Here is a 104,174-nt window from a genome sequence, read left to right as displayed (position 1 = left end):
CATCAGTCCATCTCTCTTGTTCTTTGTGCACTACCTCCTGCATCAAGCATATCCAAATAGTGCAATGGAGCCTTTTCTTGTTCCATTAACTGTTGAAGAATCTTCATTGATTGATTTATGAGGGCTTTTGCTTCAACCTCAAACACAATGCATGCATGCTGGTTTGTGGTGTTGTTATGCTGGTATATAAAGCAGCCCCAAAGGAGTCCACTCACTGGGTTCAAAAGAGTTGGCTTATACGGTGTGTCGCTTTTTGTTAGTAATCTCTTCCAAAAGGTTCTGTTCAACCATGAATATTAAAACAAACACACTTAATAGAGAATATTTATAGTGTAAATGGAAAGGAGGAAGGAAATGGATAATTATTGACTTTGTTGGCAAAGACAGCGATGAGTAGAGAGAAGCCACATGTAAGCCACCTTTGCTATGCACTGTATGAGTTCTTTCTTGAACTCAATAGGGTTTCTCATCTTTTTTATTAACCCTAGTGCAAGCCTAAGATAGACAGGCTCCGAAAATAAAAGTCATAAGTCTGCAAGGAATTATTTTTATTTTTCTACTTTCAACACTTGAAATTGTCAAAATAAAAATAATTATTGTTTTTGTGATTAGAAAAGCTTTCTAAAAATAAGTTGCAGAGAGGAATATTTGAGGTTGGGTGACTAAAGTCTTAAATACAAAACTCAGATTCTCTGAACCTTTTAATGATATTACGGACCGTAAATTGCAATAGCTTGTTGAGAAATGTTGTTCTTGAACTTTTCGACAAATTGCTAACGCATTTGTTCACAAAGTGGTGACCCTCGCCCCATCCTTGTTTGTGAATGACTGAGCATTTCATGGAAGCTGCTTTTAAACCCAATCATGGCACCCACCTGTTCCCAATTAGCCTGTTCACCTGTGGGATGTTCCAAATAAGTGTTTGATGAGCATTTCTCAATTTTCTCAGTCTTTTTTGCCACTTGTGCCAGCTTTTTTGAAACATGTTGCAGGCATCACATTCCACATGAGCTAATATTTGCAAAAAATAACAAAGTTTACCAGTTCGAACGTTAAGTATCTTGTCTTTGCAGTGCATTCAATTGAATATAGGTTGAAAATGATTTGCAAATCATTGTATTCTGTTTTTATTTACGATTTACACAACGTGCCAACTTCACTGGTTTTGGGTTTTGTAGGTCAATAATTCTGACAGCATTGATTTTGAAACAGTAGACAAGTAGACACAATGATATTTTTACAGTGCCTACTGAGTTAGAATGAGTGTAAAAGCAGGCAGGACTTGATTGAGTTTATGGACTTCACATAAGTCTTTTATATACAGGTGAAACTAAAAAAATTGAATATCAGCCAAAAGTCATACATTTCAGGGATTCAACTTAAAATGTGAAACTATTATGTGATATAAACTCATTCCATGCAAAGTGAGATATTTCAAGCCTTTATTGTTATAATTTAATTATCATGACTTACAGTTTTTGAAGGCAGCACGGTGGCACCGGGGTTAGTACATGTGCCTCACAATACGAAGGTCCTGGGTTTGATCCTGGACTCTGGATCTTTCTGTGTGGAGTTTGCATCTTCTCCCTGTGACTGCGTGGGTTCCCTCCGGGTACTCCGGCTTCCTCCCACCTCCAAAGACATGCACCTGGGGATAGGTTGATTGGCAACACTAATATGGTCCCTAGTGTGTGAATGTGAGTGTGAGTGTGAATGTTGTCTGTCTATCTGTGTTGGCCCTGTGATGAGGTGGCGACTTGTCCGGGGTGTACCCCGCCTTCCGCCCGAATGCAGCTGAGATAGGCTCCAGCACCCCCTGTGGCCCCGAGAGGGACAAGCGGTAGAAGAAGGATGGATTCAGTTTTTGAAAACCCCACAGTTTCGGAGATTTTCAATTCAAGGGTTTCATAAGCTGTAAAACATCCATCCATCCATTTTCTGCCGATTGTCCTTCTCGGGGTCACAGAAGGTGCTGGAACCTATCCCAGCTGCACTCGGGCGCAAGCCATAATGATCAGAAATATATCAAAAGAAGGCTTAAAATATCTTGAGTTGCATGTCATGAGTCTATGTCTTATATTAGTTTCACCATGCCAATGAGATTGCTGGACAAACTTTGTACAAGATTAAAAAAAATTTAATTACACCTGCCATGTCATATAACGGCCCAAGAGATCAATTTGGTTTTCTACCGCCATCTGATGCTTCCATTCATCCATCCATTTTTTACCGCTTGTCCCTAATGGGCGCAATTACGCCAGAACAAAATGTTCTTGTTTTTCAGATTAATTTGGGTTTTTTTCATGAGAAAAGCATAGTAATATACCAGCATTACAGTCTGTTAAAAATAGCCGTCAACAGGGCTGAAATATGTCTTAAAGTACCAGTAGAGTGGAAAAACAAGTTGCCTCTTTATTAAAGCTAGTATCATATATATCTGATTTATGACACCAAAAGTCATCCAAAGTTTGAGAATAAATAGATATAATCAAAATAATATCAACTTCATGGAGATTGCCAATCCATTTTGAGACTTAATGAGCAAGCCAGTCATGTGATCGCGTGACGTAGCAGGAGTAACCACAGATCTCTTCCCCATCAACAACAATGCTAATCAAGCAGACTTTGTGAGAGCCAACAACTATTACTTTGGGAAAAATTATGATCCAGAACCTTATATTTTTGAGCCCGAACACAAAGAGGATGAGCAATAAGTTTTAGAAGCCGACTGCTACCCGAATGCAGCTTTAGTGTGACACTTTAGCATCTGCAGCATTGCTAGGTGCTAAACATACAAATTAACCATTTTAAACCATAATAAAACAAACACTTACTGTAATATTTCCACTCTCGCTGGGATGCCGACCGACGAGACGCTCACATAATCCCGTTTAGATGAAGGTCCAATCACAATCCTCACGAAGGTTAAAAAAAGTTGCTGCAGCAAGTGTCTTTCTGTGCCTTTTTTGCCACTAGAAGCTCTGCTTTTCCCTACTCCTTTTCGAATATGTTGAGAAGAAAAACTGGAAATTGTGATGTATCATGTTGTAATTGTATGCATGTATGAAATAAACTCAAACTATGACCATAACCTCTGGGACATGAAAGTCGACCAGCCAGTCAGACCATGGCAACATTTGTCTACTGCCAGGTGAGAGATGCATGAATTATAATCTAGAATTGACTTTTAGCAAGTTTGAGACAAAGCAGAAACAGCCGCCGGCTAAGTGTGTCAACAATAGCAGCGTAAGCTAGCATTAGCTCACTACTAATAATGCGCCGTTTAAAATAGTCCGTCTGCATTAGCTAGGCTGACCATATTCTGAAATCCCAAAAAGAGGACACATATATGCGGGCCAAGGCGGGCAGCACGCCAAGGCCGGGACTTGGTGAAAATTTGCCAAAGATACTTGAACTTGCTTTATAAATAATATATTTATTTAAATAAATAATTTTTTCTCCTCTGTTGACAGCAGTATTGGCGCTAGGAATTTTCAAAATGTCATAAAAATGGGGTCCCACAATACATTTTTGGGGTCCCACTTTTTTGTAAGCGTTTTGAAAACAAATGACGAATGTATGCATTGTCCTGTTATATCTCACATTTTATATTGAGTTTTGGAAAAAGGTTGTCATAAACGTTACTTAATTCATTAAAAAAAATATATAAAAAAAGAAAACAAATGTGTATACATATGTAAATGTATTCAGTTATAAACATTCATTCACTTTCTTCTTTTCTTCATGGATCTAAACTTTACCGCTGCTGGTAGTTTTTTCTAGGTTTTTATTTAATAAGTGGTAGGTGTATTTATTTCAGTATAAAAGTGTAAAAAGTGTTTTGCTTGGGTCATGAAATTATGATAATGGTGTGCCAGGGCATACATACATTTTATATTTAACGCTTAAATCTCTGGAGTCTACATCAACTTCAGATCTATTCCTCATTTCAAAATGTTTTAGTTTTTTTTATGTTGTTTTTTTGTTTGTTTGTTTTCCGCCCTTTTTTGTCAAACAAAACTGTTTTTTATGGCAAACACACAAAATAAGCAAAATCTTCCACCAAAAATATTTTTCAAAGTGGAATATTTAATGTGAAGTAATCGGAACCTTTGATAGGTCAATAATTCATAATAACATTGATTTTGATTCAATATTATGTTTTGAGCAATGACCGTTTGAAAGAAAGAAAAAAAAAAACAGCTTTGTTTTATTAGTCAACATTGCAACTGTTTCTAGATTACATTTCACGTTTAAGCTTTTTTTTATTGCACTTTTGTTATGTTTTTGTTTATTTTAATAGTATTTTTAGAATGTGCCGTGGGCCTTTAAAACATAAGCTGTGGGCCGCAAATGGTTAAAAAAAAATTAAAAAAAATCTGCGTCCTTTCTGATTTCAATGCGTTAAAAAGACACAAAAAGTGTGTTAATGCCAACACTGCTTGACAGTATAACAAAATAAGTCACACTTACTGTATATTCTGTAACATTCACAGTTTTGGAAAAAAGTGCAGAGGTAGAAATATTCAAAATAACTTATTGTATATAATCTAAACATAAATAATGCCTCAAAACAAGTTAATTAAATTTAAACAAAAAACAGCAGACAAGCTCTCGCCCTGCACAGCTGTTTTGTGCTTTGTAGTGTCGATATGGGCTTGTAGATCTTTATTTGCCACAGATATATACCTTCCTGCTTTGCACACAGTGCATTCTGCTTTCCATGTGTCACGGCCAGGACGAAAACACAGATACTTTTCCCGCAAATCATCCGTGAAGTTGCATTTAAGTTTTGGCTTCTCTCTTGTGTCCTGTCTGTCTCTCGCTCTCTCGCTCTCTGTCTCTGCCCCTCCCTCACGAATGTTGCTGCGTGCGTACAATTTGTTTTGTTTTCAACCCCTTCTTAGCCCTGGACGTACATTGAAAATACAAGCAACCCTTACTCAAAATACCGGACATTTGAGGCATTTAAGAAACCCCGCCCGGACAGCCCCACAAAAGAGGACATGTCCGGGAAAAAGAGGACATATGGTCAGTCTACATTAGCGCTTATAACAACAATATCACTCATATTTGGTACATTTTTAGGTCACGACATGTAGATGGAGTATTGTTAGCCCTTTCTGGATGTTTTTAGAGAGAGCATAACGAGCGCAACGAAGGACCTTTGATTTGTTGACTCATTTGTTAGCTATTTATTTACATTATAATTTTGCATATGTGTTCTTGTCTTACATAAGGATAAACGTGATGCAAAAAAAACATTTAAAAACTCTGGCGAAATTTCAGACAGCTAACCTTCCAACTGAACAAGCATATCACATATACAGTATAACACATGTGATGGCTGTTTTTGGCCCCAAGGTTGCACAAGGTTTAAAGTGTTCACACTTGCAATTTTCTTTGGCCCCAAGGTGGCTTATTTTGCAGGTGTAATCAATAAAAAAAAGCATACAGACTTGGGGTATAACTAGTTGGCAAAGAACCACAGAGTCAACCAGTGATGACGTCAGAGAGGGGCGAAAAAGTGGGGGAAAATGACTTCCAGGTGGGGAATTGAGAGCAGGCGAACACTGCCATGTTTTGTATTATAGAAATTGTACGAACAGTGCTAGACTCACGCAGTGATATAACCCTTGAGTCACCTTTGACCGAAAAAAATTCATTTCTGCCCCCCCCCCCCCCCCCCCCCCCCAAATCATTTAAATTTAAAGGGTAGAGGGCTGAAAATTGGTGACATAGTTTTGAACAATTTCTTCTTTAAAATGGCTTCATGGCACGTTTTGCAAAGTTATTCCAAATAGAAGATATTCATTTACTATACACACCTTCGCCCATTTTGTTCGCCCATTGGCTCCCATTGTAACACATATTTTTCAATATACTGAAAACATGATATGTTACAATTCTTTTACCATGAATACTGAATGGGTCTAAGCATATCTTTTGGATATAAAAGGAAAAATGGTTTTGGGTGTAATTACACTTCTACACCACTAGTTTATGCGAGAATTAATATCTTATATAAACGACATAAATGCAATCAACAAGGATCTTGGTGGGTTGTTATTGCTACAAAAAGGTGTGTAAATGTGTCGATTGTAAGTGTGCAATGGCACCACTACATCATCAGATAATGACAGCGCTTTAGTGACTTTGTTATTTACGTTTAAACATTCAGTTTTACCAAAAATACTGATACTATTATTTATTGTGCCCTTAGTGTGCAAAAGTGTATATATTTTGTGTGTTTCAGGGTAAAAATTCACTAAAACTTTGAAAGCCCCTTCTATACAATGACAATAAAGGTATTCTGGTATATTTAATGCATCAAGGGGGACAACCCTGCTGGTGAAAAAAAGCATGCTTTCTTACGGCGAATGCTGACTGTCTAGGCCTCCTCTTCATTTATTGGACGTGTGGCCAAGAAAGTTCATTATGCATGTTCGACGAGAATGTTTGAAGTTTGCAGGATGAATTTGCCAAAATTTCAGCCAGCTCATTGTATTCAGCGTCATGTAGAGACGCTGCACAACACAAGACTGCAACAAGACACTGGTGTCTTGTGTCCCAAAGAAGGGCAGGAGTGTCCTAAAACACTAGAATAATAAAAACTTATGGATGAGCCTAAGGCTGCTGACAGATTTGAATCATTGAAAATTTTAATAAAACATCTTATGTATGACTTTTTATCACAATTTTATGGGATTGTCCAAAAATAATGTATCAAAATCTGTTTCGTTATGAATTATTGACCTATTAAAGGCTGAAGTATAAAGTATTCCACTTTGCAACTCATTTTTGGAACATATTGTATATTTAGTGTTTTTTCCATAATAACCAACGTTTTGGTTTGTTTTTTACAAAAAGAGCATAACACATAAAGAAAGATTACAAATATATACAACACTTTATATCTACGGATAGATGTGAAACTGTTGAAGAATGTAAAGGGTTGAAAGTTTATTAAAAAACCTTATGTATGATGTATTTATCCCACTTTTATGAGTTTGACCATCTTCGGTCAGTTCTTGGTCATAGTTCCAAAAATAATTATGCATCAAAATCAGTTTTGTTATGAAGTATTGACCTATGAAGGAATCAATAAAGTACTATCTATCTATCGATTAAAGCCTATAATTACCTCATATAAAGTATTCCACTTTGCAACTCCATCCATCCATCCATTTTTTACCGTTTGTCCCTCTCGGGTAGCGGGGGGTGCTGGAGCCTATCTCAGCTGCATTAGGGCGGAAGGCAGGATACACCTTGGACAAGTCGCCACCTCATCACAGAGCCAACAGACAACATTCACACTCACATTCACACAATAGGGCCCATTTAGTGTTGCCAATCAACCTATCCCCAGGTGCATGTCTCTGGAGGTGGGAGGAAGCCGGAGTACCCGGACGGAACCCACGCAGTCACTGGGAGAACATGCAAACTCCACACAGAAAGACCCCAAGCCCAGGACCTCAGTATTGTGAGGCACACACTAACTCCTGTTCCACCGTGCTACTTTGCAACTCATTTTTGGAAAATATTGCTTATTTAGTGTTTTCCTATAATAACAAATGTTGTTGTTTTTTTACAAAAAGAGCATAACACATAAAGACTTATACCAAATATATACAAACGTTATATCTCTGGATAGGTCTGAAGCTGTTGAAGAATTTAAAGTGTTAAAAGTTTGAAAAAATATATATATGATTTACTCACAACACTTTTTTAAGCGCAACAGTTTTTTGTCGCTTAAGGTATAGTGTGAGTTTTTGGGGAAAAAAACTGTCATAGTTCCAAAAATAATAATGCATCAAAATCAGTTTTGTTATAAATTTTTGACCTACAAAAGGCTGTAACTACTTCATCAAAAGTATTCAACTTTGCAACTCATTTTTGGAAGTTATGTATATTTTGTGTTTTTCCCATCATAATTTTTTTTTTTTTTTTTTTTTTTATAAAAAAAGCATAAAACATAAAAGCATTACAATTATATAAAAACTTTATATCAATTGATATGTCTGAAGCTGTTGAAGAATTTAAAGCGTTAAAAGTTTCAAGAAACAATAATATATGACTTACTTAGAACACAAACACTGAGTCGCCAACGTGTGAGGTGCTTTGTTTGGACACTCAACTCCGCTGCATAACCAGGGGTACAATAACCGAGACGCTAAACCAAAACCAGGGAAAATGTTGGTGAAAGTTCCTCGATTGTGGAGTGTACGAAAACCGAAGTACCAATGTACAGAATAAGCTACACTTCTGCCAGAGCAGGAGTGTCCATGGGTCTTCCATTGAAGGCCACATAAAAAACGTCGAATTCAGGGGGCATTTTTGTATTTTGCTTTTTTGTTTTTTCAACAGGATTTTGTTTGTTACCCAGTTTTGGGTCTTTTATATTATTTCTTATTATCATTAGACTCCTGAAGGGGTTTTACACGTGCTAGTTCTCCCAACGTGATCACCCAGAAGCCCAGTACAGATGCTGCACTCCATGATCAGAAAGCCCACAGTATTTACATATGTATGTCTTAGTTTCATCAATAATGTTTGGCATCCAGCGTTCCAACCATCATTGACCCTTTTTAGGTGGGCTAAAGACTCCATAAGTGGCCTTAAACCCTCCTAAATTAAGAGTTTTTAAAAATGTATGTTTTTTGTGGGGAGTATTATGCACAATTGTGCCAACAAATTTAATGTGATATAACCCAAATGTGAGTTTTAATAATCATAGTTTTCCATGCTGTGTTTGCACCACCATGAGGAATGAACCACCCATTGTGCATGTTTGCAAGGCTGTGTAGGTTGTTACACATTTCTAATTGGATTCAAACCTTATTATTTAACTTTAACTTTTATAAAGTCGCATTTTATTCCTGACAAATTTATATAACAGACCAAAATCGTCAAATCTTAACAAAAGCCAGATGATCATGTGGTTGTGGCCCTAAACAACCGCATAGAATGTTTATGCCACGGGCTGGCCCTGCATGCTTTTCATCCATCCATCCATCCATTTTCTACCGCTTGTCCCGTTCGGGGTCGCGGGGGGTGCTGAAGCCTATCTCAGCTATATTCGGGCAGAAGGCGGGGTACATCCTGGACAAGTCGCCCTTCCGTTTTACTAAATGATATCTTGCAACTTTTATAGATGTTTTTCCCCCTCTTTGAATATGTTCTTAAATATACGCAATGAAGAATAAGATGGGTTCCGTAAATGGGCCCTGTGCCAAACTTGGGACACCCCTGTTCCAGAGGATTAACCAGGATTGAGCTGTCCTGGACTTGGTTTACAAAGACATAAAAAGGTAGATGGACTGTAAAGTAAATGAATGAGCTAATCCTGCAACCCAAATGAAGTCATGAACTGTCTTTTTTTTATTTACTAGAAGTTTGAGGCTTCTTTGTGACTGAAAATACATCAGAGAGTCAGCGTGCTCATAAAACACACTGCCCGAGTGTTTGGAGTCACAGACAGATTTGCAGAGCTTTTCTGTGGGTGCATATTTCAAGATTTGACATGGTCGTAGAGAGAGAGAAAGTGCGTCTGACTGGCTGCAAAAAAAGAATGTGACGCAGGGCTGTGTGCGTGTGTGTGTGTGTGCGTGTGCGTGCGTGTGTGTGTGTGTGTGTGGAGGGGGGCAGGCACGTGCACACTTAGGGCCCTATGGGTGCCTGAGCCCCTGCCCTTTTTTGCCTCGTCTTAAAAAGTGCCCTCTGCCTGTGTGTGTGTGTTTTTTTATTTTCTTTAAACAACATTAATAAATTCCTGTCAGGGATGTAAAAAAAAAAAAATAAAAAAAAAAGCGGTACAAAAACTCCACGTTTTCTTGTAATACCGGGTTGTTTGAGCCTGCCGCTTCCTTTAAACGATTAGCCCCTCCTCGATCTGCGGGCTGCAGCCAGGGTTACTCAGACGTGACAGTGGAGCAACTTGAACCTGTGAGTTATGGTCTAGTCGCCGTCCACTTATTCAGCATCTAATATGGGTAATATTTCAGAAAAACGCTGTATTATTCCATTAGTCAATGTGTCAGCTTCTGTTTTTGCCGGACGTCGGAGCACGGCGCATCAATTGAGCACGGCACATCAAGTCCGCACAGAGCAGAGCGGATCGTGCGGGACAGGAAGTAATGTACAAAATAAAACACCGGGTTAATTTTCAAAATAAAATGCACGTTTACGGCGGATCACATTTCTCTCACAGTAGAGTTTTAGATATAAGGTTATTGTGACTTTGCTATTACTGTGGGGGTTAACAAAATAATAATAATAATAATGATAATAATAACAATAATAATAAGAAGAACAATGATAATGATAATAATAATAATTATTATTATTATTATTATTATTAATAATAATAATAATTTCAGCATTCTGGGGATATAAGATGTAGGTTATCTGTTAGGAATATTGCCATCTGTATTTAAACTTGATTCATGTTGATTATGCCTGCAGCCCAATGCCAAAAAAAGAAAGAATACAGCCCTCTACTGGCCCCTGGTCCATATTTTTGGCCCTGTATTGCGTTTGAGTTGTTTAGTCTGAGCATTAAGTGAGATAGACCATAAGTTACAACTTGATGGTGTTTTCATCAAGTTAAGGGAAGAAGGACAGATTTTCACATTGAAGTTTTTTCCATTTGGGTATTTATTTTTGTATTTTTTTTCAAAGTTCATGTTGCACTGTTCAATGTTCAATATTAAAGTGCTTATCTTTAACAAAAAAATAGCCTAATAATAAACCAGTGTTTTGTTGCTTTTCATGTCTTCCAAGCCTATGATAATGTGAATTAACTCATTATGACAATAATTTGTTGACACAAAAGAAATGGCAATCACTTTTACCTACAAAGGACACACAGCTAAGTAGTTAGCTTCCTATTAGCAAATTTAATTTTACATTAATTTCCATATTGTGTAAAGGACAAAAAAAAAAAATCCTGCCCTTTTCTGACTTTGAGCCCCTGCCCCTCTATAATCATGTGCACGTCCCTGGAGGGGGGGGTGACAGACAGACGGGGGGGGGGGGTGTAACTGAATTTCTGGAGAACAAAGAAACAAAACAAATCATTTTCGACTGTAAAAATGCCACATGTGGCTCCACTGGGAGAGAGAGGAAGTCAAATGCAGAGTTAGTTGCTTTATCGTCACATCAGAGTGAGGCAGGCCTAAGATGTTTGACGGTCCTCTGCTGCTCTCTGCTGGACAGTTTGGGGACCAATTAAGATAACTGCTTACAGTTTTACAAACTGAAGCTGGAAGTGACGAGAAAACATACGATCAGGGACGTGCACATGATTATAGAGGGGCAGGGGCTCAAAGTCAGAAAAGGGCAGGAACATTTTTTTTGGTCCTTTACACAATATGGAAATTAATGTAAAATTAAATTTGTTAATAGGAAGCTAAAAACTTAGCTGTGTGTCTTTTGTCGGTAAAAGTGATTGCCATTTCTTTTGTGTCAACTAATTATTGTTTTAATGAGTTAATTCACATTATCATAGGCTTGGAAGACATGAAAAGCAACAAAACACTGGTTTATTATTAGGCTATTTATTGTTAAAGATAAGCACTTTAATATTGAACATTGAACAGTGCAACATCAACTTTGAAAAAAAATACAAAAATAAATACCCAAATGGAAAAAACTTCAATGTGAATATCTGTCCTTCTTCCCTTAACTTGATGAAAACACCATCAAGTTGTAACTTATGGTCTTTCTCACTTAATGCTCAGACTGAACAACTGAAACGCAATACAGGGCCAAAAATATGGACCAGGGGCCAGTAGAGGGCTGTAGGATGGAGGCCACCCATACCCAAATATGCTCCTCAATGTAAGTTTGAGGCTTCCATGAAATGCTGTGAAATCAGTGCACAATCAGTAGCCAAACCTTCTGGGGGCCTTAAAGCAGAGGTAGTAGGTAGATCTGAACAGCATCGTACCATACGATGCTGTTCAGATCTACCTACTATGTGCTTGTTTTGATTGATATGATATGCTGTGATACAATAGGCTGTGATGCATTAACAAGTATCATAACTCTTAATGCATTTCTCTTAATGACATTTTGCTTTGACAACAACATACTAGTGTACCACAATTACAAAACACCGTCCGTAGTATCTATTTACTAGCAATTGCTTGACTATTTCCACCACGACGCTCAAAATATGATGTTTTTTTTCTTTGGACAAACATTTGTTAGATACTTTCAATGGTATTTACCTGCATGGAAATGTCAAAGTATTTTGTGCTTTATTTATTTATTTATTTGCATGCATAATTAATCATACGGATATTTTAAAATATTTTTATTACAGTATATGCTGTAAAAAAAAACACACACACATACATATAATGTATATATACATGTATACTATTCATGTATATATATACATATACATATATATATATATATATATATATATATATATATATATATATATATATATATATATATATATATATATATATATATATATACCTTATTTGTGTATATATATATACAGTACATATACACATACTGTATATATACATACATACATATATATATATATATATACCTTATATATATACATATACACATACATACATACATATATGTATATATACACACACCTTATTTGGTGATTGTTTTTATCATCCATCAGCCTGCCTTATTACAAATATGATCCGTGAGTCTGTTTTATTTATTTATTTATTTATTTATTTATTTTCACAAGGTCTTTGTTCCAGAGATGTGTGGGATGTGATCGCCCTGCCTCTTTATTTATAATAGCTGGCCAAGTAAGAGAGATGTGGTTCTGCTGCTGACATTTAGCTGACTGGGGTCAAAGTTTAAATCCAACATCAACAGACTGAAAACTTTTATCGTTGAAAAGGGAGTGGTAGAGGCTGGCATTTTAAAGAATATAGAGATAGGATGTTATTAGTATAAGCGTCATGGAAGGGCGGGAATCTGCTTTCCCCTTAATCAACAAACAAAACAAACCTATGTGCTAGTCCTCAAAAACTGTTACAGACAATTACAGTTGATAATTCTCAAATTATGTGATTTTTATTTTTGTTTTGATTTAAATGATTTTTTTTTGTAGTATTTTTTGATAATTAAACATGTTGTCAACCTAATTTATGAAGCAAAACATGCACAAAAGCAAAAGTCCATAAAATGAACCCAGTGTGAAAAACTTTAACAACAGATAAATATAATTTAGTTGTATAATTTAGGCAGGAAATAGTCCTATAAAATATAGTCTCCTTAAATAAATGCCAACGTTAAATAGAGCATCAGTTTACTTGCCAAACTATTTTTTGTTATGTATTTATCAAGTTTGTGTTTGAAATCCATGCATCATTGTCAGCCAAATAAAGGACAATTTGGAAACATTACTGCAGTGGTTCTAATTGAGTCTAAGTCACATATGTCAAGTTAGATGTTGTCTTGCGCTTGAGCAGCTGGAGGCTTAGTTATGCGTATCGCTCAATTCAATCGATTTCGTGTATTAACATGGACAGTAATGTTGAAAGAAAAATGTTATAAAAGTATAAAACAAGTAATGTGTTTAAGTAGTGTACTATTATTGTTTTGTTGTCACGTGCCTGTTGAGAGCAGTCGCTAGATGGCAGTGTAAAGCATACAAGTCGCCATGACAGGCAGGACTGCTGCATTATGGGTATTGTAGTTCGACTGCTCCTTATCGTCATCATACAGTACTGTCACTCCGCATTCAGACATGTGACCGGACAAACCCGCAGTGGCAGGTTGTGTATTGAAATTCTCAAGTTATGCGGAACTTGCAAGTCCCGGTCGCCGTGTGTTCATTGTGGCTTCCTCTCTGCTCCTCATTGAGTCTCTTCAGAAAAGAAGGCGGATGTTGAAGTGTTCCAAGTTGTGTTGCCAGACCGCCACAACAAGTGCAGTCAGCATCAAAGCAGTCGAATATTTTTGGACATTCTTGAATTTTTTAATCGTTTGACTTTTATGGTCAGTCTTTGGACAAGACATGAAGTTTAACGGCCATATTAGCCTGCGAATCGGAGAAGCCGTGGGCCTGAAACCGACCACTATCGCCCGGCGCCACTCCTTGGTTTTCTTGAAGAACCCCTCGGCCTTGGACCCTTACATTGTCCTCAAGGTGGACGACACCAAAGTGGGACAGACTCATACCAAACAGAAAACCGCCACGCCAACCTACAACGAGGACTTTGCCTTCATAGTGCGAGACGGTCGACACATCGAGGTGACCGTCTTCAACGACACCCCCATCGGGTATGATGACTTCGTGGCCAACTGCACCATCCACTTCCGGGACCTCACCAGGAACTCCAACTCGGAGGAGTTCTTCGAGGAATGGGTGAGTACAATTACTGTGCATTTCACACATTATATGTACGAATGTTGACACTGATGTATGTAATTATGTAGACGGCAATGTCCAAAGTGTGGCCCAGGGGCCGTTTGTGTCCAACACTTTGATTTGTGGGCAGCACGGTGGACAGGGGTTAGTGCAGTGGTTCTTAACCTGGGTTCAATCGAACCCTAGGGGTTCGGTGAGTCGGCCTCAGGGGTTCGGCGGAGCCTCCACCGCAGAGGTCAAGACACACCCAACTCATCGTGTAAATAAAAACTTCTCCCTATAGGCGTATTATGGATACCCCCAAACAATGCACTGCAAAAACTGAAATTTAAGTAAGAGGAAATATCTCAAATAAGGGTTATATTTGCTTATTTTCTGCCTGATAAGATAATTCTTCTCACTAAGCAGATTTTATGTTAGTGTTTTACTTGTTTTAAGGGTTTTGGTCCTAAATGATCTCAGTAAGATATTACAGCTTGTTGCTGAGATTGTATGACCTATATTGAGTAAAACATGCTTGAAACTAGAATACCAACTGTTGCAAAGCTGTGTCATTAACACTTACAAGTATAAAACTACTTTTTTAAAGTAATAATTTCTTACTTCAAGCATGAAAAAAAAAATCATGATGCCGAGCGCATATCATTATGTCAAGATAATGGCACTAGCATGTACTTAATTTAAGAATATTTTTCAACATATTGAGCAAAAAGGTCTCTTTTTTTCTACCAAGAAAAGTGCACTTGTTATTAGTGAGAATATACTTATTTTAAGGTATTTTGGGTTCATTGAGGTTAGCTAATTTTACTTGTTTTGGAAAGTCTTGACAAGCCGAATTTTCTTGTTCTATTGGCAGATAATTTTGCTTAGTTCAAATAAAATACCACTCATTTTTGTGTTATTTTTCTTGTTTTTGAACACTGACTTTTTGCAGTGTGTTCCCTCTAATTTTCCATCTGATTTGCAGGTGTGTAATTTGTTGTGAGTTCATGCACTGTGTTGGTTTTGTTCTTTGAACAAGGTGATGTTCATGCACGGTTAATTTTGTTCACCAGTAAAAAAAAACATATAACTTTGTCTTGAATTTGAAAAAAATTATAATTTTATTTTTTACTAAAGAAGGGTTCGGTGAATGCGCATACAGTATGAAACTGGTGGGGTTCGGTACCTCCAACAAGGTTAAGAGCCACTGGGTCAGTGCATGTGCCTCGCAATACGAAGGTCAATCAATCAATCAATCAATCAATCAATGTTTATTTATATAGCCCTAAATCACAAGTGTCTCAAAGGGCTGCACAGCCACAACGACATCCTCGGTACAGAGCCCACAAAAGGGCAAGGAAAAACTCACCCCAGTGGGACGTCGGTGTGAATGACTATGAGAAACCTTGGAGAGGACCGCATACTGTATGTGGGTAACCCCCCCTCTAGGGGAGACCGAAAGCAATGGATGTCGAGTGGGTCTGACATAATATTGTGAAAGTCCAGTCCATAGTGGATCCAACATATCAGCGAAAGTCCAGTCCATAGTGGATCCAACATAATAGTGAGAGTCCAGTCCATAGTGGGGCCACGGGTCAGCAGCGCAGAGATGTCCCCAACCGATGCACAGGCAAGTGGTCCATTCCAGGTCCCGACTCTGGACAGCCAGCACTTCATCCATGGCCACCGGACCTGTGTAACTCCCCCTCCACAAGGGAGAGGGGGGCAGAGGAGGAAAGAAACGGCAGATCAACTGGTCTAAAAAGGGGGTCTATTTAAAGGCTAGAGTATACAAATGAGTTTTAAGATGGGACTTAAATGCTTCTACTGAGGTAGTATCTCTAACTGTTACCGGGAGGGCATTCCATAGTACTGGAGCCCGAATAGAAAATGCTCTATAGCCCGCAGACTTTTTTTGGGCTCTGGGAATCACTAATAAGCCATAGTTCTTTGAACGCAGATTTCTTGCCGGGGCATATGGTACAATACAATCAGCAAGATAGGCTGGAGCTAGACCGTGTAGTATTTTATACGTAAGTAGTACAACCTTAAAGTCACATCTTTTAAGTGCACAGGAAGCCAGTGCAGGTGAGCCAGTATAGGCGTAATATGATCAAACTTTCTTGTTTGGTCCTGAGTTCAATCCCGGGCTCGGGATCTTTCTGTGTGGAGTTTGCATGTTCTCCCTGTGACTGCGTGGGTTCCCTCCGGCTTCCTCTCACCTCCAAAAACATGCACCTGGCAACACTAAATTGTCCCTAGTGTGTGAATGTGAGTGTGAATGTTGTCTGTCTATTTGTGTTGGCCCTGTGATGAGGTGGCGACTTGTCCAGGGTGTATCCCGCCTTCCGCCCGAATGCAGCTGAGATAGGCTCCAGCACCCCCCGTGACCCCGAAAGGGACAAGCAGTAGAAAATGGATGGATGGATGGATGGACTTTGATTTGTTTTGGTTCACAATTCGCAATGAAAAAAACAAAAAGGTAATGTGAAAATAGTATGCATTAGTGTGTAACTTTTATTCCACACAGTGTCCCTAAATTAACAGGGAATCTAGTTGTTGATACACCCTTATGGAATTGTTTAAGTCAACCCACGGAAGCATGGCAGAAATATTTATAAAACACTTTTTATTTCATAAAATGAGCCGATTGGAATTTAAGACAATTGTGAAGTATTTTGCCTGAGGTACGTCACTGGATGTTTCCATACAGCAGGGATGTTCAACTCAAATGTTTTGGGGGCCGGGGAGCCGTACTTTTCCCTTCAATATTAGTCTTATTTTGTAAATTCCAGAGAACCTAATGTCTTCTACAGTAGACATTTGTTTTTGGTTTATATATTTTGTCAGAGATAGAGGGCTGTTCTGCTTTTTTCATAAAAGCTAATCAAAGAAATCTTCATGACAGCGCTCTAGTTTTTTTGCAAACATGTCAGAGGTTTTGTTGTCCTGAACTTGCAGACCACCGTGTGAATAGCCCAAATGATGAAAAAGAGAGTATAGACCTAAAATGGAACCTTGAGAAACATGAAACAGTTGAACAAATGACTACTGACTGCATCTGAAGTAAACAAGCTACAGCAACACAGTAGTTACATCAATCACATTAAGAAAACTGCCAAAGAGGAGAGGTCCTAAAGGGGTGCCTTGTGGAACGCCTTAGTTATCTATATCACAAGTTTACACCCCAGTGTTCTATGTTTGCCAGCAGTTTCTCGATACAACAGGAGCACTGTAGTGTTTTTAGGAATTTACTGCGAAAATGTTTGTCTCCGAAGTTTTGAACTGAACTTGGGGGTTGGGCTATGGCAGGGGTCGGCAACCCGCGGCTCCGGAGCCGCATGCAGCTCTTTGACCACTCTGATGCGGCTCAGCTGCATACTTGCAGACCCTCCCGATTTTCCCAGGAGACTTACGGATCTCAGTGCCTCTCTTAGAAATCTCCCGGAGTAAATATTCTCCAGTTTTCACCCTTACAACTAAATTAAAATCTCCAGAGGCAAATATTCTCCAATTTACAACCTAACAACTTAATCAATGGCGTGCCATGAAAGCACTGCATTTTCTGATCCTCTATAGCCTGTACAAACACAGTGCCAACCCGTCCACATGGTGTATGTAGCTTTTACTTGTACACGTTGGAGACAGCAAGGCATACTTGGTCAACAGCCACACAGCTTACACTAACGGTAGCCATATAAAACAACTTTAACACTGTTACGTTACAAATATGCACCACACTGTGAACCCACACCAAAAAAGAATGACAAACACATTTCTGGAGAACATCCGCACCGTTAAACAACATAAATACAACAGAACGAATACCCAGAATCCCATGCAGCCCTAACTCTTCCAGTCTACATTGTACACCCCCGCTACCACCACCACCCCCCCACACATCAACCCCCCTCCCCATCCCCCTTCGTGCGTCGGTTGAGGTGGGCGGGGTTTGGTGGTAGCGGGGGTGTACAATGTAGACCGGAAGAGTTAGGGCTGCATGGGATTCTGGGTATTTGATGTGTTGTGTTTATGTTGTGTTACGGTGCAGATGTTCTCCAGAAATGTGTTTGTCATTCTTTTTTGGTGTGGATTCACAGTGTGGCGCATATTTGTAACGTAACAGTGTTAATGTTGTGTTAAAGTTGTTTTATACGGCCACCGTCAGTGTAAGCTGTGTGACTGTTGAGTAAGTATGCCCTGCTGTCACTTTCGTGTGAAAGCAGAAGCTGCACTTAGCATGTGGCCGATCAGGTACGCTGTGTGCGCAGATCGCTAAAGACAGTGCCAACACGCCCTACATTTCGGGTGTCTCCCGGAAAGACTGGGAGAGTTGGCAAGTATGACGCTGTCAAGCGACGTTAATGTAAAACTCGCGGGCCGCACTAACATTAAATTGTTTTAATAAGGTGCAGGCCGGGGCGTGTGTCTGAGACCCCTGGTCTAAACATAGCCCAAAAGTAAATAAAAAGCTTTGTATACAGTGTTATTTCATTTTGAATTTCAAAAGAGTTTTGTGGCTCCCATTGTTATCTTTAATTTGTGAAACTCGTCAAAATGGCTCTTTGAGTGGTAAAGGTTGCCGACCCCTGGGCTATGGTGTCATTCCCTATTCCCCTGGGCCGCCAGTTGAATAGCCCTGCCATACTACATGGTAGAGGATTGCGCGAGTCCACCATTTTTATTCAGTTGTCATCAATTCATTCCTTCTTTTTCTCTATCCTCTTGTTGTGGGCGAAGACTCAGGCTGGGCGAAAAACCTGAAAACTGCATCACAATATACTTTGTTCATATTGGTCGATATCAACAATTATTGATATTTTTTTGTCCTATGGAAAATATGGACCAGGAGAAAAATATATTAAATGTTAACATTTTTATTTCAAATGTAACCTTCCTCTGATTCTAATCCTCTCAGCTATCAAGGCAGAAAGGAAAGGAAATGTGAACACAACCAAAAAAAAAACAATCAATTTAAACACAATTCTAAAATAGCAAAAAATACTTAACAATGCCCTCTTTAAATTAAGCTATAGAAATTAATTTATGTTATGCTGTAATTATTATTTCAATATTATTGGACCAATTTATTATTTTAAAGTCGCTAATTTGTTATATTTTGTTAATTATACAGATGTAGCAACCAACTGTAGTTACTGACAGTGGGTTTCTGAAGTGTTCCTGAGCCCATGTGGTGATATCCTTTACACACTGATGTCGCTTGTTGATGCAGTACAGCCTGAGGGATCGAAGGACACGGGCTTAGCTGCTTACATGCAGTTATTTCTCCAGATTCTCTGAACCCTTTGATGATATTACGGACCGTAGATGGTGAAATCCCTAAATTCCTTGCAATAGCTGGTTGAGAAAGGTTTTTCTTAAACTGTTCAACAGTTTGCTCACACATTTGTTGACAAAGTGGTGACCCTCGCCCCCTCCTTGTTTGTGAATGACTAAGCATTTCATGGAATCTACTTTTATACCCAATCATGGCACCCACCTGTTCCCAATTTGCCTGTTCACCTGTGGGATGTTCCAAATAAGTGTTTGATGAGCATTCCTCAACTTTATCAGTATTTTTTGCCACCTTTCCCAACTTCTTTGTCACGTGTTGCTGGCATCAAATTCTAAAGTTAATGATTATTTGCAAAAAAAAAAATGTTTTTATCAGTTTGAACATCAAATATGTTGTCTTTGTAGCATATTCAACTGAATATGGGTTGAAAATGATTTGCAAATCATTGTATTCCGTTTATATTTACATCTAACACAATTTCCCAACTCATATGGAAACGGGGTTTGTATATGTACATTTATTTTTTCCTCAGTTATTTGAGCCCTTTCGTATGCAGTATATTTGGTTATTGTTTTTTTTCTAATCAGCCTAACCTAAACCTAAGGTTTACTTGTTAAATAATAATCTTTTTGATCAACACATGGTTTCACCTTATTCAACACGTTTGTAAACTGTAAGTAGTCTAGAATTAATTATTAAATATGATTCAAATCAAGAGTAAGAGTACTAAGTCAGTGTTATAATTTGAGTGACCCTCAGGTTCCTCTGTTGCGGACAAGTTGGGCTTGAGGTCAAAAAGGTAAAAAGAATTCTGCTGTAAACATAATGTTGCAGTTTTTTTATAGCGAAAAAGCTAAGCTCAAGCAAAAAGACAAACATGTTTTGTACATACACATCAATATCCAACATGAATAGTGACACACTTATTATTTCAGTAGTAAGTCACACTTACATAAAATAGTAACGTTTTTCTGCATGCTTTGAATGGGAAAACGTAGTCCCATCATCAATAGTGCCTCTGCTGTTTACAACCAAGTAGTACACTCCTTTTTACCTCAGTTGCTACAAGTGGTGATTAATCAGCTATTAACTGAATTGTTTATTTTTCACATATGAAATTATTTTAACTGGTACAGCAAATTATGTCATTTTAGGCTAATTTGAGGAACAAAGATGACAATTCTAAAATGGTCTAAAAATAAATATCCTCTGTGAGTATACCTCTCACATTTCTACAAATATTATATGAACACGAGCGATGACATCACTAATTATTATCAATAAATTAATTTGTCGACGCCAACTTTTTTCCCAGAATTTTGTCGACAACTTCACCCAATCGTTGCACTCCCACTACTGTGATTTTAAACGAGTTGTTGACAATCCATCGTTTTTCATTGTAAAAATTAGGTTCGTCCCCGGGAACTTTACTGCGTCCTTTCAGATATTCATGCGTCATGGACGCATATCAAGCTACGTCACTGTGATGCGAAAAAATAATTGTTGCTCTAGTAAAGATGCTCGAAGCCGTAAGTAAAACAATTGTCAACACACTGAAACTGAACTGCAACACAGGTTCCATTCAGAACAGTCTTCGCCATGATCCACAAAAGAAGTTGAGTGCACTTGTTCCATGTCATATAAAAAACTTCTGTTTGGTAAATAGACGTAGCAGTGCTGTCAGCGTTGCTGCAAAGGATGAAGGAATGAAGGGTCAGCCTGTCCATGCTCAGATCATACGCAGCACATCATTGGTCGCATGGCTGTCGTCATAGAAGAAAGCCTCTCTTAAAGATGATGTACAAGAAAGCTTGTAGTTTACTGAAGACAAGCAGACTAAGCAGGAAGTGAAATAAATAGGAGTAGGAATAATTAAGATCTCTTTGTCCTTTTTTGGACATGTTGAAATGTTAAACTGAAATGTGTAATAATAATAATAAAAATAAAATAGAATAGAATAGAAAAGAAAGTACTTTATTGATCCCTGGGGGAAATTCAGCACCACAGTTCGCTCACAATAGACAATAATAATAATGAATAATATAATATATATATAATATATTATATATATAATATATAAATAATATAAATATATTCTACATATACTCTACATTTAAGTGCAGTCAAGGAACATTAGCAATATACAGTCTGATGGCTGTCGGTATGAAGGACCTTCTGTGTCGTTCCGTGTTGCATTTTGGGAGTCTGAGCCTTCCACTGAACGTGCTCATTCTCTCCACAAGGTCCGAGTGTAGTGGGTGGGAGGTGTTGTCCATAATGGCTAGGAGTTTTGCTAGACTTCTCCTCTCTGACACCACCGCCAGAGAGTCTAGTTCCAGTCCCATCACGTTACTGGCCTTCTCTACCAACTTGTCCAGTCTGTTTGCGTCCCTCGCTCTCAGCCCGCTGCCCCAGCAGGCCACGGCGTACAAGAAGGCGCCCGCCACCACCGACTTGTAGAACATCTTCAACATCTTTGTACAGACGTTGAAGGATCCTAGCCTCCTGAGGAAGTAGAGGCGGCTCTGTCCCTTCTTGTAGAGTGCCTCAGCGTGTTTTGACCCATTCAGCTTGTTGTCGATGTGTACTCCCAGGTATTTATAATCCTCAACCATGTCCACTTCGACCCCCCTGATGGAAACAGGGGTCGCCGGAGTACTCCTCATCCTTCCCAGGTCCACAACCAGCTCCTTGGTCTTCATCACATTAAGCTGGAGGTGGTTCTTTCCACACCATGTGACAAAGTCCTCCACCAGTACGCTGTATTCCTCATCATCACCATCCTCAATACACCCCACTATCGCAGAGTCATCAGAAAACTTCTGAAGGTGGCAGGACTCTGAGTGATAGTGGAAATCGGTGGTGTAGATTGTGAAGAGGAAGGGGGAGAGGACTGTGCCCTGCGGAGCCCCGGTGTTGCTGACCAGCCTGTCAGACACACAGTCCTGCAGTCGCACGTACTGTGGTCTGTCAGTCAGGCAATCAACAACCCAGGACACCAAGGGGGCCTCCACCTGCATCGTCTCCAACTTCACACCCAGTAGCCCAGGCCGTATGGTATTGAAAGCACTGGAGAAGTAAAAAAACATGACCCTCACACTGCTCACAGGCTTGTCTAGGTGGGTGTGGGCTCGGTTTAGCAGGGGCTGGTAGGCGAATTGGAGTGGGTCCAGGTGGGGCTTGACTGTAGGGCGGAGTTGTTCCAGGACCAACCTCCCCATGGTCTTCATGATATGGGATTTTAGAGCCACCGGCCTGTAGTCCTTCGACGTGCTGGGTCGCGTGCACTTGGGGATGGGGACCACGCATGAGGTTTTCCACAGTGTGGGGACTTTCTGCAGCCTAAGGCTCATGTTGAAGATGTGCTGGAGCACACCACACAGCTGTGGGGCGCAGGCTTTGAGTACCCTGGGGCTCACACCGTCAGGACCCGCGGCCTTGCCTGTTTGTAGCTTATTTAGCTGTGCATTCACCTGTTCTGCAGACAGACACACTGGGGGGGTCTCAGGTGATTGGGGGAGGGGGGGTTCATCAGGCTGAGGGTGAGGTGTTAAGTGGGGGGAGGTAGTCATTGGAGTTGGGGGCTGTGAGGAGGGGAGGTGGGGATGGATTGGTTCGCAGAGGTTGTCAGGGGGCTGGCTGGCATGTCTCGGGGGGGGGGGGGCAGGAGCTTGTCGGAGCCACTGTGTCAAACCTGTTAAAGAACTGGTTTAGTTCATTGGCCCTCTCTTTGTCTCCGTCTTCATGTTGTTATCCTTCAGCTTACCTTCCAGCTTCCTCCTGTAGTTCTCTTTGGCCTCCCTGAGTCTGGTCTTCAGCAGCCCCTGAACTCTTTTCACCTCTTCCCTGTTACCAGCATTGATAATGGAATATATTTATATAGCGCTATTCTAGACACTCAAATCGCTTTGCAGAGAACTGAGAACCCATCATTCATTAACTCAACATTCACAAATTGATGGTGGTAAGATACATTTGTAGCCAAAGCTGTCCTCGGGTGGACTGATGGATGCGTGGCTGCCAGCTTGCGCTTACAGCTCCTCTGACCGCCACCAAACATTCATTAAAATTCATACACCAGTGTGAGCAGCACTGGGAGTAAGGTGGGTGAAGTGTCTTGCCCAAGGACACCACGACTGTGACTAAGATGGCGGAAGCTGTAAGATGTGGGCAGGTCTCTGTGAGCTGAGAGGTGTGGGAATGGTGGGATATTTCAATATTTTTCTTAATATTTAGCTGTACTCACATGTTTGATTAGATTCAATATGTATATTTACGAAGGTCCTGAGTTCAATCCCGGGCTCGGGACCTTTCTGTGTGGAATTTGCATGTTCTCCCCGTGACTGCGTGGGTTCCCTCTGTGTACTCCGGCTTCCTCCCACCTCCAAAGACATGCACCTGGGGATAGGTTGATTGGTAACACTAAATTGGCCCTAGTGTGTGAATGTGAGTGTGAATTTTGTCTTTCTATCTGTGTTGGCCCTGCGATGAGGTGGCGACGTGTTCAGGGTGTACCCCGCATTCCGCCCGCCTGCAGCTGAGATGGATGGATGGATGGATGTATATTTAACATTTAGATTTAACATTTAGATTTAACATTTAGATTTAAATTTAACATATAACTTTAGAGTTAATATTTAGATTTAACATATAGATTTTTATTTGTATTTATAACTATGGTTATGGTATTTGTTCATCTGCGCCACATGTGTCACATATTTACAGTTTCACATTTCAACATGACCAGAAAAGAGCAGGAAGAAGCATACTTTTTTTTTCCCCCTACACCTTTTCGGTTTCAGAGCATTTGCTAACACATTTGTTCACTTCCTCTACTGAATCTGTAACAAACAAACAAATAAACCCATAAAGTTCACATTGATTAATAGTTATTGATAATATGTGAGCCATATAATTTGCTTAATATGTTATAGATAATGATTACTAATAGTAATTCATCAATAAGGGTTAATATCCTAAACTGGATTATATTAGTACCGGTACATTGTTTGACTTTTTGGCTTAATCCATTCCATAATTTAACCCTATAGAGAAAACTCTCTATTAAGGAGTCTGAGAGAAATTGTCCAAATGTATTATTTCTGAGTATCATTGACAATAATCTGTGGCTGTATTTAGACCAGGGATGTCAAACATGCGGCCCGCAGGCCAGATCTAAATGTCCACTGGATGTCGCAATAGCTATGCTGTTAGGCAAGCAAATATACCAAGCAAGAGGTACACGATAAAGCGGGCTGCGTCTTCTCCTCCTCCTTCTCCAGAAGTAAAATAAATTGGTAACCCCACTTAAAATGCTGCATGAGACACTGCACATTGATATAGTTCTGTAAACATTATTGTCTTCTGTGCGAATTTAAAGAGAGTGAACAGTGTGTGATTTACTGCAATACTGTCAGTCTTTTAAGTTTTTATTTTGGGTGTGTTGAAATTGTTCACACATTGCACAGCTTTTATTTTTCTAACGATACACAGTGATGCCTAGAAGGCAGGGAGGTGCTCAACCCTCTTTAATAGTTTCTACCTCTGTTTGTATGGTTTGTTGAGTTAGCACAGGATTAATATGTGGGAATGACAAATGAGGTAGTACAATCCGAGATGGGCTGTGACTTAAAGTTTAATTGCTTTGTAGATACACTGAGATTAAGTCTAAATTCATTGTGTTTTTCATGGTGTTTTTGAAACTGCACCTATTTCAAAAACCCTGCACCAAAAGGATTATTTGTGATATGTACATTTTCAAAATGTTTGTTCTATTTGGGGTCGAAGTAAGAAAAAGAAAACAATCTGAAGTTGTTGTAGTAGTATTTTTAAGTTATTATGCCTTGATTTTACCCGTTGGGCCCATGTGGGAATAGATTTTCCTCCATGCAACCCCTGAGCTAAAATGAGTTTGACACCCCTGATTTAGACCTTTCTGGTTTCAGAATGCAACATTGCAAAAAAAGCCAAATCACAAAGCACCTTTAAGCTGTCACTTTAATGTATACTTTAATGTATATTTTTTGACACTTCTTTGTCTGATCACAGCCATCTTCATAATCAGTATGTCATCTTATCGAATCATTTCATTATGCTTTTGTGTTCATAGTCTATTGCATCTCTCAGCTCAAAAGCCATGCAGACATCTGTGAATGTCACATTTGAACCGCACCCACCGCTGCTGTGGGACAGTGTTTTGCTTTCACTGAGGAGTTAAAACTTTGCAGCATAATGCAATAAATTACCTATCTCCATGCTTATATGTATTTCATTTAATTGATGCATGCAGAAAAACTATGTAATGTTGGGATTTTATTTAGTCTCAACTCTTTCATTATTTCTAAGAATTTGGAGAGGAAGTATATATTGAAGAAAAAAAAATCCTCCTATAGAGTGGGACTCACCAAAGTCATAATGTAGAACCCCTCCTGGAAGAAGGATACATTTAAGATTTTTGAAGACAATAAGCCACCGTAGGTGTTGTTCCATGTTATCTTAACCCTTATAGCCTGCAGCACACTCATAATTAAAGCTCTTCTTACCCTCACAGTTGTTTTATATCCACCAATCAAAGCATTTTACATTGATTTCTATTAAACATAACATATGGAAGAGAGTATTGAATTTAACTTTTAGAAATAGACATTCAACTAAATTTCCTAATTTGCTCCTGGATTTTGATCTTGATTAACTGAATCGTAAACGGTTAACTGCAAATTATTATGCCAATCTCTAATCACACTATTACTACAAACCCCAAAACCAGTGAAGTTGGCACATTGTGTAAATCGTAAATAAAAACAGAATACAATGATTTGCAAATCCTTTTCAACCTATATTCAATTGAATAAACTGCAAAGACATGATACTTAACGTTCGAAATGGAAAACTTTGTTATTTTTTGCAAATATTAGCTCATTTGGAATTTGATGCCAGCAACATGTTTCAAAAAAGCTGGCACACATGACAAAAAAGACTGAGAAAGTTGAGGAATGCTCATCAAACACTTTTTTGGAACATCCCACAGGTGAACAGGCTAATTGGGAACAGGTGGGTGCCATGATTGGGTATAAAAGCAGCTTCCATGAAATGCTCAGTCATTCACAAACAAGGATGGGGCGAGAGTCACCACTTTGTGAACAAATGCATGAGAAAATTGTCGAACATTTTAAGAACAACATTTCTCAACGAGCTATTGCAAGGAATTTAGTGATTTCACCATCTACCGTCCGTAATATCATCAAAAGGTTCAGAGAATCTGGAGAAATCACTGCACGTAAGTGGCAAGGCCCGTGACCTTCAATCCCTCAGGCGGTACTGCATCAAAAAGCAACATCAGTGTGTAAAGGATATCACCACATGGACTCAGGGACACTTCAGAAAACCACTGTCAGTAACTACAGTTCGTCACTACATCTGTAAGTGCAAGTTAAAACTCTACTATGCAAAGCAAAAGCCATTTATCAACAACACCCAGAAACGCTGCCGGTTTCGCTGGGCCCGAGCTCATCTAAGACGGACTGATGCAAAGTGGAAAAGTGTTCTTTGGTCTGACGAGTCAACATTTCAAATTGTTTTTGGAAACTGTGGACGTCGTGTCCTCTGGAACAATGAAGAAAAAAAAACATCCGGATTGTTGTAGGTGCAAAGTTCAAAAGCCAGCATCTGTGATGGTATGCAGGTGTATCTGCTGAAAGGTACATACAGGTTTTGGAGCAACATATGTTGCCATCCAAGCAACGTTATCATGGACGCCCCTGCTTATTTCAGCAAGACAATGCCATTTTGCAATGTGTTGCTGCCATTAAATTCTAAGTTAATGATTATTTGCAAAAAAAAATTAAGCTTCTCAGTTCGAACATTAAATATCTTGTCTTTGCAGTCTATTCAATTGAAAATAAGTTGAAAAGGATTTGCAAATCATTGTATTCGGTTTTTATTTACGAATTACACAACGTGCCAACTTCACAGGTTTTGGGTTTTGTAGATCCACTCAACATTCATTGCACCGGTAGCCCAAGGGCGGGGCCCCACATCTGCGGTCCCCTCCAAGGTTTCTCATTGTATCCCATTGGGTTGATTTTTTTCTTTCCCTGATGTGGAATCTGATATCGTTGTGGTTTGTGCAGCCCTTTGAGACACTTGTGATTAAGGGCTATATAAATAAACTTTGATTGATTGATTCAGCATTTATTTTAATTGTCATTCGTTTTTCGTCTTAAGGTCCTTAAATCTTCAGTAATAACCAGAAGTGATGTTCTTCTTAAAGGACAATAAATAATATTTGTTTGTAAACACATATGTGGTTTGCCTAACTGTCAAGTCTGAAACACAAATATTTTTGTGTTACCTGCTGCCAATGTTCCGGTTCGGGATGTAACAATATGAAAATTTGATGTTACTGTTATTGTGACCAAAGTTATCACTGTTGTATTAACTATTGTGGTATTGTTGAATGTGCTCAAACAGAACTCATACACCCACACTGAAATCTTTTGACTTTTTGACTTTTTTAAATTTAATTTTAAAATAAAATAAAATATATAGACACATTTTTAAAAACCCACTAATTTGCATGTTTTGTGTTTTCTTGTGCTTCATTGATAGTGTTTTAGTCTTAGTATACTATCTGGTTAGTACTGAAGCACTTTAAGATTTATTTAAATGAAAAATGCATTAAAAAATAAAAACTGTTATTATTATTTATAATTTCTGGTGGGTGTCCAACTCTGTTCAGTGTTCCTGGAACGCACCGCATCTCTTTTCTTCTGAATATAAACCGATCACTTTGAAATACACTAACAGCACAGCCTGTAGGTTTAATGTGTTTAATTGAATAGCTTAGTTGCTCAGACCGCAATATGTTAAAAAAACACTTAGATTGGGGTATGTTGTTGGAAAGATGTAAAAAGCTCTTGTTTTCATGTTAGCATTTAAGATAGCCAGCTAGTGCCAGTCAGTGAGTTTATCAAAGTGCATTTATCGATCTTGATATTTTTTATTCAAAATGGGTGTGTTAACCGTTGGAAGCTTAACCGCAGTTATTATTAAGGTTATCATTACTATCGCTTATTGTCACATTACTATCGTTTAGGGGTGTAACGGTACGTGTATTTGTATTGAACCGTTTCGGTACGGGGGTTTCGAATGAGTACACATGCTAGCAGCGACCGGGCTAGGACAACATGTAAAAGCCAGAGCTGGAAGACCCTCCTGCCTCGTTAAGATCTCCCGTTTGGGAACACTTTGGCTGCGCGATACAACAATGGAGGACGGAGGTTTGCCGACATTGTTCAGCAGCTGCTTCTGACAACACGTCAAACATGTGTTGCACCTTTCCTGCTTCCGGCTCCCAGACGGTAGTCGAGGAGCGCAGGGGAGACACTCCTCCAGGGCCGATGTATTCTCGGGGGCAACACCCTTCACTCTGCCCGGCAGTGGGTCTCCACAGCTCCGGACTCCAGGGTAAATGACGAGTCCGGCGATTAGTTGCAAATCATGGCTTTATTGAAGTCTTGCACACAGCCAATCCAACAAAACACTAGCCACTCCCCGCACTCGCTACCACTCCCTCAACTTGCTCGCCCACACACTCACCTCACATGCTGTCACATATTAAAGGGCCACACACACACATACGCTACTCTCATAACGCATGCTAACCCATTTGAAGCGTCACCACCGTATTCAAGCAGCCTCTCCTCGGCGAGTCAGGAAGGGCTAAAGCAATAACAAATGTTTTTATAGCAGCAGATATAAGTCCATATTGCATTAAAAACTAGATTTTGACCCACTTCTATGGTGGAAGAACAATGAGCCCATGTATCCTCTTACTGCCAAGTTAGCCAGGCTGGGGTGGAAAAGAAAAGTTAATCTGAGGCTGAGTTGACTTGAACTGTTTAATGTTGCACTTTTTATATGTAGAAGAAAAGTTTTGTCATTTGATTTAATCTGAGCAACAACTTGAGGCAGTTTAATGTTGATTAACGTGGACCCCGACTTAAACAAGTTGAAAAACTTATTGGGGTGTTACCATTTAGTGGTCAATTGTACGGAATATGTACTGTGCAATCTACTAATAAAAGTCTCAATCAATCAATCAAAAAAAGCACTTTATATGTAGAAAGGTTTTGTTAAGAAACCATTCTGAGCCTTATCTTTCGTTTTTATTTTATATATGTTGACCACATTAACCCTGGCAATGGACCCTGTGTATATATGTATGTTATGCCATTGTTTACAAATGTGGTAAATAAATAACCAAAAAATTTATATTTTGTTGTTTTCTTACTGTACCGAAAATGAACCGAACCGTGACCTCTAAACCGAGGTACGTACCGAACCGAAATTTTTGTGTACCGTTACACCCCTCCTATCATTTATTGTTAATATTGTCACAGAGGACATCAGAGCAGTGGTGTACATTTTGGGTACAGTTTATTACTGATTGTTATCTGGTCCTGTTGTTACTCTAGACCAGAGGTGCCCAAAGTGAGGCCCATTTGGTATGGCCCACCAAAGGATAGCTTCCCAAATGCATTATGTATTCATGCTCACCTCATTCAAGTTTACAGAGTCTTTGATGGCATAGCAAAGACTAGCTAGTTGCCCTTAATCAAACGGAAACTATCTTCACTACCTATCTATATATGGCAGTAAAAGCTAGACTCTTCACCGTGCGTCTGTACACCTATGGCCAATTGGCACATTTTCACTTTGGCCCTTGTAGGTAAACAATGTGAGCATCCTTGCTTTAGACCTTGGTCAGGACACGGAATAAAAAATAACTGTCTGGGATCTGATCATTTGCATAAGACAGGACAGCCCCCCCCCTAAAACCAAATGTTGTTTAGTTAAAGTTAAAGTACTTATGATTTTCACACACACACTAGGTGTAGCGAAATTATTCTCTGCATTTGACCTATCAACCTTGATCACCCCCTGGGAGGTGAGAGGAGCCGTGAGCAGCACCGGTGGCCACGCCCGGGAATCATTTTTGGTGAATGAATCCCCAATTCCAACCTTTGATGCTTGAGTGTCAAGCAGGGAGGTAATGGGTCCCATTTTTATAGTCTTTGGTAGGACTCAGCCAGGGTTTGAATTCACTACCAACCGATCTCAGGGTGAACACTCTAACCACAAGGCCACTGAGCAGGTTTAGACATTGGGTATTTTGACTTAAGCATGTCACAGATAAGTTTAAAAATATACCCAAGTTCTGTTTTAAAAATTGCAAAACATGGCGACTGCCTATAGGGAGCTAACTTTCAAATGTGCTACAAGCATTATATCCCGCCCTATTTATGCTCTGAGCATGTAAAATATGCCCTATGTAACATACACACACTTGAATTAGTTATTGTGTGTATATTGTCAACTAATTGTAATGATTTGGTAACATTTAGTTACTAAGGTTAGCTATCGTAACCACAGCATGACTGCAAATTGTTGATTGTATGTCTTTGTCTTACACTACTTTATGTGTATAGGTGCACATGCTTTGACATGTACTGTACGTGTACGACACAGCTGTGACAGCCAATAACAGCAGTCATTTGATTCGAACCCAACAACGTTTAAGACCATGTTTATGCAGATTAATTGATAATTGTGAAAAATACTTGCATGTTCTTGTACAATCTATTCTTTTAAACCAATATTAGTAACATAAGCTAACGGGTACTGGTGTTCTTATATTTTTTGGTTGAAAATGTTTTTATTTTTTATTTTAACCGGTTACATACAGCAGCTTTATGTTTAGAGATTGGTAGAATTAAATCTAAATGTACTGCTCCAGTGGATTTAAAAAAAAACACCATTTAAAATTATTTTCTACTGCTTACTTAAATCGTCCTTGAGCTAGGAATGTATTTAAAGGCCTACTGAAATGAATTTTTTTTATTTAAACGGGAATAGCAGATCCATTCTATGTGTCATACTTGATCATTTCGCGATATTGCCATATTTTTGCTGAAAGGATTTAGTAGAGAAAATCGACGATAAAGTTCGCAACTTTTGCTCGCTGATAAAAAAAGCCTTGCCTGTCCCAGAAGTAGCGTGACGTCACAGGAGGTAATATTCCTCACAATTTTCCTTTGTTTACAATGGAGCGAGAGAGATTCGGAGCGACAAAGCGACGATTACCCCATTAATTTGAGCGAGGATGAAAGATTTGTGGATGAGGAACGTTAGAGTGAAGGACATATCTTTTTTCGCTCTGACCGTAACTTAGGTACAAGCTGGCTCATTGGATTCCACACTCTCTCCTTTTTCTATTGTGGATCACGGATTTGTATTTTAAACCACCTCGGATACTATATCCTCTTGAAAATGAGAGTCGAGCACGCGAAATGGACATTCAAAGTGACTTTTATCTCCACGACAATACATCGGTGACACACTTAGCTACTGAGCTAACGTGATAGCATCGTTCTCAAATGAAGATAGAAACAAAAGAAATAAACCCCTGACTGGAAGGATAGACAGAAGATCAACAATACTATTAAACCATGTACATGTAACTACACGGTTACATCAACAGCCGTGCTCACCTGCGTTCCAGCGATCGACGGCGCGACGAAGGACACCCATCATCGACGAAGCTCTGTAGCATGAGCTAACGTGATAGCATCTGTCTCAAATGCAGATAGAAACAAAATAAATAAATCCCTGACTGGAAGGATAGGCAGAAGATCAACAATACTATTAAACCATGTACATGTAACTACACGGTTAAAAATTCTCAGCCTGGTAAAGCTTAACAATGCTGTTGCTAACGACGCTAAGGCTAATTTAGCAACTTAGCAACCGGACCTCACAGAACTATGATAAAAACATTAGCGCTCCACCTACGCCAGCCAGCCCTCATCTTCCCATCAACAGCCGTGCTCACCTGCGTTCCAGCGATCGACGGCGCGACGAAGGACTTCATCCGTGGGTTTGGCGGCTAGCATCGGCTAGGCGTCTGCTAAGTAAGTAGTCCTTGTTGTGTTGCTGTAAGTATTGTACTTAGCCGCTAATACACTGATCGATCCCATCTACAACGTTCTTCTTTGCAGCCTCCATTGTTCATTAAACAAATTGCAAAAGATTCACCAACACAGATGTCCAGAATACTGTGGAATTATGAAATGAAAACAGAGCTTTTTCTACGGGCTCCAAATACTTCCCTTGCCCTCGTGACGTCACACGCATACGTCAGCATAATAAAACGTTTTTAACCGGAAGTGTGGCGGGAAATTTAAAATTGCACTTTATAAGTTAACCTGGCCGTATTGGCATGTGTTGCAATGTTAAGATTTCATCATTGATATATAAACTATCAGACTGCGTGGTCGGTAGTAGTGGGTTTCAGTAGGCCTTTAAGTTTTAATAATTGTTGACCTGCAAAGAGAAACAAAGAATTTGTTCCTTCTCTTCTCTTTTTTCCATCTTCCTTTTGTCATTATGCACACAAAACAGAATGCTTCTATTTAGGGCAGAACTTATGCTCAGGTTCAAGTTGTTATCAGCATGACATTTAGAGCTGTAACAACTTTTTCCTTTGCCGTCCACCCGCCAACGCTTGTGGGGCACCACATTGTGGTAAACGCTGCATGCTCCACTACACCCCGGCCCTTATTTCTTAAAAAAGACAGCCAAACTTCCTCTACTGTGACACAGCATTAGATGTTTTGCTTAAGGCCTGTATCACCCGTTCACCCTCTGTGACTCTTACAAATAATAACACTGCTGAGCAGAAATATATTTTAAGACAGGCTATATGTCAGTTTGAGTACATGTTGATATTCAACATGAAGAAAAGCAAGTTCAACTGCAAACAAATGGGCCACTCTTCTCCCAAGGGGTTGCCGTACTTGATCTTTAATATAGGAAACAGTGAAGGCCTGGCAGAATGTGGTCATGTCCATGGGCTCGGTCATTGACTACAAATGAAATGTATCTAAGTATTAAAAATTAGGATTATATTTAAATTTTACTTTGCAATGCATACGTGTGTGTTAAGAAGCCACCCGCAACAGCTAAGCAGAAGGCTTCACAAACATCTGCAACCAGCACAACCTGCTGGACCTGCTTTGTTGTCTCGAGTTAAGTGTTTAAATTCCTCTCACATCACGTACACAAAGGCACAAGTATGTAGTTACACATTTAAGGGCTTCTACTAAACATACTTATCTCACATATAATGTTATATTTGTGTTACATTTCTTTAAGAAACCCTTTCAAGGGGACATATTATGACTTTTTTTTAACATTTGAAACACTTCCCTGTGGTCTACATAACATGTAATGGTGGTTCTTTGGTCAAGATTTTGCATAGATAATGTTTTACAGACTGTTTACCAGCTACTTTGTGACCGTATTGTCAGGATGCACCATTTTGTGGGGGGTCTTAATTACATGCCTCCACGTCGACTGTGTCTCCTCGCCGTCATCCATATTGTAGTTTTTAGCGCTTCCATAGCAAGTCTACTGACATATATAAATTCAGACTATATGCTAATTTCTATTCGAAATGGCAAGAGCATAAGATGCATGTTCATGTACAAGCCAGTCTGCCCCAGAGAAGGAGCTTATTGACTGCAGTGTCTAACTGCAATGGCAGAATTGCACAAAGCACTTTGGGTAAACCTCTACCATATGGATAATCGGCTGACGTCACACCTGGGAAAAATGTCACACTTGGGGCAAATTCCAAACGGATCGTTTGGAGGAAGCATGAAAGAAAGACAAACATTTTTTTATAAATATATCCGCCATGCCTCCATGGTTTGATTTCAAAGTCTTGGGACCTACTGTATGTAGATCCCAAATAAAAGCAAAAAAACATGTACCAGTAGGGTAAGAAAAGTTGGTTTTGCATAACAGGTGTCCTTTAATCACAATATATACATTACACCAGATTATTTGTCTGATTTATCTTGCATTACATTGAATTATATTATTCATATACATTATACATGAATACAAATATGTGTGGCTACATAATTCAAGTACTGAATTCAAATGTTGTGTTTGCATGTGTCTGCAGATAGACTTGGAGCCTGCAGGCAAGGTTTACGTCAGTATCAAGCTCAATGGATCCTTCGTTGATGGTGAGGTCATTGCATTGCCCTGTGTTGACTCCAACAAGGAAGTTATGGTTTTATGGGTAGTCTTTGTTAGCGTGCAATTTCCTTTTTTCACGCTTGATCTTAGAATCAACATTGACACAATGTGCTATGTGTATGCAGGGAGAGAAGCTTTAATGCCAAACTAAATGTAATCCATACTACACCAGCGGTGGGTCGTCAAGGCCAGCAAAGCTATCTCTGCTGGCCTAAACATACTCAGCACTGATAGCACTGACATATATTTTCAACTTAATTCTTAGTATTGTTCCACCAGATTGTATACATTTATTCCCAGCAGTCTATCTGCCCTGCTTCCAAGATGTGTAGATTTTTTTTGTCCAATCAGATTTCAGCTTCTGTTTTGCCAAATAAATGTAATCTGTCCAGGGCTTTCCGAATAAGGAATGCTGGCCTAATGTCATTTAAACTATAATAGCAATGAGGCTGTTTCTTTAACCAATTAGATTTAAGATTCAGCAATCTCCACCCAATACATATGAATTACAATTCCAAATAATCACCCTCTCTGGTTTGAGGGATGTATTTTAATTACATTGTTTATGTTTTTGTAATGTTATTTGATATATATTGATTCTGAATTGCTTCAGATGATGTTGTGTAGCGATGCTGCGATGAACTGGTTTTACTATTAACTATGGTTAAAAACATCACAGTTAGCAAAGGCTCCACTAAACCGTGTGTTTCAATCCTCCTCACTCGCTGTAAATGGTCATTATACTGGTACGTTATTTTCAGCACAACCTGCACGGAATGAAAACCATGTTACACCAGCGGTGCTTGTGCTTATACGCACTAAGGGAGAGACACGTGAGCATGCTACATTATCCTAAAATGGCCCACCCCCAAGAAAAGCTGAAGTCTGTGTGGGAACATTTTGGGTACTTAAAAAATGACCAGGGTGTCATTGAAGACAATGGCTCAACCATTTGCATAACCTTCCAACAGAAAGTTGCGGCTAAAAGGTCTAAAGAAGAGAGTGCCCATTAAGTTGATCGTCGTAGGGTGTGGCTTGATCGACAGGCATAAAAAAATAGACATCATACTTATCATAAATCTTTGCTATGACGTCACATTTGTCACTGATTGACACACATGGCAACCTACAGTCTTGTAAAAAGGCCACTGGTTCGTGCAAGTTCAGTTTGAAACAAAATGTCAGGCAGAAACTCTTTTGAACGGCTCTTTTAAATGAATGATGAGAACAGTTGTGAGTTGTTTGTTTGGGTGCCGTCTTTTTATACAGTGTCAGCAATTGCCCACCTGGTTGGCGACTGCACTAGAAAATTATTCAAAGGAAACATAGCAGCATTTGGATTTACTTTTTTCATTTAAAATTTTTTTTTAAATTATATTTATTTATATATATTTTATTTATTTAATTTGTATTTACTTTTCTGGTAGAGTTTTCCCAATATGTAAAGTCGTTCAAATGTACACGTACAATTGTGTATTCACATTTTTTTTAATGTCCTAATATTTGGTCTAATTGTGTTTATACTTTTTATATCCATAAGTACATTTATTAGTACTCATTCGTGTATTTTTTCTGTATTGTTAAATTGCTATTTGGGTGAGGGACTATTCAAAATATTGATGTCACTGTCAAAGCATGGGGATATGGCACCACCTTGTGGAATGTTTACAAAAAATCAGAACGACAACAACATTATAGCTAATATATCAGAATATAGTAATAGTAGTTTAATACCTGTATACATTTTAATTATTCTGATCCCCACCTTATTCTATAACTGCTATCATTGAATGTTTCCTTGATAAAAAAAATAAAAAAAGAACGATAATAAAGAGGTAGGGTTTTTTTTCACGGCTTTTTGTAAGAACGACTCCCAAAGATCCGACTCCCTTCAAAGAACCATAAATCCAATCTAAACGAAACCCTTTTTTATTTCAACACAGACTCTCGCCCACATGCCTTCTGTCAACAGTCTAAAGACGAACCAAACAATTTATGTCTTCACAATAAAAGTTCTGCTCCATCCTGTTTGCGCTAACAAAATAAGGGTTTCAGAAAACAAGCTTACACAAGCTCACAAGCTACGGATTTAGCCTTCAATTCTTCTAAAGGGTATAGAAATGAGTATGGGAGCTGGATAATTTAAAAGCTAAAACATGCCACTTTCATGTGGTATGGAAATGGGAGTTGGACATTTTTTTTCCTCTCCACAATGTCAATTCCAAGTCGATTATTCATTTTCATTAATTTTTCATTTATTTATTTATTTCAGGCAATGACATAAAAATTTATGAATAAAAGGGCATTGATGACATTTGATGACAATAACACTTGAGTTTTTACCCACAAAAGTAACATTTTCCACTGGGAGATCATTAAAATTAAATCTAGTCTTAAATTAATAATGCAATCATCAATTATTATTATTATAATGTTATTTGATTTATTTTATTTCCGATATGCGCTAAATAGCATTCAGATTCAGAGTCAGAAGTACTTTATTAATCCCTGAAGGGAAATTAGATTTTCAGCACAATCCCATTCAAGATCAGACAAACATTACAGGGAGACAGAAAAGGGATCGCTGACGGGTCTGCCAACTTCCGGCGCCCCTTACAAAAAAAGATGAGAAACAGGGAAACGTGGTGGGGGGAGGGGAGTAAAAAAATATTCAGTCAAAAGCTGGACTCCAGCGAGGGGGTCCAGACTGAGGCCAAGGAAAAAAAACTCATAGCCATAGTACACATAAACATCCGTCCATCCATTTTCTACCGCTTGTTCCTTTCGGGGTCACGGGGGTTGCTGGAAGGCGGGGTACAGCCTGGACAAGTCGCCACAAGTTACATATAATCAACAAAACTTGCAACAGAGGGAAGAGAGTGGGAGCTACGGAGACCTGTTGTACAAGCGCTAGTCAGCCATCCATCGCCCTTAAGGGACGATGCCCTAAGACATATGCAAACTATAAATTGTGTGTACGATAACTACGATTATAGTATTTTTTAAATTTCAGACCCAGGGAGATCCATATCACAGAAGAACAAACATACCACAAATATTCAATGTCCAGCATACACAGACTGGATGAAAATCTGACAGAACTGCGATTCGGGTTAGTCAGACCATTAATGACATTGTTGTCTGACTCAGCTGCCCTACACATGAAGCTGTACATGAGATGACGTAAAGTGGCAGAGCAGGTGGGGACCCCAACACTGACAAACCTTTGTCTTGCACTGCAGCGCCTTGAAGCTCTTAGAAGCAGTCTCATGCTGTCATTGTAAGCCACTATGAGCTTCTTCACACTGGCTTATTTAAACCGACACCACAGATGGACAGTATACAGTGGTGTGCAATATGCTTTAAAAAGTGTGATCTTCACAGAAACAGAGCACATACTGAACTTTTGACACAGCATGTTTGCTTGAGCATATAACTTCCGTCGCTGTCTGCAAATATCTTTGTCATCAGACAGGTCATTCGTAATAATATGTCCCAGATATTTCATTTCACTGCACACATTAAGTGCAGAACGAGATAGAGAGAAGTCAGGAAAGGCTGACTGTCTTCTCTACTTCTAACTATCATGATCTTGCTCTTCTTAGCATTGTATATGATGTTAAAAATGTTTTAGAAGCTGTTGAAGACCATCACTATACAGGCTAAAAATGACCAAATCATCTGCGTACATAAGGTGACTTATGAGTAAGTCACCAATCCTACAACTAGTACCAGATGCATTTAACATCAGAGACAAATCATTCATACAAACATTAAAAAGGAACGGTGACAATATCCCGCCTTAGCGCACACCATTGCTCACATGGAAAGAATCTGATAACATATTTTGCCATCTTACTGTCATTGTCTGATGAAAATACCAATACACCAATATTCTGATTAATAACCCAGGGACACCACTTTTAGACAATTTAAAAAATAACTTTTCATGATTAACTCTATCGAATGCTTTAAAAGCATCAATAAAGCATATAAACATTGTGGAAATATGTCTGTTATATGTATCTAAAATCTCCTTTAGTGCAATTATACATAAGTCAGTGCTATGCTTCCATTTAAAACCAAATTGTTTGTCAGTGGTTAAAATATAATTCTCCAGTCTACTCAGTAGAACTGACTCTAACACTTTGGACAGGACACTTGCCAGGGCTAGTGGCCTATAATTATCTGAGCTGTTTCATTTTCCCACTTTATCTTTGATCACAGGTACTAGCACAACAGTTAGCATAGCATCGGGTAACACCCCTTGGACGATAAAACCTGTATAGCACATAGCCAACATTAGTGGCCGTGTTGTGGGTGATCTACTAGGACAATTGATAACAAGTGCTAAAGTGGTGGAGACCACTCTATTTAAATTAGGTTTTTGTGTGTATACCCATTGTCACCATGGAGACACTCATTTCCCTCCACATTTATGGCATTATATGGTCCAACCTATGACGTTTTGTCATGTTGCTGACATGCAGCACACAAGTATATTAAATACCACTTTTTCTAGGCTTTATTGAAGCATTATCTAGACTAAGGCACCTATTTTTTAGCACACTAAGGGTTTAATTTGGAAGGTGCTGCAGTATTGTGATTGTGCGTCTGGAATGATCCAGTGTAAGCAAGTGCATATTGCAAGAAGGGTTTTTTTTAATAACGGAGCTATATTGTAATAATATATTTCCTATATAAAAAACATTATTTAAAAAAGACACCAGCAGACACCAAAACAAATCAACTGAATTGGTTTAAATCAGCTGCTTAAGTCATCTAGCAGCTATAAAATATAAAATGTCATTGCTGAAATCCGACTAAAACATCTAGTCTTACTCGCTAGCAGTAGTTATAGTTATAGATCGACATACATTTGTTTTCCACACATGTAAAGGAAGAAAATAAATGTGAAAAGACAGTGTTGAGAAGAAGTGGATGATATTCATTGAATTAAAAAAAATGAATCGACAAAAACATAACCAAGCGTAAAAGAATTTGACTATCACTCAAGTCTGCACCTTACTTAAGCAGAATGAGTTTAATGCAAGCCAATAATGTTATAATAATATCTAAGCAGCAGACATTTCTTCATGAAAATATGGAAAGCTGGTGATGCAGTGTTTAGCGGAAAAAGCAGCTGAAAACAGATACCATATAATAGTCCACTCTCCAAGGTAAATGCTGTACATTACTTCACAAAATCTACTGTAGTTGTTAGTAAGACATTCTATTGTATTATTTTCCGACAATATTTCGTTTCCAAAATTTTGTTTTTCTTTCAAAAGGTTTGTTACATGTAAAAAATGTTGTTGTTTTTTTGGGGGGAAGCACCAAAATTGGTTTAATTTATTTCAATGGGAGACGCTGATTTGAGGTACTGTACAAGTGTCACAGAACCAGTTAAGCTCGTAACTTGTAGTACTGCTGTCTTCTCTCTCTTAATCGTCTGTCTTTGCAGCGTAATCGCCCCCTGTTCTCACAGCCATTTGTGCAGAACTATGCCAGTTTTCCCAAACATTCTCACGTGCTAAGTAAAGACTCAAAACAGCGACCACATAACAGTTTCAGTTTTGATAAATCACATTGTGTGTGCTAAATGATTATATTTGCATCCCCTCACAGTATTGTGGGCGTTCTGAAAATCAGTATATATTCTGTATGTTCATGAAGACAAATACGCTAAATGGATTGCACTCTTATTTTGCACACACGTCTATTTTGCATGCGCAAAATGTACGTTTTTAATACATGCAAACCTTTAGTAGATCAGGCCCTTAGTAATTACCTGCTGCACACCTGCAACACACGTACTGTGTGCAATTGTTCAGTTTTTACGCTTAATTTTTGCTCTACTTATTTAGGATCTTAGAATATCAGGCCCTTCACTCATAAAGTTATAGCAAGTGACAAAAGGTCTGATCTCCATAGTTTGAAAACCTTCGGGCATGGTTATTTGTGTAATGTCCAGAATGCCCCTGACACACAGGCATGTGTATTTGAATATAGATGTTTAGTTTGGTACATTCGAATTCACGTATCATTACAGTGTGAGATGTAAGACATTTTGTGTGCTCGTCATGATTTCAGATGAGGCCACAGAGACAAAAATAAACCACCCGGAGTTCACCAGGAACCGCCATGCTGCCGTGAGACGGAAAGTCCACCAGGTCAACGGGCACAAGTTCATGTCAACCTTCCTTCGCCAGCCCACCTTCTGTTTCCATTGCAACGAGTTCATCTGGTAAGGAAATCTGGTCAGAAAAGTGATTACACTCCTCACATTTCCAAAATATTTTCATCATATCTTCTCAATGTATAATATAATCAAAATTAAACCTTGCTCAAACTTAGAGTAGTCGGTACGCAAAACAATTGAGTACACCTGGCCGTGAATGTCCAAGGAGTGAATATTTAAACTAACTAACACTGTTTTAATCCTTTTGAAAATGGAACTCACCAAAGCGGCTAGACCAGGGGTCGGCAACCCGCGGCTTCGGAGCCGCATGCGGCTCTTTGATCACTCTGATGCGGCTCAGCCGCATACTTGCCAAACCTCCGAATTTCAGTGCCCCTCCCGAAAATTTCTCCAGATCTTCACCCGGACAACAAATTGAGGGCGTGCAGTGATAGCACTGCCTTTAGCGCCCTCTACGACCTGTCGTCGCGTCTGCTTTTCCACCATACTAACTGCATGCCGGCCTAGTCACATGTTGTATGCGGCTTTGGCATACACATGTAACTAACTGCAAGGCATACTTGATCAACAGCCATACAGGTTACACTGAGGGTAGCGATATAAACAACTTTAATACTGTTAGAAATATACGCCACTCTGTGAATCCACACCAAACAAGAATGACAAACACATTTCGGGAGAACATCCGCACCGTAACACAACATAAACACAACAGAACAAATGCCCAGAACCCTTTGCAGCACTAACTCTTCCGGGACGCTACAAGGTGTGTGTGTGTGTGGGGGGGGGGGTGTATTTTGTAGCGTCCCGGAAGAGTTAGTCCTGCAAAGGGTTCTGGGTATTTGTTCTGTTGTGTTTATGTTGTGTTACGGTGCGGATGTTCTCCCGAAATGTGTTTGTCATTCTTGTTTGGTGTGGGTTCACAGTGTGGCGTATATTTCTAACAGTGTTAAAGTTGTTTATACGGGCACTCTCAGTGTGACCTGTATGGCTGTTGACCAAGTATGCATTGCATTCAAGTGTGTGTGCGTACAGAAGCCGTACATATCATGTGACTGGGCCGGCACGTTGTTAGAATGGATGAAAAGCGGACGTGACGACAGCTCGTAGAGGACGTTAAAGGCAGTGCCTTTAAGGCACGCCCCCAAGACTGTGGTCCGGGTGGACTACGAGATATAATGACTGATGAAAACCTTCAATCGATAATGAAGGTTGCCTCAGCTCAAAGCCTGAGCCCCAACATTAATGAACTAGCATCCCAGAAAAGATGCCAGGTATCTGGCTTGGGCACATCAGATTAGATCAGTGTGTTGCAAACTGAGCAGTTTAAAGTCCTGAATGGTTGGTTTATTCATTGTTATTTTATTGTCAAATTTATTAGCCTGTGGAAAAAGTTAATGTTGATATTTACCTCAGAAGGCTGCAAATAGAAAAGAGGCATTCAATTTTTATTTAAATTGTATTGGATATGCCATTGATATTTTTTAATTATTATTATTATTATTATTATTTGAAACTCGATTTTGCATGTCACTATAAAGTTATATAAGCCTTGCTTTTTCAATATTCAATGCAAAACTTGTTTGGGTCCCTATTAAAAGGTTAATTTGTTCAACCTTGGCCCGCGGCTTTGTTCAGTTTTAAATTTTGGCCCACTCTGTATTTGAGTTTGACACCCCTGACTTAATTAGACATTAAGTATTTTACTTAACCTTCAACCCGACGTCTTTTTCTGAGTTAAAAAATATTTTGTTGCATGCAGAAATTTTATTTCATTTTCTCTGCAGTCGTTCATTGATTTCATAAATATAATCCATAATAGTTTGTTTATATATAGGACAAAGAAAACATTTTTTATATGCAGTGTTATTTCATTTTAAATTTCAAAATAGTTTTGTGGCTCCCATTGTTTTCTTTAATTTGTGAAACGGGTCAAAATGGCTCTTTGAGTGGTAAAGGTTGCCAACCCCTGGGCTAGACTAAAAATGCGCCCCTGTAGGCTGCTCAGTAGGGTTCAGGTCTGCCTGGTGGCCACAGCAAGGCATTTGTCTTCTTGGAGGTGTGAGCTTAATATGTTGAAAAGCTGCCATTTAGCCCACCTTAAACCATGTATCATTCTTTCATTTGATTTTTTTTATTTGAAACCAACACTGAAAAACATAATTAGTAATTTGTAAAACACAACATTTATGAAGGTTAGTTTTTCTTATTATACATTTATTAATGAAATCAAATATGAAGAAGATGGATAACACGCGTAAACCTAATTTTTGCAAATCCATTTGATATGCAGTGTTTAGCTGGAAGTAGTTTTACTTGGATTTGGGCATGCAGGTAAACACATGTAAAAGAAGACTGAGGTCTACAATGCTACCATATTCCCTGACATCACCCAGGTTGAAAGTATATTAAACAAAAAATGTCAACTACGCCATTAAGTTTACGTAATGTATTTCAGTACATATACAAGTACATACAGTATATGTAAATATGTGGAGGTTTACACATTCACAGTAGTCTGGGATTTTCTCCCAGCCTTCATTTTTACATTTTGCAACTGCAGTATGACATTTTGAATTTTCATATCTAGAGTAGTATACTAGATTGTTCTTCATTTTTAATTTTTTAATTTTTAATCTTTTATCCTGCACTACCACGAGCTAATGCAACAAAATGTTGTTCTTGTCTGTACTGTAAAGTTCAATTTTGAATGACAATAAAGGAAGTCTAAGTCTAATTTTGACAGCAGTTCTTCCTGGGGCACAAGGAGAGGTTTACGTTCCTGAGGGACATTAACTGCAAACCATAAATCCATGCTCGTAATTGGTCACCTACTGCTAAACCCAAACTCTTTTACATGAATGCGTTAATGAAAAGATGACTTGACTAATGGAGTTGTTATACACCTTTGTAGTAATACACATTCCACATCTTCTAATTCCTTAGGACGGAAAACAAAGAATCCTGAATAACTTAAACTTAAAACAGTCTGTTTACCTGCAAGCCCAAATCCTACGACTGTACTGGTGAGCTTAGCACATAAAATGAATTTGCAGAAATTAAGTTTAGACACTTGTTACTAATCATCTTCATATTTGCTTTAATTAATAGATAAAGAAAAACAAAACATTCTTCATTTATTTTTGTTTTACTTTAATAATGAAATAAGTTGTTTTTTAAATGAAAAAGCAAATGAATGAGTAATGTACGGATTCAGCTTCATGAGGATAATGCTCTGCTTAAAAAGGTGCAATACATTGAAATGCAACATTGAAATTCATATTTCCCCTCAATTAACCGCAGCTCCCCAGTGCCCGCAGAATACATGCTGCTCGGGACCACGATGCACCACGATGCTCGACTACGGGCAAGACACAATTATCTTGCGACTCTTTTGTTGCTAGCTAGTGTGTTGACTAACTCGACTTAGATTCAGTGGATTGTAAATCTATACCGTTATACACTTGACTACTATAAAGTATTTACAGATGGTTATTGTATTAGTTTAATTTCTATAGTGTTGTCTCGTGAGGCGATACTCAGATATTATACTGAAATGTGAGATACAGTAAGTCAGGGACAAGTCACCACTTTATAGATGTTGTGATTATGCCTCTATCTTTGTTGCAGGGGTGTTATCGGAAAGCAGGGTTACCAGTGCCAAGGTGATGTCATTAATTACTTTCTTTTTAAAGGGGAACTGCACTTTTTTCTTTGCCTATCGTTCACAATCATTATGAGAGACAAGAACACACCATTTTTTTTAGGTTTCTAAAGATTATAAAAACGCTTGCAATATGCGACTAATGGGAGTCACCATTTTAGCCTTAAAACCCTCTTAAACAACTTCAACGTTTGTACATACACGCTGCAAGGATATACCTGTATATATATATCATGTATTTATAACAATACTTAATATGTACAATATTTCCCGTATTTTAGTAATTTTAAGCATTGCCAGAACTTATTTCCTGGGCGCATTTATTTCCGTTCCCATAACAACGTACTTCCGGCAACAAACGTGTGTTCTACTTCCGGCAAAAAACGTATGTGTGTTCTAATAACGGAAGACTTGGTAACAGACTAGGAGGATCACTACCGGTATTTTTTGGACAGTGAGGAATCGAAACCTTATCTTTTTAACTGAATATACAGAACTGTTTTAGAAGCGAGCCCGCAGGGAGAGGGTAAACCGTTGCAGCAGACGGTAGCCGAGAGAGTCACCGGCGTGACTTGACGCTGCAAATGTGGAACTTGAAGCTAGGCTATGCCGACATAAATGGCATGCATACCCAAAATTAATTGGAAAACATGTCCCCGGCCAGTTTGACCAAACAGACAAATCCATCGACTGAGTCATGTTGCGTCTGACCAGTTCTTCCTCCAAGGGAATCTAAGTTACTGGTCAATCCCAAGTTCTTTCGATGACATATATGCTGAGTAAGAAGGACGATCAAGACAGAATTGGAATATTTTCTAATTTATTCCAAAGCTTTGGGAGACCAACTTAATCAATACATTCGTATCGGCTGCTCTAGTTGATCTGACACTCAAACGGAAGAGCCCACTTCTTGCACATAAAGAAAGGCCCCACCTGTCCGGAAAGGAACACAGCCTCATTGTTCTACTACAGATAAGACATAAGGGAGTACTCCAACTCCTACATTCCAAGTCTTCAAGGTAACACACACCGTTTACTTGTGGACATAAAATGAAAAAATAGAAAGAGTACAAATGGAAAAACACTAGCTGCTTTAAACATGACTATGAATAAAGAAATAACTCTTAAACATATATATGCATTCTCCACAATCCCCCTTCAGATCTTCTCCAAAAGATCTCTCCTACTAGAGCAACACTTCTAAAGCACACCCTACATTAAAGTAGGTGCTGTTTTGGTTTTCGAGCAAGCTAACAATAAACAATCAAACCATAGTTACATGGGAGAGGGATGGAGGGAGTCAGCATCAATGTCGTCATTGTCAGGGACGGAAACTAACAGTCCTTGAAAGTCACTACTGTGCTTGACCCCCTTTAGTGACATAGCAATCCCAGAAACAGGGTGGGGTTGACTTTCGACAGCTCTAACAATGATGCGCGTGCATAGAGACCTAACACAAGGGGCGATAAAGCATCCGCATGAGGCTATGAGAGCCAAAAAACCTCCAATGGAGACCAGGGCAGACTTAATTAGGTCAGACCACCTGCCAAAGGTGTTGTGGAGCCAATCTTTAAAGGGGTCAGAGACACCGGAAACTTCAGTAAGTTCTTTAGACAGGGCTCGGAGGCCGTCTAAGGCCCTCTGGACCGAGCCATCGGGGGCGGTGTTGTTAGTAATGAAGGTGCAGCATTGGTCGTCAAACATTGCACACACATCTTCTTCCTTGGCTAGGATGCGGTCAAGGGCTGCGGTTCTGGACGGCCATGAGGGAGGTCGGGGCTAGTTGTTCAGCAAGTCCCTCAACAGCGTCACGAGTCAGGTTGGTCAGTCTCAACAGATTATAAAAAACATAGTTAATGCGTTCTACATTCTTAGTAGCAGTTACAGGGAAAATAGCACTAATGATAGGAAGGTTCTCGTCACCTGCACAGGATTCACACAATTTGTGCTCCCGACAATACCAAAATAAGTCAGCCCGTGCCCAAGGGCCTATTTTTAAGCCATGTAACAGACTGGGGCACCAGGAAGGGTCAATGTCACCCAATTTGTTGGGGGACAAAGATGGTCCTGTGAATTGAAAACACGTGTAATTCAGCTTTTGGGCTACAAAGGGAAGAAGTCGGGTAGAATTGTCAACAGGAGGGTACACACTAGCCAACAATTCGCAACCTGGCGGCGTGGGTTCAGAAAACAAGGAAATAAGACAGTTTGAGCTATTTGTATCAGCCAACTTAAAAGGGGCGGGATAAGTGTGGGGAAAGGGACGTCCAGCCGAATAAGCAATACAGTCACCTAGATCTTGGCTCTTGTCCAGGCTAGTCATCCACCTGAGCCACAGGTTGCCTGCGCCCGCTCCTATGGTCAAAGTTACCAGGTCTTCGGTGGTGATGTCGTTAGTATAATAAAGATAGAGGTCACGACCACGGTAATTGCTGTTACGTCCCCCGCAATTAATCACACTGCACTGGTCAAAAAAGTAAGTCTTGCTGTCCCCTTTACCCAGTCTATTTCAAGTCTGCCATACAGTATGTTCTAAGACACTTGTCAGTCACTGTCGTCAGGAAGGTGGGACTACTACTGGGTCTATCAAAATCAGGGTAATATAGGTAACAAAATGGGGCTCAACATCAAATTTTTCACTTATTTCAAAGATGCAAAAAGCTATGCGGAAAACAAGCAAGAGAAACTAAGAAACATTTAGCATATGGACTGGTCTCAAGCAATGATATACAATATAGCAGTTGAGCAAGTCTGGAAGATCTACACGACTGTAGATGGCAGCTCAACGGAGGGAGATCTCTCTCAGCGTCGTCTTCTGGGCCCCTTCTGTGGCAGGTTCCTCAGCTGGAGTGCAGAGGGAGAGGTGGTACTAGGTGTCCCCTTTACCAGCTAGTTGAAGGGCGTGGGACGTCTGTTCCACAACTTTGAAGGGACCAGTCCACCTGGGCTCCGTCCACTTGCGCTTGATGACCTTGACCTTGACCCTTTCAGCGGGCAGAAGGGAATCTGGAGTGGCGGGCTGTCATCTTTGAATCTGTACAGAGGAACTGGCACACAAATTCTGCATTTTGTAAAAGTACCATTTTGGCTTTACGCGGATTTCTCCTTCCAGGGGAGCTGCTGGTCCTGGGAAGGGCTGACCTGTATGCAGTTCATAGGGTGAAAAATTCATAGGGCGGAAAAACAGTTTTATTCACGGACATTCGAATGATCATTAACGCTATTGGCAAAATGTCAATCCAATTAAATTTGGTCTGTGCACAGATTTTAGCCAATTTGTTTTGATGTTCTGGTTCATCTTTTCAACCTCACCTTGGGACTGAGGATGGTACCCCAAGCTGAACCTGTGTTCTAGTCCGAGAGGCTTTTCGACCAAGGCTAAGTGAGTATTTTTAAAATGGGTGCCGTTGTCTGGCCTAATCTTTTGGGGGAAACCATGTTGGGGTATTAGGTCATTCACAAGCCATTTAATTTCTGATTTGGCATCCTCCTTTGAGGTTGGGGTTGCTTCCAGCCAACCACTGTAATTGTCAACACAAGTCAGCAAGTACCTTTTCCCTTGCACCGGATTGATCATATCAATGAAATCAAAAACTTGACGCGCTCAAACTCGACACGCTCCCCTCACCTCCTTCCCCCTTCTGTTTCTGAAAAAGAACTGTGTTAGTAGTACTATCACTTTCAGAAACATCCAAGAAAAAGGGCAGCTGATAGTCAAGGACAGCAAGAGCAGAGGCGGAGGACAGGTCATGTTTGAGGTCAATGAAAGCCTTTTCAGCCTCTGTGGACCACTGGAGGGTGGCATTAGAGTAGGGAACCCCTTAGCGATATCGACCCTACATTTTATGCATATTATTCAATATGGTGAAAGCCACAAAATATTCTTATATATATTGACACAAATATTAGAAAAACACTAACTTTATGGCGGATGCTTTTGCAATAGTAATTTGATATTTTACAACACTTAGTGGCCACAATATTTTATTAGGTCAAGCTCCTGTTGTAGAAAGTTGAATGATGCGGACACGTTTGTTACTGAATACTTTCTATGACTTTGTGTATGTAATAAGCAACTATAATGATTTGATGTGCTTAAATGTGGTGTTTTAGCTCAGCTGTTGTGTAGCTGCTAGCTCCTTGTAGCCTACAGCAGGGGTGTCCAAAGTGCAGCCCATAGCTATGTGTTTAACAGACAACTGAAACAATTGAAAATGTGGTATTTGCGTGTCGGTTCAATCAGCGGCAGCTACGCCCTGTTTCATCATTGGACCTACGTCTTTGGTTTCGTAGGCGGGACAGAGAGCAAGGGAACAATGTGGGACAGCAATTGTGTCCATCTTATACCATGCAAGTTGTTGCAAGGATAGGTCAACATGAGCAGCCACACCTTGAGTTCCAACATATATAGGAGTCAAAGGCCTCCTAGTATGAGTCGTCTAACTGGTGATCATAACATGTGGCGAGTCGGGTGGCGGTACACACGGACGCAGCTCAGTCAGCCAGGGCTTTCACTGCTAGAACAATTGGAGCAGTCCTTGCCCTTCACTCGTTCCTGGGAGGAGGCATACCCAGTAGATGTCAGCCATTTCTGGTGCTTCAGGCTGTGGTATGAGCTCAAGCTCGTGGAGGAGCCTTCGTAGTGGTGTCGCAGCTTGGTGGTTGTGCCGTCAGGTAACACCAGGAAGGTTGCTTCTGTGCGATATTGAATATCAGGGTACAGTTTGTAATGCAGGACATTACCAAGCAGGCAAGGTGTGTGCAGGTCGACCACGAAGGGGTGCTTCAATGAGTGTCCAGCAATCTGAACCGGAAGTGGTTTGGTGACAGGTATCATTCTCGTGATCCCAGCGAAGCCTTCGACTTTCAAAAAGGAAGCACACCGTTTCTTTGGAACCACCGCATTCAGAAATGAGTGTGTGGCACCAGTGTCAATCATGAACTGATAACATTGTCCGTTGAAAACTATGTCCAGCAGGGGGCCTGTCTGTATTTCTTGCTGGGGCTCCTGCTTTGGGCATCCTTTGCCACACCTGTATGATGTTTTGGCTGCCAATCGGAACCTGTCTCGTTCAGAGGAGTTAGGACAGTCACATGACCAGTGACCCGGCTGGCCGCATGCAAAACAGTTTCCACTCTGGATTGACCTTGGAGCACCGCGTCCACCACCCTAGTCTGACTGTCTGGTTTCATGATTGTTGAGGATTCTTTCCTCCATCTGTTGGAGCTCAAAAGCCAGTTCACCCACTGCTGAATATACTTTAGCTGATTTTTTACCTTTCGGTTCTTTTGACATTTTAGCTTCAGCAATCTGTAAATTAAGGAGTTGTTTCCTTGCCACTCTATCACCAGCCTTGTCGTCATCATCCTGCTTTGTCCAATTCTGCATATGACGTTTAAAATCACAGCATTAATTGTCCTAGTAAACGTTAAATCAATACTCCTAATTCAAAGGTTTTACGTACTACTTCATGTAATTTAAGTACAATTTTAAATCAACTAAAAATTATATATATTTGCAATAATTCCTGTTGTGTGTAATAATTGACAAAATAAAAGCATGCATTTATTCTTGTTCGTTTATTACCATGCCGTAAAAGCCAGATCTCCAGAGGTCCCTAAAAATGTTAAGTCCACATGTGTTTACGTCAATAAAACACCCAATTATAACCATGGGGTCAAATCTCCATGAACTCCCTGCACATTCAAACCAACCACAACACACACACACACACACACACACACACACACACACACACACACACACACACACACACACACACACACACATGTAAGCATGCACGCACACACACACACACAGGCACGCACAAGCACCACACACACACACACGTAAGCACAAAAGAAAAAGCTGCACGAAAGCTCTTTCTCTGCGTTTCACTTTACCATATAACTTTCAGTTACTTTTCTCATTTACCAAACGTTTGAGTTCACAACTTCACGAGTGTTGTAAACTCCCTCTTAACCCTTCCTACTCGGACTCCGAGTCATTTGTCAAGAAACGTTCTTTTTTTCTTTTTCTTTTCCTTTTTTTTTTCTTTTTTTCTTTTTTTAAACTCTGCCCGCTAATTCCATTGTCGCCAACAACACATTCAATTGACCATTAAATGGTAACCAGTCATCACATTTACCCCAACCGCCATCACATTTTTTTTTTCTTGGTCAACCTCCCCATCCATTGTGTCTCTCTTGTACAAATGGCCTCCTGCCGCGGAATTTATCATATGGTACAGAAGGGCCTCCACCCTCACGGTTCTTATTTTTAGTGCACAATTAAAATCGTCACAGGGATCTCGCAACCAGGGAGCATTTATTGTACTTTACAAATGACCTCCAACCCATTTCTTTGTTTTAGTGCACATACTGTATAGATGTCACAGGGATCTTACAACCAGGGAGTATTTACTGTACCATATGAAGGGCTTCCAACCCGGTACTTTTTCAGGGAAAACCAAAAACCCAGGGTAAGCCACACCGACTATTTGCTCACTTGTCAGTGAAGCGACCCATCACGGTAGTCCATACACAATGACGTGAGTTGATCACTATATACAACTATTATGTAGAGGCGGGTAAGGTAAAAATGCACTCAACTCTGCCTATGAGGTACAAAACAGTGTTTGACTTACAGACTTCAGGACAGACTCCTAATGCAGATTTTACAAAAAGGCTCTGCTTACCTTGATTTATGTTTTGGCCAAGTGAGTCTGTCCAGAAGAGTGCAAGAGATGTTCAATCCTCAGCGTGTCATTGCGGACGAGCCCCCAAATTGTTGCGTCTGACCAGTTCTTCCTCCAGGGGAATCTAAGTTACTGGTCAATCCCAAGTTCTTTCGATGACATATATGCTGAGTAAGAAGGACCATCAAGACAGAATTGGAATATTTGCCAGTTTATTCCAAAGCTTTGGGAGACCAACTTAATCAATACGTTCGTAACGGCTGCTCTAGTTGATCTGAAACTCAAACGGAAGAGCCCACTTCTTGCACATGAAGAAAGCCCCCATCTGTCCGGAAAGGAACACGGCCTCATTGTTCTACTACAGATAAGACATAAGCGAGTACTCCAACTCCTACATTCCAAGTCTTCAAGGTAACACACACAGTTTACTTGCGGACATAAAATAAAAAAATAGAAAGAGTACAAATGGAAAAACACTAGCTGCTTTAAACATGACTATGAATAAAGAAATAACTCTTAAACATATACCTGTATATGCATTCTCCACAGTCACTAAAATATTTATCATGATACATGCAGCACGTCATGCTTGTTAGTACAACTACAGTCAGTCGAGCTAGCTGTGTACAAACAAAACATGAAATGGGGCTAATACTTTACAGATACTGTAATAACATTTTTAATTTTCCAGTCAGAACAGATTGGTGTTCTATCCCACTGTGTTGTGCATTACAAACTTAAAGGCCATTCAGCTGCTGACGCAGAAGCTATCTCACGGCTGATGCCGTCGCAAGGCGATGTGAACTTAATTGGCTAGAAAAACGGTTCCTCAGTGTTTACCCCTACAATAACAATGCCGCTACAGCTCGGTTATTATACTAGTTATGGAATGTAAATTAAGTATTGTTTGCAGTTTTTGGATGCATTTTTAAAGTGATTTAGAGGCAGAATTAATTACTCCCATTAACTGCATTGCTAGCCACCTAGAACGAGCCGATTATTACAAGTTAGAATGCAAAAAAATACATATTTTGTCTTCTTGTCTCTCATAAGGATTGTGAGCGATAGGCAAAATTCCCAAAAAAGTGTAATTGCCCTTTAAGCATACCAGGAAGCTTTGGCTTTGATTTTGACTGTGTTTTCGCCATAGTGTGTACATGTGTGGTTCACAAACGCTGCCACCGAGAAGTTCTCACTGTGTGTCCACCACGCATGCAGAAGTTAAAGGTAATTACGTCATCATTGTCTGTTTTGTGCACAAGACACTTTTCATACAGGAAGTACACAAAAAGAAAACACTCCTGAAATGATCCACTTTCTTCAATTTCAATCTCAAGACGTCCTAAGGCAGGGGTTCCCAAACATTTTGACATGGGGGCCACATTAGGTTAAAAAAAGTTGGGGCTATCTATCCGTGTGTGTATATGTATGTGTATGTATAAGGGATGTAAATATCTTTGTGATGTTCGATTCGCATCTCGATTAGTGGGTTCTGATGTGATTCAAAAACAATGTATTTATAAAACAGAACGATTCGATGCGATTTGATTTAGTGCAGTGCTTCTCAATTATTTTGTGTTACGCCCCCCCTAGGAAGAATAAAATATTTTGCCCCCCACACTCCACCGTGACTATAAATAGTGTAATTTGTCTATAAATTGTTATAACTATACCTCTGCATAACATTGTAAGCTTATTAACATTAAAGGGAGCAACACACCGGCCTTTCCTCGTCTCCCACTTTGGTTACAGTGAAGCCAAGTGCTACATACGCTTCGTCATATTGTGGTACAGAAAAAAAGCATGTTCCCCGAGGTCACACGGATCGCACTGCCACCACCCCTGTCCGTCCCAGGGGGGCCCGCCCCACTATTTGTATGAACAATGATTTTGAGTTTGGCGCGATAACCAGTTTATGTTTTTACAGTAGATTAAGCTAAAGATTCACAACAGAACCTTATTGATGTGGAGCTGTTAATAAACATTCAGTATGTTAAATATACATAATTGTGTCATGTCATTCAGACATATTTGGTATATTTCAGACATAGCAATGGTGATTAATACAACATAATGGTTATTAATCATGCAAAATTAGTTTAAAAAAGGATTAATTTGAATTAAAGTAGTTATAATTTGAGAGCCCTAATTATTTTCCTGAGGGAACTCTCCGGAAGGAATCAATAAAGTACTATCTATCTATCTATCTATCTATCTATCTATCTATCTATCTATCTATCTATCTATCTATAAACCCTCCATTCTATTTCTGTATCGCTTGTCCTCATTTGGGTAGCAGGCCAGCTGGGGCCTACCAAAGCTGGTTTCGGGGGAGGGCACTTATAAACAACCAACTGCTTATACTCACATTTACACCATTATAGAATCCCCAATTAACCTAACATACATGTTTTGGGGATGTGGTAGGAAGCTGTTGTACCCAGAGAAAACCAATGCACGAACATGGAGAACCGGCCAACTCCACACAGAGCTGCTCAAAGATTCAAACCCTCAGATTCCTGGTTGTGCGGCCACTGTGTAGCTTTATTGTTATAATTCATTATATAAATGTTGAGTTGAGTTGAGTTTGAGTTTATTTCCAACATGCATGCATACAACATGATACATCACAATTTCCAGTTTCTCTATTCAACATGTTCGAAAAGGAGTAGGAAGAAGCAGAGCTTATTTAATCCTACACCTTTTCATTTACATAGCAGTTGATACAACTTTTGTTCACTTCCAGTTCTCAATCTATTCACAATATACACCATAAGTAATAACAATAAAAAATTTAAAAATAAATACATAAATAATACTTGGTGAAGTAAGTTATATTTCATATAGTGAGATGAGTAAGATTATCTTGAAAATGAATGGATGGATGAGATCAATTGAGAATGTTTATCATGGTTGTTCTTCTTTGTACTTTGTAAACACTTTTAAGTTTGAAGAGTTTCTTGAAGTGGATCATATTAGTACATTATTTGATTTCTTTGCTTAATCCATTCCATAATTTAATTCCACATACTGATATACTGAAGGTCTTAAGTGTTGTATGTGCGTACAAATGTTTTAAATGACATTTTTCTCTAAAATTATATTTATCCTCTTTTGTTGAGAAGATTTGTTGTATATTCTTGGGTAGCAGATTATAGTTTGCTCTGTGTATAAATTTAGCTGTTTGCAAATTCACTATGGGCAGCACGGTGGAAGAGGGGTTAGTGCGTCTGCCTCACAATACGAAGGTCCTGAGTAGTCGTGAGTTCAATCCCGGCCTCTGGATCTTTCTGTGTGGAGTTTGCATGTCCTCCCCGTGATTGCGTGGGTTCCCTCCGGGTACTCCGGCTTCCTCCCACCTCCAAAGACATGCACCTGGGGATAGGTTGATTGGCAACACTAAATTGACCCTAGTGTGTGAATGTGAGTGTGAATGTTGTCTGTCTATCTGTGTTGGCCCTGCGATGAGGTGGCGACTTGTCCAGGGTGTACCCCGGCTTCCGCCCGATTGCAGCTGAGATAGGCTCCAGCGCCCCGAAGGAAATAAGCGGTAGAAAATGGATCACTATGTCGTGGAATTTCAGTATTTATGATTCAATAAATAAGGGGTTTGTATGTTCTCTCTCTCCAACATTATGTATTATTCTAACTGATCTTTTTTGTAACACCGTTAATGAATGAAGTGTAGTTTTGTAGTTATTTCCCCATATTTCTACACAATAACTCCGATATGGTAACACTAGCGAGCAGTAGATAATATGAACTGATTTTTGGTCTAGAACATGTTTTGCTCTATTCATTATTGACGTGTTTCTTGTTACTTTATGTTGTATGTTTCTTACATGAGATTTCCAGTTCAATTTATCATCAATCATTATACCTAGAAATTTGATTTCATTTACTCTTTCAATTTCTATTCCGTCTATTTGTATTTGTGTTTGACTTTCTCTTCTACTGTTACCAAATAGCATTATTTTAGTTTTACTGAGATTCGAAGATAGCCTGTTTTTGTCAAACCATCTTTTTAATTTGTTCGTTTCTTCTGTTATGCATTTATTTTTGTCTGCTTTAAAGGTGACATATTTAAATGGGAATCTTCCCAGTGATGTAATTAATGCAAGGAGTGTTTAGTCCAACTCTTAATGTTTTAAATGTTTATGTTGCAGCCTGCAATCTCTGGATTCAGCATCAACGTCCCACACCAGTTCAGCATCCACAACTACAAGTCGCCTGCTTTCTGTAATCACTGTGGATCACTGTTGTATGGATTGTTCAAGCAGGGCTTGCACTGCAAAAGTATTGGCCTGTTTCATCAGCAGTTAAAAAAAGTCTAAAAAGATTCTGGTTAGTTGCAACTGTTCTTCACTAAATACAATTTTCCACTCTGGTTTCTCCTTCCAGTCTGTAAAATCAACGTTCACATCCGATGCGAACAGAATGTTGCACAGAACTGTGGAGTCAACAATGTTGAACTGGCCAAGAAGTTGTCAGAGATGGGCATTGAACCTGGAGAACTCATTTCAAACTTGCCAAGAGTATGAACATTTTCTAAACGGCTCAGTTAAAAGGACATTTTTCTTAATCGTCTAGTGTCCCCTTTGTCTTTCCAGACAAAAAGTGAACATCAGACAAAAACGCCCAAGGAAAGGAAGATCAGTTTTAAGTCTCACCTGGAGGTCCCTAGGTTTTGCATCTCAGATTTTACATTTCTTCAAGTGCTTGGCAAAGGCAGCTTTGGCAAGGTGGGAAACTTGTGTTACGTTGTCTGTGTTAGCACGACCTTCCCGGTGATATTGTAGTAAGTGTTTGTGTGTGTGTGTGTGTGTGTGTGTGTGTGTGTGTGTGTGTGTGTGTGTGTGTGTGTGTGTGTGTGTGTGTGTGTGTGTGTGTGTGTGTGTGTGTGGTCTATCTGCAGGTGATGCTTGCAAAGCTAAACAAGAATGATCAGGTTTTTGCAGTCAAGGTGCTGAAAAAGGACATCATCTTGCAGGATGATGATGTGGAGTGTACCATGACTGAAAAGAGGGTGCTAGCACTAGGCAGTTCTCACCCATACCTCACACAGTTATACTGCTGCTTTCAGACAGAGGTGAGTAAATACACACGCGCACACACCTTTTTGTCTTTGTTATATGATGTATACCAGTGCTTCTCAATGGGAGGCGCATTGAAGTGTCTCGGGAGGCCTCAGAGGCATAGGACTTCCAGTATTATCGTCATTTTTTTCAGAAAACAATACACAAGTATTCAACCAGGACGGTGCTGGTGCCAGCAACTCATGGAGTGGTTTGTACGGATAAATAAATAAATGTGAAGAAAAACTTAGTGGTTTGTACGGATAAATAAATACATGTGAAAAAAAACTTTTTCTCCAAGGGGGGCATGACAAAAGAGAAGCACTGGTTTATACTTTATGTTTAGCTTAGGTGCATGGCTTCCTCTTGCAGTGTTACCTTGGTTTTGTACGCCCCATTTACAACTTAGTCTCATTCCGCAAATTCGAGTGTGCCAATTAAGAATACTATGTGTTTGTCAGTCAGTCTGTGCTTTTTTAAATTGAGTATGGCAGCAAATAACCCACCATGTACCAGAACTCCTCTTAAACCCTCCCTCTTTGCGCCTTGCCATCTTCCCAAACTTCAATAAAGGTAAAAGTAAGGTTAAATGTTCATTTATCCATTTCATCCGTTATTTGTGTTTATATATATTCTGAATGCAAAATGTAATTATTATCTTTAAAATGTGTTTGTGTTAATATTTTTCGGTGTAAGGAACAAATTGCTCGGTCTTCGGAAGACCTATTGTAACGGATTACTAACAAAAACCGAGGTACCACTGTGTTTTTTTTTACTTAAACTACTATTTAATCAGGTGCATCTATTGTCAACCAATCTCTAATGGTAGAGTTTAAGAAGTGAAGTGAAGTATATTTATATAGCGCTTTTCTCTAGAGACTCAAAGCACTTTAGTGAGACCCATCATATAAATCCTTTAAGCTACATTTAAACTAGTGTGGGTGGGTAAAGTGTCTTGCCCAGGGACACAAAAGCAGTGACAAGGATAGCGGAAGCGGGAATCAAACTTGGAACTCTCAAGTAGCTTGCACGGCCGCTCTACCAACCGAGCCACGACGCCCACATTTTAAGAACATTTCACTTGTAACTTATTGGACTTAACTGATGTGGTGGCCTTTGAATGTATTTGTAGTAAATAGTATAATGCTTTATTTAAATTTTATTTTAAATATTACATTACTGTTTTTTGTATGTTATGTATTTTTTATAATATATTATATACACAAGATTTTGTATTTAATTCAATTTTGCAGGACATAAATTGGTTAAAAGGTGGCAGCTGTGTGCAACTTGTCATGAGATATGCTGACTTGCTCTTTTTCCTGTCTGAGCTTTGAGGCAGTACAATCCTAATCTTCTTTAGGTCTTTTAGCCTCTGCTTACCCAATTTGAACTGGTTCAGAATAGAGCAGCATGAAGATGAGACTTAACTCTGAAAAGCAACACCACAAAGTAGCTTTTGTACCATCATGCCATGCTCTGTATTTAACTTAAGACAGGACGGCACACTGTGTGAGCCACATCAAATGCATGTTGACATTAAGCATTTACTCTTAAAAAGACTTTGCAAATAGATTTTTTTTTAAAAACAACAACATTATAATCAAACCGGTTATTTTCAAACTTTGGTACATTACGTGGGCTTCATCTAGTGGCACACAAAGAGTCAATTAATTAAATATTGTTTGTGTAATTAAATTTATTTGAATCATTTAAGTACAGTGTTTTATTTTCAAACATAAGTGTTACTGTTCAAACTTTGTGTAATGTTACAGTGGCCAAAAATATTCAATATACTTGTTAAATAAAACATCTGCCTTGTTTTTAACGAATACTTAGGCCTACTACACTACTGTAATTTAATGTCTGTCATTATGGTGGTACTTGGTGAAGAAAGTTTGAGAACCACTGGTCTAAACAATCTTTTTGTGGGTGGTGTAATATGGTGCCATAGTGAATTGTGATTGGGTGTGATGTTTATCGGATATTTCTGGTTTGGTTAATCAAACATGTTTAGCTTGTTTCCTTGGAAAGGCATCTTGACATTTTAACTGACTTAGTGTCAACTCATGGACAGTCCAGTATTGTTCTATCAATCATGCCTTGATCTTACAGTTCATTACTCTCTAGTCCAGGGGTGTACAAACTTTTTGACTTGAGGGCCGCATTGGGTGGAAAAAATTGGACCGGGGGCCGAAAGCCGACTGTATGTATAGTAACTATGTATGTATGTATGTATGTATGTATGTGTATATATATATATATATATATATATATATATATATATACAGTATATATTTATATATTTTATACAGTTCTGAAGTTAATGTACTTATATAGATATTAATTATGTGTAATGTAATTAGATAAGCATCTAAATTCATTTATTGTCGAAATCACTACACAAATGGCTTTTTTTTAAAAATTATTATTTATTCAAACTCTTTGTGCTGTCTCAGAGTGATATGTGATCACGTTTACACAGCTGTTTTTCCACGTAATCTGCGATCGCAATACCTTCAATCTGCATATCAATTCCATACCAAATTGAAGAGGGAAGTTTGCCAAGCATGTAAAAATACCGTACAACCTGCAGTAAAGCCATATTTTCCAGGGTCAATACGCTGTTATAAGGATGCGCGCCCACACTCACATAGATACGCACGCACAAATACACTCGTTATAATGCTTTTTTCCATCACACAGAAGAGCGTAAGAACAATCATTTGTACCAAAATAACACTTCAATTTGCATTGATTAAAGAAAGCTGTAACAGATTGAACAATACGTAACTTCAACTACTTCAACTTTAACAACACCCCCCACATTAGACCGTGGCGACAATTCAGTATGAAGTATAAACGATAAAACATTAAATATTAAGACTATGTGAAAGTTTGACTCTTACCTTGTTTTCTTCCTTAGCAACCTCTTTAAAGTTTTGTAATCAATCAGAAATATCAAGCAGCTGAAGTGCGGAAAACATTGGGAAGTGTATTTTGCATATCACCCATCATGCACCGTAATGGATTCATATATGTGTAATTTTAAATTATATATAGTGATTGGACATGTTTTATAATGTCCACAGAGTTCAAAGAGCAGCAGTTGTGTTATGTGCGACACTCCTGCTCTAGTCCAAATAACCCCTTGAAAAAACTATATTTCAGGACCAACTCGGGGCTATGTTCGACTTCATGTCAAGTCACTAAACTTCACAATCACACAGTTGTTTGGACAGGCATGAGCCAACTTATCATGTTGTCTCCTTAAAATTGTGGTTAATTGGTCTTTGTATCCAACTCTCAATGAAGGCGAACACTTTCTCTTCCCTCTCACTTACCTCTCTTGCTTTGTTTCTTTGTCTCGTTTTGTTTTAACTTTCTTGTTTCTTGGAGGCTCTTTTTGCACTGCTCTCCAAAATCTAAACAATGGAATTGATTAACTTCTCTCTCAACAAAATTGACAAAATCTTATTGATGAGGAGCTCTGGTTCGAGGGAACCTGACTGTCCTGACGGAACATTTGTTGCTCAATACACCATGGACTCTTGGGAGAAGTGAAGTGTCGTGTGCTTGGTGATTCTTTCAGTCAAGGACGTTGAAGACATCTACCTTTTTGGAACCTTTGATAACAGGACATCTCTTACATCCTTTTTGTACTTATGTTTTCCTTTTCTATGTGTGGGGTATTTTAGTTGCTGTCCTGTGCCCTTATTGTGTCATTTACACTTCCTTGTTCCGTGTACAGGCTTTCACATTTGTACCCGGTTGCCAATCAGTCTCCTATTTCAGTATAGCCCTGCCTTAAAGACGGGGTGGATAATTGCTTTGCCTACTGTTGTGCATTGCTTCATGTAGTGTCTATTTTCTTCCACAAAATACGTTTTGTATATTATTAGCTGCACTCGCTTTCTTTTGTTTTTTCTCCGCACCTTTTGTGAGTGCTCCTTCTGTTTTTATATTAAATAATATTCTATTTACTCACCATCTGTTTCCCGTCTCCTGTATCTTGGGGTCACACAGCAAAGCTGCATTCCAGCCTCCTGACAAAATGATCTGACCTACTTGGGATTTCGCAGCAACTCATTTTTCCCAGACTAGTGTTAATTTAGAGATGCAAACCAACTAATGGTCAGGGCTGCAGAGGGAGCCGCCCTTTTTGACAATTTTTTCAATCTTATGGCCACATGGTCGCAGTACTCGGCTCCTCCCTTAAGCTCCCTCTCCCCCTTCCCTCTTGTTTGTGAGTTTTTCTGGGTACGTCTGGCATCTGTCCCTTGGGGGGCTATAGGAGGCTGTGCTGCGGGGGGGGGGCAGCTACCTCTTGCTTCTGCGACTGCACTCGAGAGACCGCAGACGTCGTCTCCGGTGCTGTTTCCAGTCGGCCTTCCGCCGCTGCCATCTCCAGTGCGGCATCCAGTGAGTCCGATGATTCCAGCAGCTCCTCTAGTGGGTCCGACGCTGCCACCAGCTTCTTCAGTGGGTTCGACAATGCCACCAGCTCCTCCAGTGGGTCCGACACCACCTCTGCTTCCAGTGGCTCTTCTGACGATGCCATCTTCGCCTCTAGCCCAGAAGACTACTAGACCTCCAGCCCAGCAGCCTGCTAGACCTTCAGCCCATCAGCCCGCTCGCCTGCTATAGAGGTGCGCACCCTGTGCACGTCCAAATTGCCGACGTCCTGCAAGCCAGCAGCAGCGCCGCCTGGGACTTCTGCGTGGACTTCTGCAGCTGCCCCCGCAGCCATCATGCACTGGTTTGAATCCCCCTCGCCAGCTGAGGCGATGTCACGCTCAAAGTCGGCACCAGACTCTTCTCTGCTGGCTTCGAGGTCACGTGGCCAGTGTGCCGGCCAAGGATCGAGGCCGCAGTTTAACGACTCGCCACCAAAGTCATTCTGCTGCCCTCCCTTGTTACGGACATGCTCATGTTCTTTTTTTTCTTTCCATATTACGTCTGGTAGCTGTTAAGTTGAGGGGCCATACTGTTACATTTTTGTAACTGTTTTTGTACTTATGTTTGCCTTTTCTCTGTGTGTTATTTTAGTTCCTGTTCTGTGCCTTTATTTTGTCATTTCCACTTCCTCGTTTCGTGCACAGGCTTCCACACCTGCTGCCCGATTGGCAACCAGGACACATCTGTACCTGGCTACCAATCAGTCTCCTATTTAAGTTCGGTCTTTGCTTTTTCTACTGCTTCGCATTGCTTCATGCAGTGTCTATTTACCTTCCACAAAATAAGTTCAGTGTCTCATGCACTAATGAGCTGCACTCGCCTTCTTTTGTTATTTCTTCGCTCCTTTTGTGAGTCCGCTTTCTGTTTATATTGAATCATTTTCTTTTTACTCACCGTCTGCTTCATGTCTGCTGCATCTTGGTGTCACTCCGTAAAGCTGCATTCCAGCCTCTTAACACATCTGCTGATTTGAGTAAGTGTTGCCCTGGTGTATGGACACATTGGAAGATGCTGGAAGCCGTTCGGTACCTTGAAGCTGCCACAAATAATTGAAGGGTGGGCAGAGGTGTCGGCTATGTCCATCAGACTTTCGGAGTTATGGACCAAATCGCAAGCTAAGTAACATCTTGGAGAAGCTTTTCGCTATGCAAAGCAAGATTATGATCAATTTGAGAGCCACAACAAACAACTAGTGCACACAAACTATTGGAATGTGTTTGCTCGCCCCAACCAAAATAATCCTTATCTACAATTCAGCTCCCTCTGCATTGGTCTTGGCAGGGTCATGCAGTAAACACCCCAGTGAGACCAATGCAGCGAAAGACGCTCTGATACCTTCTCCCATTTACAAAGACAACTGGGATGTTGACTCGGTTTTGTGGTGTCGAACGGAGCGACTTCCAGGCCTACGGACAAACACGCACACTTTGACTAATATTACACAGATATGCAAACATACACCCCAACTCTCACGCCTTCGCCCCTTAACCCCCCGTGGTATGATGGACAACGAAACAGTGCCCCAGGTGGTTTTGTGTGTCATAATATGTATATGTGCTTTGCCAGAGTTTTTTTTTCTTGTCTCAAACCAGTGTTTGTTGACTAAAGATTTTCCAATGGCCGATTTTTCTCTCAATATAATAGGACAATAACGAATCAAAACAAATGCATGTTGACTAAAACAATGACAAACTGAATTGATACTTAAGTTGACAAATAAAAACGAGACGAAAATGTTGACTGGAACAAAATCCAAACATATTTAATTTTGTCTTTAGGCAGGTGGGACAAGTTTCGGAATCTATCCAATCACAGTAGCAAGTGGGAGAGGCGCAGGGGGTAAATCACAGCGGCGATCTAATCAGAAATAAGACCCAGTGTTTGGATCTTTCACTGGGAAACAACACTATTGTGGGCATGTAACGATAAACGGTATTAATGATGACTGCAGCAAAACTCCTGACGGTTAATATTCCCCTTTGAAAATTAAAATAACTGAAAAACCTAGATTGATAGCTGCACTTTGATAAACTCACGGACTGACCGACGCCAGCTCGCTAGCTTAACTGCTAACATAAAAACAGCTGGGATAGGCTCCAGCCCCCAGTGACCCAAAAAGAGACAAGGGGTAGAAAATGGATGGATGTGTAAAAAATGTTTTGAGTACATTCAACAATACCGCGATAATGTTAACCGGGTTAACTTTAGTCACAATAACCGTTATATGAAATTCTCATATCATTACATCCCTACTGTATTGTTGCACACATTACAAATATGTCTTCTACACCTGGAAGAAAGAGAAGACATACAGATACACATCATCTCTGCTTGCAGTAGACAACAAGATGCGTTGTAAACCCTGTGGCATGATTTTCTCTGGTAAAAATACAACTAACTTGAAGCGCCGTTTGCAGGCCAATTATTGGGACATCTACGCAACAGTAACTGAAGCTAATATTTCCAAATGACTCATACTGTACTGAATTACTGTTACTATTAAAAACGGTAGAACAGGAGCAAGCCCGCTTACTCTACCACTACTTGTTGTACACCATGGGCGAGCCAATTTATTAAGCGAGATACCCGTACAGTGCACTTTAATCAATGTCCAGTTTCCAAGATGCCAATTGTGCACACTCAGTGTAGTTATACAAAATATAGAATACATCTAGTTTGTTTCTTCATATGACCTTTTTAGTCATATATTATTCAACATTTGAAAAAAATGCTTAATTTCAGCTAAAATAATAACACTCAGCAAGGTTAGTGTGAAATTTACTTTATATGGAGTACAGGTCTTTTTTAAGTTTATGAGATGCTCTTCAACTTCGAAGATGCGTTAGTCGACTAAATAGGATCTTAGTTTGGGATTTTTTTTTTTACCCTCCCCTAATGTTTACCTAATTCCTATATTTTTTACAGGGTGTTGCCATTGTGGCCACCTATCAGTCTCCCTGTTCTGTCTACCCTGTATATGTATGTCTGTTCTTGGACGGGTTTGTACTGAAAATGTAATTTCATTGTACTTTTTAAGTGCAATGACAATGGAGTTCCATTCCATTCTATCCAAAAACTGCATCATTTCATAAATGCAGGTCATGTTAAGACTGGGATAGAATACACAGTAAAGATAGATCTCTTGTAGGTAGTTATGTGTTATAAAATATAATGTAATATAGCTTGGGCTACTCATTTTGTAGGGTTTTCTAACCACATTGGAATTTGAAATTAGTTTAGCTTAGTGGTTTGAAAAATATACTTTCCTTTTTTCTTCTGGAGTGGTAAACCGTAGGCCAAATATGTACACTTTCAAAACCGCTGTTCAAACGAGGCGTTTTTATTTGCTATATTAACAAATGCATCAACAAAACATCACTATATGAAGGGATTAAAAATATGACAAATAATACTGCACTGTAAACAAATGTGATGAGTGATTGCAATCACTCAACAAGCAGCACTGAACAAGCATATTGTCTGCATAACTAGTACATGTTAAAAAGCAGACCCCTCGAAACCCTGCAGCAATAGTCGACTGTCTGTCAGACCACTTGATTAAGCTTTAAACGCAGTCCCATGAGTTACATCCTCTAGCCGACTTCTCTTTCCCCCGAGTCTTATTTCTAGATTACGCACGGCAGACCGCAACGTGTAATGAGAAAAAAAGATTTATGGATTCGATCAATATTTTTTTCACCCTACTAACTTCAAATCACATATAGTTCTAGAGCAATCTATTATAGTGACGTGATGTGTATGAGATACAGCAATGTCCTTGAACTGATCTTGGCCTGGTCACAAGTCATGACTTTCATCATAACACCTAGGCATGTGTGTAAATCCTATGTCCCCTCATATCTTACAGCAATGTCTCTTCTTTGTAATGGAGTTTGTAAGCGGTGGGGATCTGATGTTCCACATTCAAAAGTCCAGGCGATTCGAAGAGCCCCGAGCGTGTTTCTACGCAGCGGAGATCACCTCAGCGCTCATGTTCTTGCATGGCAAAAGCATCATCTACCGGTGTGAATTACACACACACCTACACTTACACGCACACACAAACTCACATGCACACACACACACACACACACACAGAGCTAACAATTCCATATTCTTGAACAAAATATACATGATAAAATATTCAATACTTACAAACAAAAAAAGGCCTATGTTTCCCTAATTTGGTTCACAAATATGTCAGAATTGTGTTTGCTGTATCGACTTGACTGTTGAAGAATCATGTCATGAAGCAATTGAAGGAAAGTGGAGTGCACTGCCTGGCTGGAGCCAGCAGAGGGGTTGTTTGGACTAGAAGTCCAACTAGTTTGCTAATGTCTAAAGAAAAAACACTTCATCTGTACAAAGACTCCAGGCAAGCATTATTCTGCCCAACACAACAAATCAGGGGGTTTAATATTATAATATTTCCAAAGTAATAATGAAAATAATCCTTTGAAGTCTCTGCATCATAATGTCTCTCTCTGCTTTTTAAATTTTCTGACCTCTGTCATTAACACCTGTCTGTTTTTGAATAAATATACTTCAGTCTGACAAGTTGTACTAAATATAAGAGTAATCCCCTTTAAGGGACAACACCATTTTTTAAAGTTGTTCATGCGGAGAGTTTAATTTGAATATTTGAGTTAAACATATTGATCATATTTGGATATTTAATGTTCGAATGTTTCTAGTGTCTCTACCAGTCAGAAGGTTAGCAGTGCTGAGGGCTTCATGCCAGTACATGTTGATAAGGGGCATTATGTGGACTAACTGTAAAACCTGAGCTATATTTAGCAGGAACATTTGTCCTGTAGGAGCCTGAAGAGCAGCACATTATAGCATGATTGTTGGATGCAGAGAACAGGTTGCATGCTGCAAATCTTAACATTGAAATAACACACACAAACACACATCAGGTTAGGATAAGAATATAATGGCAATGATGTCTCTCTAAGTCTCTATTGTTGTGTAATGTGAAGTACTGTATGACTTTCCTGCTTGAGGTATTAGACAGCAGGAAAACTGTTTCTGGTTTGCAAAAAAAAGTTTCAAATGTTAACTTTTAAAAGGTTACAACTCTCTCAACTATCTGCCAAGTCTGAATATGAATTAGTTTGCTTCAATAATAATAATGAAATAGTAAGAAGTCCAATCTAACTACAGTCTGAGGACATGGGGGCAAAAATCCCCAAATCTTTGCTATATTTTCTTAGTCCCACTGATTTGGATTGATTGATTTTTTATTTTTTGTGGTTTAATGCGACTTTATCTTTTACGCAGCGGGTTGGAGGTTCATTTGTTATTTTCTTAGTCCCACTGATTTGGATAGATTTTTTTTTGTGGTTTAATGCGACTTTATTTTTTACCCAACGGGTTGAGAATTCAATACAAATAATCCTCCAAAAGTCAAACACACTTCATTCCGGGATGCTGGTTGACTTCCCAAATTTCCTCATAGGAAATCATGTAATGTAAATTAATTTGTACCACATTTACCTACTTGTGCCTTTGAAAGCCTTTATTACCGGGTGAATATTGAAATCCCATTTTTAACATTATTAACATTTATTAACTGTTGTATAATGAAAATGAATACAACTAAAATATAGTAAAACTACTTTGAAGACATCTGACAGGCACATAATGGAGAATGCACAGCTTTGTGGTTGTTGTGTTGGTATGTACAGTCAAACATACTGTAGTTTTTTTGTAAGCTACACTTTTTGTATGATTCCATTTTGACCAAAATTTCTGCACACACTTTTCCCCGTTTTCGTGTACACTCTCGGTTTTTGTATGGCCAAACACTGCGGGTAATGAACTTGTACTTTTGCCTGCGTGTCATCCCATGAAATCGGGCACCGAAACAAAGAGTCCCACATGTTGGTCACTAAGTGTGTGTTTTTTTTAATCAAGTACGCCTCCACCAGGGGGTTGCTCAAGAAGAACTTGTAGCAAAGTACAAAGGTGGCGGACCTCGCCAAGATGTAGAGCAAGTCCCCTCCCCTCATGCGTCTCCTCTCATAGCCATCACAGCCAACAAGTCCTTAATAAAGGAAAGGTGATGTTAAATGTTAATTTATCCATTTCATTCATCATTTATATGTATTTAAAAAAATGTGTGCATGTAGAATTATAACTATCTATAAAATGTAGTGAAGCAACCGACTGTTACTGTAGTGGGGTGTTTTGAGGTTTGTTATTTATGGATCTTTGTGAACAACAGGTTAAGTGCTGATTGTGTATTGGGTGCGGCAGTTACAATAGATTGTTGACCACCTCTTACAAAATCTTGGTAGACGCTCCAATATTTTTTGTTAGTATTATTGGCTGTATGTTATGGATTGATTGGGTCTACATTGTCTTTTGGGGAAAATGTATTTGGTTTTCGTCTGACCGTTTGGAACAGATTACTAATGAAGGTACCACCGCACTGTTTAAGTAGGTATAGGCTGATGAGACAACCCAGCCGAGTCATCAAATAACTGCTACGTAATCGTTTCTTGCCCGTAACATGCACTACTCACAAAACGTTACAAATAGTATTCAGTGCCTGCAGTTGAGTGACATTCATCATCCGGTTCCGCTAGAGCGGTTGGCCCCCAACTCGATGATTGCGGGTTTGATCCTCAGTTCCCCTGTGATCATCCGGCGCCCCTTTTTTGTAAGGAGCGCTGGAAGTTGGCAGACCCGTCAGCGATCCTGTTCTGTCTCCCTGTAATGTTTGTCTGCTCTTGAATGGGATTGTGCTGAAAATCTTTAATTATTAAAGTATTTCTGATTGACTGATTGACTGATTGAAATTATGCTGTGTCATCAGCAGGTAAATGTGGTAATAGTGCCAAAGCACTTTAGAGAGATTTGAAGGTAGAAAAGCTTTATAAGTATAATCCATTTACCAATTTATTCCGCAGGGCAGGGCACTGTTAACAATGAAGTGGTCAATAGCGTCAGATGTGGCCAAATGTGCACTTCAATGCCTTTCTGTGACACTTCCAGTCTCTCTCTACCTCTCTTGTGACCTTGCTGCTGACACTCTGTGAAACACTAAACTCAGTGGCCACTTCCATCTGAGGGCATCCTGTTTGAAGTGTTGCAAATGGTGATCCAATGTTTGGTGCCGTCTTGGTCTCTGATGCCAAAATGTGAACAACTGATGAAGGGGATTGTCCAACTAAAAGCTGTTTTTAGTATTTAGTGCCTTCCATGTAACTAAAAAGTATTACTACACAATAAAACATTACTACAATACTACTACAGTTGAGACCAACTTTTGAGGTTTTGTTTGTTGAATTCGTATTTTCTGTCTGAAAATTACACAAAATGGCAAAATATTGTAAGATGTTTGTTAATGGAAAGTATTATAATAAGTCATTGGTTTATGTTGTTGTTTTGAAATAATTCATATATTTGACAATTCTGAGGTTAGATCAAAATCCGCCCATCATTTTTGTGATAATGATAGCGGAACTTCGTGACTGTGGTGACGCTAGAATAAACACACACACACACACAGAAGCATAGGCATAAGGTAATGTAGTAAAAATAATCCATATCAGGCCCAAAATCTAATAAATTGTTCTTTATCCCATTTCAGACATTTCCTAAAAGGTTCATGAAAATCCACCCATTACTTTTAAGTTGTTTTGCTAAGAAACTAACAGATAAACAAACCAATGGCACTGATTACATAATCTAATGGTGAAAGTAACTATACATTTACAACTGTGAATATGCATATACAATTGTGCCTTATTTTCTAAACAAAAAAAAAGTTCCATAATGTCCGAAAAAAATGCTAAGGAGGTGAAGTGTGTCTCTCTTTACTAGCTTCGTCGAAGCATGTTGCTTTTGTAGCTGTTTCAGCAGATTTGAATTGACACAACTTACATTTAACTAAAATGTTCTTTTCTTTGTGCTCGACAAAAGAAAAGTAGTGATAATATCTAGGCCAGGGTTCGGCAACCTTTACCACTCAAAGAGCCATTTTGGCAAGTTTCACAAATTAAAGAAAGTAATGGGAGCCACAAAAAATTTTTTAAATGAAAAACACTGCATACAAAGCTTAAATGCTTTGTGCTATGTTAACCAGGGGTCTCCGACACACGCACCGGCACGCACTTTAATGTGGAAATTTGATGTTAGTGCAGACCGCGAGTTTTGAATGAATGGCGCTTGATAGCGTCATACTTGCCAACCTTCTCATTTTTCCCGGGAGACTCCCGAATATCAGAGCGTGATGACACTACATTTGGCGCCCTCTACAGTCTGCCCTAACAGTGTACCTGCTCGACCACACGTAGAATGCAATTTCAGCTTGCTCACATAAGTGACAGCAAGGCGTACTAACTCAGCAGCCACACATCTTACACTGACGGTACCAATACCCAGAATCCCATGCAGCCCTAACTCTTCCGCTCAACCAACGCACGGAGAGGGGGGGGGGGTTGATTTGTGGGGGGATTTGGTGGTAGCGGGGTTGTATAATGTAGACCGGAAGAGTTAGGGCTGCATGGGATTCTGGGTAATGGTTGTGTTGTGTTTATGTTGTGTTACAGTGGGATGTTCTCCAGAAATGTGTTTTTCATTCTTTTTTGGTGTGGGTTCACAGTGTGGCGCATATTTGTAACATAACAATGTTAAAGTTGTTTGATACGGCTACCGTCAGTGTAAACTGTGTGGCTGATGAGTAAGTATGCTTTGCTGTCTCCTGTGTGTGCAAGTAATAACAACATGCAACATGTGGCTGGACTGGCACGCTGTATGAAAATGTTATAGAGGACAATTACTGCAGTGCAATTAGGGCATGCCCTTTATTTAGTAATTAGAGTGTAAATAGGATTATTTTTTTCCCTGGGAGTAATCTATGAAAGACACTGAGATCCATAAATCTGCTGGGAAAATCGGGGGGGTTGGCATGTATGTAGCTGAGCCGCGTCAGAGTGGTCAAGGAGCCGCATGCGGCTCCGGAGCCGCGGGTTGCCGACCCCTGATCTAGGCTGACCATATTCTGAAATCCCAAAAAGAGGACACATATATGCGTGCCAAGGCGGGCAGCACGCCAAGGCCGGGACTAGGTGAAAATTTGCCATCGATACTCGAATTTGCTTTATAAATAATATATTTGTTTAAATACAGCATTTTTTCTCCTCTGTTGACAGCAGTGTTGACGCTAGACATTTTCAAAATGGGGTCCCAGGGACCCATCAAGTCATAAAAATGGGGTCCCACAGTACATTTTTGGGGCCCCACTTTTTTGTAAGCGTTTTGAAAAAAAAAGATAAATGTATGCATTAGCCTGTTATATCTCACATTCTATATTGTGTTTTGGAAAAAGGTTGTCATAAACGTTACTTAATTCATTAAAAAAATGATTTAAAAAAATAAAACATTTGTATACATATGTAAATGTATTCAGTTCTAAACATTCATTCACTTTCTTCTTTCCTTCATGGATCTGAACTGTGTTTTTTGTATGTTTTTATTTAATAAGTTATAGGTGAATTTATTTCAGTATAAAAGTGTAAAAAGTGTTTTGCTTGGGTCATGAAATGATGATAATGGTGTGCCAGGGCATACATACATTTATATTTAACGCTTAAATCTCTGGAGTCTACATCAACTTCAGATCTATCCCTCATTTAAAAATGTTTTAGTTTTTTTTATGTTGTGTTTTTGTTTGTTTGTTTTCCACCCTTTTTTGTCAAACAAAACTATGTTTTTAATGGCAAACACACAAATTATGCAAAATCTTCCACCAAAAATATTTTTCAAAGTGGAATATTTGATGTGAAGTAATCGGAACCTTGGATAGGTCAATAATTCATAATAACATTATCGATTTCTCCATTGACGGGTATGAGTTGTATCACTGTAGTAGAAGAAACAAGAAGGGAGGAGGTGTGGCCCTGTTTGTTGACTGTGAATTAAAATGTAGATCTGTTGAATGTATGACAGTGGTAATTGATGATTTATTTGAATGTGTAACTGTAGAGGTAGAAATAGAAAAGAAGAGAAATGTTATTGTTACGTGTTTATATAGGACACCTGGGTCTAAAGTAGAAGCATTTAATGATAGTTTGGAAGAATTATTGTGTAAGGTGAAGGAAAAGAAAACATTTGTCATGTGTGGCGACTATAACATAGACCTGCTAAGCTCACCCAGAAATAAATCAACAAGAGACTTCTTGGATGTGGTATATAGTAGAGGGCTTTATCCATTGATCACCAAACCCAGTAGAATAACGACAAATTGTGCAACGTTAATTGATCACATCTTTATAAATTACATAAAAAATCATATAAAAAGTGGACTAGTAATTAATGATATAAGTGACCACTTACCTGTGTTTCTTACTTATGACTGTCCAATTGATAAAAAGAGGGAGGAAAAAACTCATAGATATGTAAGGAAAAGAACTGAAGAGGCAATAAATAGGTTTAGGAAGGACTTATTTGAAGCAGACTGGAATGAGGTGTATGGGGGAGAAGCAAATGCTGCATATGAGGCTTTTCTTAATATATATTTATCATTGTATGAAAAGCATTGTCCGAATGTATGGAAACAAAGAGACAGCTACAATAAAAAGCCTTGGATTATAAAGGGACTACAGAATGCTTGTAAAAAGAAAAACAAACTTTATAAAGATTTCATAAAAGTAAGAACAAAGGATGCTGAAATGAAATATAAGGTTTACAAAAACAAATTGATAACAATAATGAGACAAGCAAAAAGAGAATATTATAATAATTTACTAGAAAAAAATAAAAACAATATCAAAGGAACTTGGAATATTCTGAACAAGGTAATAGGAAAAACATCTGGGCCTACAAACCCTCCAAGCCATTTTATCAATGAGGATAATAAGATGATAACAAATATGAATGAAGTGGCAAACGGATTCAATTCTTTTTTTGTGAATGTTGGACCCAAATTGGCAGAGAGTATTGGAGAACATAAAGATATGGGGAAGCAAAGTGCTACAGTCCATGCTTCTAGGAGATGTTAGTGAAAATGATATTGTATCGGTGGTAACAAAACTGAAAAATAAGACATCAACAGACAGTGATGGTATAGACATGATAATTGTAAAAAAGACTATTGACTGTATCATCAAACCTCTTTGTTATGTTTTTAATCTTTCTTTTCAAACAGGGACCTTTCCAAATAAAATGAAGGTAGCAAAGGTAATTCCACTCTTTAAAACGGGAGATAAACATAGATTCACTAATTACAGACCAGTGTCACTGCTGTCACAATTTTCTAAAATAATTGAAAAAATATTTGTAAAAAAATTAGATAGTTTTATTGAAAAGAACATGCTGTTGAGTGAGAGCCAGTATGGATTCCGGACCAATAGATCCACTGCTTCAGCTGTAATGAATATAATTGAGGATATAGCAACAGCAACTGATAATAAGAAATACACTATAGGGGTATTTATCGATCTTAAAAAAGCATTTGATACTATAGATCATTCTATATTATTGTCCAAGTTGTATTCATTTGGTGTGAGAGGAGTAGTTTTAGACTGGCTAAGAAGTTATTTAGATAATAGACAAGAGTTTGTGGATTTTATGAGTAATACATCTGAATAAATGAGGATTGAATGTGGAATTCCACAAAGTTCGGTTTTGGGACCAAAATTGTTTATTTTATATATTAATGATATATGTGAGGTATCAAAGTTATTGAAATTTGTATTATTTGCGGACGACACCAACTTTTATAGTTCGGGACACGACTTAAAAGCATTATCAAAAATTATTGAACAGGAAATGATTAAACTTAAGAGATGGTTTGATGCCAATAAATTATCATTAAATGTAGAAAAAACTAAGTTCATGATTTTTTGTAAGAGGAAAAGGGAGGAAACGATCAAACTGTCAATAGATGGAATTGCTATTGAAAGGGTTTCTGAACTTAGATTTTTAGGAGTGATACTGGATGACGGTCTGACATGGAAATCTCATATTGCACATGTACGGAAAAAGATGTCTAAGAGTATTTTTATATTAAATAAGGTAAAATATGTGTTAGATTATAGGGCAATGCACATATTGTATTGTGCACTTATATTGCCATATATCAGCTACTGTGTGGAAGTGTGGGGGAACACATACAAGAGTAACATAAAGGCATTGTATCAACTACAGAAAAGAGCTATAAGGATTATTCATAAAGTAGATTACTTAGAACACACTAACATATTATTCATTAATTCAGGTTTATTGAAATTACAGGAGCTAGTAAAGTTACAGACATTATGTGTCATGTTTAAGGCTAAAAGTAAAACATTACCAGCAAATTTACAAAAAATGTTTGTCATCACTTCTGAGAATGAAGAGCATAGAAGAAAAGGTCATTTCCAACATCAGTATTCAAGGACAACTTTAAAACAAATGTGTATATCAGTGGTGGGGGTTAAACTATGGAATTCTCTTTACAATTAGATAAAAGATTGTAAAAAAATATATTCCAATTGAAAAAAATATATAAAGACAGAACAATAAAATCATATGGACAGCCATAAGTGTTTACATTTTGCTTTATATTTATTATTTTACTTATTTTTTGCCTGGTTTTGTATTTGTTTTGTATCATCCCGTGAGGTGTATATTACTTCTTTTGTTTTTTCGTTCGGTTTGTACTTCATGAAGTTTTGCACTTGTGTTTTTTTGTGGGGTTTTTTTTGTTTTGTTTTGTTTTCGTTATATTTGGATGTAATTGTTGGTTCATATATCATTAAAGGCCTACTGAAACCCACTACTACCAACCACGCAGTCTGATATTTTATATATCAATGATGAAATCTTAACATTGCAACACATGCCAATACGGCCGGGTTAACTTATAAAGTGCAATTTTAAAATTCCCGCCACACTTCCGGTTGAAAAACTCATTTGGATATGATTTATGCGCGTGACGTCACAAAAGCAACGGAAGTGGTTGGACCCCGTCGGACCCGAAAGAAAAGCCTCTTGTTTTCTTCGACAAAATTCCACAGTATTCTGGACATCTGTGTTGGTGAATCTTTTGCAATTTCTTTAATGGACAATGGAGACTGCAAATAAGAAAGTTGTAGGTGCGATCGGTGGAGCGGCGGACTACAGCAACACCAACACCAGGAGGTTGTGTTGTGTTTTGAGCAGGATAACAGACGCACTACGGTGAGTCTAGCTTTGGCTTCCAAACATTTGATCCCTTGCCCGTACGTGCGTGTCGATATGTGCATGTGACGTACGTAACTTTGGGGAAATATATGTTTCTTGCCGACTCTGATGGCGGCCGGGGTGTCGTCAAAAGCGTGCAACGCCCGCCGCCGCATCTAAGTTAGCTTCTGTTTTTTTAGCTTCGCCAAGCGGAATATTATTAATCGTGTATTTACATGTTCATGGTTTAATAGTATTATTGATCTTCTGTCTATCCATCCGGTCAGGTTTTTTTTTAATTTAGTTTCTATCTTCATTTGAGACTGATGCTATCACGTTGGCTACGCAGCTAGGTTAGCTTCTGTTTTTTTAGCTTCGCCAAGCGGAATATTATTAATCGTGTATTTACATATTCATGGTTTAATAGTATTATTGATCTTCTGTCTATCCATCCAGTCAGGGTTTTTTTTAATTTAGTTTCTATCTGCATTTGAGACTGATGCTATCACGTTGGCTACGCAGCTAGGTTAGCTTCTGTTTTTTTTAGCTTCGCCAAGCGGAATATTATTAATCGTGTATTTACATGTTCATGGTTTAATAGTATTATTGATCTTCTGTCTATCCATCCAGTCAGGGTTTTTTTTAATTTAGTTTTATATCTGCATTTGAGACTGATGCTATCACGTTGGCTACGTAACTAGGTTAGCTTCTATTTTTTTAGCTTCGCAAAGCTGAATTATTAATCGTGTATTTACATGTTCAGTCACTGTGAATGTCCATTTCGCGTTCTCGACTCTCATTTTCAAGAGGATATAGTATCTGAGATGGTTTAAAATACAAATCTGTGATACACAATAGAAAAAGGAGAGAGTGTGGAATCCAATGAGCCAGCTTGTACCTAAGTTACGGTCAGAGCGAAAAAAGATACGTCCATCACTGCCTCTCAGTCCTTCACTGTAACGTTCCTCATCTACGAATCTTTCATCCTTGCTCAAATTAATGGGGTAATCGTCACTTTCTCGGTCCGAATCTCTCTCGCTCCATTGTAAACAACGGGGAATTGTGAGCAGCACTACCGCTTGTGACGTCACGCTACTTCCGGTACAGGCAAGGCTTTTTTTATCAGCGAGCAAAAGTTGCGAACTTATCGTCGATTTTCTCTACTAAATCCTTTCAGCAAAAATATGGCAATATCGCGAAATGATCAAGTATGACACATAGAATGGATCTGCTATTCCTGTTTAAATAAAAAAATGTCATTTCAGTAGGCCTTTAAGTAAGACTATGTATTATGTTGAAGGGGGCAGGAAAATATAAGATTTTTCTTCATCCTGCTCCTTCTCAGGCATTGGTGTGTAACGGTGTAACTGAATAATTGTGGTATAATTGTCTATCAAAGATGCACATCAATGAAGGAGATAAATAAAAATGAAAATAACATTACACTTTTGTTATGTTTTTGTTTATTTTAATAGTATTTTTAGAATGTGCCGTGGGCCTTTAAAACATTAGCTGTGGGCCGCAAATGGCCTCCGGGGCACACTTTTGACACCCCTGCTATAGATAATAAAAAAATTAATCTGATAAATCTATCGATAAAAAGCTGAGCCTGGCGACGCATGCATGTTTATCATAACTCTCTCGCTCTCTCTGTCTCCGCCCCTCCCTCACGAATGCTGCTGCGCACACACCCCTCCCCTCCCCCCTCCCCACACCCAGACACACACAGAGCGCCTCTTCCTTGTGACACAAGAGATTCAGAAGGACGACACCGCAGCGCTGCAATAAAACACACTCAGATCTTCTGTTTCTAGCCGATACTACATAAAAAATAACATAAAATAACGCAGTAACGCATCATGTAGTAACGGTAACTGAGTTACTGAATATAAAAAATAACGTGTTAGATTACTAGTTACCGCCGAAACTAACGGCGTTACAGTAACGCGTTACAGTAACGCGTTACAGTAACGCGTTAGTTCCAACGCTGATTATAACCTACTTGTCATGAAGTTAACTGTTCTAGTTTTTAGCGCTAACTGAACAGAGTGGTACTTTCTTTCTTTCATCTGAATAGTAACCATTTAACCTGATGATGGTCAGGTAGGCATCCATTAGTGGCCCACAGGTTTTAAAGGTTCCTGGTTTCTGTTAGATGCTGGTCACTGATGAGCCTGCAACCACTCTCTCACAAATTGATCAGCCTAGAGCAGCAGCATGATCGTATCAAAAAGCCAATTCTGTGTGTCACCTTCAGTTTCTCCATTTGTTTGTGTTGCCCTCTAGGGATCTCAAGTTGGACAATGTTCTCCTCGACAAGGATGGCCACTGCAAGCTGGCAGACTTTGGCATGTGCAAAGAAGGCATCTCCGACAACATTGGAGCCAGAACTTTCTGTGGCACCCCTGATTACATTGCCCCTGAGGTCAGTTCAGACTCTACTCTTGAATAGGCAGATTAGCATCTTGTAACACTTGTGATTTCATATAATGCACATCCAAGGCACCTCCCATTTCCTCCCAACATAAACAGACTCCCTCATGACTCACTAGAAGCCAGGAAGCCTTTAAGGTCAACTGTTAAACAATGCTAGAGTTCACTCTGTTTTGTTCTGATAGTGAGGCATTCGAATAATCATATCGTAAGGATGCCTCAAATGTCAAAAATGTATTGAAAAAATGGTTGAAGTAGTAAAATAATGTTTAACATAGGGCTGCAGCTATTGATTATTTTAGTAATTCAATCAATCAATCAATCAATCAATGTTTATTTATATAGCCCTAAATCACAAAAGTCTCAAAGGGCTGCACAAGCCACAACGACATCCTCGGCACAGAGCCCACACAAGGGACGTCGATGTAATTGAGTAATGTATCGATTACTTTGTCCGATTAATCATGTCATTCAGTCATTCTTTTTTTTTACTAATAAATGCTCATCATCAAAATTTAAACTCCACTTAACATAAAAATAAATAAAAAATCTACGCTGTTTGCTGCCACACAGATCACGGCACCAACACACCACCGCTCTTGTGTACACTCAATTGCAGCGCCTGTGTGAAATCTATGACTGTGTATCGAATACCATATTTACTATGTTAAGTAATTATAGTGTTGGTGATCCATCCACCCATCCATTTTCTACCGCTTGTCCCTTTCGGGGTCATGGGGATTGCTGGATCTTATTCTGGACAAGTCGCCACCTCATCGCAAGGCCAACACAGAAATTTTAGAAATGGTGAATAGCTCCTTTCAATACTTGGTCCTCACAGGAACATACTGATTGAAAACATCCGTCCACTTGACATCATGTAATTAACTGCTTTCCTTACAGGCTCCCTGATCTGTGATCATTATGGTTGTTATGTTTTTACAGATCCTCCGGGATATGCTCTACGGGCCCTCTGTTGATTGGTGGGCACTTGGGGTGCTACTTTACGAAATGTTGCAGGGCCACGCGCCGTTTGAGGCCGATAATGAAGACGAACTCTTTGAGGCCATCCGCAATAGAGACGTTTCTTATGCACCCTGGCTCAGTGTGGAGTCAGTCAGTATACTCCGTGCCGTGAGTCTGCCTTTACTTCTTTCTTTACTATCTATTCTTTTACATTGACTTGTTGAATAGTCACTTTCTGTCTTTGGCAGGCATTTACTCTCCTCTGATTGTATCTTTCGCACTCTGTTGGAAATATCTGACGTTTTTCAAGCTGAACTAATGATTGAGGAATTCAATTTCTCACATGATTTGTGTCCTGCACAGAAAAGACATTAAGCTGTGATCATTAACAATAGCATCCATTTGCCACGTTCCTTAACAGTGCCTGTTGGAATGGGCTTTGTTCTGCTTTGATCTGGTCAATTTCTTCTGTCGCCACATTATGCTGACTGACTGACTGACACTTTGGCTGTCAAGTCATGGGCAGGCTTACAGGAGCTCTAACAGCCAGCTGTTTGGCCCGTTCCACTCTTACATAACTATATTAAGTCATGGTCCACTGCCTGGTCTCAGCTAACTGGCTATAAATACAACAATCTCCTTCTATTGCGCCGCTCTGCACCCTCCCCATACCCTTGTTGTTAGTCTGCCATGCTTAAGAAAGCTCTGTGCTAAGCTCATTTGTGTCACATGTTACATAAAAAGTCCTGTAAGTGAGAGTGGATTTGGAACGTGCTACTCTGTTAATAATAACAGTTGATCCGCTGCACGGTGCTCCTTGTTCTCATGGGCAGGCTGACAGGGTTGAGATTGTTCTATTGGCTCTATAAAGAATACAGACAACATTTACAAAATCATGTTAAATAAACACTTGTTCAGCATGAAAAGTGTATAAACAATAAACCTTATACAGTATATACTGGTAAAACATTTTCAACATTCGTTTAGATTAATCCAGTCCTTCTCAAATAGGGAGGCGGGCCCCCCTGGCGGGGGGGTGCGTGGTGCGTTGCCAGGGGGGCACGTATGACCTTGGGGAACATGCTTTTTTTGCCGTACCAGAATATGTTAAAGTTAAAGTACCAATGATTGTCACACACACACTAGGTTTGGTGAAATTTGTCCTCTGCATTTGACCCATCTCCTTGTTCACCCGCTGGGAGGTTTGATTGATTGATTGATTGAAACTTTTATTAGTAGATTGCACAGTACAGTACATATTCCGTACAATTGACCACTAAATGGTATCACCCGAATAAGTTTTTCAACTTGTTTAAGTCGGGGTACACGTCAATCAATTCATGCTAAAGGTGAGGGGAGCAGTTAGGCAGCAGCGGTGGCCGGGAATCATTTTTGGTGATTTAACCCCCAATTCCAACCCTCGATGCTGAGTGCAAGCAGGGAGGTAATGGGTCCCATTTTTATAGTCTTTGGTATGACTCGGCCGGGGTTTGAACTCACAACCTACCGATCTCAGGGCGGACAGTCTAACCACTAAGCCACTGAGTAGGGTTGATGATGAAGTGTATGTAGCACTTGGCTTCACTGTAACCACGGTGGGAGACGAGGAAAGACCTTTGTGTTGTTTACTTTAAAGTTAATATGCTTACAATGTTATGCTGAGGTATAGTTATAACAGTTTTATAGACAAATTATACTATTTAGTTATGGTGGAGAGGGGGGGGGGGGGTCGAAATATTTTCTTCTTCCGAGGGGCGGAGTCATAGAAAATATTTGAGAAGCACTGGATTAATCCATGTAGTAAAACTGAGGATATACAAGTTCAGCAAAAGGGTTTATCATCACACTTAAAGTTTTAACGCGAACAGATTGATACCAGCTGGTCTTTGCAACTTTAATTTTGCCTCAATGGACCACATTGGTCGTTTTTTTTTGTGACTGCCCTTAGTGCTTTTGTAATCAGACTAGCTGGATTGTTCCTCTGCAAATACAATTCAAGTCTGAGCACATTAATGATAAATGCTCAACCAATAACTGTAGATTCCTAGAGTCTGACACTTAAATCGACAACACATAACACACATCCACTAAACACAACTTTAGGTTTCAATGTGTGGTGCCCACCCAGCTCAACTTACTGTTGGTAAAAGCAGGTACAGTAGTACACAGGTACACTTGTTAGTACCTGGACAACAAGGGTTTCAATTAAAGCATGCCAAGCCAGTATGGATGATTTACAGTAAATCACTGCTGATGTCTAATTGGTCCAGAAAATTCATCTTCGCCAGGGGCCTCATGTAAGTAAGACTTGCATGGATTTCCTTATGAAAAATGGTGTACGCTCAAATCCAGAAAACATTGTACGCACAAACAAATTAAGATGTATTAAATTGCGCGCACGCATTAATACAAACACATTTCTTTTGTACATCCCAATCAACGTGGAATTGTGCGCACATGTTGGAGTGGCTGGACCACTCCCTGTCCACGCCGCATTTAAATACACAAATCATATTTAAATTAGTTACTATCCTGAGATTTCCAAACTGTCAGAAAACACAAAGATAATGATCAAGACGGCAACAAAAAAAAATTCCCCAACAATGACTTAAAGGTGCTTCTTACTGGAGTGGAAACATGTTTTCTATTGTTGCATATTAGTGCAGCAGTGCATGCGCTGGAGAAAAGGTTTGGTATAGTATTTTGCACTTTAAGCACTGTTTTTTAGCGTAAGTATACTTTGCACACAGAGACAATCGAGCTTGTTTGAAAATATTTTAAGAAGTAGTTTAACCAGAAAAAAGCAAGTCACTAACTTTAACCACTGACTCGTTATGATGCTGTAAAGAGTGGATATGAAATTTGGGGGTAATTTATATTAGGAAAATTGCATAAATAAATGTGCTCACCAAGAAACCACAAATCACACACAATGTTAGTTTGTAGTCTCTTCCCACACATGCTGTCACTTAGAATGTACGAATCATGTGTTACACAGGGATGGCGTGGCGAAGTTGGTAGAGTGGCTGGGCCAGCAATCGGAGTGTTGCTGGTTACTGGGGTTCAATTCCCACCTTGTACCTTCCTAGTCACGTCCGTTGTGTCCTTGGGCAAGACACTTCACTCTTTGCCTCTGATGGCTGCTGGTTAGCGCCTTGCATGGCAGCTCCCGCCATCAGTGTGTGAATGTGTGTGTGAATGGGTAAATGTGGAAATACTGTCAAAAGCGCTTTGAGTACCTTGAAGGTAGAAAAGCGCTATACAAGTATAACCCATTTATCATTTATTTATTACACCCAGGCCACATTGCTACAATGTTGCTTCATTGCATGCGGATGCTTGTAGTCTCGTTAGTTTTGTTGGCTTTGTCTAAATGCCATTGCCAGCCTGAAGATGTGCATGTTATCTTTTAATCATGGCAGAGCTGAAGGCAAGTCAGAACAACATTTTTAAAGTCTTACTGCTTGCAACGCTCTCTTTCATCTGTGGGGGCACGTCATGTATGCTTTTATTGCTTCATTGTGTAAAAACACCTGGAAGCCTCTTGTACTATGTTGACCTTTGCCTAGCTGGTGCAGTGTAGGATGTGCCAGAAACAAATCAAGGTGTGTTTTAGTGAGTGGGAAGGTAAGGACTTACTGAATAACATCTTGGAAGGGCTCCATTTTAGAAATTACTTTAAATTGTGGCCTGATCAACCACAAACACTACTCACAAACCGTTTGGGGTGTTTAGCTACCATGGGGGAAACTTTGGATAAACCTAAAATGCAATATAACCCTTTTTTAAATGTATACAGAAAAGCATTGTGTGACTCATCCAGTCTCTCTGTGTCTCTATGCAACCTGAGGATCATACTTTATGACAGTGGCCACTTGAGAACATCCTGTTTGAAGCCTCACAATGGCGAGGTACTGTTGATCAACTGTTAGGTGTGGTCTTGGTTTCATGATGAATCGAATCAAAATGTTAACAGCATGATGAAGAGGACTGTTTAAATAACAATTCTAATTAAACCAGGAAATAGTTTGGTCCATTCAAGGATCACACACCTGTTGTGAATTTGGTCAGGTGCATAAACAGTTTAGAGAAGATCAAATTTGGTTCACCTGTAAAGGTTATAGTCCATTTTAGGTCCATCTGAAAATTTCCCCCAAAAGCCAAATATCCCTAACTTTTTGTGAGAAATTTAAATGGAGTCTTGTTCAGGGGTGCACAACCTTTGCTATCAAAAAAAGCCGTTTTGAAGAAAAGTCTGGAGCCGCAAATCATAACACAGCCTATAAAGTTTTCAAAGGTGAGATTTTTTATTTATTTCACAGGCAAAGGAATCTGCCTGTGCAGAATAAAAACTTTTTTTTTTTGGGATGTATTCATTGTTAGCTTATCGCGGGGTTAAGCACTCCAAAGCCGACGTCTCTCACACACAGGTTCCCCTCCCCGCTACATGTTTTTCTCGCACTCATCCAATAACCAGTCAGGATTCAGCCTTTCCACATTCATGGCCTCACAGACAATCTAATTTATTGAACTCAAAAATGCACATTTCCCTCTCTTCGGTGTTAAAAAAGAATCTCTCAAGGGAGCCAGATCAAGGAGGCTGAAGAACATGTGGTCTACTGGAACAGATACTTTTATTCCAGTTTAAAATGTTGCTTTAATTTGTTTATTTTAGAGGGTTTCTGTGGGGCATGTTAGTAAATTGTTCTATTTTTGTTACAGCTACTAACCAAAATCCCCAAACAGCGCCTTGGTTGTGTGGCATCAGAGGGTGGAGAACATGCTGTGATGGTCCACGCCTTTTTCCAAAACATCGATTGGGAGAGACTCAATCGCAGAGAGATTGAGCCACCGTTCAAGCCTAAAATAGTATGTCACGTAAATATCATTCATGTTTAATAACAATAATCTCACCTCGACTTGCTGTCCCTTACAGAAAACATCACAGGACGTCAACAATTTTGACCCAGACTTTACAAAAGAAACACCGAAACTCACGCCCATTGACAACCCTCATATCGCTGTTCTCAATAAGGAGGAGTTTGAAGACTTTTCATACACGGCGCCTGACATGCTGGCGAACTAATCTTTGTCTGAGGCAGTCTCGGCGGTACAGTATGACTGTCACATTCCTCACAGATGTGAGAATGGTCTTGTTCAAATATGTGTTTGTCAAGAAATATGACTGGGGACACACTCTCAAATGGCTTTTGGTATGGACTACAATATGGCGTGATAGGTTGCATTCCATTGAGCTGTTTGTATAAAGTTGGTACTATTTTTTTATCCACTGCTCTTGTCACACTGTTAAAGCAGCTTACCATTTTATGTTTGACGTTGTATGGCATGAGTCTGTTTATTGTGCTTCCATTTTGACCGGACTGCCGGTGATTCCCAGAAAGCTTCCAGTTCGAATGCCAGAACAACTGACTTGTGGAGTGTGTGTAATAATTTCTCAGTGATACACAAACACAAATACTAAGCAAAAGAGTACCCCCAATTAAGTCCCAGGATGTCAATATAAACGTATGGGCCTTTTGATTATCACTATTCAACATATTGATCAAAGGAACACAATCAATCATATGCTGGACAATTAATTAACAAATGCATCTTTTATGCGATTGATAATGGGGTGGTTCACTCAGCTGGCTCCTCGGAACCAGCAGGGAGTTGTTCAGTTCCCACTGACAGTGTGAATGGGAATGTGCTCTGTCAATGACTGCAACCACTCCACTGCTAAAGTCAGTTGGGATAGGCTACGACTTTTCCACTGCGACTCTGAGCAGGATAAGTGCAATAGAATTGTTTGTTTTTTTATGAATGGGTCTCTTCTGGCTGCTAATATCAGAAGAAAGAGGGTAAAGATCGTCAGAAATATCATTTTAAGGGAAATGTATTTCTAAATTCTGTACAGGTATATCCGCTAACCCCCCCAAAAATTTTGGAGCATATTTATATTTATTTTTACTCACTCACTGTATGAACTAAAATCGATTTATTTTGCCTTTGCTATAACTGAAGTTAACATGTTAATAAGTATGTTTCTGTTTTTTTCCCCAAACTGCTGTTTTCTGGCACTTTTGGAACTTACATGGGGAGGCCCGCCGAACATTTTTAAAACTGCTCTAGATTATTCAAAACCTAATTCAAAATTGTCAGATAAAATAATTCATTTACCAAATGTAAAAATCTATAAAATGGTGAATATTTAGCAATAAAATCTCAAACAGATTTCACAGTTCTTTGCCACTTTCTAGTGGCATTTCCACCTGCAATATATCTCTTGTATATACAGTCGTGGTCAAAAGTACACTAAAGAACACAATGTTATGGCTGTCTTGAGTTTTGAATAATTTCTACAACTCTTATTGTAGAAGTTTGGTTCTTTTATGCTGATGATTTTAGGTTGTACTGAAGAATTTGGAGGTCATCCTCCTTTTTCATTGTCTCATTTACTCTCTGTAAAGCACCAGTTCCATTGGCAGCAAAACAGGCCCAGAGCATACTACCACCACCATGCTTGACGGTAGGTGTGATATTCCTGGGATTTAATGCCTCACCTTTTCTCCTCCTTACTGGGTATTGTGGTAAAAACAGCTACATTTTTGTTTCATCTGACATCACATGGACAAAGATAAGACCTTCTGAAGGAAAGTTATGTGATCAGATGAAACAAAAAGGTAGCTGTTTGGCCACAATACCCAGCAATATGTTTGGAGGAGAAAAGGTGAGGCCTTTAATCCTAGGAACACCCATACCATGCCCACCGTCAAGCATGGTGGTGGTAGTATTATGCTCTGGGCCTGTTTTGCTGCCAATGGAACTGGTGCCTTACAGAGAGTAAATGAGACAATGAAAAAGGAGGATTACCTCCAAATTCTTGGGGACAACCTAAAATCATCAGCCCGGAGGTTAAGCAGCCCTTTGAGACTTTTGTGATTTAGGGCTATATAAATAAACATTGATTGATTGATTGATTGATTGAAGTCTTGGGCGCAGTTGGGTGTTCCAACAGGACAATGACCCCAAACACATGTCAAAAGTGGTAAAGGAATGGCTAAATCAGGCTAGAATTAAGGTTTTAGAATGGCCTTCCCAAAGTCCTGACTGAAACGTGTGGACAATGCTGAAGAAACAAGTCCATGTCAGAAAACCAACAAATGTAGCTGAACTGCACCAATTTTGTCAAGAGGAGTGGTCAAAAATTCAACCAGAAGCTTGCCAGAAACTTGTAGATGGCTACCAAAAGCGCCTTGTTGCAGTGAAAATTGCCAAGGGACATGTAACCAAATATTAACATTGCTGTATGTATACTTTTGACTCAACAGATTTGGTCACATTTTCAGTAGACTCATAATAAATTCATAAAAGAACCAAACTTCATGAAGGTTTTTTTGTGACCATGTGCTCCAATCACTATCACAAAAAATAAGAGCTGTAGAAATTATTGGAAACTCAAGACAGCCATGACATTATGTTCTTTACAAGTGTATGTAAACTTTTGACCATATATATATATATACATATATATATATATATATATATATGTGTATATATATATATATATATATATATATATGTACATATATATATATATATATATATATATATATATATGTATATATATATATATATATATATATGTATATATATATATATATATATATATATATGTATATATATATATATATATATGTATATATATATATATATATATATGTATATATATATATATATATATATATATATATGTATGTATATATGTATGTATGTCGTCGTCGGCGGTCACTCGAAACGAGTATGACTGTCCTCCGTAGGGAGGACGCCTGTGCGTGGAATCTTTTAATGTGGGGAGACTGGTGCACGGTCAGCCACCACACAGTCCTTGGCATTGAGCGGGCCAGGGTCCAGTGGCATGGAGACCAAGACGACTGGGGACCCGTCTTTGCTGCAGCCTTCATCCGCCTTCCCAGCCGTTGTGGTGCATTCCGCTGCCGCCATCTTCCGCCTGGTCCACCGTTGAGGCGGTTTTCACTATTCGCCCATAGCTGGGGTTATTTACCCATAGCTGGGACAGGGGTTGACTGGGCACCAGGGCATGTCCACACACCGGTGGGCCTGCATGCCCCGTCTCTGGGGCCCCCTGCTGCTCCGAGATCCCGTACAACTTAGCCTGGAACCGCGAGGTTCCAGTTACCGTGTGTGGCCACGAGGAGGCATGTACGAGTCTTGACAATGGAGAGGCTATGTACCGGCTGAGGAGGCTTATGCACTCGGCTCCTCTTTTCGCCCTCTGAGACAGAGGGCTAGCCGGCGGCACTAGCTGAAAGCAATGAGTATCAGGCAGAAGCAGCATGCAGCATAGCAAGCAAAAGCGGCATGCAGCATGCACTAACTACAGGTACTACTACTCCAAGGCTACTGCACTAGACGCATCACATCGCCCTGTGCGATGTTTTCTGCACACACACACGTATGTATGTATATGTATGTATATATATATATATATATATATGTATGTATATGTGTATATATATGTATGTATATGTGTATATATATGTATGTATATGTGTATATATATATATATTTTGGAGATTGCATCATACTACACAGTGGTCACAAAGGAATAATGCTCGTGTGGCATTTGGCAGAGTCATACTAAGTTATTTCCTAAGTAACAGCCATGGTTTTGTTGTTATATTACACTTTGCCTTAACAAACAAAACAAAAGATGTTTTGCAACCTATTAGAAGACGACAGAGCTTTTTTCAAACCTGTACATCAGGAAATAAATTGTATGCCAAAGAAGCATAAAGGAGTTGAAACATTTGCCTTTTCTTTGCAGTCCAGGCCAAAAGAAACTGTCTGATCATCTGGTGAGTTTAGTGGGAGCCAGTGAAGAGTAAACAGGAAACTGCATTGCGCAACAACCGTCGACGTTGAGCGAAATAGGAAGATATAGAGAGGTGAAGGACGTTTGGAGGCAGTGTCTCTCTTCCAGGTAATAAAAATGATATATATTTTAGGATGGGGAAAAAGGAGAGTAATCTTTATCAAGGGAGGACTCTAAAACAATGTGGCTGCTGCCCTATGATGAACTTGGACATACACACCATGCACCTTAATCAATCAATCAAAGTTGACTTATATAACCTTTAATCACAAATGTCTCAAAAGTCTCAAAGACTTCACCTGCCTTGAAGAACATACTTGTACTTCCTTCAGTTAGAGAGAGGAAGTCTGCATCTGGTATTCACTTCAGTGCGCCAATTGTACAACTTTGTCTAACTCAGTTATGCTTTGACAACATTTTGGAACCAAAGTATGTCAATTTGCTAACCAGCCTTTACATTTTACACCACAATTTGCATCATACCTTGGCCTTTAATGGAACATGATTACCTTTAATATTGGGGTCTCACACACGCACACACACACACGCACACCCTGGGCTAATAAGTGGTATATTGGCACTAACACAATTTAGAACACTCTAACTCTTAAAAGATCCCCTTTGAGACATTTTGTGCTATTCATTAGATACACATTTTTCAGGGGACATTTATTTTTTTATAGCGTTTTACAAATGTCATCTCTGTTCCCTAAATTAGCCTAAAGTGGCAACTCTACACACAACTGACACATGTATTTCTCACAATAAAAAAATAATGATTTTGATTCCATGTTTATGTTCAACTAATACCCGTATGTTCGAATAATTTGTCCACCAGATGGCACTATTTTTTCCCATTCAATGCATGCAGCAAAATTCGTAATTTCTTACATTTGTCTGTTACTAAAATAAATGATGCACGAAAAAGCAAAGCAATGTGTGTTTGTTGTAACAATGCTTCTTGGCAATAAATCTTGTGAACTTACCTTTGGGTGTACTTTTTTTGTTTTAAATGTGACACTATTGGAATAAAATAAATCGTGAAAATCCTAATCAATGACTCATCTCAGGTCCTAATAATTAGCAAATGTATTTTATAGAAATAGTTCTTATTGGTATAGAACTGGAGCTATGTAAACAAACTTGTCTTTTTAAGAGTTAAAAACATAGTATGATTCGTAGTTGATATGTGTGTTTTAGGCAGAAGTCGTTTGAAAAGATTGACACGTTTAAAGTGGACGGAATATTAATATACTGTATGTCAAATTTTGGATGCATTTTCTGTCAATAGGGTCAAATTTATTTGTGAATTTTAAGGATATCTTTAAAGGGGCCCTACCCAGCTCATTTAAGTGGCTTTTGAAATTATATTAGATCCCACTGTGGTAAGTTTCCTTTTAGTTAGATTAAAGATTAAAGTACCAATGATTGTCACACACACTAGATGTGGTGAAATTTGTCCTCTGCATTTGACCCATCCCCTTGGGGAGCAGTGGGCAGCAGCGGCGCCGCGCCCGGGAATCATTTTGGTGATTTAACCCCCAACTCCAACCCTTGATGCTGAGTGCCAAGCAGGGAGGTAATTGGTCCCATTTTATAGTCTTTGGTATTGTCGCATAAATCTCAAGTTCTGTACATGGTAAATTCTTCTCCTCTTGGCCAACATGCTCAAAATCAACATCTTCACCTCAATTATGCTTACTCAGAGCCAGGGGCGTCACTAGCTTTTAAGGACAGGGGGGGCTTAGCCCTCAGGAGATGCACAGGATGCGAGCGAACGTAGCGCACGAGCACAAAACTTCACAAACGGCTAACAAAGACTTAGAAATTAATCATTGTTATTATTATTATTTCAGTCGGTTTATTTTCAATGTGTGTTCAGTACAACAACAAACATGGGTTTGCACAGTGACATTTTGTTTACAGCATCAACAAGAAACAATGACTTGCATGATCCTTCAAGATACACTGAAACACAATGAAAGTCATGGCATTAGCCTCTATGTTATTCATTCACAACATAGAGGCTAATGCCACGACTTTCGCTCACAATACAATAATTGTTTGTTCCCAAATATTTAGAAGTTGCACAGATTACATTTTGGGCACATATGTGACTAAAATGGTTGTAAATTCAAGCCTTGGAAATATTCCTTAATTACTTGAATTAAAGTAATATCTGGATTGGGATCATTTGGCTTGTATATAATATATTTATATATACACTACCGTTCAAAAGTTTGGGGTCACATTGAAATGTCCTTATTTTTGAAGGAAAAGCACTGTACTTTTCAATGAAGATAACTTTAAACTAGTCTTAACTTTAAAGAAATACACTATACATTGCTAATGTGGTAAATGACTATTCTAGCTGCAAATGTCTGTTTTTTGGTGCAATATCTACATAGGTGTATAGAGGCCCATATCCAGCAACTATCACTCCAGTGTTCTAATGGTACAATGTGTTTGCTCATTGGCTCAGAAGGCTAATTGATGATTAGAAAACCCTTGTGCAATCATGTTCACACATCTGAAAACAGTTTAGCTCGTTACAGAAGCTCCAAAACTGACCTTTCTTTGAGCAGATTGAGTTTCTGGAGCATCACATTTGTGGGGTCAATTAAACGCTCAAAATGGCCAGAAAAAGAGAACTTTCATCTGAAACTCGACAGTCTATTCTTGTTCTTAGAAATGAAGGCTATTCCACAAAATTGTTTGGGTGACCACAAACTTTTGAACGGTAGTGTATATTTTATGGCAAGCCGTTAAGGAAATTAAATATATATGGAAGTCTGAATAAAAATTGAGAAACTTTTATATATACTGTAAATAAGAAAGACTTAAGAGTCTGTCTGCTGATCTGAAAAAGAGCCAAAGCTGTCAAAGAGCTGAGGGACCATCTATAAAGTGCAATGCTGAAGCAAATAATGCAAACAATAAAATGTAACTTCCAAGGCTTGAGACTAATGTAATCCCATCGTCCCGGGAACGGTAAAAAAAATGCACGGGACGAAATGAAATGCTCCCCGGGACAATGGCTTTTAACCATTTTTTTTCTTTTTCTTTTTATGTATTTATTCATTTTACATTTTATATTAAATGTATTGGTTTTTCCACCCTCTGAAAATCCTATGAAATGTTTAACAAGCCATCCTATAATAATACAACAGCTATTAATGTAACAATACAATAAGACAAATATATTTAATTATGTTTTTTTCATTATTTTAACAATAGGCTAATATACTTTATATAGATTGTACAAGAAACACAAAACTTAAAAAATAAATCATTTACAACTGCAGACACAAGGTTATTGTTCTGCAGTGCTGTGTGGTAATGTGCTTCGTACACCTGCAGGACCTCAAGCAAGGTCGCAGATAAAATGCGGACTGGATTTTGAGTGATGTGGGAATTTTCTATATGAACAAGTGAAATGGATTGGATATCGACGCACTAAAGGGGCTCTCTACCTTACGCTATGAAGTGAGGGGAAACTGAGTGAATAATGACAGGTTATATGATTATTTATTTAAACTCATATTCGGGCCACTTTATAATGAATATGTCAGCATGTATTTGTAAAAAAAAAAAATAATAATTTTTTTTAAAACACTAAATTATTTAGGGGGGCTTAAGAACATTTTAGGGGGGCTTGAGCCCCCCTAAAATAGGCCTAACAACGCCAGTGCTCGGAGCTGCAAAGAGACACCTCAACTGCATAGGTGGATTAATGACCGGGCCTACCGGGCCCAGGCCCAGGGGGCCAGAGGCCCCAAGGGGCCAGGCCAACTTGGCCCCGCGGCCGCGACCCAAGCAAAACTACTTTTGCAAAAATAATAATCTTAAGCCCCAAGGGGCCAGGCCAACTTGGCCCCGCGGCCATGATCCATAGAGGGTAAGAGGCCCCAAGGGGCCAGGTCAACTTGGCCCCGCGGCCGCGACCCACAGAGGGCCAGAGGCCCCAAGGGGCCAGGCCAACATGGCCCCGCGGCCATGATCCATAGACGGTCAGAGGCCCCAAGGGGCCAGGCCAACTTGGCCCCGCGGCCACGATCCATAGAGGGTCAGAGGCCCCAGGGGGCCAGGTCAACTTGGCCCCGCGGCCACGATCCATAGACGGTCAGAGGCCCCAAGGGGCCAGGCCAACTTGGCCCCGCGGCCACGACCCACAGAAGGCCAGAGGCCCCAAAGGGCCAGGCCAACTTGGCCCCGCGGCCGCGAGCCACAGAAGGCCAGAGGCCCCAAGGGGCCAGGTCAACTTGGCCCCGCGGCCACGATCCATAGAGGGTAAGAGGCCCCAAGGGGCCAGGTCAACTTGGCCCCGCGGCCGCGACCCACAGAGGGCCTGAGGTCCTAAGGGGTCAGGCCAACTTGGCCCCGCGGCCATGATCCATAGAGGGCCAGAGGCCCCGAGGGGTCAGGCCAACTTGGCCCCGATCCATAGAGGGTCAGAGGCCCCAAGGGGCCAGGCCAACTTTGCCCCGCGGCCACGACCCACAGAGGCCCCAAGGGGCCAGGCAAAATTGGCCCCGCGGCCATGATCCACAGAGGGCCAGAGGCTCTCAATCATTATTATCAAAGCTAATTCTCAAATTGGATGGATCACACAACCTCACTCACATATTCTTTATCAATTATTAAAGGTTGTTTCTGAATTTTGATCACAGAACTTAATGCAAATATTCTTGATTGATTGACAAAGCTCATTCTCAAATTTTGATTACACAACCTTACTCTGACAAATTATCATTATCAAAAAGCTCTATCTCGAATTTGGATCACAGAATCTCACTCAAGTATTCTTAGCTGTGCCCCTCCCCCATCAAGTCTTTCATAAACCGGTCTGTTCTTTTAGAATCTCCTCATTTGGTATTTTGAACTCGTGAGAGACTGCTCAAAATTTGGTTTCCTTTCCCTCAGTTCAGACTCAGAGATAATTTGAAATCATTCAACAAGAAGTTTAACGCGCGCACACACACACACACACACACACACACTTGAGTTGAGCATTACTTGGAAATTCTTATATTTTCCATTTTGCTGTTATTATCAGCATCTTCCCATTTTGTCCTTTTCTTTCGAGAAAGTTTACAGTCTGACATTTGTCACTGCTGTCAGTTAATAACTTTTTGGTCTTTGACCCATTTTGTCATTTTCTCGATTCGATCGTCACTGACCACTCTCTCCTGTCTGGCAGACATCGTTGCTGCCATCATAGCTAGCAAGCTGCCTGCAGCGGGTCATCCCTATGTTCCCCGTCCCTATGTTACCCGGGTCCTATGTTCCCCTCTACCGGGGAACTAAGGACCCTTTTAAAAAAAAAAGGGTTCTATGTTCCCCGCTGCGGGGAACGTACAACACTTTTTCCAGAAAAGGGTTCTATGTTCCCCGCTGCTTCCAATGCGCGACTAAGTAAGACGCACGCAGACACGCATGACAGAGACGCGTTTAAGTTGTCGAAGGAAGGAAGTTCGCGTTTGAGTTGCTCTATCTGCTGCCGCACGCCCTGTGACAGGTTAGGTTTAGGGATGGTTTTGGTCAGGGCACAATTTCGCCAAAAAAGTGCTCCACAACGCCCTGTGACAGGTTAGGTTTAGGGATAGTTTTGGTCAGGGCACAATTTCGCCAAAAAAAAGTGCTCCACAACGCCCTGTGACAGGTTAGGTTTAGGGATGGTTTTGGTCAGGGCACAATTTCGCAATTTCGCCAGATACAATGCAGGGAACATAGGACCCTTTTTTAGAAAAAGGGTCCTAAGTTCCCCGGTCGCATACAAAGACCCAGGAACAACCGGGGAACATAGGACCCGGGGAACATAGGACCCGGGGAACATAGGCACGCTCCCGCCTGCAGATAGCAACATTTTGGTGTCCTTTGGGAAAATATTTAGAAAGAAGACAAAAGTACACACAGTTGTACAACTATTATCTTTATGATCTTTTTTTTGTTAGTTTCTCTGTTACTGTGTGTGGCCAATTAAGCGACTTTTGGCCATACCTGGCTGGTGACATTTAGCGACTTTCTGGTTGATGTTAAGATTAATAATAGCAACAGTTCTCTTCATCTTAATGCAATTTATTGTGTCTGTCTCTCCACATTTTGCCATTAGGTACTTTGAGCTCTTGTTGGTCAGTCACTCTAAGGTACATTGTTGCTGCCATCATAGCTAGCAAGCTGCCTGCAGATAGCGACATTTTGGTGTCCTTTGAGAAATATTAAGAAAGAAGACAAAAGTACAAGACATTGTACGATTACTATCTTTTTAAAATTATTTGTTTCACTGTGTGATTGACCGACTTTGCCGCTAGATTTCGCGTCTTTTGGCCATACCTGGCTAGCGACTAAAAACATCATTTAGCGACTTTTTGGTTGTGAAGATAAGTGGTAAAAGCAGATCTTCCTGTTGGTCTTCCCACATTTTGCCATTTGGTACTTTGCACTCTTCTTGGTCACTCCAAGGCATTTGTCCCTGCCTTCAGCTAGTCACTTGGCTCTTTTGGAATATATTTCACTGTAATTGGCTCTCTCTCTCTCTTTCTCCTCAGTACAAATCAGCCTGTTCCCTTGCCATTCATCACTGACCACTCTGCTCTCCTGTCTGTCAGACATTATTGCTGCTTGCAGATAGCTTGGGGTCCTTAGAGAAAATATCAGAAGAGAAAAGTACACAATTATCTTAATTATCTTTTTTATTCAGTCAGTCCTTCAGTGAGTCCCAGTGTGTTGGCGATTAAGCAACGTTGGCATTCAATTAGCGACTTTTGGCCATACATGGCTGGCGACTCAAAAAACTAGAAAAAAAGTACAAAAAGTTGTACAATTAATATCTTTATTATCCTTAATTCCCCTGAATCCTAGAGTGTGTTGCAATTAAGCAACTTTGCTGCTAGGTTTAGCGACTCTTGTTTTGGGCATACCTGGCTAGCGACTACAAACATTATTCAGCAACTTTTTGGCTGTTAAGATTAACGTTAATAAATTAAATCCTAATACAATTTATTGTGTTGGTCTCGCCATCTTGCTATTAGGTACTTTGAATTCTTGTTGGTCTCTGCTAAGGTATCTGGCTGTTGTCTTTGCCTTCAGTTAGTCACTTGGCTCTGGAATATATTTAACTGTACTTGGCTCTCTCTTTCTCCTCAGTACAAATCAGTCTGTTCCCTTGCCATTTAGACATTTTCTTGATTGGATCATCACTGACCACTCTGCTCTCCTGCTGTCTATCAGACATTGTTGCTCCCATCATAGCTAGCAAGCTGCCTTGGTGTCCTTTGTGAAAATATTTAGATAGAAGACTAAAGTGCACAAAGGTGTACAATTATTATCTTTTCAAAATATTTGTTTCACTGTCAGTGTGATTGACCGACTTTGCCGCTAGATTTCGCGTCTTTTGGCCATACCTGGCTAGCGACTGAAAACATCATTTAGCAACTTTTTGGTTGTGAAGATAAGAGGTAAAAGCAGATCTGCCTGTTGGTCTTTCCACATTTTGCCATTTGGTACTTTGCACTCTTGTTGGTCACTCCAAGGCATTTGTCCCTGCCTTCAGCTAGTCACTTGGCTCTTTTGGAATATATTTCACTGTAATTGGCTCTCTCTCTCTTTCTCCTCAGTACAAATCAGTCTGTTCCCTTGCCATTTAGACATTTTCTTGATTCGATCATCACTGACCACTCTGCTCTCCTGCTGTCTATCAGACGAATCAGTTGATTCTCTGCTCTCAATTGTCTATGCTAGTAAGCTGTTATTCTCTGCTTTGGAGTGTTGATGCTGGGTTGCTAGTTTTCTAAATCACCTCACACACTTGAAGGAAGCAGCACCGATCATAAACACACAAACAAACTCACACACACACACACACACACACACACACACACACACACACACACACACACACACATAGTTGGTTTATCTGTTGTGATAGGCAAAGAGCCAATGTGCAAAGAAAGAAGGGAAATATGGATCATAAACGTTTAAGTGGAGGAGCTAGAAAAAAAATTCAGCAAGAAAAGAAAAAAAAGGAATCAGTTTTACTTGAGAGTGTTCCAAATATCTCCAGCTTCTTCAGTACAAAGACATCTGCTGAAAGCAATTCTATAAATGCTACTGCAAATTCAGCTAAGGTTAGCAATGCACCTGAGCTAGCATGTAGCTCCCAAGATCCTGAGACCACTACAAGTGTAGACACTGAACCAAATGCTTCTGATGCTTATGATTCAACCAATTCAGCAGTAGCCAGTTGCTCGGATGAATGTGAGGTCACTGCACCTCTGGACAGCATAGAAAATGAGCTGAATCTTTCTTCAACACCATCTACAGTGACAACTCTACCTAGTGATCCCGCTAAATGGGCTGAGACCCTCACTGAGTCAATGAAGGAAGTTCTTATTCAAAGAGGTGCAAAATCATTTCACAACCGTCACAGCCATTATCCAGCTTCTGTGAGGAACAGTGGGCTAGGAGGCAAAACCTGATGCCTAAACAATGAACATTTTACTTCACACTTGCCCAATGGACAACGAGTACAAAGAGAGTGGCTGATGTACTCTCCCTCTACTGGTAATGTTTACTGCTTTGCATGCAAACTGTTTTCCCCAAAAACGCATTCTTTTGTGACAGGCTATTGTGATTGGAAACACTCAGAAAGATTTGGTGAACATGAGCGAAGTGCTGAGCACATAACCTGCATGCAAGCAGTCTTGAACCGCGCCAAAGGTGCCACAGTTGATGCAGACCTGTTCAAACAGTTTCAGGCAGAGAGCAGCTATTGGAGGCAGGTGTTACAAAGAGTTGTTGCAGTCATTAAATTCCTTGCAGAAAGGGGCCTTGCATTTAGGGGTAAAAATGAATCGTTAGGGTCTCCTCTCAATGGGAACTACCTTGGTATTCTGGAGGTCCTGGCTGAATTTGATCCCTTTCTAAAGGATCACATCAGAAAGTTTGGGCAGATGGGTCGAGGTAATACCTCATATCTGTCCTCCACCATTTGTGAGGAATTCATTGAATTGATGGGTGCAAAAACCAAACAGGCTATAGCAGATGAACTGCAAGCAAGCAAATACTACTCTATCATTGTGGATTCAACCCCAGATTTATCTCATGTGGACCAATTGACATTCATATTCCGTTTTGTTAGCAAAGAGGGCAGTGTTGTTGAACGCTTTGTGGGTTTTGAGCCCATTACTAGCCATACAGGTGAAAGTTTGGCTAACTGTGTCATGTCTGTGTTGGAAAATCTAGGGTTAGAGCTGTCAAATTGCAGGGGGCAGGCTTATGATAATGCCAGCAACATGTCAGGGAGGTATAATGGGTTGCAGGCTCACTTAAAGAAAAGCAACCCATTAATACACTATATTCCATGTGCAGCTCACTCTTTGAATTTGGTGGGAGTCAACAGCATTGACAGATGTGGAAATGAAGTCTCTAAGTATTTTGACTTGATTCAGTCTATTTACAACTTCACAACTGCATCCACACACCGATGGGACAGGGTATTTGGCAATTCCAACATAGATCTCACACTTAAAGCTTTATCCAACACGCGTTGGAGTTGCCGTGCAGAATCTACCAAAGCACTGTGGCAGAACTACAGTAAAATAAAAGCAGCACTACAGGTTATTTCCACTGATGACACAGAGAAACGAGACACACGAACTGAAGCTGACAGTCTAGTGCGGAAGCTGGATTCACTTGAGATGGCCTTCATGGCAGGCTTTTGGGACACTGTTCTGTCCAGATTTCAGGCCACAAGTCTGCAACTTCAAAAAGCAGACATGGACCTTGGTACAGCAGTTAGATTGCTGGAATCTCTGCGCACCTTTGTTCTCTCCCAAAGAGATCTATTTGATCATTTTGAGCAGAAAGCCTTAAACATGTTGGGTGGCACCCCATCTTACAGGGCTGAATGGACGAGGAAACGTAAAAAGTTTGCTGATGAATCAGCATCCCCAGATGTTGTGCTTGAGGGAAGGCAACTGTTTCAAATAGAGACATTTATTGCCTCTATTGATCAACTGAGTTCAAGCCTTAATCACCGTCTGGAGGCCTACAAACATCTGAACAATTTGTTCAGTGTCCTTTTCTCTTTGGATACAGAGTCCAATGCTTCAGTCCCTCACAAGGCCAAGATTCTCACTGAATCATACCCATCTGACCTCAATGAAAGTCTTGGACAGGAGCTTATACAGTTCAAATCTTTTATACAGCTCAACAAGACTGATGAGGAGAGGACCCCTTCAGGACTGCTCAAAACAATAATACATTTTGGACTACAGCCTACGTTTCCTAATACATACATTGCGCTACAGATTTTTCTCACTCTACCGGTCAGTAACTGTGAGGGAGAACGCTCATTCTCTCTTTTGTCAAGAGTAAAAAATGAGCTGCGCACAAGAATGACTCAGAAAAGATTAAATGCGTTATCTCTAATGGCAATTGAGAGTGAGCTGACAAGAGAGTTGGACTTCAATGATGTGGTGGATGATTTTGCAAAATTGAAAGCACGAAAGAAACCCCTTGCTTAAAGGTGCACTGTGTAAGATTTTTAGGTTATTTCCAGAATTCACCCATTCACTAATGTTAGGCTACCTGTTTTCATGAATACTTACCACCACCATAAAATTCTAAGTATCCATTATGACTTGGAGAATTGCACTTTTGCCATTTCTGGGAAGTGTCACCTGGATTGTGAAGATAGGATTGACTTTAGGCAGAAGCTTGGTGCTTCCTCTGGCAAACTGAACCTCAAGCTTCATTCTCTGCAGCTTTGCATTCTTGTGCAGACTTTCATCCACAAGGAACTTTTCAACTTCCCCACTATCGTGAAGGGGCCATCAAAAGATTTCAGTGTGTCCAGCATGTCTAGTCTCTTACTCTCCTTTCTTTGAGCCATCTCTTGTTTCTCATCTGCCCTACTCTCGAATTTTGCCTTCATGAATTTACTCCAGTTGAGTTCAACCTCCCTTTTTGCTTGTGCTGCTGCCTTGAAACCTCTGAAGCTCCTGGCTCTTCTGTAAAATTATTGACCTATTGACTGCGTTCAGTGTGCCCAACTTCTTCAGTTTGTAGTCCACCTTGCCACATTGTCTCTCCATCCCAATGTTGTGCACAGGGGTGCCATCAATGTTACTAGCCTGTTCACTGACAGGGTCCATTGGGAAGGTCTCCTCATCCATCCTCTGCCTGGCCAGGACAGTCTTCAGATGGGGCAGCATGAGATCTGTCAGCTGCTTCACTTCATCCAAGTATTCGGCAGCCACGTCTGACACTGAGTTCAGGACATGTCCAGTGCCTGTCCAGCCACTATAGCATTCTTGGAAATGGGCTATCTTGACCTGCATGCAGCCCTTGTACCATGAACTGGCCTACACCTTTCTTTGTGGTGCTCTCCGATGCATGTTATCATTTTACCTTTCTCCTTCTCCTCAAGCTTAACCACAAATAGATACAGACTTTGAGCCTCAATTTGCTGCACAGCTGCCGTTATGCCAATGTGTTTTCCTAAGATATTATTTTATTTTTAATGATAGAAGGGAGGAAAAGGGGGCAAAAATCATGTCCGATTTAGTTTTTTGGGTGGGTTGGGGGGTTTATTTCATGATAGCTACCAACTTCCAATACATAATATCTCTCAAATGACCCAATGCACCATCACTGAAGTGGGCGTAATCATTTTCAAAAATGTTTATTTTTAGGCCATTTATCCCCTCCCCCTGTGTCTGTGTGAAACCTGTGCTTGTCAGTGTCTGTGTGGTATACCTAATAGTGTGTGTGCAGTATGTGCACTCTTCTGTACAGTACAGTGTGCATGTCTGTTCACAGTATACAGTATTTCTTGCATAGTGCGTGCGTGTGTGTGCGCCCACACGCGCGGGGGGTTGAGGGGCCAAGACCATGTCAGGCCCAGGGGGCCAAAATTTCTTAATCCGCCCCTGCTCAACTGGTTAAATGCGAATGATTGTCAGAAAAAAAAAGAATTGGATCAATGATGAAGAATATGGCCTCAAACTGTGCGTTGTATTCGAAACAGCTATCTGTAAAGTGGCGAGATCACATAGTGGCAGTAATTCCGTGAAGTATGCCTTTAGCACCACTCCAAAACAAAAATCATACATTTTCTGCCTTGCGACAGTTTACAAAAATAATTATCACACACAGAACACACTTTTTGTCAGCCATTTTCAAGAAAAAGCGAGAAACATTACTGAGCAACGTACATTTTGATCGAGTGCATTTTAAACCGATACATGAGTCTGAAATGTTGCAAATGTAGAATAAGCACACTCTAAGCATTAAAGAAACATTGTTTATCTACTATATGACTTCAATCGGAGGCACGTCTTGAAATACATTTTATGACAAGTATTGCTCTAAAGGACACATCAACAGTGATGGTGGATGTGTGCGCAGCAATTCAGAATGAGAGTAGATCAAATGGCTCGATGTTTTGTTTACCATCATGCGGCCCGGTTTGGCATCTTTCCTCTGGAAATGTTGAAATGGGGGTAAAGATTTGAGAGCCTCGTCTCGGATTTCATTCCTGAGACTAACTGATGGCTGCCAGCAGTGTGTGTGTGTGTGTGTGTGTGCGTGCGTGCGTGTGTGTGTGCGTGTGCGTGTGCGTGTGCGTGTGCGTGTGCGTGTGTGTGTGTGTGTGTGTGTGTGTGTGTGTGTGTGTGTGTGTGTGTGTGTGTGTGCGCGCTGCTTGATCGAATCAGGTCTGCCTATCGTCGCATTGACTGATGGTTCCAACAGCAGACACAAGCAGACAATGAGAAAAACATGCTAAATCTTCGCAATTGTCATTATGTTGTTTGCTGGAGGAAAAGATTCAGCAACTTTTCCGATAGTGTATTTCAATCAGCATTTTGATGAGGTCTTTTGAAGCATCTTTTATTTATAACTTTGCATGGAAGTGGTTTGATTCCTCAATCCATTACCTGGACAAATGAAAGTGCTTGATTTTTTTGTGTGCAACCTGAAGGTCGTGATTGTTTTTGTATTTTTACTTGAGATTGACCCATTATCAAATGGGCCGATTATTGGTGCCAATATTTGGCATTTGGCGGTTTATCGGCATCAGCTTTTTTTAAAAATGTTTTAAATTTATTTTACAACAGAACGACATCAGCAGATACAAATTATAAACATCACATACCAGGATTCATAAGAAAAATTATGAGTGAAGTAGATAATAACCACTGCTCACCAGCCTTTTTGTTTTTTTCACTGCAGTGCTCTCGTGGTTGTGCCCCTCAACTATATCCCTTTCTCTTCCTTTTACAAAGTATGTGTCTTCTGCTTAACTTTTAAACCTTTTATTTTTTTGATGGGAAATCTAGTTTTTGTCCTTCTTTCCCGGCATTTTACCGGTTCCGTTTTGTTTGTTTTCGTCCTCCGTCAGCAGGACTCGCAACGTGGGCATATTAAAAGAATGTGCAGAGTTTCAAGTTCCGTGATACAAACAAATGACGCAACAGAGCGGTAGAAGATGGATGGATGAATGGACAGCAATGGATGGACATGGAAATGACAGAAAATATATTCCTGCCATAATCTAAATGTTGTGTAAATCAATTGACGCCGTGGATGCCCGCCATGCTAGTGTGCCCTCTCGTACTTGGTGTGTTTTTTGTTTTGTTTCTTACATTGAACAACGACAGCACAGTCAAATTCCTTGTGTGTTAAACATACTTTGCCAGTAAAGATAACTCTAATTCTGAATAGGAGATTATTATATCAGTAAGGAGGAGCTGGCAGCAGCTCAAACATTCTCATACTTTTTGTAACATCCAGGAAGAAATTACGCCAGCCAGCTTGGAAAATGTCTCATCTACAGGCTACGTGAAGGAGCCCAGAATTGTTTTTAATTTAAATCTTCACAACGTTTTAGAGTTCCTCACAACGAAACTTTACAATGTATTAAATCCGTATACTGCTATAAAATTGAGTGGAGGGCGAGTTATTGGGATTGTGAAATCCCATGTTTCTAACAATTTTGCCAGGAGATTTCCTATATTTTGAAATGCAAATGTTGGTGCTCCTCTTAGACAGACGTAATAAAGTTTTTTGTGAAATCCCTGATATTGTTTGGTTCTAAATGAACCACAACATTAACGCCTAATAAAACATGGTCCAACGTTTCCTAAAAAATTATGTTAAAAAAAACAACTGAAAGCCTTGTCCAGCTGTTTACTGACATATACTATACTGACATATACTATTCGTGTGTCAACAACTTTTACTGTAAATGAATGTTGGCTCCAATTATCGGTTATCGGCCCCTTGACTACTATGACTGTTCATTTTTGTTTTAGTTAATGTTTGTTGTAGTTATCGCCAACGGCCTATTTCCCCTGACTAAAACAGGTATTGATGTGAATTTAGTTTTTGAGATGCTCCTCAACAACAATAACAACTTCAAAGAGGTGTTATCCTTTACACTTCATTTAGTCGACAAAATGTACTGTGAAGCAGAATTCACCAAGCGTGGGATTGTTCACCCATTAATAAGGAATGTGAGCTGGGTTTAGACCGTCGTGTGACAGGTCAGTTTTACCCTACTGATGATGTGTTGTTGCAACATTTCGTCTTATTTAGTCGACTAAAACTAAATCAATTTAAATGATTAAAGTATGACTAAAACTAAAATATTTTTTTGTCAAAAGATTACGACTATAACTAAATGAAAAACTGCTGTTAAAATTAACTCTGTTGACGAAGACGAACATTTTTAGGCAACAAAATTAACATTGCTATAACTAATCTGTATCGGCCCTGAAAACAACTTTTACTGTAAATGTATCAGCTCCAAATATCGGTGATCGGCCTCCTTGACTACAAATAATCGTTATCGGTATCAACCCTGAAGAAAACCATATCGGTCGATCTCTAAGTTGAACTCCAGTAATGGTTTGAATCAAAAGAACCCAACTGACAAAACCGTCAAATGGGAGTAAATTTACTGTCATTTGGATGGTTTTGTTTTCTTTTGCAAATGGAGCGCTGAATCACAGTGACCAAACAAACATGTCAGATAAGAAGAGGAACCTGCCTAGTCAAGAGTCACCAAACCAGAAGTCCCTGCACTCTCCATACACGTTGTCAGGTCATTTTAGCTCACATATTTGTTTTCAAAGGATGTCTTTTCAAATCTGAATAGGAGGGGATGGTGAAAGGATCAAACCTGAAAACCCATCTATTTTAAGCCTCTTTGTTGTTTTATTTGCAGATTATTACACCGATGAACTTTTAAGAAAGCATTGCTTATGTATGGACATGTTGATATAATGCTTATTTTGCTTGGAATTGAGGAGTTCTTTTAACCATCAGTGTGGCGCTCACTAACAGGAATCTGCTAATGTATTTTTCTTACTGCTTGAAGGGGATGCTTAAGAGCAAAGGGCAAGGGCGGCTGTCTTCCTTTTCCGTGTTCACAACAAAGCAATTTGGAGCAATACATGAAAAACATCCTGAAATTGATCAACTCTGTGTGCAGTTTTAAGAAAATTGCTGTTTTTGTAAATAATTGGTGTAGTTTGAAGACACCTTCTGGTAAATCCATGTTTAAAAAAGGGAACAACTAAACCTTGCAATGCATTTTGTCCTCTGTAAGGGACAATCAGTTTCTAGCCTTTCAGTCTTTTGAATAGGAATCACTTGAATAAAGCAACCTGGCTTCTATAATTGTGAATGGTTTTTGCTTTGCCCAATAAAATAGAAGATATTTCTTCCCCAAAATAGTCATACAGTCATGTTTATGACGCTTAAAACACTGTCCTACCACCACTTTTTTTAATATATAAAATGATGAAGATGTTTGAAGATGCAGGAATCCATCTTTGCACTATCATTCATAATATGTGGCATAAAAGCAACCAAAAGTTGTTAATGTCATGTCCATTGTTATTACAACGATTAAAATGAAATACAAAAGCAGGCCTTATGTGTGCTGTGATTAACTGGAAACATATTTGTGTTGGCCCTGTGATGAGTTGGCGACTTGTCCAGGGTGTAGCCCGCCTTCCGCCCGAATGCAGCTGAGATAGGCTCCAGCACCCCCCGCAACCCTGAAAGGGACAAGCGGTAGAAAATGGATGGATGGATGTATCTTCCTCTCAATACTTGCTCCAACATACTTAAAAAATATGAACAATTGAAACTATCCAAAATCTACCCCACTGTTATCAATACCTGCAATAGATGCAAACAATCTCCGGCTGATCATGTCCATATGTTCTGGTGCTGCTCTAAACTATGTTCCTTTTGGGACGACTTTTTTGACACAATCGGAAAGGCATACGGTCAAAACTTTCCCCCCAACCCATGATCAGCCATTTTTTGGCGTATGCCCCGATAACAAGTGCCCGGTACCACTAAAACGCGCTGTTGCTTTTACGACCTTGCTGGCCAGGCGATTGATCTTGTTTAATTGGAAGCTGGCTCGCCCCCCATCACACGGCCGTTGGATTAGAGAGGTTCTCTACAATCTAAAACTGGAAAAACTTAGGTTTTCGCTAAAAGGCTCGGCTCAAGCGTTTGAAAGCTCATGGAGTCCTTTCTTGCTGTATGTCAACTCTCTTGATTTATCCCCAGATGCAGATGAGGAATAATCTCCCTTTTATTTTATTATTATATATATTTATTTTTTATTGTATTTTTTTTCCCTCTTTTCTTTCAGCCTGTTTGTCTGTCTTTGGCCTTGTGTGTGTGTGTGTGTGTGTGTGTGTGTGTGTGTGTGTGTGTGTGTGTGTGTGTGTGTGTGTGTGTGTGTGTGTGTGTGTGTGTGTGTGTGTGTGTGTGTGTGTGTGTGTGAATGTGTCTGTCTTTGTCGTCTTTATATGATTGTGCCATATGTCCCTTGTTTGTGTGACCTGAGTGGGGTGGGTGGTTTGGGTTTTAAGGGAAAGGGTGTGAATAATTTACTGACTTTAAAATTGTACTGTTTCGACTTGCACTTTTTCTGTCTATTTGAAAATGCCAATACAAAAATATGAACAATTGTTACGTATACTGATGTCCAATAATACTCAGATTTTCAGAATAAAAACTAATGTTTTTGGACCATTTGAACATTGCTGCTGCGTGCTTGCCCCAACCGGCTACCGTAGTTTTCAACCAAGACAGTAAAATACACACATGTATAACCTTATGAAATAAAACGTATGAAATCCATAATATGTTGTAACAGAGTGAAACAGACATATATGTGCAACGAGAAGATATAGTTTGACCGTCGTGGTATATTTCCGAGGCGCGCCCACGTCGGACTGAGCACGTGACTGCGCGTCCCCGCCGCTGTCTCCTGGGTAGGGATGTGCGTATCGATCCTGTGGTATCGATACATCGATACTCACACGCTACTCATTTGGCATCACTTTTCTGAAAAAAGTATCGATATAAACCAAAAAACGGCGTGTGGGGGGTGCAAGCATCACTTTCAGATGTTTTTGATGACTTACTTAACTTACTATGTGCTGGGACACCCCTGTACCTGGCAGAGTATAGAGCTGGCCCAGTCACGTGACAGGAGACAGCGAATGAGCGTCGTCAACGTGCAACACACACACAGCCAGCCGACAGCGATGCAGCCAGACATATCCAGTGTTGTCCAATTGTTGACTTAAAACAGGCATTGTTTTTTTTTTTTTAGTAATGTTTACTGAATATTTGTGTTTAAATGATTATCCTAAATTCAAATAATTTCCACACAGGGGAATTTACTGTTAGTTGAAAATTGCTTGAGTATTTAAAACAAGATAAGAAAGAGATACAATTTGGAGATTCTTCATCTTTGCATTACAGTTGTATTTTTTTCCAAGAAAATCTTGAATATATGATTGAATGTGATTTTGGTTTTAATCTGTAACATGATT

General features: G+C 39.6%; 1 protein-coding gene across 2 annotated transcripts; it reads left to right on the top strand.

The window, feature by feature from the left end:
- The first annotated feature begins 13,684 nt into the window (after positions 1-13,684).
- prkcha (protein kinase C, eta, a) lies at positions 13,685-83,816 on the top strand. Of its 2 annotated transcripts, none has more exons than XM_062042155.1 (14): positions 13,685-14,362; positions 34,675-34,738; positions 40,845-40,998; positions 44,584-44,618; positions 52,466-52,542; positions 55,482-55,611; positions 55,717-55,850; positions 55,926-56,057; positions 56,306-56,404; positions 64,717-64,871; positions 76,290-76,428; positions 77,382-77,570; positions 82,125-82,271; positions 82,339-83,816. In XM_062042155.1, the coding sequence occupies exons 1-14, from the start codon at positions 14,012-14,014 to the stop codon at positions 82,486-82,488; spliced, it is 1,956 nt and encodes a 651-aa protein (XP_061898139.1). In that variant the 5' UTR covers positions 13,685-14,011; the 3' UTR covers positions 82,489-83,816. The 2 variants fall into 2 exon arrangements, with proteins under 2 accessions (XP_061898139.1, XP_061898138.1); XM_062042154.1 differs by having other exon boundaries at positions 56,231-56,404; positions 82,339-83,815.
- The last annotated feature ends 20,358 nt before the right edge of the window (positions 83,817-104,174 follow it).

This window comes from Entelurus aequoreus, linkage group LG03 (genome assembly GCF_033978785.1).
Source record: "Entelurus aequoreus isolate RoL-2023_Sb linkage group LG03, RoL_Eaeq_v1.1, whole genome shotgun sequence".
In the NCBI taxonomy this organism is placed as follows: domain Eukaryota; kingdom Metazoa; phylum Chordata; class Actinopteri; order Syngnathiformes; family Syngnathidae; genus Entelurus; species Entelurus aequoreus.
Note: the sequence above shows the minus strand (reverse complement) of the source record. Positions and strands in the feature narration are given on the sequence as shown.

Excerpts from the sequence above, each read along its gene's own strand:
- prkcha (XM_062042154.1), top strand. The coding sequence starts at position 14,012 with ATGAAGTTTAACGGCCATATTAGCCTGCGAATCGGAGAAGCCGTGGGC. Across the intron at positions 44,619-52,465 it reads GCAGGGTTACCAGTGCCAAG|TGTGTACATGTGTGGTTCAC; the intron begins GTGATGTCATTA and ends TTTTCGCCATAG. Across the intron at positions 56,405-64,716 it reads ACTGCTGCTTTCAGACAGAG|CAATGTCTCTTCTTTGTAAT; the intron begins GTGAGTAAATAC and ends CATATCTTACAG.